Source organism: Chlamydotis macqueenii, chromosome 22 (assembly GCF_036417535.1).
Source record: "Chlamydotis macqueenii isolate bChlMac1 chromosome 22, bChlMac1.mat, whole genome shotgun sequence".
NCBI classification, from domain to species: Eukaryota; Metazoa; Chordata; class Aves; order Otidiformes; family Otididae; genus Chlamydotis; species Chlamydotis macqueenii.
Window position 1 is genome coordinate 156,666 of NC_141577.1, and position 120,684 is coordinate 277,349.

The 120,684-nt window shown below is 52.2% G+C and overlaps 2 protein-coding genes across 7 annotated transcripts; both read right to left on the minus strand.

Annotated features, from left to right (window-relative positions):
• Positions 1-13,224: 13,224 nt before the first annotated feature.
• LOC147598026 (protein NDRG2-like) lies at positions 13,225-78,794 on the minus strand. Its single transcript, XM_086765127.1, has 16 exons — positions 78,737-78,794; positions 78,157-78,212; positions 76,462-76,524; positions 76,317-76,372; positions 76,192-76,210; positions 76,055-76,108; positions 21,022-21,130; positions 20,853-20,973; positions 18,855-18,917; positions 18,676-18,736; positions 17,519-17,605; positions 16,209-16,265; positions 15,456-15,550; positions 14,463-14,507; positions 14,310-14,361; positions 13,225-13,362 (listed from the first exon to the last, which is right to left on the minus strand). Exons 1-16 carry the CDS (start codon positions 78,792-78,794, stop codon positions 13,225-13,227), a joined length of 1,134 nt encoding a protein of 377 aa, XP_086621253.1.
• Positions 78,795-111,977: 33,183 nt separating this feature from the next.
• LOC147598027 (uncharacterized) lies at positions 111,978-119,664 on the minus strand. 6 transcript variants are annotated; one of them, XM_086765018.1, is made up of 7 exons: positions 119,156-119,647; positions 117,893-117,948; positions 117,768-117,808; positions 116,769-117,320; positions 114,852-115,131; positions 114,639-114,739; positions 111,978-112,213 (listed from the first exon to the last, which is right to left on the minus strand). In XM_086765018.1, exons 1-4 carry the CDS (start codon positions 119,271-119,273, stop codon positions 117,158-117,160), a joined length of 378 nt encoding a protein of 125 aa, XP_086621144.1. In that variant the 5' UTR covers positions 119,274-119,647; the 3' UTR covers positions 111,978-112,213; positions 114,639-114,739; positions 114,852-115,131; positions 116,769-117,157. The 6 variants fall into 6 exon arrangements, 2 of the variants coding, with proteins under 2 accessions (XP_086621144.1, XP_086621145.1); XM_086765019.1 differs by having other exon boundaries at positions 114,848-115,131; XR_015260920.1 differs by having other exon boundaries at positions 116,769-117,808; positions 119,182-119,664.
• Between the last annotated feature and the right edge of the window lie 1,020 nt (positions 119,665-120,684).

Sequence of the window (120,684 nt, forward strand, 5' to 3'; positions counted from 1 at the left end):
GTTTACCACCAGCTGCACCTGGGTGCCGCCTCAAAAAAAAACTTCAAAAATCACAAATGTCGGACGATTCCTGCCACACCTTAAATGCCAGCCTGTCAAGCTCTTGCTGCTACTCACCGGACATTCCCAGCGCATCTATAGCACCACAGACATCAGGGCTCTGGAATTTCCCTGACGAACAGGGCTTCGACGTTTACCACCAGCTGCACCTGGGCGCCCACTGAAAAAAAAACCGCAAAAATCACGAACGTCGGACGATTGCACCCACAACGAAAGTGCCAGCATGTGAGCCTCTTGCTGCTCCTCACCGGCTATTGGCAGCCCATCTACAGCACCACAGACATCGGAGCTCCGGGCTTTCCCTGACCAACAGGGCTTCGACGTTTACCACCAGCTAAACCTGGGCGCCCCCTGAAAAAAAACCCCGAAAAATCACGAACGTCGGACGATTGCTCCAACACCGAAAGTGCCAGCCTGTCAAGCTATAGCTGCTCCTCACCGGCCATTCCCAGCGCATCTACAGCACCACAGACATCGGGGCTCTGCGCTTTCCCTGACCAACAGGGCTTCGACGTTTACCACCAGCTGCACCTGGGCGCCCACTGAAAAAAATAAACGAAAAATCACGAACGTCGGACGATTGCTCCCACACCGAAAGTGCCAGCAAGTCAAGCTCTTGCTGCTACTCACCGGACTTTGGCAGTGCATCTACAGCACCACAGACATCGGGGTTCTGCGCTTTCCCTGAACAACAGGGCTTCGACGTTTACCACCAGCTGCACCTGGGTGCCCCCTGAAAAAAAAACCCCAAAAATCACAAATGTCAGACGATTCCTGCCACACCTTAAATGCCAGCCTGTCAAGCTCTTGCTGCTACTCACCGGCCATTCCCAGCGCATCTACAGCACCACAGACATCAGGGCTCTGGACTTTCCCTGACGAATAGGGCTTCGACGTTTACCACCAGCTGCACCTGGTTACCCACTGAAAAAAAACCCTGAAAAATCACGAACGTCGGACGATTGCTCCCACACCAAAAGTGCCAGCCAGTCAAGCTCTTGCTGCTACTCACCGCCCATTGGCAGCGCATCTACAGCACTACAGGTATCGGGGCTCCGGGCTTTCCCTGACCAACAGGGCTTCGACATTTACCACCAGCTGCACCTGGGCTCCCACTGAAATAAAACCCCGAAAAATCACGAACGTCGGACGATTGCTCCCACACCGAAAGTGCCAGCAACTCAAGCTCTTGCTGCTCCTCACCGGACTTTGGCAGTGCATCTACAGCACCACAGACATCGGGGCTCCGGGATTTCCCTGACCAACAGGGCTTCGACGTTTACCACCAGCTGAACCTGGGCGCCCACTGAAAAAAAACCCCGAAAAATCACGAACGTCGGACGATTGCTCCAACACCGAAAGTGCCAGCCTGTCAAGCTCTAGCTGCTCCTCACCAGCCATTCCCAGCGCATCTACAGCACCACAGACATCGGGGTTCTGTGCTTTCCCTGAACAACAGGGCTTCAACGTTTACCACCCGCTGAACCTGGGCGCCCACTGAAAAAAATAAACGAAAAATCACGAACATCGCACGATTGCTCCCACACCGAAAGTGCCAGCCAGTCAAGCTCTTGCTGCTCCTCACCGGCCATTGGCAGCGCATGTACAGCACCACAGACATCGCGGCTCTGGGCTTTCCCTGACGAACCGGGCTTCGACATTTACCACCAGCTGCACCTGGGTGCCCCCTGAAAAAAAAACCCCAGAAATCACAAATGTCGGACGATTCCTGCCACACCTTAAATGCCAGCCTGTCAAGCTCTTGCTGCTCCTCACCGCCCATTCCCAGCGCATCTACAGCACCACAGACATCGGGGCTCCGGGCTTTCCCTGACCAACAGGGCTTCGACATTTACCACCAGCTGCACCTGGGCGCCCACTGAAATAAAACCCCGAAAAATCACGAACGTCGGACGATTGCTCCCACAACGAAAGTGCCAGCAACTCAAGCTCTTGCTGCTACTCACCAGACTTTGGCTGTGCATCTACAGCACCACAGACATTGGGGTTCTGCGCTTTCCCTGAACAACAGGGCTTCGACGTTTACCACCAGCTGAACCTGGGCGCCCACTGAAAGTAAAACCCCGAAAAATCACGAACGTCGGACGATTCCTCCCACACCAAAAGTGCCAGCAACTCAAGCTCTTGCTGCTACTCACGGGACTTTGGCAGTGCATCTACAGCACCACAGACATCGGGGTTCTGCGCTTTCCCTGACCAACAGGGCTTAGCAGTTTACCACCAGCTACACCTGGGCGCCCACTGAAATAAAACCCCGAAAAATCACGAACGTCGGACGATTGCTCCCACACTGAAAGTGCCAGCAACTCAAGCTCTTGCTGCTACTCACCTCCCATTCCCAGCGCATCTACAGCACCACAGACATCGGGGCTCCGGGCTTTCCCTGACCAACTGGGCTTCGACGTTTACCACCAGCTGAACCTGGGCGCCCACTGAAATAAAACCCCCAAAAATCACAAACGTCGGACTATTGCTCCCACACTGAAAGTGCCAGCCAGTCAAGCTCTTGCTGCTCCTCACCGGCCATTCCCAGCGCATCTACAGCACCACAGACATCGGGGCTCCGGGCTTTCCCTGACCAACAGGGCTTCAACGTTTACCACCAGCTGCACCTGGGCGCCCACTGAAATAAAACCCCGAAAAATCACGAACGTCGGACGATTGCTCCCACACTGAAAGTGCCAGCAACTCAAGCTCTTGCTGCTACTCACCTCCCATTCCCAGCGCATCTACAGCACCACAGACATCGAGGCTCCGGGCTTTCCCTGACCAACAGGGCTTCGACGTTTACCACCAGCTGAACCTGGGCGCCCACTGAAATAAAACCCCCAAAAATCACAAACGTCGGACTATTGCTCCCACACTGAAAGTGCCAGCCAGTCAAGCTCTTGCTGCTCCTCACCGGACATTCCCAGCGCATCTACAGCACCACAGACATCGGGGCTCCGGGCTTTCCCTGACCAACAGGGCTTCGACGTTTACCACCCGCTGCACCTGGGCGCCCACTGAAAAAAATAAACGAAAAATCACAAACGTCGGACGATTGCTCCCACACCGAAAGTGCCAGCCAGTCAAGCTCTTGCTGCTCCTCACCAGCCATTGCCAGCCCATCTACAGCACCACAGACATCGGGGCTCCGGGCTTTCCCTGACCAACAGGCTTTCGACATTTACCACCAGCTGCACATGGGTGCACCCTGAAAAAAAAACCCCAACAATCACAAATGTCGGACGATTCCTGCCACACCTTAAATGCCAGCCTGTCAACCTCTTGCTGCTCCTCACCGCCCATTCCCAGCGCATCTACAGCACCACAGACATCGGGGCTCTGGGCTTTCCCTGACCAACAGGGCTTCGACATTTACCACCAGCTGCACCTGTGCGCCCACTGAAAGTAAAACCCCGAAAAATCACGAACGTCGGACGATTGCTCCCACATTGAAAGTGCCAAACAGTCAAGCTCTTGCTGCTCCTCACCGGCCACTGGCAGCGCATCTACAGCACCACAGACATCGGGGCTCCGGGCTTTCCCTGACGAACGGGGCTTCGACATTTACCACCAGCTGCACCTGGGCGCCCACTGAAATAAAATCCCGAAAAATCACGAACGTCGGACGATTGCTCCCACACCAAAAGTGCCAGACAGTCAAGCTCTAGCTGCTCCTCACCGGCCATTCCCAGCGCATCTACAGCACCACAGACATCGGGGCTCCGGGCTTTCCCTGACCAACAGGGCTTCGACATTTACCACCAGCTGCACCTGGTTACCCACTGAAAAAAAACCCTGAAAAATCAAAAACGTCGGACGATTGCTCCCACACCGAAAGTGCCAGCAACTCAAGCTCTTGCTGCTCCTCACCTCCCATTCCCAGCGCATCTACAGCACCACAGACATCGGGGCTCCGGGCTTTCCCTGACCAACAGGGCTTCGACGTTTACCACCAGCTGCACCTGGGTGCCGCCTCAAAAAAAAACTTCAAAAATCACAAATGTCGGACGATTCCTGCCACACCTTAAATGCCAGCCTGTCAAGCTCTTGCTGCTACTCACCGGACATTCCCAGCGCATCTATAGCACCACAGACATCAGGGCTCTGGAATTTCCCTGACGAACAGGGCTTCGACGTTTACCACCAGCTGCACCTGGGCGCCCACTGAAAAAAAAACCGCAAAAATCACGAACGTCGGACGATTGCACCCACAACGAAAGTGCCAGCATGTGAGCCTCTTGCTGCTCCTCACCGGCTATTGGCAGCCCATCTACAGCACCACAGACATCGGAGCTCCGGGCTTTCCCTGACCAACAGGGCTTCGACGTTTACCACCAGCTAAACCTGGGCGCCCCCTGAAAAAAAACCCCGAAAAATCACGAACGTCGGACGATTGCTCCAACACCGAAAGTGCCAGCCTGTCAAGCTATAGCTGCTCCTCACCGGCCATTCCCAGCGCATCTACAGCACCACAGACATCGGGGCTCTGCGCTTTCCCTGACCAACAGGGCTTCGACGTTTACCACCAGCTGCACCTGGGCGCCCACTGAAAAAAATAAACGAAAAATCACGAACGTCGGACGATTGCTCCCACACCGAAAGTGCCAGCAAGTCAAGCTCTTGCTGCTACTCACCGGACTTTGGCAGTGCATCTACAGCACCACAGACATCGGGGTTCTGCGCTTTCCCTGAACAACAGGGCTTCGACGTTTACCACCAGCTGCACCTGGGTGCCCCCTGAAAAAAAAACCCCAAAAATCACAAATGTCAGACGATTCCTGCCACACCTTAAATGCCAGCCTGTCAAGCTCTTGCTGCTACTCACCGGCCATTCCCAGCGCATCTACAGCACCACAGACATCAGGGCTCTGGACTTTCCCTGACGAATAGGGCTTCGACGTTTACCACCAGCTGCACCTGGTTACCCACTGAAAAAAAACCCTGAAAAATCACGAACGTCGGACGATTGCTCCCACACCAAAAGTGCCAGCCAGTCAAGCTCTTGCTGCTCCTCACCAGCCATTCCCAGCGCATCTACAGCACCACAGACATCGGGGTTCTGTGCTTTCCCTGAACAACAGGGCTTCAACGTTTACCACCCGCTGAACCTGGGCGCCCACTGAAAAAAATAAACGAAAAATCACGAACATCGCACGATTGCTCCCACACCGAAAGTGCCAGCCAGTCAAGCTCTTGCTGCTCCTCACCGGCCATTGGCAGCGCATGTACAGCACCACAGACATCGCGGCTCTGGGCTTTCCCTGACGAACCGGGCTTCGACATTTACCACCAGCTGCACCTGGGTGCCCCCTGAAAAAAAAACCCCAGAAATCACAAATGTCGGACGATTCCTGCCACACCTTAAATGCCAGCCTGTCAAGCTCTTGCTGCTCCTCACCGCCCATTCCCAGCGCATCTACAGCACCACAGACATCGGGGCTCCGGGCTTTCCCTGACCAACAGGGCTTCGACATTTACCACCAGCTGCACCTGGGCGCCCACTGAAATAAAACCCCGAAAAATCACGAACGTCGGACGATTGCTCCCACAACGAAAGTGCCAGCAACTCAAGCTCTTGCTGCTACTCACCAGACTTTGGCTGTGCATCTACAGCACCACAGACATTGGGGTTCTGCGCTTTCCCTGAACAACAGGGCTTCGACGTTTACCACCAGCTGAACCTGGGCGCCCACTGAAAGTAAAACCCCGAAAAATCACGAACGTCGGACGATTCCTCCCACACCAAAAGTGCCAGCAACTCAAGCTCTTGCTGCTACTCACGGGACTTTGGCAGTGCATCTACAGCACCACAGACATCGGGGTTCTGCGCTTTCCCTGACCAACAGGGCTTAGCAGTTTACCACCAGCTACACCTGGGCGCCCACTGAAATAAAACCCCGAAAAATCACGAACGTCGGACGATTGCTCCCACACTGAAAGTGCCAGCAACTCAAGCTCTTGCTGCTACTCACCTCCCATTCCCAGCGCATCTACAGCACCACAGACATCGGGGCTCCGGGCTTTCCCTGACCAACTGGGCTTCGACGTTTACCACCAGCTGAACCTGGGCGCCCACTGAAATAAAACCCCCAAAAATCACAAACGTCGGACTATTGCTCCCACACTGAAAGTGCCAGCCAGTCAAGCTCTTGCTGCTCCTCACCGGCCATTCCCAGCGCATCTACAGCACCACAGACATCGGGGCTCCGGGCTTTCCCTGACCAACAGGGCTTCAACGTTTACCACCAGCTGAACCTGGGCGCCCACTGAAATAAAACCCCGAAAAATCACGAACGTCGGACGATTGCTCCCACACTGAAAGTGCCAGCAACTCAAGCTCTTGCTGCTACTCACCTCCCATTCCCAGCGCATCTACAGCACCACAGACATCGAGGCTCCGGGCTTTCCCTGACCAACAGGGCTTCGACGTTTACCACCAGCTGAACCTGGGCGCCCACTGAAATAAAACCCCCAAAAATCACAAACGTCGGACTATTGCTCCCACACTGAAAGTGCCAGCCAGTCAAGCTCTTGCTGCTCCTCACCGGACATTCCCAGCGCATCTACAGCACCACAGACATCGGGGCTCCGGGCTTTCCCTGACCAACAGGGCTTCGACGTTTACCACCCGCTGCACCTGGGCGCCCACTGAAAAAAATAAACGAAAAATCACAAACGTCGGACGATTGCTCCCACACCGAAAGTGCCAGCCAGTCAAGCTCTTGCTGCTCCTCACCAGCCATTGCCAGCCCATCTACAGCACCACAGACATCGGGGCTCCGGGCTTTCCCTGACCAACAGGCTTTCGACATTTACCACCAGCTGCACATGGGTGCACCCTGAAAAAAAAACCCCAACAATCACAAATGTCGGACGATTCCTGCCACACCTTAAATGCCAGCCTGTCAACCTCTTGCTGCTCCTCACCGCCCATTCCCAGCGCATCTACAGCACCACAGACATCGGGGCTCTGGGCTTTCCCTGACCAACAGGGCTTCGACATTTACCACCAGCTGCACCTGTGCGCCCACTGAAAGTAAAACCCCGAAAAATCACGAACGTCGGACGATTGCTCCCACATTGAAAGTGCCAAACAGTCAAGCTCTTGCTGCTCCTCACCGGCCACTGGCAGCGCATCTACAGCACCACAGACATCGGGGCTCCGGGCTTTCCCTGACGAACGGGGCTTCGACATTTACCACCAGCTGCACCTGGGCGCCCACTGAAATAAAATCCCGAAAAATCACGAACGTCGGACGATTGCTCCCACACCAAAAGTGCCAGACAGTCAAGCTCTAGCTGCTCCTCACCGGCCATTCCCAGCGCATCTACAGCACCACAGACATCGGGGCTCCGGGCTTTCCCTGACCAACAGGGCTTCGACATTTACCACCAGCTGCACCTGGTTACCCACTGAAAAAAAACCCTGAAAAATCAAAAACGTCGGACGATTGCTCCCACACCGAAAGTGCCAGCAACTCAAGCTCTTGCTGCTCCTCACCTCCCATTCCCAGCGCATCTACAGCACCACAGACATCGGGGCTCCGGGCTTTCCCTGACCAACAGGGCTTCGACGTTTACCACCAGCTGCACCTGGGTGCCGCCTCAAAAAAAAACTTCAAAAATCACAAATGTCGGACGATTCCTGCCACACCTTAAATGCCAGCCTGTCAAGCTCTTGCTGCTACTCACCGGACATTCCCAGCGCATCTATAGCACCACAGACATCAGGGCTCTGGAATTTCCCTGACGAACAGGGCTTCGACGTTTACCACCAGCTGCACCTGGGCGCCCACTGAAAAAAAAACCGCAAAAATCACGAACGTCGGACGATTGCACCCACAACGAAAGTGCCAGCATGTGAGCCTCTTGCTGCTCCTCACCGGCTATTGGCAGCCCATCTACAGCACCACAGACATCGGAGCTCCGGGCTTTCCCTGACCAACAGGGCTTCGACGTTTACCACCAGCTAAACCTGGGCGCCCCCTGAAAAAAAACCCCGAAAAATCACGAACGTCGGACGATTGCTCCAACACCGAAAGTGCCAGCCTGTCAAGCTATAGCTGCTCCTCACCGGCCATTCCCAGCGCATCTACAGCACCACAGACATCGGGGCTCTGCGCTTTCCCTGACCAACAGGGCTTCGACGTTTACCACCAGCTGCACCTGGGCGCCCACTGAAAAAAATAAACGAAAAATCACGAACGTCGGACGATTGCTCCCACACCGAAAGTGCCAGCAAGTCAAGCTCTTGCTGCTACTCACCGGACTTTGGCAGTGCATCTACAGCACCACAGACATCGGGGTTCTGCGCTTTCCCTGAACAACAGGGCTTCGACGTTTACCACCAGCTGCACCTGGGTGCCCCCTGAAAAAAAAACCCCAAAAATCACAAATGTCAGACGATTCCTGCCACACCTTAAATGCCAGCCTGTCAAGCTCTTGCTGCTACTCACCGGCCATTCCCAGCGCATCTACAGCACCACAGACATCAGGGCTCTGGACTTTCCCTGACGAATAGGGCTTCGACGTTTACCACCAGCTGCACCTGGTTACCCACTGAAAAAAAACCCTGAAAAATCACGAACGTCGGACGATTGCTCCCACACCAAAAGTGCCAGCCAGTCAAGCTCTTGCTGCTACTCACCGCCCATTGGCAGCGCATCTACAGCACTACAGGTATCGGGGCTCCGGGCTTTCCCTGACCAACAGGGCTTCGACATTTACCACCAGCTGCACCTGGGCTCCCACTGAAATAAAACCCCGAAAAATCACGAACGTCGGACGATTGCTCCCACACCGAAAGTGCCAGCAACTCAAGCTCTTGCTGCTCCTCACCGGACTTTGGCAGTGCATCTACAGCACCACAGACATCGGGGCTCCGGGATTTCCCTGACCAACAGGGCTTCGACGTTTACCACCAGCTGAACCTGGGCGCCCACTGAAAAAAAACCCGAAAAATCACGAACGTCGGACGATTGCTCCAACACCGAAAGTGCCAGCCTGTCAAGCTCTAGCTGCTCCTCACCAGCCATTCCCAGCGCATCTACAGCACCACAGACATCGGGGTTCTGTGCGTTCCCTGAACAACAGGGCTTCAACGTTTACCACCCGCTGAACCTGGGCGCCCACTGAAAAAAATAAACGAAAAATCACGAACATCGCACGATTGCTCCCACACCGAAAGTGCCAGCCAGTCAAGCTCTTGCTGCTCCTCACCGGCCATTGGCAGCGCATGTACAGCACCACAGACATCGCGGCTCTGGGCTTTCCCTGACGAACCGGGCTTCGACATTTACCACCAGCTGCACGTGGGTGCCCCCTGAAAAAAAAACCCCAGAAATCACAAATGTCGGACGATTCCTGCCACACCTTAAATGCCAGCCTGTCAAGCTCTTGCTGCTCCTCACCGCCCATTCCCAGCGCATCTACAGCACCACAGACATCGGGGCTCCGGGCTTTCCCTGACCAACAGGCCTTCGACATTTACCACCAGCTGCACCTGGGCGCCCACTGAAATAAAACCCCGAAAAATCACGAACGTCGGACGATTGCTCCCACAACGAAAGTGCCAGCAACTCAAGCTCTTGCTGCTACTCACCAGACTTTGGCTGTGCATCTACAGCACCACAGACATTGGGGTTCTGCGCTTTCCCTGAACAACAGGGCTTCGACGTTTACCACCAGCTGAACCTGGGCGCCCACTGAAAAAAATAAACTAAAAATCACGAACATCGGACGATTGCTCCCACACCGAAAGTGCCAGACAGTCAAGCTCTTGCTGCTCCTCACCGGACAGTGGCAGTGCATCTACAGCACCACAGACATCGGGGCTCCGGGCTTTCCCTGACCAACAGGGCTTCGACGTTTACCACTCGCTGAACCTGGGCTCCCACTGAAAAGAACCCCGAAAAATCACGAACGTCGGACGATTGCTCCCACACCAAAAGTGCCAGACAGTCAAGCTCTAGCTGCTGAACACCGGCCATTCCCCGCGCATCTACAGCACCACAGACATCGGGGCTCCGGGCTTTCCCTGACCAACAGGGCTTAGAAGTTTACCACCAGCTGAACCTGGGCGCCCACTGAAATAAAACCCCGAAAAATCACGAACATCGGACGATTGCTCCCACACCCAAAGTGCCAGCCAGTCAAGCTCTTGCTGCTCCTCACCGGCCATTCCCAGCGCATCTACAGCACCACAGACATCGGGGCTCCGGGCTTTCCCTGACCAACAGGGCTTCGACGTTTACCACCAGCTGAACCTGGGCGCCCAGTGAATAAAAATCCCGAAAAATCACAAACGTCCGACGATTGCTCCCACACTGAAATTGCCAGCAACTCAAGCTCTTGCTGCTCCTCACCGCCCATTGGCAGCGCATCTGCAGAACCACAGACATCGGGGCTGTGGGCTTTCCCTGACCAACAGGCCTTCGACATTTACCACCAGCTGCACCTGTGCGCCCACTGAAAGTAAAACCCCGAAAAATCACGAACGTCGGACGATTGCTCCCACACCGAAAGTGCCAGCAACTCAAGCTCTTGCTGCTACTCACCGGCCATTCCCAGCGCATCTACAGCACCACAGACATCGGGGCTCTGGGCTTTCCCTGACCAACAGGGCTTAGAAGTTTACCACCAGCTGAACCTGGGCGCCCACTGAAATAAAACCCCGAAAAATCACGAACGTCGGACGATTGCTCCCACACCAAAAGTGCCAGCCAGTCAAGCTCTTGCTGCTCCTCACCGGACAGTGGCAGTGCATCTACAGCACCACAGACATCGGGGCTCCGGGCTTTCCCTGACCAACTGGGCTTCGACGTTTACCACTCGCTGAACCTGGGCTCCCACTGAAAAGAACCCCGAAAAACCACGAATGTCGGACGATTCCTCCCACACCGAAAGTGCCAGCAACTCAAGCTCTTGCTGCTACTCACCGGACTTTGGCAGTGCATCTACAGCACCACAGACATCGGGGTTCTGCGCTTTCCCTGACCAACAGGGCCTCCTGTCCCACAACTGGGCCTTCTACCCCCCCAAAATGGCGTCCTGCCCCCCCAAAATGCTCTCTCACCCCCAAAGGGGCCTCCTGCCCCACAACTGGGCCTTCTACCCTCCCAAAATGGCGTCGTGCCCCCCAAAATGCGGTCTCGCCCCCGAAAGTGGCCTCCTGCCCCACAACTGGGCCTTCTACACCCCCAAAATTGCGTCGTGCCCCCCAAAATGCGCTCTCAGCCCCCGAAAGTGGCCTCCTGCCCCATAACTGGGCCTTCTACACCCCCAAAATGGGTCGTGCCCCCCAAAATGCGCTCTCACCCCCGAAAGTGGCCTCCTGCCCCACAACTGGGCATTCTACCCCCCCAAAATGGCGTCGTGCCCCCCAAAATGCACTCTCGCCCCCGAAAGTGGCCTCCTGCCCCACAACTGGGCCTTCTACCCCCCCAAAATGGCATCGTGCCCCCCAAAATGCACTCTCGCCCCCGAAAGTGGCCTCCTGCCCCACAACTGGGCCTTCTACCCCCCCAAAATGGCGCCGTGCCCCCCAAAATGCGCTCTCACCCCAAAGTGGTCTCCTGCCCCCCAACTTGCGGGGGGGGGGTTCGCCGAGCTCCCGCGCATGCGCGCACAGCTGGACCGTGAGGGGCGGGAGACCGGCGCGGAGCCGGTTGGGGGGGCGTGGGCGCATGCGCGCTGAGGGGCGGCGGGCGCGCCGGTGGCGGAGAGAAGGCAGGAAGCAGGAAGCAGGAAGCAGGAAGCGGCAGCGCCGCGGCGTTTTTATTGGCGGGGAGAGCGGCGGGGGCGAGGCCCGACTCCGGTAACGGCACCGCGGGGGCGCCCGGGGAGTTTGGGGTCCGGGGTGGGGGGGGACGGGGGATTTTGGGGGGGGGGGGTCCCAAACCGTTCTAGGGGGATCCGGGGGGGGGGGGTTGGGGGTCCCGGGATGGGGGGGTCGGGGTATGGGGGGGGGGGGGTTGGGGGGCGGAGTCCCAAAGGGTTTGGGGGGGGGGTCAGAGGGGTTCTTGGGGGGAGGGTGGGGGGTTTGGGGTCCGGGGTGGGGGATTTTGGGTGGGTGGGGGGGCTTTGAGAGGGTGGGGGGGGGTCCCAAACCATTCTAGGGGGATCCCGGGGGGGGGGGGGTCGGGGGTCCCAGGATGGGGGGGTCGGGGGTATGGGGGGGGGGGGCTTGGGGGCGGAGTCCCAAAGGGTTTGGGGGGGGGGTCAGAGGGGTTCTTGGGGGGAGGGTGGGGGGTTTGGGGTCCGGGGTGGGGGATTTTGGGGGGGTGGGGGGGCTTTGAGAGGGTGGGGGGGGTCCCAAACCGTTCTAGGGGGATCCCGGGGGGGGGGGGGTTGGGAGTCCCGGGATGGGGGGGTCGGGGGTATGGGGGGGGGGCTTGGGGGGCGGAGTCCCAAAGGGTTTTGGGGGGGGGGGGTCAGAGGGGTTCTTGGGGGGAGGGTGGGGGGTTTGGGGTCCGGGGTGGGGATTTTGGGGGGGTGGGGGGTCTTTGAGAGGGGTGGGGGGGGTCCCAAACCGTTCTAGGGGGATCCCGGGTGGGGGGGGGGGTTGGGGGTCCCGGGATGGGGGGGTCGGGGGTATGGGGGGGGGGGGGGCTTGGGGGGCGGAGTCCCAAAGGGTTTAGGGGGGGGGGTCAGAGGGGTTCTTGGGGGAAGGGTGGGGGGTTTGTGGTCCGGGGTGGGGGATTTTGGGGGGGTGGGGGGGCTTTGAGAGGGTGGGGAGGGTCCCAAACCGTTCTAGGGGGATCCCGGGGGGGGGGTTGGGGGGTCCCAGGATGGGGGGGTCGGGGGTATGGGGGGGGGGGCTTGGGGGGGCGGAGTCCCAAAGGGTTTGGGGGGGGTCAGAGGGGTTCTTGGGGGGGAGGGTGGGGGGTTTGGGGTCCGGGGTGGGGGGATTTTGGGGGGGTGGGGGGGCTTTGAGAGGGTGGGGGGGGTCCCAAACCGTTCTAGGGTGATCCCGGGGGGGGGTTGGGGGTCCCGGGGGGGGGCGAATTTGGGGGGGGGGCCTCAAACCATTTCGGGGCATGCCGGGGGGGGTGCTTAGGGGGTCTAGGGTCCTGGGTGCGGGATTTTAGGGGGGGTCCCGGATGGGGGGTTGGGGGGGGATTTGCGGGGATGGAGCGCGGTCCCGGGGGTGGTCCCTCAGGGGGCGGGGGGCGCCCCGCCCCCCCCCAGGCTGCCGCGGGACAGGCTGCGGCCCCCGCCCCCCGTCCCCGAGGCCGCGCCGGAGAGCGAGGCGGTGCGGGAGCGCGACAGCCGCGTCATGGCCGCCGCCCGCCACTGCGGGGGGGGGTGGGGGCCAGGGCCGCGCCCAGCCCCTCCCCTCCCCGGCCACGCCCACCCCCCTCCCTCCCACCCCGGGCCACGCCTCCCCCGGGCGCCAGGTGGTGCCCCGGGCCACGCCCCCTCCTCCCCCGGGCCACGCCCCCTCCTCCCCCCGGGCCACGCCCCCTCCTCCCCCCCGGGCCACGCCCCCTCCTCCCCCCCCGGCCACGCCCCCTCCTCCCCCCCGGGCCACGCCCCCTCCTCCCCTCGGGCCACGCCCCCTCCTCCCCTCGGGCCACGCCCCCTCCTCCCCTCGGGCCACGCCCCCCCCCTCCTGGAACTGCATTTAATTGCCCTGGGTGGAGGGGGGAGGTGATGTTAATTAGAACTGAGGAGCGCTAATTAAGCCTCAGGTCAATTAATTCCTGCCTCACAGCAGCTAATTACTCCCCCCAGGTCCAGGTTAATTAATTGCACCGCTAATTACCCCCCCCGGTGTAATTAACTCCCCCGCCTCAGCTGAGTTTTCCCCTTCCAGCACGCAAACGAGCCCCCCACCCCGGCGGTAATTAATTATGCAGAGCGGCTTAATTACCCGCCCCGAGCGCTAATTACCCCCCCAGGAGTGTTAATTAGCGGTGGCTCGTTAGGCGGTACTCACGGTAGCCCATGCCCTGCAGGAAGTACTTGAAGGCCTCGGTGAGCTTGGCCGGCTGCGCGGGTGGGGCCGTGACCTCCGACCCCTCCCCGGTGACCTCTGACCCCTGGCTGACCTCTGACCTCGCGACCCCGGTAAGGCCCGGTCCCCCTCCCCCCTCAGCAGTCCTCTGACCCCTGTGACCTCTGACCCTCTGTGACCCCATGACCTCTGACCCCATGACCTCTGACCCTGTGTGACCCCATGGGGGGGTGTCATGTGACCTCAGAGGAGGCCCGGTGACATCACCAGTGACGTCACTCACCATGGCGTCCTTGTGGGGGGAGTTGTCGCCCACCACCAGCAGCACCGGGCAGCTGGGGGGGCAAAGGTCAGGGGTCGCGGGGGGGTCACGGGGGTCACGTGGGGTCACGGGGGTCACATGGGGTCGTGGGGTCAGGGGTCAGGGGTCACTCACCGCAGGCTGTTGGCCCCGCTGCGCTGCAGGCCCAGGTCCCCGCGGCTGCAAGGGGGGTGTCCCAGTTCATCCTAGTGCCTCCCAGTTTGATCCCAGTTCCCCCTATTTTCTCCCCAGTTCCCTCCCAGTTCTCTCCCAGTCCCTCCCAGTTCCCTTCCAGTTGTTCCCTTCCAGTTCCCCTCAGCTCAATCCCAGTTGCTCCCAGTCCCTCCCAGCCCCCCGGTACCCCCCCAGCTCCATCCCAGTTCAATCCCAATTCCTCCCAGTTTGATCCCAGTTTCCCCAGTACCCTCCCACTCCATCCCAGTCTGATCCCAGTGCCCCCAAATCCCATCCCAGACCCCCCCCAGTCCCCTCCCAGTCCCTCCCAGCCCCCCCAGTTCCATCCCAGTCCCCCCCGGTTCAATCCCAGTTCAATCCCAGTGCTCCTAGCCCAATTGCAGTCCCTCCCAGCCCCCCCAGTTCCATCCCAGTCCCCCCCGGTTCAATCCCAGTTCAGTCCCAGTCCTCCTAGCCCAGTCCCAGTCCCTCCCAGTTCCCTCCCAATCCCCCCCGGTTCAATCCCAGTCCCCCCCCAGTCCCCTGCCAGTCCCCCCCCAGTCCCCCCCAGTCCCCCCCCAGTCCCCACCAGTCCCCCCGGTTCAATCCCAGTGCTCCTAGCCCAGTCCCAGTCCCCCCCCAGTTCCCTCCCAGTCCCCCCCGGTTCAATCCCAGTTCAATCCCAGTTCGATCCCAGTCCTCCTAGCCCAATCCCAGCCCCTCCCAGCCCCCCCAGTTCCCTACCAGTCCGCCCCGGTTCAATCCCAGTTCAGTCCCAGTCCTCCTAGCCCAGTCCCAGTCCCCCCCCAGTCCCTCCCAGTCCCTCCCAGTCCCTCCCAGTCCCCCCAGTTCCATTCCAGCCCCTCCCAGTTCCCTCCCAGTTCGATCCCAGTGCTCCAAGGGCAGTCCCAGTGCCCCGCAGCCCCGCCGCAGCGCCCCCAGTTTGCCCAGTACCTGTTGTACATGGCCCAGAGCAGGGGGGCGTTGGGCGCCGCCCCCAGCCGCCGCCGGGCCTGCTGCACCGGGGGAGGGGCGGCCGCCAGCTCCTCCTGCGGCCTGCGCGTCACAGCCCCGCCCCCGCCCCGCCCCTGCCCCGCCCCTGCCCCGCCCCCGCCCCGCCCCTGCCCCGCCCCTGCCCCGCCCCCGCCCCTGCCCCGCCCCTGCCCCGCCCCTGCCCCGCCCCTGCCCCGTGTCACAGCCCCGCCCCCGCCCCGCCCCTGCCCCGCCCCTGCCCCGTGTCACAGCCCCGCCCCCACCCCGCCCCTGCCCCGCCCCCGCCCCGTGTCACAGCCCCGCCCCCGCCCCGCCCCTGCCCCGCCCCTGCCCCCGCCCCGCCCCCGTGTCACAGCCCCGCCCCCGCCCCGCGTCTCAGCCCCGCCCCCACCCCGCCCCCGTGTCACAGCCCCGCCCCCGCCCCGCCCCCACCCTGTGACCCACAAGTGACCCTCCCCCAACCCTTAACTGAGCTCCCTGACCCACAAGTGCCCCCCCCGACCCACAAGTGGCCCTTGGGGCCTCCAGGTGGACTCTGGGCCCCCCAAGTGCCCCCCACAGGCCCCCCAAGTGCCCCCAGGCCCCCCAAGTGCCCCTTGAGGGCCCCCAAAACTGACCCCCAGGACCCACAAGTGGCCCTCCCCAGACCCCCAAGCGCCCCCCGGACCCACAAGTGGCCCCCCACGGGACCCCCAAGTGCCCCCCCCGCCCGACCTGTGTGAAGAGGTGCGCCAGGATGAGCTCGCTGCTGGAGGACGTCAGGCCCGACAGCTGGGGGGGCACCCGTGGGACCCACGGCGACCCACGGCGACCCACCGCGATCCACCGGCACCCACAGACACCGTAGGGACCCACCGCGACCCACAGCGACCCACAAACACCGTAGGGACCCACAGCGACCCACAGCGACCCACAGCGACCCACAGACACCGTAGCGACCCACAGCGACCCACAGCGACCCACAGACACCACAGTGACCCACAGTGACCCACAGCGACCCACAGCGACCCACAGACACCACAGTGACCCACAGTGACCCACAGTGACCCACAGACACCACAGTGACCCACAGTGACCCACAGCGACCCACAGCGACCCACAGACACCACAGTGACCCACAGTGACCCACAGCGACCCACAGCGACCCACAGACACCACAGTGACCCACAGTGACCCACAGCGACCCACAGCGACCCACAGACACCACAGCGACCCACAGCGACCCACGGCGACCCACAGACACCCACAGACACGGTAGGGACCCACAGCGACCCACAGACACCGTAGGGACCCACAGCGACCCACAGCGACCCACAGACACTGTAGGGACCCACAGCGACCCACAGCGACCCACAGCGACCCACAGACACGACAGTGACCCACAGTGACCCACAGCGACCCACAGCGACCCACAGCGACCCACAGACACCACAGCGACCCACAGCGACCCACAGACACCGTAGGGACCCACCGTGACCCACAGCGACCCACAGCGACCCACAGACACCGTAGGGACCCACAGCGGCCCACAGCGACCCACGGCGACCCACAGACACCGTAGGGACCCACAGCGACCCACAGCGACCCACGGCGACCCACAGACACCGTAGGGACCCACAGCGACCCACAGCGACCGTAGGGACCCACCACGACCCACAGCGACCCACAGACACCGTAGGGACCCGCAGCGACCCACGGCGACCCACAGACACCGTAGGGACCCACAGCGACCCACAGCGACCCACAGCTACCGTAGGGACCCACAGCGACCCACAGCCGCCCACCAACACCGTAGGGACCCGCAGCAACCCACAGCCACCCACAGACACCGTAGGGACCCACAGTGACCCACGGCCGCCCACCGCCACCCACAGCGACCCATAGGGACCCACAGTGAGCCACACGCGACCCCAAGTGACCCACAGCGCCGCGGGGCCAGCAGCAGGGACCCCCCCCCCAAACCCCGCCCCCTTCTGCCCCACCCCTCTCCCCATTGGCCCTCCCCACCCGCCGGCCCCGCCCACCTTGTGCGCCACCCAATCCACCCAGCCCTTGGCGCGGGGGTTGATGTTGATCAGCACCAGCCCCTCCACCGCCTCGGGGTGCAGCAGCTGTGGGGCGGGGCCAGACCCATAGCGCCCCACGGCCACGCCCTCCCACCCCATAGCGACCCCCCAGCCCCATAGCGACCCCCCAGCCCCACAGCCACGCCCCCCGAGAGCCCCCAGCGACCCACAAGTGCCAAACCAAGAGACCCCACTAACCTCCTCCAGCCCCATAGCGCCCCACGGCCACGCCCCCCCAGCCCCATAGCGACCCCCCAGCCCCATAGCGACTCCCCAGCCCCATAGCGACGCCCCCCTGCCCCATAGTGACCCCCCAGCCCCACAGCCGAGCCCCCAACCCCCCAGCGACCCACAAGTGCCCAGAGACCCCACTAACCTTCTCCAGCCCCATAGCGCCCCACGGCCACGCCCCCCCGCCCCATAGCGACCCCCCAGCCCCATAGCGAACCCCGTGCCCCATAGCAATGCCCCCCGACAGCCCACAACCCCCTAGCGACCCACAAGTGCCCAACCAAGAGACCCCACTAACTTCCTCCAGCCCCATAGCGCCCCATGGCCATGCCCCCCTGCCCCATAGCGACCCCCCAGCCCCATAGCGACCCCCCAGCCCCACAGCCACGCCCCCCGAGAGCCCCCAGCGACCCACAAGTACCCAACCAAGAGACCCCACTAACCTCCTCCAGCCCCATAGCGCCCCACGGCCATGCCCCCCCGCCCCATAGCGACCCCCCCAGCCCCATAGCGACCCCCTCAGCCCCATAGCCGAGCCCCCAACCCCCCAGCGACCCACAAGTGCCCAGAGACCCCACTAACCTCCTCCAGCCCCATAGCGCCCCACGGCCATGCCCCCCTGCCCCATAGCGACCCCCCAGCCCCATAGCGACCCCCCAGCCCCACAGCCACGCCCCCCTGCCCCATAGCGACCCCCCCGCCCCATAGCGACCTCCCCAGCCCCACAGCCACGCCCCCCAGCCCCATAGCGACCCCCCCAGCCCCATAGCGACCCCCCCCAGCCCCACAGAACCTCCCCCGAGATTCCCGCAGCCCTGCATTCCCCCCAAATCTGCCCCCCGCCCTGCCCCACGCCCCCCCCCACGCCCCGCCCCACATCTCACCCCAAATTTAGCCAGGACGAAGGCGCCGGCGCCCACCCCGATGCCCACGATGCTGGCGATGCTGGGGGGGTGGGCGGGGTCAGGCCGGTGCTGGCCCCGCCCCCCCGTCCCGTCCCGCTACGGGTCAGGGGCCCCCTCCCCGCCCCACAGCGCCGTGGGGCGCCCCCCCGCCCACTCACTTGAGGTGCCGGAGGACGCAGGGGACGATTTCGGCCAGTTGCTCCAGGGAGGAGTACTGGTACCTGCGGGGGAGGGGCGGGGGGCGGGGGGGGAGGGGCGACGGGGGGAGGGGCAAGGGGTCAATCGGGGGTCGAGGTGGGGGGAGGGCGGGCGAGGGGACCAATGAGGTGAAGCGATGGTGGTTGGGGGGGGGGAGGGGTGCGTAGGGTGACGCTGCGATGTGATGGCGGTCGAGGTGGGGGGACGGGGGGGCGGGGGGTCAACTGGGGGGGGGGAGGGGTGGGGGGGTCAACAGAGAGACGACAGGGTCAACTGGGGGTTAATGGGGGCAACTGGGGGTTAGTGGGGGGCAACTGGGGGTTAATGGGGGTCAGTGGGGTCAACTGGGGGTTAATGGAGGCAACTGGGGGTTAATGGGGGTCAACTGGGGGTTAGTGGGGGGCAACTGGGGGTTAATGGGGGTCAGTGGGGTCAACGGGGGGTTAATGGGGGTCAACTGGGGGTTAATGGGGGTCAACGGGGGGCTTATGGGGGGCAACTGGGGGTTAATGGGGGAAACTGGGGGTCAATGGGGGCAACTGGGGGTTAATGGGGGCAACTGGGGGTTAATGGGGGTCAACAGGGGGTCAACTGGGGGTTAATGGGGGCAACTGGGGGTTAATGGGGGTCACGGGTCAACTGGGGGTTAATGGGGGTCAACTGGGGGTTAATGGGGGTCAATGGGGGGCTTATGGGGGGCAACTGGGGGTTAATGGGGGCAACTGGGGGTTAATGGGAAGCAACTGGGGGTCAATGGGGGCAACTGGGGGTTAATGGGGGTCAACAGGGGGTCAACTGGGGGTTAATGGGGGTCAGTGGGGTCAACTGGGGGTTAATGGGGGTCAACTGGGGGTTAATGGGGGTCAACGGGGGGTCAACTGGGGTTTAATGGGGGTCAACTGGGGGTTAATGGGGGTCAACGGGGGGTCAACTGGGGTTTAATGGGGGTCAACTGGGGGTTAATGGGGGTCAACTGGGGGTTAATGGGGTCAACGGGGGGTCAATGGGGGTCAACTGGGGGTTAATGGGGGTTAACAGGGGTCAATGGGGGTCAACTGGGGGTTAATGGGTGCAACTGGGGGTTAATGTGGGGCAACTGGGCCTTAATGGGGGTCAACGGGGGTCAATGGGGGTCAACTGGGGGTTAATGCGGGCAACTGGGGATTAATGGGAGTCAACGGGGGGTTAATGGGGGTCAGTGGGGTCAACTGGGGGTTAGTGGGGGGCAACTGGGGGTTAATGGGGGTCACTGGGGGTCAATGGGGGGCAACGGGGGGTCAATGGGGGTCAACGGGGGGTCAATGGGGGTCAACTGGGGGTTAATGGGGGTCAACAAGGGGTTAATGGGGGCAACTGGGGGTTAATGGGGGTCAGTGGGGTCAACGGGGGGTCAATGGGGGTCAACAAGGGGTTAATGGGGGCAACTGGGGGTTAATGGGGGTCAGTGGGGTCAACGGGGGGTTAATGGGGGTCAACTGGGTGTTAATGGGGGTCAACGGGGGTTAATGGGGGCAACTGGGGGTTAATGGGGGTCAACGGGGGGTTAATGGGGGCAACTGGGGGTTAATGGGGGTCAGTGGGGTCAACGGGGGGTTAATGGGGGTCAATGGGGGTCAACTGGGGGTTAATGGGGGCAACTGGGGGTTAATGGGGGTCAGTGGGGTCAACTGGGGGTTAATGGGGGCAACTGGGGGGTTAATGGGGGTCACTGGGATCAACTGGGGGGGTCCGTGGGGTCAACTGGGGGGGCAGTGGGGTCAACCGGGTCGTCAGAGGGGTCAACGCAGTCAACTGGGAGTCACTGGGGTCAACTGGGGGGGCAGTGGGGTCAACAGGGGGGTCAGTGGGGTCAACCTGGGGGTCACTGGGGTCAACTGGGGGGGCAGTGGGGTCAACGCAGTCAACTGGGAGTCACTGGGGTCAACTGGGGGGAGCGGAAGAGGGGAGTGCAGATGCACCCCGGGGGGTAGGGCGGGGCGCCCACCTCCATGCCGGGGGGGTCGAGGTGGACGAGCAGGGAGTGGCTGGCGACCTCCCGCATCTCGGGGTGGGCGAAGAGCGGGGCGAAGCACGAGGCGTCTGCGGGGGAGGGGCGCGGCAGGAGAGGGGGAAGGGGGCGGGACTCACGCGTGTGGCCCACGTCCGGCAGCATCAGCAGGGCGGGGCGACCAGGGCGGGGCGCGCCCTCCAGCGCCACGTGAACAGGCCCCAACGGCGTCTCCAACACCGCCCCCTGCTGGCCGGGAGGACCGGACACCGGAACGGGGAGTGGTCACCGCCACACCCCCCACAGGTTCGCCCCCAAAATCTCGCGATTTCCCCCAAGATTCCCACCTTTTGCCCGCCAAATCCCGCATTTTTGCCCCAAATTACCCCATTTCGCACCAAAATCCCCCATTTTGCCCCAAAATCTAACGATTCCCCCCAAATTCCCCCATTTTGCCCCCCAAATCCCGCATTTTTGCCCCAAATTCCCCCATTTCACACCAAAATCCCACATTTTGCCCCCAAAATCCCGGGATTTCACCCCAAATTCCCACATTTTGCCCCCAAAATCCCCCATTCTTGCCCAAAATTCCCCCATTTCACACCAAAATCCCACATTTTGCCCCCAAAATCCCGTGATTTCCCCCAAATTCCCACAATTTGCCCCCCAAATCCCGCATTTTTGCCCAAATTCCCGCATTTCACACCAAAAGCCCACATTGTTGCCCCAAAATCCTGGAATTTCCCCCCAAATTCCCACATTTTGCCCCACAAATCCCCCATTTTTCCCCCAAATTCCCGCATTCCGCACCAAAATCCCACATTTTGCTCCCAAAATCCTGTGATTTCCCCAAATTCCCCCATTTTGCCCCCCAAATCCCGCATTTTTGCCCCAAATTCCCGCATTTTTGCACCAAATTCCCACATTTTACACCAAAATTCCCACATTTTGCCCCAAATTCCCACATTTCACACCAAAATCCCACATTTTGCCCCCCAAATCCTGCGATTTCCCCCAAATTCCCCCATTTTCCCCCAAAATCCCGCATTTTTGCCCCAAATCCCCCATTTTTGCCCCAAATTCCCCCATTTCGCACCAAAATTCCCACATTTTGCCCCAAATTCCCCCATTTCGCACCAAAATCCCACATTTTGCCCCCAAAATCCAGCATTTTACACCAAAATCCCACATTTTGCCCCCAAAATCCCCCATTTTTCCCCCAAATTCCCCCATTTTGCCCCCCAAATCCCGCATTTTTGCCCAAATTCCCGCATTTTTGCCCCAAATTCCCAAATTTTACACCAAAATTCCCACATTTTGCCCCAAATTCCCACATTTCACACCAAAAGCCCACATTTTGCCCCCAAAATCCCACAATTTCCCCCCAAATTCCCGCATTTTGCCCCCAAAATCTCACATTTTTGCCCCAAATTCCCGCATTTTACACCAAAATCCCCCATTTTGCCCCCAAATTCCCGCATTTTTGCCCCAAATTCCCCCATTTCGCACCAAAATTCCCACATTTTGCCCCCAAAATCCCCCATTTCGCACCAAAATTCCCACATTTTGCCCCCAAAATCCAGCATTTTACACCAAAATCCCACATTTTGCCCCCAAAATCCCCCATTTTTGCCCCAAATTCCCCCATTTCGCACCAAAATCTCACATTTTGCCCCCCAAGTCCCACATTTCACACCAAAATCCCACATTTTGCCCCCAAATCCCCCATCTTTTCCCCAAATTCCCGCATTTCGCACCAAAATCCCATATTTGCTCCCAAAATCCTGTGATTTCCCCAAATTCCCCCATTTTGCCCCCCAAATCCTGCATTTTTGCCCCAAATTCCCGCATTTTTGCCCCAAATTCCCCCATTTCGCACCAAAATTCCCACATTTTGCCCCAAATCCCCCCATTTCACACCAAAATCCCACATTTTGCCCCCAAAATCCCACATTTTTGCCCCAAATTCCCCCATTTTACACCAAATTCCCCCATTTTGCCCCCAAAATCCCCCATTTTTCCCCCAAATTCCCGCATTTTGGCCCCAAATCCCGCATTTTTGCCCCAAATTCCCCCATTTCACACCAAAATCCCACATTTTGCCCCCGAATCCCGGGATTTCACCCCAAATTCCCCCATTTTGCCCCCAGAATCCCCCATTTTTGCCCCAAATTCCCCCATTTCCCACCAAAATCCCACATTTTGCCCCCAAAAGCCCGTGATTTCCCCCAAATTCCCCCGTTTCACCCCCCAAATTCCCCCGTTTCGCCCCCCAAATTCCCGCATTTTTGCCCCAAATTCCCCCATTTTGCCCCAAATTCCCCCATTTCGCACCAAAATCCCACATTTTGCGCCCAAAATCCCGTGATTTCCCCCAAATTCCCCCGTTTCGCCCCCCAAATCCCGCATTTTTGCCCCAAATTCCCGCATTTCGCACCAAAAGCCCACATTTTGCCCCAAAATCCAGGAATTTCCCCCCAAATTCCCCTATTTTGCCCCCCAAATCCCCCATTCTTGCCCCAAATTCCCCCATTTCGCACCAAAATTCCCACATTTTGCCCCAAATTCCCCCATTTCGCACCAAAATCCCACATTGTTGCCCCAAAATCCTGGAATTTCCCCCCAAATTCCCCCGTTTTGCCCCCAAATGCCGCATTTTTGCCCAAAATTCCCACATTTCGCATCAAAATCCCACATTTTGCTCCCAAAATCCTGTGATTTCCCCATATTCCCCCATTTTGCCCCCCAAATCCTGCATTTTTGCCCCAAATTCCCCCATTTTCCACCATAATTCCCACATTTTTGCCCCAAATTCCCCCATTTCGCACCAAAATCCCACATTGTTGCCCCAAAATCCCGTGATTTCCCCCCAAATTCCCCCGTTTCGCCCCCAAATGCTGCATTTTTGCCCAAAATTCCCACATTTTACACCAAAATCGCACATTTTGCCCCCAAAATCCCCCATTTTTGCCCCAAATTCCCGCATTTTAGCCCCAAATGCCGCTTTTTTGCCCCAAATTACCCCATTTCGCACCAAAATCCCCCATTTTGCCCCAAAATCTAACGATTCCCCCCAAATTCCCCCATTTTGCCCCCCAAATCCCGCATTTTTGCCCCAAATTCCCCCATTTCACACCAAAATCCCACATTTTGCCCCCAAAATCCCGGGATTTCACCCCAAATTCCCACATTTTGCCCCCAAAATCCCCCATTCTTGCCCAAAATTCCCCCATTTCGCACCAAAATCCCACATTTTGCCCCCAAAATCCCGTGATTTCCCCCAAATTCCCACAATTTGCCCCCCAAATCCCGCATTTTTGCCCAAATTCCCGCATTTCACACCAAAAGCCCACATTGTTGCCCCAAAATCCTGGAATTTCCCCCCAAATTCCCACATTTTGCCCCACAAATCCCCCATTTTTCCCCCAAATTCCCGCATTCCGCACCAAAATCCCACATTTTGCTCCCAAAATCCTGTGATTTCCCCAAATTCCCCCATTTTGCCCCCCAAATCCCGCATTTTTGCCCCAAATTCCCGCATTTTTGCACCAAATTCCCACATTTTACACCAAAATTCCCACATTTTGCCCCAAATTCCCACATTTCACACCAAAATCCCACATTTTGCCCCCCAAATCCTGCGATTTCCCCCAAATTCCCCCATTTTCCCCCAAAACCCCGCATTTTTGCCCCAAATCCCCCATTTTTGCCCCAAATTCCCCCATTTCGCACCAAAATTCCCACATTTTGCCCCAAATTCCCCCATTTCGCACCAAAATCCCACATTTTGCCCCCAAAATCCAGCATTTTACACCAAAATCCCACATTTTGCCCCCAAAATCCCCCATTTTTCCCCCAAATTCCCCCATTTTGCCCCCCAAATCCCGCATTTTTGCCCAAATTCCCGCATTTTTGCCCCAAATTCCCAAATTTTACACCAAAATTCCCACATTTTGCCCCAAATTCCCACATTTCACACCAAAAGCCCACATTTTGCCCCCAAAATCCCACAATTTCCCCCCAAATTCCCGCATTTTGCCCCCAAAATCTCACATTTTTGCCCCAAATTCCCGCATTTTACACCAAAATCCCCCATTTTGCCCCCAAATTCCCGCATTTTTGCCCCAAATTCCCCCATTTCGCACCAAAATTCCCACATTTTGCCCCCAAAATCCCCCATTTCGCACCAAAATTCCCACATTTTGCCCCCAAAATCCAGCATTTTACACCAAAATCCCACATTTTGCCCCCAAAATCCCCCATTTTTGCCCCAAATTCCCCCATTTCGCACCAAAATCTCACATTTTGCCCCCCAAGTCCCACATTTCACACCAAAATCCCACATTTTGCCCCCAAATCCCCCATCTTTTCCCCAAATTCCCGCATTTCGCACCAAAATCCCATATTTGCTCCCAAAATCCTGTGATTTCCCCAAATTCCCCCATTTTGCCCCCCAAATCCTGCATTTTTGCCCCAAATTCCCGCATTTTTGCACCAAATTCCCCCATTTCGCACCAAAATTCCCACATTTTGCCCCAAATCCCCCCATTTCACACCAAAATCCCACATTTTGCCCCCAAAATCCCACATTTTTGCCCCAAATTCCCCCATTTTACACCAAATTCCCCCATTTTGCCCCCAAAATCCCCCATTTTTCCCCCAAATTCCCGCATTTTGGCCCCAAATCCCGCATTTTTGCCCCAAATTCCCCCATTTCACACCAAAATCCCACATTTTGCCCCCGAATCCCGGGATTTCACCCCAAATTCCCCCATTTTGCCCCCAGAATCCCCCATTTTTGCCCCAAATTCCCCCATTTCGCACCAAAATCCAACATTGTTGCCCCAAAATCCCGTGATTTCCCCCCAAATTCCCCCGTTTTGCCCGCAAATGCCGCATTTTTGCCCGAAATTCCCACATTTCACACCAAAATCCCACATTTTGCCCCCAAAATCCCGGGATTTCACCCCAAAATTCCCACAATTTGCCCCCAAAATCCCCCATTTTTGCCCCAAATTCCCCCATTTCCCACCAAAATCCCACATTTTGCCCCCAAAAGCCCGTGATTTCCCCCAAATTCCCCCGTTTCACCCCCCAAATTCCCCCGTTTCGCCCCCCAAATTCCCGCATTTTTGCCCCAAATTCCCCCATTTTGCCCCAAATTCCCCCATTTCGCACCAAAATCCCACATTTTGCGCCCAAAATCCCGTGATTTCCCCCAAATTCCCCCGTTTCGCCCCCCAAATCCCGCATTTTTGCCCCAAATTCCCGCATTTCGCACCAAAAGCCCACATTGTTGCCCCAAAATCCCGTGATTTCCCCCCAAATTCCCCCGTTTCGCCCCCAAATGCTGCATTTTTGCCCAAAATTCCCACATTTTACACCAAAATCGCACATTTTGCCCCCAAAATCCCCCATTTTTGCCCCAAATTCCCGCATTTTAGCCCCAAATGCCGCTTTTTTGCCCCAAATTACCCCATTTCGCACCAAAATCCCCCATTTTGCCCCAAAATCTAACGATTCCCCCCAAATTCCCCCATTTTGCCCCCCAAATCCCGCATTTTTGCCCCAAATTCCCCCATTTCACACCAAATTCCCCCATTTTGCCCCCAAAATCCCCCATTTTGGCCCCAAATCCCGCATTTTTGCCCCAAATTCCCCCATTTCACACCAAAATCCCACATTTTGCCCCCGAATCCCGGGATTTCACCCCAAATTCCCCCATTTTGCCCCCAGAATCCCCCATTTTTGCCCCAAATTCCCCCATTTCGCACCAAAATACCACATTGTTGCCCCAAAATCCCGTGATTTCCCCCCAAATTCCCCCGTTTTGCCCGCAAATGCCGCATTTTTGCCCAAAATTCCCACATTTCACACCAAAATCCCACATTTTGCCCCCAAAATCCCGGGATTTCACCCCAAAATTCCCACAATTTGCCCCCAAAATCCCCCATTTTTGCCCCAAATTCCCCCATTTCCCACCAAAATCCCACATTTTGCCCCCAAAAGCCCGTGATTTCCCCCAAATTCCCCCGTTTCACCCCCCAAATTCCCCCGTTTCGCCCCCCAAATTCCCGCATTTTTGCCCCAAATTCCCCCATTTTGCCCCAAATTCCCCCATTTCGCACCAAAATCCCACATTGTTGCCCCAAAATCCTGGAATTTCCCCCCAAATTCCCCCGTTTTGCCCCCAAATGCCGCATTTTTGCCCAAAATTCCCACATTTCGCATCAAAATCCCACATTTTGCTCCCAAAATCCTGTGATTTCCCCATATTCCCCCATTTTGCCCCCCAAATCCTGCATTTTTGCCCCAAATTCCCCCATTTTCCACCATAATTCCCACATTTTTGCCCCAAATTCCCCCATTTCGCACCAAAATCCCACATTGTTGCCCCAAAATCCCGTGATTTCCCCCCAAATTCCCCCGTTTCGCCCCCAAATGCTGCATTTTTGCCCCAAATTCCCACATTTTACACCAAAATCGCACATTTTGCCCCCAAAATCCCCCATTTTTGCCCCAAATTCCCGCATTTTAGCCCCAAATGCCGCTTTTTTGCCCCAAATTACCCCATTTCGCACCAAAATCCCCCATTTTGCCCCAAAATCTAACGATTCCCCCCAAATTCCCCCATTTTGCCCCCCAAATCCCGCATTTTTGCCCCAAATTCCCCCATTTCACACCAAAATCCCACATTTTGCCCCCAAAATCCCGGGATTTCACCCCAAATTCCCACATTTTGCCCCCAAAATCCCCCATTCTTGCCCAAAATTCCCCCATTTCGCACCAAAATCCCACATTTTGCCCCCAAAATCCCGGGATTTCCCCCAAATTCCCACAATTTGCCCCCCAAATCCCGCATTTTTGCCCAAATTCCCGCATTTCACACCAAAAGCCCACATTGTTGCCCCAAAATCCTGGAATTTCCCCCCAAATTCCCACATTTTGCCCCCAAAATCCCCCATTCTTGCCCAAAATTCCCGCATTCCGCACCAAAATCCCACATTTTGCTCCCAAAATCCTGTGATTTCCCCAAATTCCCCCATTTTGCCCCCCAAATCCCGCATTTTTGCCCCAAATTCCCGCATTTTTGCACCAAATTCCCACATTTTACACCAAAATTCCCACATTTTGCCCCAAATTCCCACATTTCACACCAAAATCCCACATTTTGCCCCCCAAATCCTGCGATTTCCCCCAAATTCCCCCATTTTCCCCCAAAACCCCGCATTTTTGCCCCAAATCCCCCATTTTTGCCCCAAATTCCCCCATTTCGCACCAAAATTCCCACATTTTGCCCCAAATTCCCCCATTTCGCACCAAAAATCCCACATTTTGCCCCCAAAATCCAGCATTTTACACCAAAATCCCACATTTTGCCCCCAAAATCCCCCATTTTTCCCCCAAATTCCCCCATTTTGCCCCCCAAATCCCGCATTTTTGCCCAAATTCCCGCATTTTTGCCCCAAATTCCCAAATTTTACACCAAAATTCCCACATTTTGCCCCAAATTCCCACATTTCACACCAAAAGCCCACATTTTGCCCCCAAAATCCCACAAGTTCCCCCCAAATTCCCGCATTTTGCCCCCAAAATCTCACATTTTTGCCCCAAATTCCCGCATTTTACACCAAAATCCCCCATTTTGCCCCCAAATTCCCGCATTTTTGCCCCAAATTCCCCCATTTCGCACCAAAATTCCCACATTTTGCCCCCAAAATCCCCCATTTCGCACCAAAATTCCCACATTTTGCCCCCAAAATCCAGCATTTTACACCAAAATCCCACATTTTGCCCCCAAAATCCCCCATTTTTGCCCCAAATTCCCCCATTTCGCACCAAAATCTCACATTTTGCCCCCCAAGTCCCACATTTCACACCAAAATCCCACATTTTGCCCCCAAATCCCCCATCTTTTCCCCAAATTCCCGCATTTCGCACCAAAATCCCATATTTGCTCCCAAAATCCTGTGATTTCCCCAAATTCCCCCATTTTGCCCCCCAAATCCTGCATTTTTGCCCCAAATTCCCGCATTTTTGCCCCAAATTCCCCCATTTCGCACCAAAATTCCCACATTTTGCCCCAAATCCCCCCATTTCACACCAAAATCCCACATTTTGCCCCCAAAATCCCACATTTTTGCCCCAAATTCCCCCATTTTACACCAAATTCCCCCATTTTGCCCCCAAAATCCCCCATTTTTCCCCCAAATTCCCGCATTTTGGCCCCAAATCCCGCATTTTTGCCCCAAATTCCCCCATTTCACACCAAAATCCCACATTTTGCCCCCGAATCCCGGGATTTCACCCCAAATTCCCCCATTTTGCCCACAGAATCCCCCATTTTTGCCCCAAATTCCCCCATTTCCCACCAAAATCCCACATTTTGCCCCCAAAAGCCCGTGATTTCCCCCAAATTCCCCCGTTTCACCCCCCAAATTCCCCCGTTTCGCCCCCCAAATTCCCGCATTTTTGCCCCAAATTCCCCCATTTTGCCCCAAATTCCCCCATTTCGCACCAAAATCCCACATTTTGCGCCCAAAATCCCGTGATTTCCCCCAAATTCCCCCGTTTCGCCCCCCAAATCCCGCATTTTTGCCCCAAATTCCCGCATTTCGCACCAAAAGCCCACATTTTGCCCCAAAATCCAGGAATTTCCCCCCAAATTCCCCTATTTTGCCCCCCAAATCCCCCATTCTTGCCCCAAATTCCCCCATTTCGCACCAAAATTCCCACATTTTGCCCCAAATTCCCCCATTTCGCACCAAAATCCCACATTGTTGCCCCAAAATCCCGCGATTTCCCCCCAAATTCCCCCGTTTTGCCCCCAAATGCCGCATTTTTGCCCAAAATTCCCACATTTCGCATCAAAATCCCACATTTTGCTCCCAAAATCCTGTGATTTCCCCATATTCCCCCATTTTGCCCCCCAAATCCTGCATTTTTGCCCCAAATTCCCCCATTTTCCACCATAATTCCCACATTTTTGCCCCAAATTCCCCCATTTCGCACCAAAATCCCACATTGTTGCCCCAAAATCCCGTGATTTCCCCCCAAATTCCCCCGTTTCGCCCCCAAATGCTGCATTTTTGCCCAAAATTCCCACATTTTACACCAAAATCGCACATTTTGCCCCCAAAATCCCCCATTTTTGCCCCAAATTCCCGCATTTTAGCCCCAAATGCCGCTTTTTTGCCCCAAATTACCCCATTTCGCACCAAAATCCCCCATTTTGCCCCAAAATCTAACGATTCCCCCCAAATTCCCCCATTTTGCCCCCCAAATCCCGCATTTTTGCCCCAAATTCCCCCATTTCACACCAAAATCCCACATTTTGCCCCCAAAATCCCGGGATTTCACCCCAAATTCCCACATTTTGCCCCCAAAATCCCCCATTCTTGCCCAAAATTCCCCCATTTCGCACCAAAATCCCACATTTTGCCCCCAAAATCCCGGGATTTCCCCCAAATTCCCACATTTTGCCCCACAAATCCCCCATTTTTCCCCCAAATTCCCGCATTCCGCACCAAAATCCCACATTTTGCTCCCAAAATCCTGTGATTTCCCCAAATTCCCCCATTTTGCCCCCCAAATCCCGCATTTTTGCCCCAAATTCCCGCATTTTTGCACCAAATTCCCACATTTTACACCAAAATTCCCACATTTTGCCCCAAATTCCCACATTTCACACCAAAATCCCACATTTTGCCCCCCAAATCCTGCGATTTCCCCCAAATTCCCCCATTTTCCCCCAAAATCCCGCATTTTTGCCCCAAATCCCCCATTTTTGCCCCAAATTCCCCCATTTCGCACCAAAATTCCCACATTTTGCCCCAAATTCCCCCATTTCGCACCAAAATCCCACATTTTGCCCCCAAAATCCAGCATTTTACACCAAAATCCCACATTTTGCCCCCAAAATCCCCCATTTTTCCCCCAAATTCCCCCATTTTGCCCCCCAAATCCCGCATTTTTGCCCAAATTCCCGCATTTTTGCCCCAAATTCCCAAATTTTACACCAAAATTCCCACATTTTGCCCCAAATTCCCACATTTCACACCAAAAGCCCACATTTTGCCCCCAAAATCCCACAATTTCCCCCCAAATTCCCGCATTTTGCCCCCAAAATCTCACATTTTTGCCCCAAATTCCCGCATTTTACACCAAAATCCCCCATTTTGCCCCCAAATTCCCGCATTTTTGCCCCAAATTCCCCCATTTCGCACCAAAATTCCCACATTTTGCCCCCAAAATCCCCCATTTCGCACCAAAATTCCCACATTTTGCCCCCAAAATCCAGCATTTTACACCAAAATCCCACATTTTGCCCCCAAAATCCCCCATTTTTGCCCCAAATTCCCCCATTTCGCACCAAAATCTCACATTTTGCCCCCCAAGTCCCACATTTCACACCAAAATCCCACATTTTGCCCCCAAATCCCCCATCTTTTCCCCAAATTCCCGCATTTCGCACCAAAATCCCATATTTGCTCCCAAAATCCTGTGATTTCCCCAAATTCCCCCATTTTGCCCCCCAAATCCTGCATTTTTGCCCCAAATTCCCGCATTTTTGCCCCAAATTCCCCCATTTCGCACCAAAATTCCCACATTTTGCCCCAAATCCCCCCATTTCACACCAAAATCCCACATTTTGCCCCCAAAATCCCACATTTTTGCCCCAAATTCCCCCATTTTACACCAAATTCCCCCATTTTGCCCCCAAAATCCCCCATTTTTCCCCCAAATTCCCGCATTTTGGCCCCAAATCCCGCATTTTTGCCCCAAATTCCCCCATTTCACACCAAAATCCCACATTTTGCCCCCGAATCCCGGGATTTCACCCCAAATTCCCCCATTTTGCCCCCAGAATCCCCCATTTTTGCCCCAAATTCCCCCATTTCGCACCAAAATCCCACATTGTTGCCCCAAAATCCCGTGATTTCCCCCCAAATTCCCCCGTTTTGCCCGCAAATGCCGCATTTTTGCCCGAAATTCCCACATTTCACACCAAAATCCCACATTTTGCCCCCAAAATCCCGGGATTTCACCCCAAAATTCCCACAATTTGCCCCCAAAATCCCCCATTTTTGCCCCAAATTCCCCCATTTCCCACCAAAATCCCACATTTTGCCCCCAAAAGCCCGTGATTTCCCCCAAATTCCCCCGTTTCACCCCCCAAATTCCCCCGTTTCGCCCCCCAAATTCCCGCATTTTTGCCCCAAATTCCCCCATTTTGCCCCAAATTCCCCCATTTCGCACCAAAATCCCACATTTTGCGCCCAAAATCCCGTGATTTCCCCCAAATTCCCCCGTTTCGCCCCCCAAATCCCGCATTTTTGCCCCAAATTCCCGCATTTCGCACCAAAAGCCCACATTTTGCCCCAAAATCCAGGAATTTCCCCCCAAATTCCCCTATTTTGCCCCCCAAATCCCCCATTCTTGCCCCAAATTCCCCCATTTCGCACCAAAATCCCACATTGTTGCCCCAAAATCCCGCTATTTCCCCCCAAATTCCCCCGTTTTGCCCCCAAATGCCGCATTTTTGCCCAAAATTCCCACATTTCGCATCAAAATCCCACATTTTGCTCCCAAAATCCTGTGATTTCCCCATATTCCCCCATTTTGCCCCCCAAATCCTGCATTTTTGCCCCAAATTCCCCCATTTTCCACCATAATTCCCACATTTTTGCCCCAAATTCCCCCATTTCGCACCAAAATCCCACATTGTTGCCCCAAAATCCCGTGATTTCCCCCCAAATTCCCCCGTTTCGCCCCCAAATGCTGCATTTTTGCCCAAAATTCCCACATTTTACACCAAAATCGCACATTTTGCCCCCAAAATCCCCCATTTTTGCCCCAAATTCCCGCATTTTAGCCCCAAATGCCGCTTTTTTGCCCCAAATTACCCCATTTCGCACCAAAATCCCCCATTTTGCCCCAAAATCTAACGATTCCCCCCAAATTCCCCCATTTTGCCCCCCAAATCCCGCATTTTTGCCCCAAATTCCCCCATTTCACACCAAAATCCCACATTTTGCCCCCAAAATCCCGGGATTTCACCCCAAATTCCCACATTTTGCCCCCAAAATCCCCCATTCTTGCCCAAAATTCCCCCATTTCGCACCAAAATCCCACATTTTGCCCCCAAAATCCCGGGATTTCCCCCAAATTCCCACATTTTGCCCCACAAATCCCCCATTTTTCCCCCAAATTCCCGCATTCCGCACCAAAATCCCACATTTTGCTCCCAAAATCCTGTGATTTCCCCAAATTCCCCCATTTTGCCCCCCAAATCCCGCATTTTTGCCCCAAATTCCCGCATTTTTGCACCAAATTCCCACATTTTACACCAAAATTCCCACATTTTGCCCCAAATTCCCACATTTCACACCAAAATCCCACATTTTGCCCCCCAAATCCTGCGATTTCCCCCAAATTCCCCCATTTTCCCCCAAAATCCCGCATTTTTGCCCCAAATCCCCCATTTTTGCCCCAAATTCCCCCATTTCGCACCAAAATTCCCACATTTTGCCCCAAATTCCCCCATTTCGCACCAAAATCCCACATTTTGCCCCCAAAATCCAGCATTTTACACCAAAATCCCACATTTTGCCCCCAAAATCCCCCATTTTTCCCCCAAATTCCCCCATTTTGCCCCCCAAATCCCGCATTTTTGCCCAAATTCCCGCATTTTTGCCCCAAATTCCCAAATTTTACACCAAAATTCCCACATTTTGCCCCAAATTCCCACATTTCACACCAAAAGCCCACATTTTGCCCCCAAAATCCCACAATTTCCCCCCAAATTCCCGCATTTTGCCCCCAAAATCTCACATTTTTGCCCCAAATTCCCGCATTTTACACCAAAATCCCCCATTTTGCCCCCAAATTCCCGCATTTTTGCCCCAAATTCCCCCATTTCGCACCAAAATTCCCACATTTTGCCCCCAAAATCCCCCATTTCGCACCAAAATTCCCACATTTTGCCCCCAAAATCCAGCATTTTACACCAAAATCCCACATTTTGCCCCCAAAATCCCCCATTTTTGCCCCAAATTCCCCCATTTCGCACCAAAATCTCACATTTTGCCCCCCAAGTCCCACATTTCACACCAAAATCCCACATTTTGCCCCCAAATCCCCCATCTTTTCCCCAAATTCCCGCATTTCGCACCAAAATCCCATATTTGCTCCCAAAATCCTGTGATTTCCCCAAATTCCCCCATTTTGCCCCCCAAATCCTGCATTTTTGCCCCAAATTCCCGCATTTTTGCCCCAAATTCCCCCATTTCGCACCAAAATTCCCACATTTTGCCCCAAATCCCCCCATTTCACACCAAAATCCCACATTTTGCCCCCAAAATCCCACATTTTTGCCCCAAATTCCCCCATTTTACACCAAATTCCCCCATTTTGCCCCCAAAATCCCCCATTTTTCCCCCAAATTCCCGCATTTTGGCCCCAAATCCCGCATTTTTGCCCCAAATTCCCCCATTTCACACCAAAATCCCACATTTTGCCCCCGAATCCCGGGATTTCACCCCAAATTCCCCCATTTTGCCCCCAGAATCCCCCATTTTTGCCCCAAATTCCCCCATTTCGCACCAAAATCCCACATTGTTGCCCCAAAATCCCGTGATTTCCCCCCAAATTCCCCCGTTTTGCCCGCAAATGCCGCATTTTTGCCCGAAATTCCCACATTTCACACCAAAATCCCACATTTTGCCCCCAAAATCCCGGGATTTCACCCCAAAATTCCCACAATTTGCCCCCAAAATCCCCCATTTTTGCCCCAAATTCCCCCATTTCCCACCAAAATCCCACATTTTGCCCCCAAAAGCCCGTGATTTCCCCCAAATTCCCCCGTTTCACCCCCCAAATTCCCCCGTTTCGCCCCCCAAATTCCCGCATTTTTGCCCCAAATTCCCCCATTTTGCCCCAAATTCCCCCATTTCGCACCAAAATCCCACATTTTGCGCCCAAAATCCCGTGATTTCCCCCAAATTCCCCCGTTTCGCCCCCCAAATCCCGCATTTTTGCCCCAAATTCCCGCATTTCGCACCAAAAGCCCACATTTTGCCCCAAAATCCAGGAATTTCCCCCCAAATTCCCCTATTTTGCCCCCCAAATCCCCCATTCTTGCCCCAAATTCCCCCATTTCGCACCAAAATCCCACATTGTTGCCCCAAAATCCCGCTATTTCCCCCCAAATTCCCCCGTTTTGCCCCCAAATGCCGCATTTTTGCCCAAAATTCCCACATTTCGCATCAAAATCCCACATTTTGCTCCCAAAATCCTGTGATTTCCCCATATTCCCCCATTTTGCCCCCCAAATCCTGCATTTTTGCCCCAAATTCCCCCATTTTCCACCATAATTCCCACATTTTTGCCCCAAATTCCCCCATTTCGCACCAAAATCCCACATTGTTGCCCCAAAATCCCGTGATTTCCCCCCAAATTCCCCCGTTTCGCCCCCAAATGCTGCATTTTTGCCCAAAATTCCCACATTTTACACCAAAATCGCACATTTTGCCCCCAAAATCCCCCATTTTTGCCCCAAATTCCCGCATTTTAGCCCCAAATGCCGCTTTTTTGCCCCAAATTACCCCATTTCGCACCAAAATCCCCCATTTTGCCCCAAAATCTAACGATTCCCCCCAAATTCCCCCATTTTGCCCCCCAAATCCCGCATTTTTGCCCCAAATTCCCCCATTTCACACCAAAATCCCACATTTTGCCCCCAAAATCCCGGGATTTCACCCCAAATTCCCACATTTTGCCCCCAAAATCCCCCATTCTTGCCCAAAATTCCCCCATTTCGCACCAAAATCCCACATTTTGCCCCCAAAATCCCGGGATTTCCCCCAAATTCCCACAATTTGCCCCCCAAATCCCGCATTTTTGCCCAAATTCCCGCATTTCACACCAAAAGCCCACATTGTTGCCCCAAAATCCTGGAATTTCCCCCCAAATTCCCACATTTTGCCCCACAAATCCCCCATTTTTCCCCCAAATTCCCGCATTCCGCACCAAAATCCCACATTTTGCTCCCAAAATCCTGTGATTTCCCCAAATTCCCCCATTTTGCCCCCCAAATCCCGCATTTTTGCCCCAAATTCCCGCATTTTTGCACCAAATTCCCACATTTTACACCAAAATTCCCACATTTTGCCCCAAATTCCCACATTTCACACCAAAATCCCACATTTTGCCCCCCAAATCCTGCGATTTCCCCCAAATTCCCCCATTTTCCCCCAAAATCCCGCATTTTTGCCCCAAATCCCCCATTTTTGCCCCAAATTCCCCCATTTCGCACCAAAATTCCCACATTTTGCCCCAAATTCCCCCATTTCGCACCAAAATCCCACATTTTGCCCCCAAAATCCAGCATTTTACACCAAAATCCCACATTTTGCCCCCAAAATCCCCCATTTTTCCCCCAAATTCCCCCATTTTGCCCCCCAAATCCCGCATTTTTGCCCAAATTCCCGCATTTTTGCCCCAAATTCCCAAATTTTACACCAAAATTCCCACATTTTGCCCCAAATTCCCACATTTCACACCAAAAGCCCACATTTTGCCCCCAAAATCCCACAATTTCCCCCCAAATTCCCGCATTTTGCCCCCAAAATCTCACATTTTTGCCCCAAATTCCCGCATTTTACACCAAAATCCCCCATTTTGCCCCCAAATTCCCGCATTTTTGCCCCAAATTCCCCCATTTCGCACCAAAATTCCCACATTTTGCCCCCAAAATCCCCCATTTCGCACCAAAATTCCCACATTTTGCCCCCAAAATCCAGCATTTTACACCAAAATCCCACATTTTGCCCCCAAAATCCCCCATTTTTGCCCCAAATTCCCCCATTTCGCACCAAAATCTCACATTTTGCCCCCCAAGTCCCACATTTCACACCAAAATCCCACATTTTGCCCCCAAATCCCCCATCTTTTCCCCAAATTCCCGCATTTCGCACCAAAATCCCATATTTGCTCCCAAAATCCTGTGATTTCCCCAAATTCCCCCATTTTGCCCCCCAAATCCTGCATTTTTGCCCCAAATTCCCGCATTTTTGCACCAAATTCCCCCATTTCGCACCAAAATTCCCACATTTTGCCCCAAATCCCCCCATTTCACACCAAAATCCCACATTTTGCCCCCAAAATCCCACATTTTTGCCCCAAATTCCCCCATTTTACACCAAATTCCCCCATTTTGCCCCCAAAATCCCCCATTTTTCCCCCAAATTCCCGCATTTTGGCCCCAAATCCCGCATTTTTGCCCCAAATTCCCCCATTTCACACCAAAATCCCACATTTTGCCCCCAAAATCCCGGGATTTCACCCCAAATTCCCCCATTTTGCCCCCAGAATCCCCCATTTTTGCCCCAAATTCCCCCATTTCCCACCAAAATCCCACATTTTGCCCCCAAAAGCCCGTGATTTCCCCCAAATTCCCCCGTTTCACCCCCCAAATTCCCCCGTTTCGCCCCCCAAATTCCCGCATTTTTGCCCCAAATTCCCCCATTTTGCCCCAAATTCCCCCATTTCGCACCAAAATCCCACATTTTGCGCCCAAAATCCCGTGATTTCCCCCAAATTCCCCCGTTTCGCCCCCCAAATCCCGCATTTTTGCCCCAAATTCCCGCATTTCGCACCAAAAGCCCACATTTTGCCCCAAAATCCAGGAATTTCCCCCCAAATTCCCCTATTTTGCCCCCCAAATCCCCCATTCTTGCCCCAAATTCCCCCATTGTTGCCCCAAAATCCCGCGATTTCCCCCCAAATTCCCCCGTTTTGCCCCCAAATGCCGCATTTTTGCCCAAAATTCCCACATTTCGCATCAAAATCCCACATTTTGCTCCCAAAATCCTGTGATTTCCCCATATTCCCCCATTTTGCCCCCCAAATCCTGCATTTTTGCCCCAAATTCCCCCATTTTCCACCATAATTCCCACATTTTTGCCCCAAATTCCCCCATTTCGCACCAAAATCCCACATTGTTGCCCCAAAATCCCGTGATTTCCCCCCAAATTCCGTTTCGCCCCCAAATGCTGCATTTTTGCCCAAAATTCCCACATTTTACACCAAAATCGCACATTTTGCCCCCAAAATCCCCCATTTTTGCCCCAAATTCCCGCATTTTAGCCCCAAATGCCGCTTTTTTGCCCCAAATTACCCCATTTCGCACCAAAATCCCCCATTTTGCCCCAAAATCTAACGATTCCCCCCAAATTCCCCCATTTTGCCCCCCAAATCCCGCATTTTTGCCCCAAATTCCCCCATTTCACACCAAAATCCCACATTTTGCCCCCAAAATCCCGGGATTTCACCCCAAATTCCCACATTTTGCCCCCAAAATCCCCCATTCTTGCCCAAAATTCCCCCATTTCGCACCAAAATCCCACATTTTGCCCCCAAAATCCCGGGATTTCCCCCAAATTCCCACAATTTGCCCCCCAAATCCCGCATTTTTGCCCAAATTCCCGCATTTCACACCAAAAGCCCACATTGTTGCCCCAAAATCCTGGAATTTCCCCCCAAATTCCCACATTTTGCCCCACAAATCCCCCATTTTTCCCCCAAATTCCCGCATTCCGCACCAAAATCCCACATTTTGCTCCCAAAATCCTGTGATTTCCCCAAATTCCCCCATTTTGCCCCCCAAATCCCGCATTTTTGCCCCAAATTCCCGCATTTTTGCACCAAATTCCCACATTTTACACCAAAATTCCCACATTTTGCCCCAAATTCCCACATTTCACACCAAAATCCCACATTTTGCCCCCCAAATCCTGCGATTTCCCCCAAATTCCCCCATTTTCCCCCAAAATCCCGCATTTTTGCCCCAAATCCCCCATTTTTGCCCCAAATTCCCCCATTTCGCACCAAAATTCCCACATTTTGCCCCAAATTCCCCCATTTCGCACCAAAATCCCACATTTTGCCCCCAAAATCCAGCATTTTACACCAAAATCCCACATTTTGCCCCCAAAATCCCGCATTTTTGCCCAAATTCCCGCATTTTTGCCCCAAATTCCCAAATTTTACACCAAAATTCCCACATTTTGCCCCAAATTCCCACATTTCACACCAAAAGCCCACATTTTGCCCCCAAAATCCCACAATTTCCCCCCAAATTCCCGCATTTTGCCCCCAAAATCTCACATTTTTGCCCCAAATTCCCGCATTTTACACCAAAATCCCCCATTTTGCCCCCAAATTCCCGCATTTTTGCCCCAAATTCCCCCATTTCGCACCAAAATTCCCACATTTTGCCCCCAAAATCCCCCATTTCGCACCAAAATTCCCACATTTTGCCCCCAAAATCCAGCATTTTACACCAAAATCCCACATTTTGCCCCCAAAATCCCCCATTTTTGCCCCAAATTCCCCCATTTCGCACCAAAATCTCACATTTTGCCCCCCAAGTCCCACATTTCACACCAAAATCCCACATTTTGCCCCCAAATCCCCCATCTTTTCCCCAAATTCCCGCATTTCGCACCAAAATCCCATATTTGCTCCCAAAATCCTGTGATTTCCCCAAATTCCCCCATTTTGCCCCCCAAATCCTGCATTTTTGCCCCAAATTCCCGCATTTTTGCACCAAATTCCCCCATTTCGCACCAAAATTCCCACATTTTGCCCCAAATCCCCCCATTTCACACCAAAATCCCACATTTTGCCCCCAAAATCCCACATTTTTGCCCCAAATTCCCCCATTTTACACCAAATTCCCCCATTTTGCCCCCAAAATCCCCCATTTTTCCCCCAAATTCCCGCATTTTGGGCCCAAATCCCGCATTTTTGCCCCAAATTCCCCCATTTCGCACCAAAATCCCACATTGTTGCCCCAAAATCCCGTGATTTCCCCCCAAATTCCCCCGTTTTGCCCGCAAATGCCGCATTTTTGCCCGAAATTCCCACATTTCACACCAAAATCCCACATTTTGCCCCCAAAATCCCGGGATTTCACCCCAAAATTCCCACAATTTGCCCCCCAAATCCCCCATTCTTGCCCCAAATTCCCCCATTTCGCACCAAAATTCCCACATTTTGCCCCAAATTCCCCCATTTCGCACCAAAATCCCACATTGTTGCCCCAAAATCCCGCGATTTCCCCCCAAATTCCCCCGTTTTGCCCCCAAATGCCGCATTTTTGCCCAAAATTCCCACATTTCGCATCAAAATCCCACATTTTGCTCCCAAAATCCTGTGATTTCCCCATATTCCCCCATTTTGCCCCCCAAATCCTGCATTTTTGCCCCAAATTCCCCCATTTTCCACCATAATTCCCACATTTTTGCCCCAAATTCCCCCATTTCGCACCAAAATCCCACATTGTTGCCCCAAAATCCCGCGATTTCCCCCCAAATTCCCCCGTTTCGCCCCCAAATGCTGCATTTTTGCCCAAAATTCCCACATTTTACACCAAAATCGCACATTTTGCCCCCAAAATCCCCCATTTTTGCCCCAAATTCCCGCATTTTAGCCCCAAATGCCGCTTTTTTGCCCCAAATTACCCCATTTCGCACCAAAATCCCCCATTTTGCCCCAAAATCTAACGATTCCCCCCAAATTCCCCCATTTTGCCCCCCAAATCCCGCATTTTTGCCCCAAATTCCCGCATTTTTGCACCAAATTCCCACATTTTACACCAAAATTCCCACATTTTGCCCCAAATTCCCCCATTTCGCACCAAAATCCCACATTGTTGCCCCAAAATCCCGTGATTTCCCCCCAAATTCCCCCGTTTTGCCCGCAAATGCCGCATTTTTGCCCAAAATTCCCACATTTCACACCAAAATCCCACATTTTGCCCCCAAAATCCCGGGATTTCACCCCAAAATTCCCACAATTTGCCCCCAAAATCCCCCATTTTTGCCCCAAATTCCCCCATTTCACACCAAAATCCCACATTTTGCCCCCAAAATCCCGGGATTTCACCCCAAATTCCCACATTTTGCCCCCAAAATCCCCCATTCTTGCCCAAAATTCCCCCATTTCGCACCAAAATCCCACATTTTGCCCCCAAAATCCCGTGATTTCCCCCAAATTCCCACAATTTGCCCCCCAAATCCCGCATTTTTGCCCAAATTCCCGCATTTCACACCAAAAGCCCACATTGTTGCCCCAAAATCCTGGAATTTCCCCCCAAATTCCCACATTTTGCCCCACAAATCCCCCATTTTTCCCCCAAATTCCCGCATTCCGCACCAAAATCCCACATTTTGCTCCCAAAATCCTGTGATTTCCCCAAATTCCCCCATTTTGCCCCCCAAATCCCGCATTTTTGCCCCAAATTCCCGCATTTTTGCACCAAATTCCCACATTTTACACCAAAATTCCCACATTTTGCCCCAAATTCCCACATTTCACACCAAAATCCCACATTTTGCCCCCCAAATCCTGCGATTTCCCCCAAATTCCCCCATTTTCCCCCAAAATCCCGCATTTTTGCCCCAAATCCCCCATTTTTGCCCCAAATTCCCCCATTTCGCACCAAAATTCCCACATTTTGCCCCAAATTCCCCCATTTCGCACCAAAATCCCACATTTTGCCCCCAAAAGCCCGTGATTTCCCCCAAATTCCCCCGTTTCACCCCCCAAATTCCCCCGTTTCGCCCCCCAAATTCCCGCATTTTTGCCCCAAATTCCCCCATTTTGCCCCAAATTCCCCCATTTCGCACCAAAATCCCACATTTTGCGCCCAAAATCCCGTGATTTCCCCCAAATTCCCCCGTTTCGCCCCCCAAATCCCGCATTTTTGCCCCAAATTCCCGCATTTCGCACCAAAAGCCCACATTTTGCCCCAAAATCCAGGAATTTCCCCCCAAATTCCCCTATTTTGCCCCCCAAATCCCCCATTCTTGCCCCAAATTCCCCCATTGTTGCCCCAAAATCCCGCGATTTCCCCCCAAATTCCCCCGTTTTGCCCCCAAATGCCGCATTTTTGCCCAAAATTCCCACATTTCGCATCAAAATCCCACATTTTGCTCCCAAAATCCTGTGATTTCCCCATATTCCCCCATTTTGCCCCCCAAATCCTGCATTTTTGCCCCAAATTCCCCCATTTTCCACCATAATTCCCACATTTTTGCCCCAAATTCCCCCATTTCGCACCAAAATCCCACATTTTGCCCCCCAAATCCTGCGATTTCCCCCAAATTCCCCCATTTTCCCCCAAAATCCCGCATTTTTGCCCCAAATCCCCCATTTTTGCCCCAAATTCCCCCATTTCGCACCAAAATTCCCACATTTTGCCCCAAATTCCCCCATTTCGCACCAAAATCCCACATTTTGCCCCCAAAATCCCCCATTTTTCCCCCAAATTCCCCCATTTTGCCCCCCAAATCCCGCATTTTTGCCCAAATTCCCGCATTTTTGCCCCAAATTCCCAAATTTTACACCAAAATTCCCACATTTTGCCCCAAATTCCCACATTTCACACCAAAAGCCCACATTTTGCCCCCAAAATCCCACAATTTCCCCCCAAATTCCTGCATTTTGCCCCCAAAATCTCACATTTTTGCCCCAAATTCCCGCATTTTACACCAAAATCCCCCATTTTGCCCCCAAATTCCCGCATTTTTGCCCCAAATTCCCCCATTTCGCACCAAAATTCCCACATTTTGCCCCAAATTCCCCCATTTCGCACCAAAATTCCCACATTTTGCCCCCAAAATCCAGCATTTTACACCAAAATCCCACATTTTGCCCCCAAAATCCCCCATTTTTGCCCCAAATTCCCCCATTTCGCACCAAAATCTCACATTTTGCCCCCCAAGTCCCACATTTCACACCAAAATCCCACATTTTGCCCCCAAATCCCCCATCTTTTCCCCAAATTCCCGCATTTCGCACCAAAATCCCATATTTGCTCCCAAAATCCTGTGATTTCCCCAAATTCCCCCATTTTGCCCCCCAAATCCTGCATTTTTGCCCCAAATTCCCGCATTTTTGCACCAAATTCCCCCATTTCGCACCAAAATTCCCACATTTTGCCCCAAATCCCCCCATTTCACACCAAAATCCCACATTTTGCCCCCAAAATCCCACATTTTTGCCCCAAATTCCCCCATTTTACACCAAATTCCCCCATTTTGCCCCCAAAATCCCCCATTTTTCCCCCAAATTCCCGCATTTTGGCCCCAAATCCCGCATTTTTGCCCCAAATTCCCCCATTTCACACCAAAATCCCACATTTTGCCCCCAAAATCCCGGGATTTCACCCCAAATTCCCCCATTTTGCCCCCAGAATCCCCCATTTTTGCCCCAAATTCCCCCATTTCCCACCAAAATCCCACATTTTGCCCCCAAAAGCCCGTGATTTCCCCCAAATTCCCCCGTTTCACCCCCCAAATTCCCCCGTTTCGCCCCCCAAATTCCCGCATTTTTGCCCCAAATTCCCCCATTTTGCCCCAAATTCCCCCATTTCGCACCAAAATCCCACATTTTGCGCCCAAAATCCCGTGATTTCCCCCAAATTCCCCCGTTTCGCCCCCCAAATCCCGCATTTTTGCCCCAAATTCCCGCATTTCGCACCAAAAGCCCACATTTTGCCCCAAAATCCAGGAATTTCCCCCCAAATTCCCCTATTTTGCCCCCCAAATCCCCCATTCTTGCCCCAAATTCCCCCATTGTTGCCCCAAAATCCCGCGATTTCCCCCCAAATTCCCCCGTTTTGCCCCCAAATGCCGCATTTTTGCCCAAAATTCCCACATTTCGCATCAAAATCCCACATTTTGCTCCCAAAATCCTGTGATTTCCCCATATTCCCCCATTTTGCCCCCCAAATCCTGCATTTTTGCCCCAAATTCCCCCATTTTCCACCATAATTCCCACATTTTTGCCCCAAATTCCCCCATTTCGCACCAAAATCCCACATTGTTGCCCCAAAATCCCGTGATTTCCCCCCAAATTCCGTTTCGCCCCCAAATGCTGCATTTTTGCCCAAAATTCCCACATTTTACACCAAAATCGCACATTTTGCCCCCAAAATCCCCCATTTTTGCCCCAAATTCCCGCATTTTAGCCCCAAATGCCGCTTTTTTGCCCCAAATTACCCCATTTCGCACCAAAATCCCCCATTTTGCCCCAAAATCTAACGATTCCCCCCAAATTCCCCCATTTTGCCCCCCAAATCCCGCATTTTTGCCCCAAATTCCCCCATTTCACACCAAAATCCCACATTTTGCCCCCAAAATCCCGGGATTTCACCCCAAATTCCCACATTTTGCCCCCAAAATCCCCCATTCTTGCCCAAAATTCCCCCATTTCGCACCAAAATCCCACATTTTGCCCCCAAAATCCCGGGATTTCCCCCAAATTCCCACAATTTGCCCCCCAAATCCCGCATTTTTGCCCAAATTCCCGCATTTCACACCAAAAGCCCACATTGTTGCCCCAAAATCCTGGAATTTCCCCCCAAATTCCCACATTTTGCCCCACAAATCCCCCATTTTTCCCCCAAATTCCCGCATTCCGCACCAAAATCCCACATTTTGCTCCCAACATCCTGTGATTTCCCCAAATTCCCCCATTTTGCCCCCCAAATCCCGCATTTTTGCCCCAAATTCCCGCATTTTTGCACCAAATTCCCACATTTTACACCAAAATTCCCACATTTTGCCCCAAATTCCCACATTTCACACCAAAATCCCACATTTTGCCCCCCAAATCCTGCGATTTCCCCCAAATTCCCCCATTTTCCCCCAAAATCCCGCATTTTTGCCCCAAATCCCCCATTTTTGCCCCAAATTCCCCCATTTCGCACCAAAATTCCCACATTTTGCCCCAAATTCCCCCATTTCGCACCAAAATCCCACATTTTGCCCCCAAAATCCAGCATTTTACACCAAAATCCCACATTTTGCCCCCAAAATCCCGCATTTTTGCCCAAATTCCCGCATTTTTGCCCCAAATTCCCAAATTTTACACCAAAATTCCCACATTTTGCCCCAAATTCCCACATTTCACACCAAAAGCCCACATTTTGCCCCCAAAATCCCACAATTTCCCCCCAAATTCCCGCATTTTGCCCCCAAAATCTCACATTTTTGCCCCAAATTCCCGCATTTTACACCAAAATCCCCCATTTTGCCCCCAAATTCCCGCATTTTTGCCCCAAATTCCCCCATTTCGCACCAAAATTCCCACATTTTGCCCCCAAAATCCCCCATTTCGCACCAAAATTCCCACATTTTGCCCCCAAAATCCAGCATTTTACACCAAAATCCCACATTTTGCCCCCAAAATCCCCCATTTTTGCCCCAAATTCCCCCATTTCGCACCAAAATCTCACATTTTGCCCCCCAAGTCCCACATTTCACACCAAAATCCCACATTTTGCCCCCAAATCCCCCATCTTTTCCCCAAATTCCCGCATTTCGCACCAAAATCCCATATTTGCTCCCAAAATCCTGTGATTTCCCCAAATTCCCCCATTTTGCCCCCCAAATCCTGCATTTTTGCCCCAAATTCCCGCATTTTTGCACCAAATTCCCCCATTTCGCACCAAAATTCCCACATTTTGCCCCAAATCCCCCCATTTCACACCAAAATCCCACATTTTGCCCCCAAAATCCCACATTTTTGCCCCAAATTCCCCCATTTTACACCAAATTCCCCCATTTTGCCCCCAAAATCCCCCATTTTTCCCCCAAATTCCCGCATTTTGGGCCCAAATCCCGCATTTTTGCCCCAAATTCCCCCATTTCGCACCAAAATCCCACATTGTTGCCCCAAAATCCCGTGATTTCCCCCCAAATTCCCCCGTTTTGCCCGCAAATGCCGCATTTTTGCCCGAAATTCCCACATTTCACACCAAAATCCCACATTTTGCCCCCAAAATCCCGGGATTTCACCCCAAAATTCCCACAATTTGCCCCCAAAATCCCCCATTTTTGCCCCAAATTCCCCCATTTCCCACCAAAATCCCACATTTTGCCCCCAAAAGCCCGTGATTTCCCCCAAATTCCCCCGTTTCACCCCCCAAATTCCCCCGTTTCGCCCCCCAAATTCCCGCATTTTTGCCCCAAATTCCCCCATTTTGCCCCAAATTCCCCCATTTCGCACCAAAATCCCACATTTTGCGCCCAAAATCCCGTGATTTCCCCCAAATTCCCCCGTTTCGCCCCCCAAATCCCGCATTTTTGCCCCAAATTCCCGCATTTCGCACCAAAAGCCCACATTTTGCCCCAAAATCCAGGAATTTCCCCCCAAATTCCCCTATTTTGCCCCCCAAATCCCCCATTCTTGCCCCAAATTCCCCCATTTCGCACCAAAATTCCCACATTTTGCCCCAAATTCCCCCATTTCGCACCAAAATCCCACATTGTTGCCCCAAAATCCCGCGATTTCCCCCCAAATTCCCCCGTTTTGCCCCCAAATGCCGCATTTTTGCCCAAAATTCCCACATTTCGCATCAAAATCCCACATTTTGCTCCCAAAATCCTGTGATTTCCCCATATTCCCCCATTTTGCCCCCCAAATCCTGCATTTTTGCCCCAAATTCCCCCATTTTCCACCATAATTCCCACATTTTTGCCCCAAATTCCCCCATTTCGCACCAAAATCCCACATTGTTGCCCCAAAATCCCGCGATTTCCCCCCAAATTCCCCCGTTTCGCCCCCAAATGCTGCATTTTTGCCCAAAATTCCCACATTTTACACCAAAATCGCACATTTTGCCCCCAAAATCCCCCATTTTTGCCCCAAATTCCCGCATTTTAGCCCCAAATGCCGCTTTTTTGCCCCAAATTACCCCATTTCGCACCAAAATCCCCCATTTTGCCCCAAAATCTAACGATTCCCCCCAAATTCCCCCATTTTGCCCCCCAAATCCCGCATTTTTGCCCCAAATTCCCCCATTTCACACCAAAATCCCACATTTTGCCCCCAAAATCCCGGGATTTCACCCCAAATTCCCACATTTTGCCCCCAAAATCCCCCATTCTTGCCCAAAATTCCCCCATTTCGCACCAAAATCCCACATTTTGCCCCCAAAATCCCGTGATTTCCCCCAAATTCCCACAATTTGCCCCCCAAATCCCGCATTTTTGCCCAAATTCCCGCATTTCACACCAAAAGCCCACATTGTTGCCCCAAAATCCTGGAATTTCCCCCCAAATTCCCACATTTTGCCCCACAAATCCCCCATTTTTCCCCCAAATTCCCGCATTCCGCACCAAAATCCCACATTTTGCTCCCAAAATCCTGTGATTTCCCCAAATTCCCCCATTTTGCCCCCCAAATCCCGCATTTTTGCCCCAAATTCCCGCATTTTTGCACCAAATTCCCACATTTTACACCAAAATTCCCACATTTTGCCCCAAATTCCCACATTTCACACCAAAATCCCACATTTTGCCCCCCAAATCCTGCGATTTCCCCCAAATTCCCCCATTTTCCCCCAAAATCCCGCATTTTTGCCCCAAATCCCCCATTTTTGCCCCAAATTCCCCCATTTCGCACCAAAATTCCCACATTTTGCCCCAAATTCCCCCATTTCGCACCAAAATCCCACATTTTGCCCCCAAAATCCAGCATTTTACACCAAAATCCCACATTTTGCCCCCAAAATCCCCCATTTTTCCCCCAAATTCCCCCATTTTGCCCCCCAAATCCCGCATTTTTGCCCAAATTCCCGCATTTTTGCCCCAAATTCCCAAATTTTACACCAAAATTCCCACATTTTGCCCCAAATTCCCACATTTCACACCAAAAGCCCACATTTTGCCCCCAAAATCCCACAATTTCCCCCCAAATTCCCGCATTTTGCCCCCAAAATCTCACATTTTTGCCCCAAATTCCCGCATTTTACACCAAAATCCCCCATTTTGCCCCCAAATTCCCGCATTTTTGCCCCAAATTCCCCCATTTCGCACCAAAATTCCCACATTTTGCCCCCAAAATCCCCCATTTCGCACCAAAATTCCCACATTTTGCCCCCAAAATCCAGCACTTTACACCAAAATCCCACATTTTGCCCCCAAAATCCCCCATTTTTGCCCCAAATTCCCCCATTTCGCACCAAAATCTCACATTTTGCCCCCCAAGTCCCACATTTCACACCAAAATCCCACATTTTGCCCCCAAATCCCCCATCTTTTCCCCAAATTCCCGCATTTCGCACCAAAATCCCATATTTGCTCCCAAAATCCTGTGATTTCCCCAAATTCCCCCATTTTGCCCCCCAAATCCTGCATTTTTGCCCCAAATTCCCGCATTTTTGCCCCAAATTCCCCCATTTCGCACCAAAATTCCCACATTTTGCCCCAAATCCCCCCATTTCACACCAAAATCCCACATTTTGCCCCCAAAATCCCACATTTTTGCCCCAAATTCCCCCATTTTACACCAAATTCCCCCATTTTGCCCCCAAAATCCCCCATTTTTCCCCCAAATTCCCGCATTTTGGCCCCAAATCCCGCATTTTTGCCCCAAATTCCCCCATTTCACACCAAAATCCCACATTTTGCCCCCGAATCCCGGGATTTCACCCCAAATTCCCCCATTTTGCCCCCAGAATCCCCCATTTTTGCCCCAAATTCCCCCATTTCCCACCAAAATCCCACATTTTGCCCCCAAAAGCCCGTGATTTCCCCCAAATTCCCCCGTTTCACCCCCCAAATTCCCCCGTTTCGCCCCCCAAATTCCCGCATTTTTGCCCCAAATTCCCCCATTTTGCCCCAAATTCCCCCATTTCGCACCAAAATCCCACATTTTGCGCCCAAAATCCCGTGATTTCCCCCAAATTCCCCCGTTTCGCCCCCCAAATCCCGCATTTTTGCCCCAAATTCCCGCATTTCGCACCAAAAGCCCACATTTTGCCCCAAAATCCAGGAATTTCCCCCCAAATTCCCCTATTTTGCCCCCCAAATCCCCCATTCTTGCCCCAAATTCCCCCATTGTTGCCCCAAAATCCCGCGATTTCCCCCCAAATTCCCCCGTTTTGCCCCCAAATGCCGCATTTTTGCCCAAAATTCCCACATTTCGCATCAAAATCCCACATTTTGCTCCCAAAATCCTGTGATTTCCCCATATTCCCCCATTTTGCCCCCCAAATCCTGCATTTTTGCCCCAAATTCCCCCATTTTCCACCATAATTCCCACATTTTTGCCCCAAATTCCCCCATTTCGCACCAAAATCCCACATTGTTGCCCCAAAATCCCGTGATTTCCCCCCAAATTCCCCCGTTTCGCCCCCAAATGCTGCATTTTTGCCCAAAATTCCCACATTTTACACCAAAATCGCACATTTTGCCCCCAAAATCCCCCATTTTTGCCCCAAATTCCCGCATTTTAGCCCCAAATGCCGCTTTTTTGCCCCAAATTACCCCATTTCGCACCAAAATCCCCCATTTTGCCCCAAAATCTAACGATTCCCCCCAAATTCCCCCATTTTGCCCCCCAAATCCCGCATTTTTGCCCCAAATTCCCCCATTTCACACCAAAATCCCACATTTTGCCCCCAAAATCCCGGGATTTCACCCCAAATTCCCACATTTTGCCCCCAAAATCCCCCATTCTTGCCCAAAATTCCCCCATTTCGCACCAAAATCCCACATTTTGCCCCCAAAATCCCGTGATTTCCCCCAAATTCCCACAATTTGCCCCCCAAATCCCGCATTTTTGCCCAAATTCCCGCATTTCACACCAAAAGCCCACATTGTTGCCCCAAAATCCTGGAATTTCCCCCCAAATTCCCACATTTTGCCCCACAAATCCCCCATTTTTCCCCCAAATTCCCGCATTCCGCACCAAAATCCCACATTTTGCTCCCAACATCCTGTGATTTCCCCAAATTCCCCCATTTTGCCCCCCAAATCCCGCATTTTTGCCCCAAATTCCCGCATTTTTGCACCAAATTCCCACATTTTACACCAAAATTCCCACATTTTGCCCCAAATTCCCACATTTCACACCAAAATCCCACATTTTGCCCCCCAAATCCTGCGATTTCCCCCAAATTCCCCCATTTTCCCCCAAAATCCCGCATTTTTGCCCCAAATCCCCCATTTTTGCCCCAAATTCCCCCATTTCGCACCAAAATTCCCACATTTTGCCCCAAATTCCCCCATTTCGCACCAAAATCCCACATTTTGCCCCCAAAATCCAGCATTTTACACCAAAATCCCACATTTTGCCCCCAAAATCCCCCATTTTTCCCCCAAATTCCCCCATTTTGCCCCCCAAATCCCGCATTTTTGCCCAAATTCCCGCATTTTTGCCCCAAATTCCCAAATTTTACACCAAAATTCCCACATTTTGCCCCAAATTCCCACATTTCACACCAAAAGCCCACATTTTGCCCCCAAAATCCCACAATTTCCCCCCAAATTCCCGCATTTTGCCCCCAAAATCTCACATTTTTGCCCCAAATTCCCGCATTTTACACCAAAATCCCCCATTTTGCCCCCAAATTCCCGCATTTTTGCCCCAAATTCCCGCATTTTACACCAAAATCCCCCATTTTGCCCCAAATTCCCCCATTTCGCACCAAAATTCCCACATTTTGCCCCAAATTCCCCCATTTCGCACCAAAATTCCCACATTTTGCCCCAAATTCCCCCATTTCGCACCAAAATTCCCACATTTTGCCCCCAAAATCCCCCATTTCGCACCAAAATTCCCACATTTTGCCCCCAAAATCCAGCACTTTACACCAAAATCCCACATTTTGCCCCCAAAATCCCCCATTTTTGCCCCAAATTCCCCCATTTCGCACCAAAATCTCACATTTTGCCCCCCAAGTCCCACATTTCACACCAAAATCCCACATTTTGCCCCCAAATCCCCCATCTTTTCCCCAAATTCCCGCATTTCGCACCAAAATCCCGTATTTGCTCCCAAAATCCTGTGATTTCCCCAAATTCCCCCATTTTGCCCCCCAAATCCTGCATTTTTGCCCCAAATTCCCGCATTTTTGCCCCAAATTCCCCCATTTCACACCAAAATTCCCACATTTTGCCCCAAATCCCCCCATTTCACACCAAAATCCCACATTTTGCCCCCAAAATCCCACATTTTTGCCCCAAATTCCCCCATTTTACACCAAATTCCCCCATTTTGCCCCCAAAATCCCCCATTTTTCCCCCAAATTCCCGCATTTTGGCCCCAAATCCCGCATTTTTGCCCCAAATTCCCCCATTTCACACCAAAATCCCACATTTTGCCCCCGAATCCCGGGATTTCACCCCAAATTCCCCCATTTTGCCCCCAGAATCCCCCATTTTTGCCCCAAATTCCCCCATTTCGCACCAAAATCCCACATTGTTGCCCCAAAATCCCGTGATTTCCCCCCAAATTCCCCCGTTTTGCCCGCAAATGCCGCATTTTTGCCCGAAATTCCCACATTTCACACCAAAATCCCACATTTTGCCCCCAAAATCCCGGGATTTCACCCCAAAATTCCCACAATTTGCCCCCAAAATCCCCCATTTTTGCCCCAAATTCCCCCATTTCCCACCAAAATCCCACATTTTGCCCCCAAAAGCCCGTGATTTCCCCCAAATTCCCCCGTTTCACCCCCCAAATTCCCCCGTTTCGCCCCCCAAATTCCCGCATTTTTGCCCCAAATTCCCCCATTTTGCCCCAAATTCCCCCATTTCGCACCAAAATCCCACATTTTGCGCCCAAAATCCCGTGATTTCCCCCAAATTCCCCCGTTTCGCCCCCCAAATCCCGCATTTTTGCCCCAAATTCCCGCATTTCGCACCAAAAGCCCACATTTTGCCCCAAAATCCAGGAATTTCCCCCCAAATTCCCCTATTTTGCCCCCCAAATCCCCCATTCTTGCCCCAAATTCCCCCATTTCGCACCAAAATTCCCACATTTTGCCCCAAATTCCCCCATTTCGCACCAAAATCCCACATTGTTGCCCCAAAATCCCGCGATTTCCCCCCAAATTCCCCCGTTTTGCCCCCAAATGCCGCATTTTTGCCCAAAATTCCCACATTTCGCATCAAAATCCCACATTTTGCTCCCAAAATCCTGTGATTTCCCCATATTCCCCCATTTTGCCCCCCAAATCCTGCATTTTTGCCCCAAATTCCCCCATTTTCCACCATAATTCCCACATTTTTGCCCCAAATTCCCCCATTTCGCACCAAAATCCCACATTTTGCCCCAAAATCCCGCGATTTCCCCCCAAATTCCCCCGTTTCGCCCCCAAATGCTGCATTTTTGCCCAAAATTCCCACATTTTACACCAAAATCGCACATTTTGCCCCCAAAATCCCCCATTTTTGCCCCAAATTCCCGCATTTTAGCCCCAAATGCCGCTTTTTTGCCCCAAATTACCCCATTTCGCACCAAAATCCCCCATTTTGCCCCAAAATCTAACGATTCCCCCCAAATTCCCCCATTTTGCCCCCCAAATCCCGCATTTTTGCCCCAAATTCCCCCATTTCACACCAAAATCCCACATTTTGCCCCCAAAATCCCGGGATTTCACCCCAAATTCCCACATTTTGCCCCCAAAATCCCCCATTCTTGCCCAAAATTCCCCCATTTCGCACCAAAATCCCACATTTTGCCCCCAAAATCCCGTGATTTCCCCCAAATTCCCACAATTTGCCCCCCAAATCCCGCATTTTTGCCCAAATTCCCGCATTTCACACCAAAAGCCCACATTGTTGCCCCAAAATCCTGGAATTTCCCCCCAAATTCCCACATTTTGCCCCACAAATCCCCCATTTTTCCCCCAAATTCCCGCATTCCGCACCAAAATCCCACATTTTGCTCCCAACATCCTGTGATTTCCCCAAATTCCCCCATTTTGCCCCCCAAATCCCGCATTTTTGCCCCAAATTCCCGCATTTTTGCACCAAATTCCCACATTTTACACCAAAATTCCCACATTTTGCCCCAAATTCCCACATTTCACACCAAAATCCCACATTTTGCCCCCCAAATCCTGCGATTTCCCCCAAATTCCCCCATTTTCCCCCAAAATCCCGCATTTTTGCCCCAAATCCCCCATTTTTGCCCCAAATTCCCCCATTTCGCACCAAAATTCCCACATTTTGCCCCAAATTCCCCCATTTCGCACCAAAATCCCACATTTTGCCCCCAAAATCCAGCATTTTACACCAAAATCCCACATTTTGCCCCCAAAATCCCCCATTTTTCCCCCAAATTCCCCCATTTTGCCCCCCAAATCCCGCATTTTTGCCCAAATTCCCGCATTTTTGCCCCAAATTCCCAAATTTTACACCAAAATTCCCACATTTTGCCCCAAATTCCCACATTTCACACCAAAAGCCCACATTTTGCCCCCAAAATCTCACATTTTTGCCCCAAATTCCCGCATTTTACACCAAAATCCCCCATTTTGCCCCCAAATTCCCGCATTTTTGCCCCAAATTCCCCCATTTCGCACCAAAATTCCCACATTTTGCCCCAAATTCCCCCATTTCGCACCAAAATTCCCACATTTTGCCCCCAAAATCCAGCATTTTACACCAAAATCCCACATTTTGCCCCCAAAATCCCCCATTTTTGCCCCAAATTCCCCCATTTCCCACCAAAATCCCACATTTTGCCCCCAAAAGCCCGTGATTTCCCCCAAATTCCCCCGTTTCACCCCCCAAGTTCCCCCGTTTCGCCCCCCAAATTCCCGCATTTTTGCCCCAAATTCCCCCATTTTGCCCCAAATTCCCCCATTTCGCACCAAAATCCCACATTTTGCGCCCAAAATCCCGTGATTTCCCCCAAATTCCCCCGTTTCGCCCCCCAAATCCCGCATTTTTGCCCCAAATTCCCGCATTTCGCACCAAAAGCCCACATTTTGCCCCAAAATCCAGGAATTTCCCCCCAAATTCCCCTATTTTGCCCCCCAAATCCCCCATTCTTGCCCCAAATTCCCCCATTTCGCACCAAAATTCCCACATTTTGCCCCAAATTCCCCCATTTCGCACCAAAATCCCACATTGTTGCCCCAAAATCCCGCGATTTCCCCCCAAATTCCCCCGTTTTGCCCCCAAATGCCGCATTTTTGCCCAAAATTCCCACATTTCGCATCAAAATCCCACATTTTGCTCCCAAAATCCTGTGATTTCCCCATATTCCCCCATTTTGCCCCCCAAATCCTGCATTTTTGCCCCAAATTCCCCCATTTTCCACCATAATTCCCACATTTTTGCCCCAAATTCCCCCATTTCGCACCAAAATCCCACATTGTTGCCCCAAAATCCCGTGATTTCCCCCCAAATTCCCCCGTTTCGCCCCCAAATGCTGCATTTTTGCCCAAAATTCCCACATTTTACACCAAAATCGCACATTTTGCCCCCAAAATCCCCCATTTTTGCCCCAAATTCCCGCATTTTAGCCCCAAATGCCGCTTTTTTGCCCCAAATTACCCCATTTCGCACCAAAATCCCCCATTTTGCCCCAAAATCTAACGATTCCCCCCAAATTCCCCCATTTTGCCCCCCAAATCCCGCATTTTTGCCCCAAATTCCCCCATTTCACACCAAAATCCCACATTTTGCCCCCAAAATCCCGGGATTTCACCCCAAATTCCCACATTTTGCCCCCAAAATCCCCCATTCTTGCCCAAAATTCCCCCATTTCGCACCAAAATCCCACATTTTGCCCCCAAAATCCCGTGATTTCCCCCAAATTCCCACAATTTGCCCCCCAAATCTCGCATTTTTGCCCAAATTCCCGCATTTCACACCAAAAGCCCACATTGTTGCCCCAAAATCCTGGAATTTCCCCCCAAATTCCCACATTTTGCCCCACAAATCCCCCATTTTTCCCCCAAATTCCCGCATTCCGCACCAAAATCCCACATTTTGCTCCCAAAATCCTGTGATTTCCCCAAATTCCCCGATTTTGCCCCCCAAATCCCGCATTTTTGCCCCAAATTCCCGCATTTTTGCACCAAATTCCCACATTTTACACCAAAATTCCCACATTTTGCCCCAAATTCCCACATTTCACACCAAAATCCCACATTTTGCCCCCCAAATCCTGCGATTTCCCCCAAATTCCCCCATTTTCCCCCAAAATCCCGCATTTTTGCCCCAAATCCCCCATTTTTGCCCCAAATTCCCCCATTTCGCACCAAAATTCCCACATTTTGCCCCAAATTCCCCCATTTCGCACCAAAATCCCACATTTTGCCCCCAAAATCCAGCATTTTACACCAAAATCCCACATTTTGCCCCCAAAATCCCCCATTTTTCCCCCAAATTCCCCCATTTTGCCCCCCAAATCCCGCATTTTTGCCCAAATTCCCGCATTTTTGCCCCAAATTCCCAAATTTTACACCAAAATTCCCACATTTTGCCCCAAATTCCCACATTTCACACCAAAAGCCCACATTTTGCCCCCAAAATCCCACAATTTCCCCCCAAATTCCCGCATTTTGCCCCCAAAATCTCACATTTTTGCCCCAAATTCCCGCATTTTACACCAAAATCCCCCATTTTGCCCCCAAATTCCCGCATTTTTGCCCCAAATTCCCCCATTTCGCACCAAAATTCCCACATTTTGCCCCAAATTCCCCCATTTCGCACCAAAATTCCCACATTTTGCCCCCAAAATCCAGCATTTTACACCAAAATCCCACATTTTGCCCCCAAAATCCCCCATTTTTGCCCCAAATTCCCCCATTTCCCACCAAAATCCCACATTTTGCCCCCAAAAGCCCGTGATTTCCCCCAAATTCCCCCGTTTCACCCCCCAAGTTCCCCCGTTTCGCCCCCCAAATTCCCGCATTTTTGCCCCAAATTCCCCCATTTTGCCCCAAATTCCCCCATTTCGCACCAAAATCCCACATTTTGCGCCCAAAATCCCGTGATTTCCCCCAAATTCCCCCGTTTCGCCCCCCAAATCCCGCATTTTTGCCCCAAATTCCCACATTTCGCACCAAAAGCCCACATTTTGCCCCAAAATCCAGGAATTTCCCCCCAAATTCCCCTATTTTGCCCCCCAAATCCCCCATTCTTGCCCCAAATTCCCCCATTTCGCACCAAAATTCCCACATTTTGCCCCAAATTCCCCCATTTCGCACCAAAATCCCACATTGTTGCCCCAAAATCCCGCGATTTCCCCCCAAATTCCCCCGTTTTGCCCCCAAATGCCGCATTTTTGCCCAAAATTCCCACATTTCGCATCAAAATCCCACATTTTGCTCCCAAAATCCTGTGATTTCCCCATATTCCCCCATTTTGCCCCCCAAATCCTGCATTTTTGCCCCAAATTCCCCCATTTTCCACCATAATTCCCACATTTTTGCCCCAAATTCCCCCATTTCGCACCAAAATCCCACATTGTTGCCCCAAAATCCCGTGATTTCCCCCCAAATTCCCCCGTTTCGCCCCCAAATGCTGCATTTTTGCCCAAAATTCCCACATTTTACACCAAAATCGCACATTTTGCCCCCAAAATCCCCCATTTTTGCCCCAAATTCCCGCATTTTAGCCCCAAATGCCGCTTTTTTGCCCCAAATTACCCCATTTCGCACCAAAATCCCCCATTTTGCCCCAAAATCTAACGATTCCCCCCAAATTCCCCCATTTTGCCCCCCAAATCCCGCATTTTTGCCCCAAATTCCCCCATTTCACACCAAAATCCCACATTTTGCCCCCAAAATCCCGGGATTTCACCCCAAATTCCCACATTTTGCCCCCAAAATCCCCCATTCTTGCCCAAAATTCCCCCATTTCGCACCAAAATCCCACATTTTGCCCCCAAAATCCCGTGATTTCCCCCAAATTCCCACAATTTGCCCCCCAAATCTCGCATTTTTGCCCAAATTCCCGCATTTCACACCAAAAGCCCACATTGTTGCCCCAAAATCCTGGAATTTCCCCCCAAATTCCCACATTTTGCCCCACAAATCCCCCATTTTCCCCCCAAATTCCCGCATTCCGCACCAAAATCCCACATTTTGCTCCCAACATCCTGTGATTTCCCCAAATTCCCCCATTTTGCCCCCCAAATCCCGCATTTTTGCCCCAAATTCCCGCATTTTTGCACCAAATTCCCACATTTTACACCAAAATTCCCACATTTTGCCCCAAATTCCCACATTTCACACCAAAATCCCACATTTTGCCCCCCAAATCCTGCGATTTCCCCCAAATTCCCCCATTTTCACCCAAAATCCCGCATTTTTGCCCCAAATCCCCCATTTTTGCCCCAAATTCCCCCATTTCGCACCAAAATTCCCACATTTTGCCCCAAATTCCCCCATTTCGCACCAAAATCCCACATTTTGCCCCCAAAATCCAGCATTTTACACCAAAATCCCACATTTTGCCCCCAAAATCCCCCATTTTTCCCCCAAATTCCCCCATTTTGCCCCCCAAATCCCGCATTTTTGCCCAAATTCCCGCATTTTTGCCCCAAATTCCCAAATTTTACACCAAAATTCCCACATTTTGCCCCAAATTCCCACATTTCACACCAAAAGCCCACATTTTGCCCCCAAAATCCCACAATTTCCCCCCAAATTCCCGCATTTTGCCCCCAAAATCTCACATTTTTGCCCCAAATTCCCGCATTTTACACCAAAATCCCCCATTTTGCCCCCAAATTCCCGCATTTTTGCCCCAAATTCCCCCATTTCGCACCAAAATTCCCACATTTTGCCCCAAATTCCCCCATTTCGCACCAAAATTCCCACATTTTGCCCCCAAAATCCAGCATTTTACACCAAAATCCCACATTTTGCCCCCAAAATCCCCCATTTTTGCCCCAAATTCCCCCATTTCGCACCAAAATCTCACATTTTGCCCCCCAAGTCCCACATTTCACACCAAAATCCCACATTTTGCCCCCAAATCCCCCATCTTTTCCCCAAATTCCCGCATTTCGCACCAAAATCCCATATTTGCTCCCAAAATCCTGTGATTTCCCCAAATTCCCCCATTTTGCCCCCCAAATCCTGCATTTTTGCCCCAAATTCCCGCATTTTTGCCCCAAATTCCCCCATTTCGCACCAAAATTCCCACATTTTGCCCCAAATCCCCCCATTTCACACCAAAATCCCACATTTTGCCCCCAAAATCCCACAATTTCCCCCCAAATTCCCCCATTTTTGCCCAAAATCCCACATTTTTGCCCCAAATTCCCCCATTTTACACCAAATTCCCCCATTTTGCCCCCAAAATCCCCCATTTTTCCCCCAAATTCCCGCATTTTGGCCCCAAATCCCGCATTTTTGCCCCAAATTCCCCCATTTCACACCAAAATCCCACATTTTGCCCCCGAATCCCGGGATTTCACCCCAAATTCCCCCATTTTGCCCCCAGAATCCCCCATTTTTGCCCCAAATTCCCCCATTTCGCACCAAAATCCCACATTGTTGCCCCAAAATCCCGTGATTTCCCCCCAAATTCCCCCGTTTTGCCCGCAAATGCCGCATTTTTGCCCCAAATTCCCCCATTTCACACCAAAATCCCACATTTTGCCCCCAAAATCCCACAATTTCCCCCCAAATTCCCGCATTTTGCCCCCAAAATCTCACATTTTTGCCCCAAATTCCCGCATTTTACACCAAAATCCCCCATTTTGCCCCCAAATTCCCGCATTTTTGCCCCAAATTCCCAAATTTTACACCAAAATTCCCACATTTTGCCCCAAATTCCCACATTTCACACCAAAAGCCCACATTTTGCCCCCAAAATCCCACAATTTCCCCCCAAATTCCCGCATTTTGCCCCCAAAATCTCACATTTTTGCCCCAAATTCCCGCATTTTACACCAAAATCCCCCATTTTGCCCCCAAATTCCCGCATTTTTGCCCCAAATTCCCGCATTTTACACCAAAATCCCCCATTTTGCCCCAAATTCCCCCATTTCGCACCAAAATTCCCACATTTTGCCCCCAAAATCCAGCATTTTACACCAAAATCCCACATTTTGCCCCCAAAATCCCCCATTTTTGCCCCAAATTCCCCCATTTCGCACCAAAATCTCACATTTTGCCCCCCAAGTCCCACATTTCACACCAAAATCCCACATTTTGCCCCCAAATCCCCCATCTTTTCCCCAAATTCCCGCATTTCGCACCAAAATCCCATATTTGCTCCCAAAATCCTGTGATTTCCCCCCAAATTCCCCCGTTTTGCCCGCAAATGCCGCATTTTTGCCCCAAATTCCCCCATTTCACACCAAAATCCCACATTTTGCCCCCAAAATCCCACAATTTCCCCCCAAATTCCCCCATTTTTGCCCAAAATCCCACATTTTTGCCCCAAATTCCCCCATTTTACACCAAATTCCCCCATTTTGCCCCCAAAATCCCCCATTTTTCCCCCAAATTCCCGCATTTTGGCCCCAAATCCCGCATTTTTGCCCCAAATTCCCCCATTTCACACCAAAATCCCACATTTTGCCCCCGAATCCCAGGATTTCACCCCAAATTCCCCCATTTTGCCCCCAGAATCCCCCATTTTTGCCCCAAATTCCCCCATTTCGCACCAAAATCCCACATTGTTGCCCCAAAATCCCGTGATTTCCCCCCAAATTCCCCCGTTTTGCCCGCAAATGCCGCATTTTTTCCCGAAATTCCCACATTTCACACCAAAATCCCACATTTTGCCCCCAAAATCCCGGGATTTCACCCCAAAATTACCACAATTTGCCCCCAAAATCCCCCATTTTTGCCCCAAATTCCCCCATTTCCCACCAAAATCCCACATTTTGCGCCCAAAAGCCCGTGATTTCCCCCAAATTCCCCCGTTTCGCCCCCCAAATTCCCGCATTTTTGCCCCAAATTCCCCCATTTTGCCCCAAATTCCCCCATTTCGCACCAAAATCCCACATTTTGCGCCCAAAATCCCGTGATTTCCCCCAAATTCCCCCGTTTCGCCCCCCAAATCCCGCATTTTTGCCCCAAATTCCCGCATTTCGCACCAAAACCCACATTTTGCCCCAAAATCCAGGAATTTCCCCCCAAATTCCCCTATTTTGCCCCCCAAATCCCCCATTCTTGCCCCAAATTCCCCCATTTCGCACCAAAATTCCCACATTTTGCCCCAAATTCCCCCATTTCGCACCAAAATCCCACATTGTTGCCCCAAAATCCCGCGATTTCCCCCCAAATTCCCCCGTTTTGCCCCCAAATGCCGCATTTTTGCCCAAAATTCCCACATTTCGCATCAAAATCCCACATTTTGCTCCCAAAATCCTGTGATTTCCCCATATTCCCCCATTTTGCCCCCCAAATCCTGCATTTTTGCCCCAAATTCCCCCATTTTCCACCATAATTCCCACATTTTGCCCCAAATTCCCCCATTTCGCACCAAAATCCCACATTGTTGCCCCAAAATCCCGTGATTTCCCCCCAAATTCCCCCGTTTCGCCCCCAAATGCTGCATTTTTGCCCAAAATTCCCACATTTTACACCAAAATCGCACATTTTGCCCCCAAAATCCCCCATTTTTGCCCCAAATTCCCGCATTTTAGCCCCAAATCCCGCTTTTTTGCCCCAAATTCCCCCATTTCGCACCAAAATTCCCACATTTTGCCCCAAATCCCCCCATTTCACACCAAAATCCCACATTTTGCCCCCAAAAGCCCGCAATTTCCCCCCAAATTCCCCCAGTTTGCCCCCAAAATCCCACATTTTTGCCCCAAATTCCCCCATTTCACACCAAAATCCCCCATTTTGCCCCCAAAATCCCCCATTTTTCCCCCAAATTCCCGCATTTTGCATCAAAATCCCACATTTTGCTCCCAAAATGCTGTGATTTCCCCAAATTCCCCCATTTTGCCCCAAATTCCCGCATTTTTGCCCCAAATTCCCGCATTTTTGCCCCCAATTCCCCCATTTCACACCAAAATCCCACATTTTACCCCCAAAATCCCGCAATTTCCCCCCAAATTCCCCCATTTTGCCCCCACAATCCCACATTTTTGCCCCAAATTCCCCCATTTCGCACCAAAATCCCACATTTTGCCCCCAAAATCCAGCATTTTACACCAAAATCCCACATTTTGCCCCCAAAATCCCCCATTTTTCCCCCAAATTCCCCCATTTTGCCCCCCAAATCCCGCATTTTTGCCCAAATTCCCGCATTTTTGCCCCAAATTCCCAAATTTTACACCAAAATTCCCACATTTTGCCCCAAATTCCCACATTTCACACCAAAATCCCACATTTTGCCCCCCAAATCCTGCGATTTCCCCCAAATTCCCCCATTTTGCCCCCAAAATCTCACATTTTTGCCCCAAATTCCCGCATTTTACACCAAAATCCCCCATTTTGCCCCCAAATTCCCGCATTTTTGCCCCAAATTCCCCCATTTCGCACCAAAATTCCCACATTTTGCCCCAAATTCCCCCATTTCGCACCAAAATTCCCACATTTTGCCCCCAAAATCCAGCATTTTACACCAAAATCCCACATTTTGCCCCCAAAATCCCCCATTTTTGCCCCAAATTCCCCCATTTCGCACCAAAATCTCACATTTTGCCCCCCAAGTCCCACATTTCACACCAAAATCCCACATTTTGCCCCCAAATCCCCCATCTTTTCCCCAAATTCCCGCATTTCGCACCAAAATCCCATATTTGCTCCCAAAATCCTGTGATTTCCCCAAATTCCCCCATTTTGCCCCCCAAATCCTGCATTTTTGCCCCAAATTCCCGCATTTTTGCCCCAAATTCCCCCATTTCGCACCAAAATTCCCACATTTTGCCCCAAATCCCCCCATTTCACACCAAAATCCCACATTTTGCCCCCAAAATCCCACATTTTTGCCCCAAATTCCCCCATTTTACACCAAATTCCCCCATTTTGCCCCCAAAATCCCCCATTTTTCCCCCAAATTCCCGCATTTTGGCCCCAAATCCCGCATTTTTGCCCCAAATTCCCCCATTTCACACCAAAATCCCACATTTTGCCCCCGAATCCCGGGATTTCACCCCAAATTCCCCCATTTTGCCCCCAGAATCCCCCATTTTTGCCCCAAATTCCCCCATTTCGCACCAAAATCCCACATTGTTGCCCCAAAATCCCGTGATTTCCCCCCAAATTCCCCCGTTTTGCCCGCAAATGCCGCATTTTTGCCCGAAATTCCCACATTTCACACCAAAATCCCACATTTTGCCCCCAAAATCCCGGGATTTCACCCCAAAATTCCCACAATTTGCCCCCAAAATCCCCCATTTTTGCCCCAAATTCCCCCATTTCCCACCAAAATCCCACATTTTGCCCCCAAAAGCCCGTGATTTCCCCCAAATTCCCCCGTTTCACCCCCCAAATTCCCCCGTTTCGCCCCCCAAATTCCCGCATTTTTGCCCCAAATTCCCCCATTTTGCCCCAAATTCCCCCATTTCGCACCAAAATCCCACATTTTGCCCCAAAATCCAGGAATTTCCCCCCAAATTCCCCTATTTTGCCCCCCAAATCCCCCATTCTTGCCCCAAATTCCCCCATTTCGCACCAAAATTCCCACATTTTGCCCCAAATTCCCCCATTTCGCACCAAAATCCCACATTGTTGCCCCAAAATCCCGCGATTTCCCCCCAAATTCCCCCGTTTTGCCCCCAAATGCCGCATTTTTGCCCAAAATTCCCACATTTCGCATCAAAATCCCACATTTTGCTCCCAAAATCCTGTGATTTCCCCATATTCCCCCATTTTGCCCCCCAAATCCTGCATTTTTGCCCCAAATTCCCCCATTTTCCACCATAATTCCCACATTTTTGCCCCAAATTCCCCCATTTCGCACCAAAATCCCACATTGTTGCCCCAAAATCCCGCGATTTCCCCCCAAATTCCCCCGTTTCGCCCCCAAATGCTGCATTTTTGCCCAAAATTCCCACATTTTACACCAAAATCGCACATTTTGCCCCCAAAATCCCCCATTTTTGCCCCAAATTCCCGCATTTTAGCCCCAAATGCCGCTTTTTTGCCCCAAATTACCCCATTTCGCACCAAAATCCCCCATTTTGCCCCAAAATCTAACGATTCCCCCCAAATTCCCCCATTTTGCCCCCCAAATCCCGCATTTTTGCCCCAAATTCCCGCATTTTTGCACCAAATTCCCACATTTTACACCAAAATTCCCACATTTTGCCCCAAATTCCCACATTTCACACCAAAATCCCACATTTTGCCCCCCAAATCCTGCGATTTCCCCCAAATTCCCCCATTTTGCCCCCAAAATCTCACATTTTTGCCCCAAATTCCCGCATTTTACACCAAAATCCCCCATTTTGCCCCCAAATTCCCGCATTTTTGCCCCAAATTCCCCCATTTCGCACCAAAATTCCCACATTTTGCCCCAAATTCCCCCATTTCGCACCAAAATTCCCACATTTTGCCCCCAAAATCCAGCATTTTACACCAAAATCCCACATTTTGCCCCCAAAATCCCACATTTTTGCCCCAAATTCCCCCATTTCGCACCAAAATCTCACATTTTGCCCCCCAAGTCCCACATTTCACACCAAAATCCCACATTTTGCCCCCAAATCCCCCATCTTTTCCCCAAATTCCCGCATTTCGCACCAAAATCCCATATTTGCTCCCAAAATCCTGTGATTTCCCCAAATTCCCCCATTTTGCCCCCCAAATCCTGCATTTTTGCCCCAAATTCCCGCATTTTTGCCCCAAATTCCCCCATTTCGCACCAAAATTCCCACATTTTGCCCCAAATCCCCCCATTTCACACCAAAATCCCACATTTTGCCCCCAAAATCCCACATTTTTGCCCCAAATTCCCCCATTTTTGCCCAAAATCCCACATTTTTGCCCCAAATTCCCCCATTTTACACCAAATTCCCCCATTTTGCCCCCAAAATCCCCCATTTTTCCCCCAAAATCCCCCATTTTGGCCCCAAATCCCGCATTTTTGCCCCAAATTCCCCCATTTCACACCAAAATCCCACATTTTGCCCCCGAATCCCGGGATTTCACCCCAAATTCCCCCATTTTGCCCCCAGAATCCCCCATTTTTGCCCCAAATTCCCCCATTTCGCACCAAAATCCCACATTGTTGCCCCAAAATCCCGTGATTTCCCCCCGAATTCCCCCGTTTTGCCCGCAAATGCCGCATTTTTGCCCGAAATTCCCACATTTCACACCAAAATCCCACATTTTGCCCCCAAAATCCCGGGATTTCACCCCAAAATTCCCACAATTTGCCCCCAAAATCCCCCATTTTTGCCCCAAATTCCCCCATTTCCCACCAAAATCCCACATTTTGCCCCCAAAAGCCCGTGATTTCCCCCAAATTCCCCCGTTTCGCCCCCCAAATTCCCGCATTTTTGCCCCAAATTCCCCCATTTTGCCCCAAATTCCCCCATTTCGCACCAAAATCCCACATTTTGCGCCCAAAATCCCGTGATTTCCCCCAAATTCCCCCATTTTGCCCCCCAAATCCCGCATTTTTGCCCCAAATTCCCGCATTTTTGCCCCCAATTCCCCCATTTCACACCAAAATCCCACATTTTACCCCCAAAATCCCGCAATTTCCCCCCAAATTCCCCCATTTTGCCCCCACAATCCCACATTTTTGCCCCAAATTCCCCCATTTCGCACCAAAATTCCCACATTTTGCCCCAAAATCCCGCGATTTCCCCCCAAATTCCCCCGTTTTGCCCCCAAATGCCGCATTTTTGCCCAAAACTCCCACATTTCACACCAAAATCCCACATTTTGCCCCCAAAATCCCCCATTTTTCACCCAAATTCCTGCATTTTTGCCCCAAATCCCGCTTTTTTGCCCCAAATTCCCCCATTTTACACCAAAATCCCACATTTTGCCCCAAATTCCCCATTTCACACCAAAATCCCCCATTCTTGCCCCAAATTCCCCCATTTCACACCAAAATTCCCACATTTTGCCCCAAATCCCCCCATTTCACACCAAAATCCCACATTTTGCCCCAAATTCCCCCCTTTCACACCAAAATCCCCCATTCTTGCCCCAAATTCCCCCATTTCACACCAAAATTCCCACATTTTGCCCCAAATCCCCCCATTTCACACCAAAATCCCACATTTTGCCCCAAATTCCCCCCTTTCACACCAAAATCCCCCATTCTTGCCCCAAATCCCCCCATTTCACACCAAAATCCCACATTTTGCCCACTGAAAAGGGAAGCTAGGGAAGGAATTTGTCCTGTCATAGAGCGGTTCATAGAACTAAGACTACTAAAAGAATGTGAGTCAGAATTCAATACACCTGTACTTCCAGTTAAGAAACCTGATGGGTCCTATAGGATAGTTCAAGACTTAAGAGCCATCAACAAAATAACAGAGGACCTGTGGTAGCTAACCCCTATACCCTATTAACCATGCTAAAACCTGATTTAGCTTGGTTTACGGTCCTAGATTTAAAAGATGCTTTCTTTTGCCTCCCTCTCCATGAAGCCAGCCAGAAAATTTTTGCTTTTGAATGGGAAAATCCCAAAAGTGGTCGAAAGACCCGGCTCACATGGACGGTGTTGCCGCAGGGTTTTAAAAATAGCCCCACAATTTTTGGGAATCAGCTAGCAAAGGACTTGGAATCATGGGAACCACCATCAGAAGAAGGGAAGGTGTTACAATATGTAGACGACCTTCTTATTGCAACCAGAACCAAAGAATCCTGTGTCATTTGGACCGTGAGTCTGTGAAATTTCCTGGGACTACAGGGATATCGGGTTTCTAAGAAAAAGGCACAGGCGTTGTTACAACCCCAGGTCACGTACCTGGGGTACGAGATCAGTGCCGGACAACGGATCCTAGGACAAGCCCGGAAAGAGGCCGTATACCAAAGCCCCCGACCACAAACTATAAAGGAACTACGGACATTCTTAGGAATGACGGGGTGGTGCCAACTTTGGATATGTGATTATGGTCTGCCTGTTAAGCCACTCTATTCCCTGATAGCAGCTAACCAAAAGGATCTCCAGTGGGATGCTGAGTCAGATCGAGCCTTCCATCAGCTGAAGAAAGCCCTGATGTCGGCATCAGCATTGGGACTTCCTGATGTGAGTAAGCCATTTTTTCTATTTTCCCACGAAAAACAAGGAATGGCACTAGGAATATTGGCACAAGATTTGGGACCATACAGACGGGCGGTAGCATACTTCTCCAAACAGCTGGATGCCGCTGCGAAAGGGTGGCTGTTCTGGTTTTGTTAGTGGGGGGGGGGGGCCTAAGGTGGTAGCTTCTGTAGGAAACTGCTAGAAGTCGCTCCCCTTTGTTCAGTGGACTCGGCCGGGCCTAGAGCGGACCCGCTGCTGGCCAAGGCCAAGCCAATTGGTAGCAGAATGTCCCGTGATAACGCCTCTGCGATAACGTATTTAAATAGGGGAAAACAGGAAAAAGAGGGAGGAGAAGATGTGAAGCAGCTGAGCGGGGGGCAGAGAGGGGGAAGCGCGAGCCTCGTGGGCCTTGCAGGCCTCACCCTCTGGCCTCCCGCCGGGCAGCCGACTGGGCCCAACTCGGCCCGGCCTGGCTGCAAGAAGTGGAGAGGAGCAGTTGAAGTGAATAAGATGTAAAAAGGATCCTGAGAGGCGTCTGCCAGCCTGTTGTGAGGAACGGCTGCAGACGCCAAGGTCAGTGAAGGAGGAGGGGGAGGAGTAATGCGGCTCCTGGCCAAGATTCCTCTGCAACTCGTGGTGACGACCATGGTGGAGCAGGTTGTCCCCCTGCAGCCCATGGAGGTCCACGGAGGGGGCAGAGATCCACCTGCAGCCCGTGGAGGACCCCACGCCGGAGCAGGTGGAGGCCTGAAGGAGGCTGTGCCCCGTGGAGGGCCCGCTGGGACAGCTGTTCTAGAGGGACTGTGTTGGATACCTGGAGTATCAGGGACACTTAGTGAACAATCCAGACCGAATGGAATTGTTATGTTTGTGAGCAGCAGGCCTCAAGGACATCACTGAAGCCGCTTGTGAGAAAGTAATGAAGCCGCCTGTAAGAAAGTACTGAAGCCACCTGTGAGAAAATAATGAGGCCGCCTGTGAGAAAGTAATGAAGCTTCCTGTGAGAAAGTAAACGAAGCAACCTTGAAGAAGATCGTAAACAACTCTGAGAAAGTGAAAACATGAAAAGTACGGGACTTTCAGGTTAACGGGACTTTCCAGATTAGCTAACTGCAAGTAGCAAGGATATGCAAATGTAACTATTAGAGCTTAAGCCAATCACGCAATGACTAGTAGGCATATTTTATCTTAGCAATATAAATATGTGCACCCGGGACTAATAAATCGAACTACGCTTATTACTCATATTGAGTCTTTTGTCGTACGTTCCTCCGTCGCTCGCAAATGGCGCCCGAACAGGGACTACTAGAAGACACTGCTATTGGAGTGGCGGAGGCAGAGAAGCACCGGGAGCAGCGACCGGGGGGCAAGATCGACTACGCATTTGTCCTTCAGATGCGACGATCCGGAGCCTGAACCGTTGAAACAGGGGTTCGCCGTCTGCCAGGGCTACAGGACAAGCTGCAAAAAAGGGGTGCCTTAATCAGGGAGCACCAATAGTGAGTACTTAATCAGGGAGTAAAAGGGGTGCCTTAATCAGGGAGCACCAATTGTGAGTACTTAATCAGGGAGTAAAAGGGGTGCCTTAATCAGGGAGCACCAATAGTGAGTACTTAATCAGGGAGTAAAAGGGGTGCCTTAATCAGGGAGCACCAATAGTGAGTACTTAATCAGGGAGTAAAAGGGGTGCCTTAATCAGGGAGCACCAATTGTGAAACTGCCGGCAATAATGGAAAAGGAGGTAGCCCTAGAATTATTATGCTCTCTATGAGAGGACTGAGTTATGACTCGGCCGTCCTAGAAGCTTTGCTGCAGTGGGCAAAGAAAAGGGAATTAATCCCCACAGTTGATGATCCTTTTGAACTCCCGACACAGGAAAAGATAGGAAAAAAGCTGTGGGATGAAATAAGTAAGGGATCTCCACCGTGTGGAAGCTAATGAACGAAACATTGATAAGCATGAAAGCCGAGCGTTCAGTTGCTGCATCTGCTTTTGCGGCCTTAACTCCAGCCGACGGGTCCACCTCCACTACCAGCATGCTGTTCTCGGGTTTAACGAGCCCTGCCGCCGCCCCGGCTCGTGCTGAGGGTGGGGGGGTTCGAGCCCCAGCAAGGACTCCAGGAACTGCAGCCACAGCCCCTATAACTATAGATATGCGGGCACCAGAGGGAAAAACTGCCAAAGGCTTTTCACCACCATCAGACGTACCACCGCCAGGCACCCCGCCACGCTGCGCCAGTGCAGACTCAGAGTCACGAGCCTTTTCGCCGGCACCAACAGCTCTGGTTTATCCCCCGTTACCACCTTCTTCCCTGCCACCACGGCGTGAGGAGGAGGGGGATGAACATTCATCTGGCTCCAAGGACGCACAGCTGGAAGAGACGCTAAAAAGACTGGAAGCCCTAGAGATTCGCCTAGAAGTGTCACTGGGAAACTTGTCAACTCCTTCGCCTGTGCCACATCGAGACCTGTCAGCATCCAACCTATTCATTCCGAACGGAGCATCGGGTGAGATCAGTCTTTTTGCACCTTTGCAAGGGACGCCGGCAGGAGGGGCCGGGGTTTTGAATCCGATAGTGCAGTGGAAAGAGGTGATTCGAGATGCTTTGATAGAAGGAGAGCCTTTTCCTATGGCATTTCCAGTTGTGACCAATAATACTGGGAGAAGTGTGTGGCAAGCATTAGACTGGAAAATATTGAAGGAAGCTAAAAGTGCAGTTACTCAGTATGGGCTAAAATCATCATATGCTCAATCTGTGTTGCAGCATATTTTTTCATCACAGTTGTTAGCTCCTTATGATATTAGAATGATTGTCCAGGTCGCAGCAGCTGCAGTTCTTTCAGTACTGGCAGGCTGCTTGTGATAGGGCAGCTGAAACGCCTCGACAACAGGGTGATCCATTATTCGGGGTGCAAACTCAAATGCTGATGGGAGCGGGACACTACACACGATCTGATTGGCAAGCGCAATTTGCTACCGAAGTGTTACAACTGGGCCAAGATTTGGCTTATAGAGCGCTTGCTAGGGTGCACGATGAAAAGTCTGGACCTGCCTTTACATCAAGAAGACAAGGTCCCACAGAACCATATGGGAAATTTATTGATCGGTTGCACACTGCAATTATGGCTCACCCTGATCTGGATGATGACATGAAAGCAAAGTTCTTAGATATGCTTGCCCAAAACCCTGGCCCCTAGCCCTAACCCTGTCCCAAAAACCCGGCCCCTACCCCTAACCCTGGCCCAAAACCCCGGCCCCTAGCCCTAACCTTGGCCCAAAACCCCGGCCCCTAGACCTAACCCTGGCCACTACACCTAACCCTGGCCCAAAACCCTGGCCCCTAGCCCTAACCCTGGCCCCTAGCCCTAACCCTGGCTCTGAGCCCTAACCCTGGCCCAAAACCCTGGCCCCTAGCCCTAACCCTGGCCCAAAACCCTGGCCCCTAGCCCTAACCCTGGCCACTAGACATAACCCTGGCCCCTAGCCCTATCCCTGGCCCAAAACCCTGGTCCCTAGCCCTAACCCTGGCCCCTATACCTAACCCTAGCCCAAAACCCCGGCCCCTAGCCCGAACCCTGACCCCTAGCCCTAACCCTGGCCCCTAGCCCTAACCCTGGCCCAAAAACCCGTCCCCTACCCCTAACCCTGGCCCAAAACCCCGGTCCCTAGCCCTAACCCTGGCCCAAAACCCTGGCCCCTACCCCTAACCCTGGCCCAAAAACCCCGGCCCCTAGCCCTAACCCTGGCACAAAACCCTGGCCCCTAGCCCTAACCCTGGCCCAATACCCCGGCCCCTAGCCCTAACCCTGAACCCTAGCCCTAACCCTGGCACCTAGCCGTAACGCCGGACCCTAACCCTAACCCTGGCAAAATACCCCGGCCCCTAGCCCTAACCCTGGCCCAAAATCCTGGCCCCTAGCCCTAACCCTGGCCACTACCCCTAACCCTGGCCCAAAACCCTGGCCCCTAGCCCTAACCCTGGCCCAAAATCCTGGCCCCTAGCCCTAACCCTGGCCACTACCCCTAACCCTGGCCCAAAACCCTGGCCCCTAGCCCTAACCCTGGTCCCTAGCCCTAACCCTGGCCCCTAGCCTTAACCCTGGCCCAAAACCCCAGCCCCTAGCCTTAACCCTGGCCCAAAACCCCGGCCCCTAGCCCTAACCCTGGCCCAAAACCCCGGCCCCTACCCCTAACCCTGGCCCAAAACCCCGGCCCCTAGCACTAACCCTGGCCCCTAGCCCTAACCCTGGCCCTGAGCCCTAACCCTGGCCCCTAGCCCTAACCCTGGCCCAAAACCCCGGCCCCTAGCCCTAACCCTGGCCCATAGCCCTATCCCTGGCCCAAAACCCTGGCCCCTAGCCCTAAACCTGGCTCCGAGCCCTAATCCTGGCCCACAATCCTGGCCCCTAGCCCTAACCCTAGCCCAAAACCCCGGCCCCTAGCCCGAACCCTGACCCCTAGCCCTAACCCTGGCCCCTAGCCCTAACCCTGGCCCAAAAACCCGTCCCCTACCCCTAACCCTGGCCCAAAACCCCGGTCCCTAGCCCTAACCCTGGCCCAAAACCCTGGCCCCTAGCCCTAACCCTGGCCCAAAACCCCGGCCCCTAGCCCTAAACCTGTCCCAAAACACCGGCCCCTACCCCTAACCCTGGCCCAAAACCCCGGCCCCTAGCCCTAACCCTGGCACAAAACCCTGGCCCCTAGCCCTAACCCTGGCCCAATACCCCGGCCCCTAGCCCTAACCCTGGCACAAAACCCTGGCCCCTAGCCCTAACCCTGGCCCAATACCCTGGCCCCTAGCCCTAACCCTGAACCCTAGCCCTAACCCTGGCACCTAGCCGTAACGCCGGACCCTAACCCTAACCCTGGCCTCTAGCTCTACCCCTGGCCCCTAGCCCTAACCCCGGACCCTAGCCCTAACCCTGGCCCAATACCCCGGCCCCTAGCCCTAACCCTGGCCCAAAATCCTGGCCCCTAGCCCTAACCCTGGCCACTACCCCTAACCCTGGCCCAAAACCCTGGCCCCTAGCCCTAACCCTGGTCCCTAGCCCTAACCCTGGCCCCTAGCCTTAACCCTGGCCCAAAACCCCAGCCCCTAGCCTTAACCCTGGCCCAAAACCCCGGCCCCTAGCCCTAACCCTGGCCCAAAACCCCGGCCCCTACCCCTAACCCTGGCCCAAAACCCCGGCCCCTAGCACTAACCCTGGCCCCTAGCCCTAACCCTGGCCCCTAGCCCTAACCCTGGCCCAAAACCCTGGCCCCTAGCCCTAACCCTGGCCCCTAGCCATAACCCTGGCCCCTAGCCCTAACCCTGGCCCAAAACCCCGGCCCCTAGCCCTAACCCTGGCCCATAGCCCTAACCCTGGCCCAAAACCCTGGCCCCTAGCCCTAAACCTGGCTCCGAGCCCTAATCCTGGCCCACAATCCTGGCCCCTAGCCCTAACCCTGGCCCAAAACCCTGGCCCCTAGCCCTAACCCTGGTCCCTAGCCCTAACCCTGGCCCCTATACCTAACCCTAGCCCAAAACCCCGGCCCCTAGCCCGAACCCTGGCCCCTAGCCCTAACCCTGGCCCAAAAACCCGTCCCCTACCCCTAACCCTGGCCCAAAACCCCGGTCCCTAGCCCTAACCCTGGCCCAAAAGCCTGGCCCCTAGCCCTAACCCTGGCCAATACCCCGGCCCCTAGCCCTAACCCTGAACCCTAGCCCTAACCCTGGCACCTAGCCGTAACGCCGGACCCTAACCCTAACCCTGGCCTCTAGCTCTACCCCTGGCCCCTAGCCCTAACCCCGGACCCTAGCCCTAACCCTGGCCCAATACCCCGGCCCCTAGCCCTAACCCTGGCCCAAAATCCTGGCCCCTAGCCCTAACCCTGGCCACTACCCCTAACCCTGGCCCAAAACCCTGGCCCCTAGCCCTAACCCTGGTCCCTAGCCCTAACCCTGGCCCCTAGCCTTAACCCTGGCCCAAAACCCCAGCCCCTAGCCTTAACCCTGGCCCAAAACCCTGGCCCCTAGCCCTAACCCTGGCCCAAAACCCCGGCCCCTACCCCTAACCCTGGCCCAAAACCCCGGCCCCTAGCACTAACCCTGGCCCCTAGCCCTAACCCTGGCCCCTAGCCCTAACCCTGGCCCAAAACCCTGGCCCCTATACCTAACCCTAGCCCAAAACCCCGGCCCCTAGCCCGAACCCTGACCCCTAGCCCTAACCCTGGCCCCTAGCCCTAACCCTGGCCCAAAAACCCGTCCCCTACCCCTAACCCTGGCCCAAAACCCCGGTCCCTAGCCCTAACCCTGGCCCAAAACCCTGGCCCCTAGCCCTAACCCTGGCCCAAAACCCCGGCCCCTAGACCTAAACCTGTCCCAAAACACCGGCCCCTACCCCTAACCCTGGCCCAAAACCCCGGCCCCTAGCCCTAACCCTGGCACAAAACCCTGGCCCCTAGCCCTAACCCTGGCCCAAAACCCTGGCACCTCGCCCTAACCCTGGCCCAAAACCCTGGCCCCTAGCCCTAACCCTAGCCCCTAGCCCTAACCCTGGCCCCTAGCCCTAACCCTGGCCCAAAACCCTGGCCCCTGACCCAAAACCCTGGCCCCTAGCCCTAACCCTGGACCAAAATCCTGGCCCCTAGACCTAACCCTGGCCCAAAATAATGGCCCCTAGCCCTAACCCTGGCCCACAACCCCGGCCCCTTGCCCTAACCCTGGCCCCTGGCCCTAACCCTGGCCCCTAGCCCTAACCCTGGCCCAAAACCCCGGCCCCTAGCCCTAACCCTGGCCCAAAACCCCAACCCCTAGCCCTAACCCTAGCCCAAAACCCTGGCCCCTAGCCCGAACCCTGACCCCTAGCCCTAACCCTGGCCCCTAGCACTAACCCCGGTCCCTAGCCCTAACGCTTGGCCCAAAACCCCGAGCCCTAGCCCTAACCCTGGCCCCTAGCACTAACCCCGGTCCCTAGCCCTAACGCTTGGCCCAAAACCCCGAGCCCTAGCCCTAACCCTGGCCCCTAGCCCAAAACCCCGGCCCCTTGCCCTAACCCTGGCCCAAAACCCTGGCCCCTAGCCCTAACTCCGGCCCAAAACCCCGGCCCCTAGCCCTAACCCTGGCCCCTAGACCTAACCCTGGCCCAAAACCCTGGCCCCTAGCCCTAACCCTGGACCCTAGACCTAACCCTGGACCCTAGCCCTAACCCTGGCCCAAAACCCTGGCCCCTAGCCCTAACCCTGGCTGCTAGCCCTAACCCTGGCCTCTAGCCCTAAACCGGGCCCTAGCCCTAACCTTGGCCCAAAACCCCGGCCCCTAGCCCTAACCCTGGCCCAAAACCCCGGCCCCGAGCCCTAACCCTGGCCCAAAACCCTGGTCCCTAGCCCTAACCCTGGCCCCTATACCTAACCCTAGCCCAAAACCCCGGCCCCTAGCCCGAACCCTGACCCCTAGCCCTAACCCTGGCCCCTAGCCCTAACCCTGGCCCAAAAACCCGTCCCCTACCCCTAACCCTGGCCCAAAACCCCGGTCCCTAGCCCTAACCCTGGCCCAAAACCCTGGCCCCTAGCCCTAACCCTGGCCCAAAACCCCGGCCCCTAGCCCTAAACCTGTCCCAAAACACCGGCCCCTACCCCTAACCCTGGCCCAAAACCCCGGCCCCTAGCCCTAACCCTGGCACAAAACCCTGGCCCCTAGCCCTAACCCTGGCCCAATACCCCGGCCCCTAGCCCTAACCCTGAACCCTAGCCCTAACCCTGGCACCTAGCCGTAACGCCGGACCCTAACCCTAACCCTGGCCCAATACCCCGGCCCCTAGCCCTAACCCTGGCCCAAAATCCTGGCCCCTAGCCCTAACCCAGGCCACTACCCCTAACCCTGGCCCAAAACCCTGGCCCCAAGCCCTAACCCTGGTCCCTAGCCCTAACCCTGGCCTCTAGCCTTAACCCTGGCCCAAAACCCCAGCCCCTAGCCTTAACCCTGGCCCAAAACCCCGGCCCCTAGCCCTAACCCTGGCCCAAAACCCCGACCCCTACCCCTAACCCTGGCCCAAAACCCCGGCCCCTAGCACTAACCCTGGCCCCTAGCCCTAACCCTGGCCCCTAGCCCTAACCCTGGCCCAAAACCCTGGCCCCTAGCCCTAACCCTGGCCCCTAGCCATAACCCTGGCCCCTAGCCCTAACCCTGGCCCAAAACCCCGGCCCCTAGCCCTAACCCTGGCCCATAGCCCTATCCCTGGCCCAAAACCCTGGCCCCTAGCCCTAAACCTGGCTCCGAGCCCTAATCCTGGCCCACAATCCTGGCCCCTAGCCCTAACCCTGGCCCAAAACCCTGGCCCCTAGCCCTAACCCTGGTCCCTAGCCCTAACCCTGGCCCCTATACCTAACCCTAGCCCAAAACCCCGGCCCCTAGCCCGAACCCTGACCCCTAGCCCTAACCCTGGCCCCTAGCCCTAACCCTGGCCCAAAAACCCGTCCCCTACCCCTAACCCTGGCCCAAAACCCCGGTCCCTAGCCCTAACCCTGGCCCAAAACCCTGGCCCCTAGCCCTAACCCTGGCCCAAAACCCCGGCCCCTAGCCCTAAACCTGTCCCAAAACACCGGCCCCTACCCCTAACCCTGGCCCAAAACCCCGGCCCCTAGCCCTAACCCTGGCACAAAACCCTGGCCCCTAGCCCTAACCCTGGCCCAATACCCTGGCCCCTAGCCCTAACCCTGAACCCTAGCCCTAACCCTGGCACCTAGCCGTAACGCCGGACCCTAACCCTAACCCTGGCCTCTAGCTCTACCCCTGGCCCCTAGCCCTAACCCCGGACCCTAGCCCTAACCCCGGACCCTAGCCCTAACCCTGGCCCAATACCCCGGCCCCTAGCCCTAACCCTGGCCCAAAATCCTGGCCCCTAGCCCTAACCCTGGCCACTACCCCTAACCCTGGCCCCTAGCCCTAACCCTGGTCCCTAGCCCAAAACCCTGGCCCCTAGCCTTAACCCTGGCCCAAAACCCCAGCCCCTAGCCTTAACGCTGGCCCAAAACCCCGGCCCCTAGCCCTAACCCTGGCCCAAAACCCCGGCCCCTACCCCTAACCCTGGCCCAAAACCCCGGCCCCTAGCACTAACCCTGGCCCCTAGCCCTAACCCTGGCCCCTAGCCCTAACCCTGGCCCAAAACCCTGGCCCCTAGCCCTAACCCTGGCCCCTAGCCATAACCCTGGCCCCTAGCCCTAACCCTGGCCCAAAACCCCGGCCCCTAGCCCTAAACCTGGCTCCGAGCCCTAATCCTGGCCCACAATCCTGGCCCCTAGCCCTAACCCTGGCCCAAAACCCTGGCCCCTAGCCCTAACCCTGGCCCCTAGCCCTAACCCTGGCCCCTAGCCCTAACCCTGGCCCAAAACCCTGGCCCCTAGCCCTAACCCTGGCCCCTACCCCTATCCCTGGCCCCGAGCCCTAACCCTGGCCGAAAACCGTGGCCCCTACCCCTAACCCTGGCCTCTAGCTCTACCCCTGGCCCCTAGCCCTAACCCCGGCCCCTACCCCTAACCCTGGCCCAATACCCCGGCCCCTAGCCCTAACCCTGGCACAAAATCCTGGCCCCTAGCCCTAACCCTGGCCACTACCCCTAACCCTGGCCCAAAACCCTGGCCCCTAGCCCTAACCCTGGCCCCTAGCCTTAACCCTGGCCCAAAACCCCAGCCCCTAGCCTTAACCCTGGCCCAAAACACTGGCCCCTACCCCTAACCCTGGCCCAAAACCCCGGCCCCTACCCCTAACCCTGGCCCAAAACCCCGGCCCCTAGCCCTAACCCTGGCCAAAAACCCTGGCCCCTAGCCCTAACCCTGGCCCAAAACCCTGGCCCCGAGCACTAACCCTGGCCCCTAGCCCTAACCCTGGCCCCGAGCCCTAACCCTGGCCCAAAACCCCGGCCCCTAGCCCTAACCGTGGCTTAAAATCCTGGCCCCTAGCCCTAACCCTGGCCACTACCCCTAACCCTGGCCCAAAACCCTGGCCCCTAGCCCTAACCCTGGCCCCTAGCCCTAACCCTGGCCCAAAACCCTAACCCCGGCCCAAAACCCTAACCCCGGCCCAAAACCCTAACCGCCCAAAACCCTAACCGCCCAAAACCCTAACCCTAATGGTCGCTACCCCTAACGACCCTAACACAACAGCACCGTTACGCAGCCTCACGTGGATCGACACAGACATTTCCCACGGCACGCCCCACCTCCGACGAAACAGTTTGATCTGCTCACCCGGTCGGTGCCAATGCCAGAGTCAAACACCGCAGCTATCCTTCGCTGTGGCACCTAAGGTAGCGAGAGACAAAATTACTATTAGACTCGTGATAAATAACCGACCCCACCCACCTCCGGGCCGTCACCCGGCTCACCTCAGATGCTCGTGTGGCTCTGCACAGGGCCCGCGCAGAACCTGCGACACAAAGTAAAAACGCTCTGCTGAGTCACCACATAAAACATGGTTGGTAAACAACAACCTGGCTCCCGACCTCCTCACCTTCCGAATCCACTCCTCAGGGTGGACCGCCCTCCCTCAAAGCCTGCAAAGGAGACCTACGAGAAACCCAAACACAAAGACACACGCTGACGTATTGCCCAAACGCTCGGTCGGCTGCGACTATGCCCGCCTCCGTCCCCTTTACCCGAGGGACCTGCCCGCCTAAGATCCGTCTGTTCCGGTTCCAATGTTCGAGCTGGTACGGCATCTGCAAACCAAAACTGAAGATTAGTAAATATTTCAATCCCTACACAACACCTGAAAATAATAACCTCTGCTTCGACGCACCGGTCGCCTCTCACCTCGCCTGAGTCTGCTCTACCGCCCTTGCAATTAAAAGGAAAAAAAACAATACCTCAGTTCAGTCCTATACCCACTCATCGCTCATCACATCTAATACCGCAGGCTCACCTGGCATCTTAAACGCTCGCCTCTCCTCCACCGCCCCTCGGTGCGCGGCTCAGCCCGCTGCATCTGTAGAAACGTGAACCTAGTCGACCGCATGCAGAGCGATACCTTAGCAGATTCAAAAAAGTCTTTTTTCAAATTTAACAATATCCCCGCCCTACGACCCAACCGCAGGCTGCCATTACAAGGCCTACAGAAATCAAATATTAGACTCTGTCCCTACAAACCTTCACACCTTCGAGATCCCGTCTGCTCCACTCCGACTGAGGCTGCCCCTCCCAGGCGGCTCCGGTCATCCCATCGCCACCTGCAAAAGGCTACAAAAGCGGCTCTTCCCACGCCTGCTCATCGCCACAGAACTATACCACCTTTGCTTCCACCACCCGGGTGTATAGCCGTGTTCATCGCAGACCATTATCGCTACTCCACCTCACCCTCGCTCTATGGGTCCAAGCGCGGTAGCTCCAAGCCAAACACGCACAAACACACACGCAGACGCTAGCCAGAACGCCGAACTATACGCCTCAAATAACAAGAAACGCTCTTGGCCCAAAGGATGACGCCAAGACGGAAGATGACTAAGACCTGAGGGTACAAGACAGCAATAACGCGAGGTACTCTGTCAGAGAAAGAACAAAGCGTCGTGGCCCGGGACAAGACTTTACTCCCCGATCTGAGGAGACATATGTGCGAGAAGCCTGGCTTCGACATCTAGAGAACCTCAGGATGCAGGGAAGAAGTCCCAGTCCCTGAAAAAGAACTGCTGGAGAGCAGAGCCGCTCACACAGCCAAGAACAACGCCAGAAGAGAGGATCATCTGCCGACTTCTGACAGGTGAGAACAATCCGCACCCAAACATCGTTACGCCATAAAAGAAGGGCCCTATCGGGACCGTGCCGACGAGAACCCGCATTTGGGACCCAAAGGCTGGTGCCCGAGGCGTCCGCCGTACGCCTCGAGTGAAAGGAGAATGCCGAGATCCGAGGAATGTCTAGAATGCGAAAGATGGACCGCGCAAACAGAACGACGACCGACGGTGGCTGGAACTGCCCTGCTCGGCACACTATCATCTTGCAGAATGGTAACCCACCCCCTTTACCTGCTGAAAGGGACCGTTCCTGGACAGGCCTTCTGCTCCACGCTACTATTAAAATCCCTTCCTGAAATCGCTAGCCTGGACCCCTCCCTTCTCCTGCCCCTTTCGAGCGCCCGTGCCCAAACTTAACTTTCAGAGGGCCGGGAGTCTGAATCCATCAACGATGAAAAAAAACGCGGTTGTTCTGCTGTATTACGCCTGCGGTGGCTGGGACGCTCTTAGTCATCTGCAAAAAGAGAAGCAGACACCGATCCTCACAAAACAGCGCTGCATCCATAGACACGAGTGTTTCCTACAAGGAGCCCCACCACAGACAAAGCGATGTATACCGCTCACGCGCTCCACGGCCAATTCCACAGTCAAACGCTGCGGCTGTCCTTCAACTGAGGCACCTGAGATAGTGAGAGACACGAGATTATCGTTGCTATTAGGAGAAATCACCGGCCCCACCCTCCTCCTCTCCACCATGGGGCAGCTCACCTCAAACGCTCACGCTGCTCCGCAGGTGGCCCGCACACAACCTGCGACACCGAGGAGAAACATCACGCTGAGTCACTGTGTTAAAACAGACTCTTACGTCTTGGCCCGCAACCTCCTCACCTTCTCACGCTGCTCTTCGGTACAGGGCACTGTCGCTCTGAGTGGTACCTACAAAAAAAAAAAAAACACAAAAAAAACCCAGAAACCAAAACAAAAACAAACCACGAGCAGAAAGACACACGCTGAGACACTGCCCGAGATCTCAGTCTGCCAGCACCCAGGCCCGTCTCCTGCTCCTTTACCTCAACACCTCACCCGCCTAGGATCCATCACTCGCTATGGTCACCTCGAGGCAGGCGCAGCACCTGCAAACTCCAAACAACGTGGTCTGATTAAAATACCACCAGCCGCTTGACACCTTAAAAATAACCGCTACCTTGGCCCAAGGGTCGCCGCTCCCCTCGCCCGAGTCCGGTCCAGTGCCCGTCGCTCATAGTACTTGTCTCCACAGACCCGCAGATTAAAAATAAAAATAGCGATACCTCAGTTTAGGCCTGTAGTCACTCATCGCCCGTTCCCTCTGATACCGTGCAACCGCTCCCCTTCTTACCGCTCCGCGCTCCTCCGTCTCCCTTCGGTGCGTGGCTCTGCCCTCTGCACCTGTAGAAACAACATCAGATGATTCAACTGCACACACGGCAATACCTTAACAAATGTTAAGACATCTTATTGTAAATTTAGAATTACCATCTAGAACCCAACTGCAGGCTGCCATTAAAAGACATTAAGAAACCACACATCGAGCCCTGCGCATAAAAGCCCTCACAACTTCAAGGTTCCATCTTCACCACTAGCGCTCCAGCTGCCCCTCCCGCATGCCACCGGTCATCCCCTGGCACCCGCAAGTTAATTATTGGACTCGCTGTCCTCGCCTGCTGCAAACAACCGCTGAACTTCACGTTTGTTGGATACCTGGAGAGCCAGGGGCACTTAGTGAACAATCCAGACCGAATGGAATTGTTTTGTTTTTGAGTAGCAGGCCTCAAGGACATCGATAAGGCCACTTGTGAGAAAGTAATGAAGCCGCCTGTAAGAAAGTACTGAAGCCACCTGTGAGAAAATAATGAGGCCGTCTGTGAGAAAGTAATGAAGCTCCCTGTGAGAAAGTAAACGAAGCAACCTTGAGAAGAAGGAAAACAGCTGGCATACGTGACTGGGGGCTGAACGTGAAGCAGGGTGCAGGTGGAGAGAGCCGTGCGCGTGAACATAGAGACTTAACGAATCATACTTTAGCTAGGAGCGCGTGCATGATATAGTTAACCAATTAGTAGAGAGCTTGCGCATGATATGGAATTAGAAGGGCTATATTAACCGGGATGTATCAACAATAAATTGGCATTTGCTTGATCATATTGGTCGTCAGCAGTGTCCGTTACTTCCGCGTCAACACATGTTACCGCACAACCTTTGCCTCAATCCTCAAGGCGTATCGCTATGTTCATTGGAGACCTTACTCTCCGCTCTACAGCTCCAGGCAGGGCAGATCCGAGCCAAACACCCACATCCTCAGACTGACAACACACAGCACGCTGTAAACTACAAGGCTGAATCAAGAGAAGTATCACAGCTGGAAAGATGACGCCCAGATGGAAAAACGACATCTGGATGGAAAAATTCCTCGGAGAGGAAGATGACCGGCGAGACCGAGATGGCTACGAGAGGACGCTCTCCAGCACCGCCAGAGTAGAACGTCAGGGCCAGGGACCGGACCTTACTCTACAAGCAGAGAATACAGTTGTGCGACAAGCCTGGATTCTAGACCTAAAAACATCAGGAAGCAAGGAAGCAATCCCGCTCTGAAGAATCGACGGCTAGAGAGCAGAGCCGCTGCCAAGAATGACGCCGTCAAAGAGGACCATCCCTAATCTTCCGAGACGCGAGAACGACCGGCGCCCAAAGCTTGCGACACCGTAAAAGAAGGGCCCGATCGGGACCGTGCCGGCGAGTACCGGCGTCAAAGACCCTCGGGATGGCTCCCGCTATGCTCCTTAAGCAAAAATAAAAATGCATTGACGCCCAAGGAAGGTCAAATACACAAAAGACAAACCACACGAGGGACAAAACAACAGACACGGGCTGGAACTGCCCTGCCCAGGCAAGTATTATCCTGAGGAATAAGCAGCCTCATTTACCTCCCCAATGCAGTCTCTCCTCAAACACCCCCTCTACCCTACTATATTCTCCAAAACCCCTTTCTGTCATTGCTAACCTCTTCTCCTCCCACCCTGCACCCCTCTCTGACACCCGTTCCTCCACTTAGCTTTCACAGGGCCGGGGGTCCGACTGCATCCTCAACAAGAAAACCCTGTGGTGGCTCCGATGAATTATTCCTTCGGTTGCCAGGTCCCTCTTCGTCACCTGCGTAAGATAAAGCCAGCGTGAACCTTCAGAAACAGGTGTGAGTCCGCGTCACCTTGGAGAACATAGACGTTACTGACGACATGTCCCAGCTCAGACAAACCGCCATCTGCCGCTCACCTGCGCGGTGAGCAATTCCAGACTCGGACCTTGTGGCCATCCTTCCTCATCGCACCTAAGATTACAGACACAAAGTTAACGTGGCGCTTGCGAGAAAGCTCCTACCCCACCCTCCGCCTGTCCGCCACCTGGCTCGCTTCCAGCATGGGTGCAGCTCTGCGGGCCGCCCGCACGGAATCTGCGACGTGAAGGAGAAACACTATGCCAGGCAGCCATGTTACATGACATAAATGTTGAAAATTAAATATCAGTATGAGGTGATTCTTGCTAACTGTAGAACTGTAGTCACATAGGTTAAATCTTCAAAAATTCATTTGTTCCTAAAGGGAGTGGGACCCTAGAGATCTTATAATACGCATTTGTTAGAAGCTAGCCTAGCATATCTTTAATACAATGGTAAGTCCCAAACACCCCCAAACACCACCTGCAGAAATAGGTGCTGAGCCATCACTTTGGAGCCAGGAAAATCAAGGAGCATCGCGACCTGTTCTCAAGACCAGAGATGGAGATTTCAAGGAGGAGTTCGACCAGCGAATTCGAGGAGGGGGCGTTTTGACGACCACCAAGACCACTAAAAGACCCTTGACTCAAAAGACTGGGCATGCGCGAGTGGGTGGGGAAATGATGTAATGGTTTCTCAGAAAATTTATGTTTATGCATATTATTTCTTGGAATTTAATGAATATGTATAATTAACGTGTATTTAACCCGTGCTGTTGATCAAATGGGTGCGCACGCTAGGTGGAGCGATCCCCCATGCACCCAGCGCTGCAATAAAGGAGTGCCTGCTTCCTCACTTCTCATTGCTGTTAAGGAGTTTTATTCCGGATTTCGGTAACAGCTTTGGCGACCCAGATGGGACCTTGCGAGTGAGACTTGATGAGATCGAGTGTTGATCAAACTCCGGCCGGCACCGAGGGATTCTTGGGGAGACCCATCGCTCTCGACTCACAAAGCTCCTCGCAACGTTCCCTGGAGAAAAGGGTAAGGCACTTCTTCTTTGAAATCTGTCTGCTCTGGATAGCCTGCCCGTAAGGCGCGGCGAAAGCTTCGCAGAGCTGGCACTCAGAGGGTACCCGTCTGTTCTGGAAGCCTAGGCGTCTGCCCGTAAGTCATAAGCGAAAGCTATTGCTGGGTTGGACATTTGCGTATTTGGGACAATTGTCATTTGCATTTGTTTGGTTTTTGTATTTGGGACAATTGTCATTTGCATTGGTTTGGTTTTCGTATTTGGGACAATTGTCATTTGCATTTATCTGGTATTTGGCATTTAGTCTAAATTGTTTAAGAGTAAGAGTATGGGGAGTATTGGTAAGATTTGTACATAGCTTGGAAAGGGGCCCCAGGGTGTTTTAGAAGTGATTTACAAGCTGGTAATTGTTGCTTCAGTGCGTTTTTTTGTTTTGTTTTTTTTTAAGTCTGTATGCATGTGTTGTGGTGTACGGGACTTGAATAATATACAGTATTGCATTTGGGGTTTTAAACTTTTCTTGGTGATGGGATTGAATTTGTCTGTAGAACAGTATTATTGTCTTAATGGTACCAAAAACTCTTTTGTAAAATACGGGAAAACACATAACTTCTATGTCTACCTCAATGGGAGGGGAAACATTAATGAAGTCTCTACTGGGATGTGTTCTTAAACAGTGGGAGGATATAAGGGGAGACCCAATGACTAGGAAAAATTGATACAATATTTTACAGTTGATGATGTTATCTTGTAGAAGGGAAAGAAAGTGAGATGTGGTCCCCTATGTTGATTTGTTCTTTGCTTTGAGAAATCACCCCGAGTGGCAGAAAGATTGCGGATATGTCCCCAAGGATCTGATGGCTTTGGCATTAGAGGAAAACAAAAAAAAAAAAAAAAAAAAAAGGTTGAAAAGATCTTGTTTGGCTTGTAGCATAAAAAGTGGTGTTTAAATTGAGGAACTGAAGAGGAAGACGTTGAATGCATGTGTTGAATGCATGTGTTGAATGCATGTGTTGAATGCATGTGTTGAATGCATGTGTTGAATGCATGTGTTGAATGCATGTGTTGAATGCATGTGTTGAATGCATGTGTTGAATGCATGTGTTGAATGCATGTGTTGAATGCATGTGTTGAATGCATGTGTTGAATGCATGTGTTGAATGCATGTGTTGAATGCAGGTTTAACAAATGAAACAGTAGAAAAAGGGGGCAGAACACCGAACCCCCGGTGGAAGCTGTAGAGCGGGGCAGTTGGATGATGAGGGATTCAGTCCTACTGCAGGGAGAACTGGAAGCCGACAAGACCAGACAGACCAAGGAGCGGCTTGAGCCCTGCCCCGCACTTCGACAAGCGGTAGGGGAACAAACCGGGGATGAGGTCGGGGTGTGGTAGAGGAATGGATAAAATAACCGCAATAGGAGAGAGATTGGGAAAATCAGTGTGCAAAGTGTGAAGAATGGTGGCACTGGAAAAATGAATGTCCTTATTCTGAAAAAGAAACAAAAAACTGGCAGCACAGCAGATGCCTGTGTCAGAGGTGCAAAGAGGACTGGGGGAGAATTCCCCAGCAGAACCCCTGGTTACAATCCAGCTGGGGACCCAAACCAAGGATTTTCTATTTTGATACTGGAGCTATTCAGTTTTAAGTACTTGTAGAAGAAAATTGAGTAAAAAGTATGTAGACAAAATTGGTGCCACAGGGAAAGCTGAACAGAAATTTTTCTTTCAATCCTTAACTTTAAGCTGGGTAAGCAATGGGAACTGGCCAATTTTTATATATATCAGAGTGTCCTGTTGCCTTACTGGGGAGAGATTTATTGAGCAAATTGCAAGCAAAAGTTAATTTTTAAAACTGTGAAATGCAATTAAATATACCCTAATCAAAAGCCACAGAGTCAAGAATTTTTGTGTTACAGACAACTTCAGAGCCATATGAAATCCCTCAAGAAGTGGACAATGCAGTAACTCCTTTGGTGCGGGCTGGCGAAGTTCCCGGACATTCAAAAGCAGCAGAACCGGTAAAGATTCTTCTAATGGAAAGCACCAAACCGGTAAGACAAAACCAGTACCCTTTAAAATTAGAAGCTAGAAGAGGCCTTGAGAAAATGATTGAAATTTAAAAAAAATATCAACTATTAGTCGAATGTGAACTAGAATTCAATACTCCCATTTTACCCGTGAAAAAAGCCAAAAAGTGAGGAATATAGGTTAGAACAAGATTTTAATAGCAATAAATGTATTAGTCCAAGATATTCACCCCTTAGTGGCAAACCCATATACCTTGTTGACAGCTTTAGAAGAAAATCACAAGTGGTTCACAGTATTGGACTTGAAGGATGCCTTTTTCTGTATTCCCCTTGACAAAAATAGTCAGGCGTATTTTGCCTTTGAACTGGAAAATCCCACAACTGGGCAGAAGACTCAGCTCAGCTGGGCAGTGCTACCTCAAGGATTTAAAAATAGCCCAATGATCTTTGGAAATCAATTGGCTAAGGAATTAGAAACATGCAAAATAATTTATCCTGAAAGACTGGTGTTGCAATATGTAGATGACATTTTAGTAGCCACAGAAACCAAAGAAGAATATTTCAACTTGACTACTAACCTGCTAAATTTCTTGGGCCAAAGTGATAACAGAGTTTCCAAGACGAAAGCACAGATTGGAAAAGAGACTGTCATGCATTTGGGATTTGAAATCACACAGGGACAAAGACGACTTGGAAATGAGAGAAAAGAGGTGATTTGCCAAATGCCGGAGCCAAAAGGAGCTAAGGAGCTGCGAACATTTCTGGGAATGGCTGGCTGGTGTCACCTGTGGATTAAAGGAATCGAAGGAGGGACCCCTTGTGTGAGAACCTGAAACTCGAAAGGCATTCCAGAATGTAAAGGTAGCTCTGATGTTCACTCCTGCTCTAGGGTTGCCCGATTTAACCAAACCCTTTGAACTGTTTGTTCGTGAAAGACAGCACTCAGCTCTCAGAAGAATCCTTTCTCAGAAAAATAGAGAATGAAGAAGACCGGTTGGTTATTTCTCCAAACAATTGGACAATGTTAGCCAAGGATGACCAGGTTGTCTACGAGCTGTAGCAGCAACTGTCCTCCTGATTTAAGAAGCTCGTAAGCTGACAACTGGACAGCCAAGAACAGTTTATGTACCGCATACGGCGCTTTCTGTTCTGGAACAGAAAGAAGGACACTGGTTATCGCCAAGCAGGATGCTCAAACATCACATTGTCCTGTTGGAACAAGATGATGTCAAATTGAAAACAACTACAACAATAAATCCTGCCATCTTTTTAAGTTCAATAGAAGAAGAAGTTCTAAGTCATGACTGCCTACAGACCATCAAACAAGTTTATTCCAGCAGAAGTAACAGAAGAGTGAACATATACCTGACCCAGAATTCAAGATATGCACTGATGGAAGCAGCTTCGTGAGAAACAGAAGAAGATTGGCTGGATATGCAATAACAACAACAAACTCTGTTATTGACGCAAAGCCGCTCTCAGTGAACACCTGAGCACAAAAGGCTGAATTGATAACTAGCCCTCATAAAAGCCCGAAAATGGACAGAAGAGAAAAAGTGAATATCTGGACTGATTTAAAGTGTGCTTTTGGAGCAGTACATGCCCGTGGAGCCACGTGGAAACAAAGAGGAACGCTGACAGCACAAGGAACTGTGGGATATTTGGAAAGCAATGGACACGTAGTGAACAATCCAGACACAATGGGACTGTTTCAGAGGCCTCTGCAGGCAGTAGGCCCTCCATGTAGTAGATGGGAATATGAGCAAGTGTATCAATGTACGCGAATGTAGCAAAGTGAGCTATGCGGATGGGAATATGGGCGAATGTATCGAAGTGAACAGGACCTGAGCACAATGGACAAAGCGAGTATACATGCTGAGAAGCAACGGTACAATAGACAAAGTAAGAAATACGTGACTATATCCAGTATACATCTTTAACCAATCAAATTAGGACTTTAGGAGTACGGACAGCACATACTAACCAATCAATGAATGACTTGCTATGTCTATATAATCTGAGCTATGTAGGCAATAAAGTGGCATTTGCTTGATCATATTGGTCGTCAGTGTCCGTGACTTCCGCGTCAACAAGGAACATCCATTAAACACCAAGAAGAAATTCTGCAATTGCTCCAAGTGGTGCAGAAACCCAAAGAAGTTGCAGTAATGCATTGCAAAGCCCACCAATTTGGGAATTCCCCAGTGCATATTGGAAATAAATTAGTCAATCAAAAGGCACAGGAGAGAGCAGAAAAAGGCATCATGACAATAATACCAGGTAAAGAAATGAAATTTGAACAACAAACCCCAAATTACAGTAAGGTTGATTTGGAATTAGACAAAAAGTGTGAAATTTCTTTAAAGAATAACCCTAGAAATATTAAATAACCACCCCCAGGAACCACATATACGGGAAACTTGCCTGAAAATTATTGGCAGATTGATTTTCCAGAATTGCCACAACAAAATGGATATACATATCTATTGGTATTAGTAGATATGGCCAAAAGTTTTTTTTTCCCTGTCGCACCAAGAGGCAAGAGAAGTGGCAAAAAAAAAAAATATCTGTTAAAAGAAATAATATCATGGTTTAGAATCCCCAAAAGAATGTAATCAAACAGAGGTCCTCATTTTGTAACTGAAATTATTCAAATATTGAGCAAAATTCTGGGAATTAAATTGAATTTACACACTCTTTTTGGCTATAATCTAATAGATAAGTAAAATTTGTCAGAAAATATCTTTAAAATGGCCTCACGCTCTTCCTTAAGCACTTCTGAGAATCACGATTCAATCCAGATCTAGGACTAAAATTAGTCCATATGTTAATGTATGGAAAATCTTATCAGACTCCAACCCTTGTTCAAAATGGGACTGTTCCTGGGGATAATGAAATGGAATTGTATTTGATATCCCTTGGAAGAACTCTGAATGCTTTAAAAGGGTATGGAACTGCCACGGAGCCTCTTTCTTTAGATTCCCCGGTTCACTATTTTTAACCAGGAGATTATGTGTACCTGAAAACTTGGGAATCAGAATCTCTTCAATAAAAATTGAAAGAACCATATCAGGTGCTTCGAACACCATGCAGCCCCTAAATTTGAAGATAGTGATTCTTGGATTCATTATTTGAGAGACAAGAAGCACAGCCTCCAAAACAGAAACAATGGATTTCTAAAGAAACATGTCATTTAAAGTTAACAGTCTCTCATCTGTACTGAATTAGACAAAGTCATACCAAAATAATGAAATCTATCAACGGAATTTTAGTAGTAATGTTAATAATACTTTTTGACTTACTGATTATGGAGATTAGTTATAAGTAAAAGAGACATTTAAAAAATAAAATAAGTCTCAAAGGGGGGAAACGTTACATGACATAAATGTTGAAAATTAAATATCAGTATGAGGTGATTCTTGCTAACTATAGAACTGTAGTCACATAGGTTAAGTTTTATACGAAATCTATTTGTCCTTAGAGGGAGTGGGACCCTAGAGATATTATAATACGCATTTGTTAGAAGCTAGCCTAGCATATCTTTAATACAATGGTAAGTCCCAAACACCCCCAAACACCACCTGCAGAAATAGGTGCTGAGCCATCATTTTGGAGCCAGGAAAATCAAGGAGCATCGCGACCTGTTCTCAAGACCAGAGATGGAGATTTCAAGGAGGAGTTTGACCAGCGAATTCGAGGAGGGGGCGCTCTGATGACCCCCAAGACCACCAGAAGACCCTCAACTCAAAAGACTGAGCATGCACAAGTGGGTGGGGAAATATTATAATGATGTCTCGGAAAGTTAATGTTTATGTACAATATTTCTCAGAAATCTAGTGAATATGTATAACAAGTGTGTATTTAACCTGCGCTGTTAATCAAACAGTTGTGCATGCTACGTGGAGCGATCCCCCGTGCGCCTGTTACATGACATAAATGTTGAAAATTAAATATCAGTATGAGGTGATTCTTGCTAACTGTAGAACTGTAGTCACATAGGTTAAGTTTTATACGAAATCTATTTGTCCTTAGAGGGAGTGGGACCCTAGAGATATTATAATACGCATTTGTTAGAAGCTAGCCTAGCATATCTTTAATACAATGGTAAGTCCCAAACACCCCCAAACACCACCTGCAGAAATAGGTGCTGAGCCATCACTTTGGAGCCAGGAAAACCAAGGAGCATCGCGACCTGTTCTCAAGACCAGAGATGGAGATTTCAAGGAGGAGTTTGACCAGCGAATTCAAGGAGGGGGCGTTTTGACAACCACCAAGACCACCAAAAGACTCTCGACTCAAAAGACTGGGCATGCGCGAGTGGGTAGGGAAATGATGTAATGGTTTCTCAGAAAATTTATGTTTATGCATATTATTTCTTGGAATTTAATGAATATGTATAATTAATGTGTATTTAACCCGTGCTGTTGATCCAATGGGTGCGCACGCTAGGTGGAGCGATCCCCCGTGCGCCCAGCGCTGCAATAAAGAAGTGCCTGCTTCTTAACTTCTCATTGCTGTTAAGGAGTTTTATTCCGGATTTCGGTAACACGCCCAGCGCTGCAATAAAGGAGTGCCTGCTTCCTCACTTCTCATTGCTGTTAAGGAGTTTTATTCCGGATTTCGGTAACAGCTGTGTAAAACTTGTCTCTCGAATGTTGGCCCTCGACCGCCTGACCTTGTCAGATAGCTCAACAACAGGCATAGCCACCCCTCAGAGCGTGCGGGCGGCACCTACAAAAACCCTAAATGAACAGACACGTGCTGAGATAATGCCCGAAACCTCAGTCTACGGGCATCTAGGTCCATCTCCTCATCCTTTACCCGGACGGCTCGCCCACCTAGCATCCCTTGGTTCCGCTTGCCTCGTTGAGGCTGGCACACCGTCTGCAAAGCCCGAACAAAGATTGCTTAAAACCACATTGGCAGTGCGACAGTTGAAAAATAACCTCTGCTTCAGCCCTCCGACTGCAACTCGCCTTCACCGAGATTGCTCCGGAGCCCATCTCACACAGTGCTCATCAAAACAGACATTAAAATGTGAAAAAAAAAAAGTAATATCTCAGTTTAATGCTACAGCCACACTGCACTCGTTTGCTCCATTACTGCACACCAACTCACCTTCTTATCGTTCACCTCTCCTCCGTTGTGCTTTAGTGCTTGACTTGACCCTCTGCATCTGTAGAAACATTAACGGCAAGTAAGTCACCTGCCTGCAGAGCGATAGCTTAGTGATCCCACAGAGATGACTAGAAAAGGTGATAAGCTGTCCTACACGCTGAAAAACATTAAGCCTTACACCCCTCTTCCTTTTTGAAATTCCACATATGGGTGCATACAAGATGCTCACCTTGACCCCTGGCAGGTAATCTCACTTTCAATCCTACTAAGATGTGATATCAAGTACTCACACAGACTGCAGCAAAACTGGTGAAAGATACTACAGTCTCATCTTCAATGAAGTAGGAAGCTCCAGCAAGACACATGGCATCTAGAGTTAAAAATAAAACAAAAATCATTAAGCCATTTAGCTATCATTTAACACTTAATACAAACACATCAATACATTTTTTTTAAATCATCCAGCTGCATACAGGTGCCCTTTTCACTACACATGCAGCTAAAACTTGACTGATTGTAGAAGTCCTACCTGAAACACACATCTCTACCACTCCAAATGTCAAAACACAGCTGCTTAAACAGCTTTGCAAGCTCAAAAGCCGCAAGTCATTGAAGAAAAAGCAAACCACTCACCCCCTAGAAAGCCAGGAACACCACGACCTCCCTCAGCCAGGACTGGGCCTCGTGTAGCCCAGGCCCCGCCCATCTCCATTCCCACAATCCCCTGGGAAAGAGGCGGGACCAGCTGGCAAAAGGGATAAAAGCAGCCAGAGGAGTGACAGGGAGTCTTCTGGTCTGCCTTAAGTTTATATCTCAGGGGGTAATGAATGGAGGAAATAACCCTTAAGGAAGGGACAGTGCTGGCTCGTTTGCTGCAGCTCCATCTATTAAATTGGGAACCTGACCAGGTATGGAAAAAAAACTACACTACTACTATGTGTAGTTAGAAAGTCAACAGCTGTTGTACTGAGATACCAAAGACAAGAGATGTTGTACTTTAGTCCTGCTCAAGACCTGACTATGCAGTCTCTCTCTCACTATCCCCACTCCGTGTCTAAATAGGGAGAAATAATATAATAAAAAAGGCTTAGCACTTGCGATGAGAACAGGGAGACATCCTTAAAAAAACCATTGTGGGCCAGGCTGAACTTGCAGACAACTATTTGGTTGTTATTAAAACCAAAGCAGGATGATATGAAAGAGAAGAAGATAACTTGCCCCATCCCTTCCTCTTCTTGGGCTTAACTTAATTTCAATTATGTCTATCTCCTCTCCTCCTCACCACCCCCCCCGCCCACCAAAAGGCATAAAAACAGGGAAGGGGGTTAGGGACACTGCTTCACATGAAGTGTTAAGTAACTCCTTTCTCCCCACAAGAAACAACAGCTCGCATTCCTCCCCTGTTCCAGTCTGGGGTCCCCTCTACTGCCACAGTCCATTCTGACCTGCTCTGGCGTAGGTCCTTTTTCCATGGGATGCATTCCATCCATAACACCTGCCCCAACACAGGCCTTGCAAACACCACAACCTCAGCTGAGCATATGTCTGCCCTAGCATGGGATCCTCCACGGGCTATAGGTGGATCTCTGCCCTTCTGTGGGCCTCAGTGGCAACAGAGACAGAGCTGGCTTTGCAATGGTCTTCACTGTGGCTTGCAGGGAAACCTTGGCCAGCAGCAACAGTACTCAAACCGCTGCTCGTAGAATGATTGAGTCAAAGGATAGCAGGGGTGGGAAATGACAATGTAAAGGCAAAATAATCCAAAATCGCTGCAAAGAACAGGAATGTATTAAATGAGAAAGGATTACTCACTGGCTGTTCCCAGGGCATCTACAGCACCACAGACATCGGGGCTACGGGCTTTCCCTGACCAACAGGGCTTCGACGTTTACCACCAACTGCATGTGGGCGCCCACTGAAAAAAAACCCCAAAAATCACGAACGTCGGACGATTGCTCCCACACCGAAAGTGCCAGCCAGTCAAGCTCGTGCTGCTTCTCACCAGCCATTGGCAGCGCATCTACAGCACCACAGACATTGGGGCTCCAGCCATTCCCTGACAAACACCACTTTGACTTTTACCATCAACTGCACATGGGCGCCCACAGTAAATTAACCCTAAAACTCAGTAACGTCGGACGATTGCTCCCACACCGAAAGTGCCAGCCACTCAAGCTCTGGCAGCTCCTCAGCGGCCATTCACGGTGCATCTACAGCACCACAGACATTGGTGCTCCAGGCTTTCCCTGACGAACACCACTTCGACGTTTACCACCAGCTGCACCTGGGCGCCCACTGAAAAATAACCCCGAAAAATCACGAACGTCGGACGATTGCTCCCACACCAAAAGTGCCAGCAACTAAAGCTCGTGCTGCTCCTCACTGGCTGTTGATGCCGCATCTACAGCACCACACACACTGGGGCTCCGGGATTTCCCTGATGAACACCGCTTTGTCTTTTACCATCAACTGCACAGCAGATCGCTCTGAAGAAAACCGCTAAAAATCAGGAACGTCGGACCATAGCTCCCACACCAAAAGTGCCAGCCAGTCAAGCTCTTGCTGCTCCTCACCAGCCATTGGCAGCGCATCTACAGCACCACAGACATTGGGGCTCCGGGCTTTCCCTGACAAACAGCGCTTCGACATTTCCCATCAACTGCACAGGGACCCGTACTAAAAAAATAGCCTAAAAATCACGAACGTCGGACGATTGCTCCCACACCAAAAGTGCCAGCAACTCAAGCTCTTGCTGCTCCTCACCGGCCATTCATGCTGCAACTACAGCACCACAGACATCGGGGCTCCGGGCTTTCCCGGATGAACAGCGCTTCGGAGTTTAACATAAACTGCACAGGGGCAGCCAGTAAAAAATTTGCCCTGAAATGTGCGAACGTCGGATGATTGATCCCACACCAAAAAATCTCGGCGCCCCAATGTCTCTGGTGCTGTAGATGTGCTGTGAATGGCCAGAGATGAGCAGCAAGAGCTTGAGTTGCTGGCACTTTTGGTGTGGGAGCAATCACCTGACGTTCGTCATTTTTAGGGTTTTTTTTTTTTCTGTGGGCGCCCATGTGCAGTTGATGGTAAAAGTCGAAGCGCTGTTCGTCAGGGTAAGCACAGAGCCCCAATGTCTGTGGTGCTGTAGATGCGCTGCCAATGGCCGCTGAGGAGCAGCAAGAGCTTGAGTTGCTGGCACTTTCGGTGTGGGAGCAATCGTCCAACGTTCATGATTTTTAGGTGATTTTTTTTTTCTGTGGGCGCTGCTGTGCAGTTGATGGTAGATGTCGAAGTGCTGTTCATCAAGGAAATCCCAGAGCTGCAATATCAGTGGTGCTGTAGGCGCACTGTGAATGGCCGTTGAGGACCAGCAAGAGCCTGAGTTGCTGGCACTTTTGGTGTGGGAGCAATCATCCGACGTTCATTACGTCTTCCTCTGGTGGCTTTCCAAAATCTTTGCCTTCTGGCCAGTCTGTAATTACTTCCAATATGCCTGGGCGATTGGGGTTTCCTATTCGGGCCCACTGTGTGAGCAGTGCAACCCACTTGCTCCATATAGCATCCGTTGCATGATGCGCAGAGGGGACCCTTCCTTTGAACATCCAGCCCAGCACTGGCAGTCGGGGTGCCAAGAGGAGCTGTGCTTCAGTACCAATCACTTCTGAAGCAGCTCGAACTCCTTCGTATGCTGACAGGATTTCTTTTTCGGTTGGAGTATAGCAGGCTTCAGATCCTTTATATCCCCGGCTCCAAAACCCAAGGGGTCGACCACGGGTTTCCCCTGACTCACAAACCATGACTCGTAGACCATGAGGGCTCCGACATTTGCCACCATCTGAGCTTGGCAGCCCTTTGAGAATAAATCTTAAAAATTACGCACGTCAGACGATTGCTCCAACACCAGAAGTGCTGAAAGCACTTGCTACTCCTCACCGGCTCTTGCAACCACATCTTCAGGCCTATAAACATGGGGGCTTGGGGCTTTCCTTGACCACTAGGATTCTGACATTTACCACCACCTACAGCTGGCTGCCCAGTCATCAAAAATCTTGAGAGTGAGACGTGAGACAACTGCTCCTACACTAAAGTGTCAGTTCTGAAAGCTCTTGCTGCTCCTAACTGGCTCTTTCTGCCACAATCTACATCGCCACAAACAATGGGGTAGTAGGCTTTTATGCACCACCAGGACTCCAGCATTTACAATGGAAACCATGCTAAGGCACATGGAGAGCAAGGAGGTGGTTGGTGACTGCCAACATGGCTTCACCAAGGGCAGATCGTGCCTGACCAATTTGGTGGCCTTCTATGACGGGGTGACGGCATCGGTGGACAAGGGACGAGCAACTGACATCATCTACCTGGACTTGTGCAAAGCTTTTGACACTGTCCCACACGACATCCTTCTCTCTAAACTAGAGAGACATGGGTTTGATGGACGGACCACTCGGTGGATAAGGAGTTGGCTGGATGGCCACACTCAGAGAGTGGTGGTCAACGGCTCAATGTCCATGTGGAGACCGGTCACGAGTGGCGTCCCTCAGGGGTCCGTGCTGGGCCCGGCCCTGTTCAACATCTTTGTCGGTGACATGGACAGTGGGATAGAGTGCACCCTCAGCAAGTTCGCCGACGACACCAAGTTGTGTGGTGCCGTCGACACGCTGGAAGGGAGGGATGCCATCCAGAGGGACCTGGACAGGCTGGAGAGGTGGGCCTGTGCCAACCTCATGAAGTTCAAGCAGGCCAAGTGCAAGGTCCTGCACCTGGCTCATGGCAATCCCAGGCACAAATACAGGCTGGGCGGGGAATGGATTGAGAGCAGCCCTAAGGAGAAGGACTTGGGAGTGCTGGTGGACGAGAAGCTTAACATGAGCAGGCAATGCGCCCTTGCAGCCCAGAAGGCCAACCGCATCCTGGGCTGCATCAAGAGGAGCGTGGCCAGCAGGTCGAGGGAGGTGATTCTCCCCCTCTACTCTGCCCTGGTGAGACCCCACCTGGAGTACCGTGTCCAGTTCTGGAGCCCCCAACACAAGAAGGACATGGACCAGTTGGAGAAGGTCCAGAGGAGGGCCACGAAGATGATAAAAGGGCTGGAGCACCTCTCCTATGAGGACAGGCTGAGAGAGTTGGGGCTGTTCAGCCTGGAGAAGAGGAGGCTCCGGGGAGACCTGATAGCGGTCTTCCAGTACCTCAAGGGGGCCTACAAGAAAGATGGGGAGAGGCTGTTTAGTAGGGCCTGTTGCAATAGGACGAGAGGTAATGGTTTTAAAATAGTGGGGGGTAGATTTAGATTAGAAATTAGGAAAAAATTTTTTACGATGCGAGTTATAGAACACTGGAACAGGTTGCCCAGAAAGGCGGTGGAGGCCCCATTCGTGGAAACGTTCAAGGCCAGGCTGGATGAGGCTCTGAGCAACCTGATCCAGTCAGGGATGTCCCTGCTCCTTGCAGGGGGGTTGGACTAGATGACCTTTGAAGGTCCCTTCCAACCCTAACCATTCTATGATTCTATAATCACTTAGAGCTTGCCGCCCAGTGACCAAAAATCTTTAAAATCATGACTGTTGGACGATAGATCCCACTGCAGAATTGGCAGCTCTGAAAGCTCTTGCTGCTCCTTACCGGCTCTTGCCAACGCATCTACAGGCCTGCAAACACAGGGCTCTGGGCTTTCATAGACCACCAGGACCGAATGTTTACCATCACCTAGAGCTGGCCGCCCAGTGAGAAAAAAATCTTTAAAATCACAAAGGTCAGATGACAAATCCCACACCAGAACTGCCAGCTCTGAAAGATCTTGCTGCTCCTCACAGGGTCTTCCCACTTCATTTACATGCCTAGAAACAATGAGGATTCAGTCTTTCCTAGACCACTAGGACCACAATGTTTATTATCACCTAGAGCTGGCTGCCGAGACAGCAGAAAAAAAATCTTTAAAATCACAAACATCCGACGATGGCTCCAACACCAGAAGTGGCAGCTCTAACAGATCTTGCTGCTCCTCGCCGCCTCTTCCACCGCATCTCCAGGCCGAGAAACATTGGTACTCTGGGATTTTGTAGACTGTAAGGACTTTGCTGTTTGCCACCACCTCAACACGGCAGCCCTCTGAGAATAAACCTTAAAAATCCCAAACACAATACAATACGAGATACAGTTTTTGGGGATAAAATGGCAAGATGGGCGTTGTCAGATTCCAATAGATATAGTCAACAAAATAACAGCTAAGGCTGCACCGACTGACAAAAAGGAAACGCAAGCTTTCCTGGGCGTTGTGGGTTTCTGGAGGATGCATATTCCAAATTATAGTATGATTGTAAGCCCTCTGTATAAAGTCACCTGAAAGAAGAATGATTTTAAATGAGGCCCTGAACAACAGCAGGCTTTTGAACAAATTAAACAAGAAATTGTTCATGGCTCTTGGGCCAGTTCGGACAGGGCAAGAGGTAAGAAATGTGCTCTACACCGCAGCCGGGGAGAACGGCCCTACCTGGAGTCACTGGCAGAAAGCACCAGGGGAAACCCGTGGTCGACCCCTTGGGTTTTGGAGCCGGGGATATAAAGGATCTGAAGCCTGCTATACTCCAACCGAAAAAGAAATCCTGTCAGCATACGAAGGAGTTCGAGCTGCTTCAGAAGTGACTGGTACTGAAGCACAGCTCCTCTTGGCACCCCGACTGCCAGTGCTGGGCTGGATGTTCAAAGGAAGGGTCCCCTCTGCGCATCATGCAACGGATGCTATATGGAGCAAGTGGGTTGCACTGCTCACACAGTGGGCCCAAATAGGAAACCCCAATCGCCCAGGCATATTAGAAGTAATTACAGACTGGCCAGAAGGCAAAGATTTTGGAAAGCCACCAGAGGAAGACGTAACGCGTGCTGAAGCGGCCTCACCATATAACAACCTCCCAGAAAATGAGCAGCAGTGTGCCCTATTTACTGATGGGTCCTGTCGTATTGTAGGAAAACATGGGAAGTGGAAAGCTGCTGTGTGGAGTCCTACACGACGAGTTGCAGAAGCTGCTGAAGGCCAAGGTGAATCGAGCCAGTTTGCGGAGGTGAAGGCCATCCAGCTGGCTTTAAACATTGCTGAACGGGAAAAATGGCCTGTGCTCTATCTCTACACCAACTCATGGATGGTGGCAAACGCTCTGTGGGGATGGTTAAAGCAATGGAAGCAGAGCAACTGGCAGTGTAGGGGCAAACCTATCTGGGCTGCCACTCTGTGGCAAGATATTGCTGCCCTGTTAGAGCATCTGGTTGTAAAAGTACGTCACGTAGATGCCCACGTACCCAAGAGTCGGGCCACTGAAGAACATCAAAACAACCAGTGAGTGGATCAAGCTGCTAAAATTGAAGTGGCTCAGGTGGATCTGGACTGGCAGCAGAAGGGTGAACTACTTTTAGCTCGGTGGGCCCATGATACCTCAGGCCATCAGGGAAGAGACGCAACATACAAATGGGCTCGTGATCGAGGGGTGGATTTAACCATGGACACTATTGCACAGGTTATCCTTGAATGTGAAATATGTGCTGCAATCAAACAAGCCAAGCGGTTAAAGCCTCTGTGGTATGGAGGATGATGGCTGAAGTATAAATATGGAGAGGCCTGGCAAATTGATTACATTACACTCCCACAAACTCGCCAAGGCAAGCGCTATGTGCTTACAACGGTGGAAGCAACCACTGGATGGCTGGAAACATATCCTGTGTCCCATGCCACTGCCCAAAACACCTTTCTTATGGTGACATGGCACTCCAGAAAGAATTGAATCAGACAATGGTACCCACTTCTGAAACAACCTCATAGACACCTGGGCCAAAGAGCACAGCATCGAGTGGGTATACCACATCCCCTATCATGCACCAGCCCCTGGAAAAATTGAAAGGTCTAATGGGCTGCTGAAAATGACACTGAAAGCAATGGGTGGTGGAACCTTCAAAAATTGGGATAAACATTTAGCAAAAGCCACTTGGCTAGTCAACCATCGGGGGTCCACCAATCGAGCTGGCCCTGCCCAATCTGAACTTCTACATACTGTAGAAGGGGATAAAGTCCCTGTGGTGCACGTAAGGAATATACTGGGGAAGACAGTCTGGGTCATTTCTCCCTTGGGCAGAGGCAAACCCATGCATGGGATTGCTTTTGCTCAAGGACCTGGGTGTACTTGGTGGGTAATGCAGGATGATGGGAAAGTCCAATGTGTACCTCAAGGAGATCTAATTTTAGATGAAAAGAGCCAATAATTTGAAGTGCTTGATGTCGGTTACTATACAGTACTGTATGTCATTATCTAGCTATTATATGTCCCTCCTTGCTTCTACCTGCTCCACGCCCTGAGAGACTTATGTTGTGTCAAAAGTATTATAGTAAAATCATCTATACCAACAAAGAATGAACTTTAATAAAACAGGAACAATTGCAGCAGTGATGCAACCAGAACTGGCTCTTGCTACTAGCACCTACCAACAGATCTTCAGCCTGCAGACTATGAACTTGCTAAGTCACTCGCACCAGATAGACTACCTGAGGAAACACTGTGTTGTCTGTCCTACGCTGAGAGACTGTTATGACAGATGGAGCCCGAAGTTATGGACTGGATAAACTCAACAGACCTTTTGAAGGGATGGTGCGACGGACCAAGGAGTTGGTACATCTGTGTGTATGCATACAAGTAGATCAAAGGAAGAAACAGTTGATGATTCATCAGAAAGTGTAGGATCTGGGCATGATGTAGATGGTATGGAATAAGGGGTGGATAATGTCCTGGTTCTGGCTAGGATAGAGTTAATATTTACCTAAGCAGAGTGGAGAACTGAAGCTGGCAGCCCCTATGGCTGGGATAGTTAACTAATTAGCTAACTGCTGGGGTTCATTTACCCAAATTAGCCAAAGGTCTATTCCATCCCATCTGACATCATGCTCAGTATGTAAGTGAGGAGGGTGGTGAAAGGAGCCTCCTGCTACGTGGAAGAAACTAGGTGTGGAGATTTGTTGTAAGCCATTATACTATATTTGTATTCCATCACTGTTTTGTTTTCTTCTGTCATTACTGTTAAATTTACTTTTTGTTCAATCTCAACCCACAGGTTTGGTTTTTTTCCTGGTTTTCTTTTGTTTACCAAATCTCCCCCTGTTCTCTTGGAGGGTGGGGGGGGAGTGAGAGAGAGACTGCGTAGTCTGGTCCCGATCGGGGCTGAACTACAACAATTCTTTAAGTGCATACATATATAGTTGTGATTAACTTATTGTCCCCTATATCAATCCCCCCTTTTTATCACACTAAGTAAATTCTTTTACTTAAACAGTTTCCCTGAATGATATGAAGCATCATACATGGTTTTGTTAGTGGGGGGGGGCCTAAGGTGGTAGCTTCTGTAGGAAACTGCTAGAAGTCGCTCCCCTTTGTTCAGTGGACTCGGCTGGGCCTAGAGCGGACCTGCTGCTGGCCAAGGCCAAGCCAATTGGTAGCAGAATGTCCCATGATAACGCCTCTGCCATAACGTATTTAAATAGGGGAAAACAGAAAAAAAAAAAAGGGAGAGATGTGAAGCAGCTGAGCGGGGGGCAGAGGCACAGAGGGGGAGGCGCAGGCCTTATGGGCCTTGCAGGCCTCACCCTCTGGCCTCTCGCCAGGCGGCTGACTGGGCCTGAATTGGTCTGGCCCAGCTGCAAGAAGTGGAGAGGAGAGGAGAAGTGAATAAGATGTAAAAAGGATCCTGAGAGACATCTGCCAGCCTGTTGTGAGGAACGGCTGCAGATGCCAAGGTCAGTTCAGAAGGAGGGGGAGGAGTAATGTGGCTCCTGGCCAAGATTCCCCTGCAGCCTGTGGTGACGACCATGGTGGAGCAGGTTGTCCCCCTGCAGCCCATGGAGGTCCACCAGCCACGCAGAAGGAAGTCGCCCTCCAACCGGCGAACAGCGGATCATCGCGGCCACACGCGAGCTGGCCGCACTCGGAGCTTTCGCGGCTCTTCTCTCGCTCTTTCCCGCAGAGCTCCGGGGATGCACAACTCGAACCGCGAAAGCCGCAATGAGCTTTGTGCAAGCCATGGGCCATGGTTAGGGCTAGGGGCCCTGGTTTTAGGCCAGGGTTAGGGCTAGGGGCCAGGGTTAGGGCTAGGGGCCAGGGTTAGGGCTAGGGGCCAGGGTTTTGGGCCAGGGTTAGGGCCAGGGGCCAGGGTTGTGGGCCAGGGTTAGGTCTAGGGGACAGGATTTTGGGCCAGGGTTAGGGCTAGGGGCCAGGGTTTTGGGCCAGGGTTAGGGCTAGGGGCCGGGGTTAGGGCTAGGGGCCAGGGTTTTGGGCCAGGGTTAGGGCTAGGGGCTCTCCTAACTCCACACCAGCTATAAAACCCCTTCCTGCAATTCCTAACCTCGCCATCTCCCTCCCCCGACGCCTCTCCAGCACCCTGCCTCAACTTTCAGAGGGCTGGGAGCCTAATTCAATCCTCGACAAAACCAACTCCGGTCAATCCACTGGATTATTCCTGCAGTTGCCAGGTCCCACTTCATCATCTGTAAAACAGAACAAAAAAAACCCCTCACACCAGTCAGCATGACACCACAGACATTGCCCAAAACCAGCCTCACCTCAGACACGTCGCAGCATTCCAAGTGCCTGCTTCTGCATCAATTCCAGAGTCAGATGCGGCGCCTGTCCTTGCTCGTGGCACCTTAGAACACAAGACATGCAAAATTACCATTGCACTTGCATCAGCAACCCGACGTGCTTCAGCGGCTCACGGACTTCTACAGGCATCCCGCAGGCAACCTGCAAAACGAAAAAGAAACAAAACATTACAGAGTTGCCATGTAACATTTGGCTCTTAAACACCAACCTGGCTTGCAACCGCCTCACCTTCTGGGACTGCTCATCCGCGCACTTCATCGCCCCTCCGAGCCTGAGAGTGGCACCTATGAAAACCCAAGCAAAACGAGACATGCTGAGATACCACCCAAAACCTCAGTCTGCCCACTCTCCGGCTCCTTTACCTTGACAGCTCGCCCACCACCCATCCATCACTTTGAGTTGTCACATTTGCACCTGCAAACCCCAAACAACACGGGTTGATTAAAACTTCACCAACCACGCAACTCCTGAAAAATAACTGCTATTTCAGCCCACCAGTCACCACTCACCTTTCCCAACTCAACTCCGGTGCTCATCTCTCATGGTGCTCATTGTTTCACACTGTCAAATTTTAAAATAATAGAAATACTATAATTTAGTCCTATAGCCACCCATCACCCATTCCCTCTAATACCACACACCAACCCGCTTACTGCGCTCTGCTCACCTCTCCCCCATCACCCTTTAGCACACGACTCATCCTTCTGCATCTGTAGAAACATTAATATCAAACAAGTCAACCTCATGCAAAGCAATAACTTCAGAATTCCAGAGGGCTCCTTGTGGTTCAGCAGTACTAAATGGAGCCCAACTACAGCCTGCCGTTAAAAGAAATACAGAATTCAAACATTAAGCTCTACATGTACAAACCTTCACACTTTTGAAATGCCATCCCCTTGACTGGCACTCTGATTGCCTCTCCCAGATGGCTACCATCATGGCCTCAGCACCCCCAAAATATTGCAGAAATGACTCTCCTCACCTAGTGACAACAGTTGCTCGATCCCAGATGACCATACAACCTTTGCGTCTACAGTCTAGACATATAACCATATTAACTGCGGACTCTCATCGCTCTTCCACCTAACCCTGGCTCTACACCTGTGGGCAGGGCAGCTCCAAGTCAAACACACGCATGCATAGACCATCACTACACAGAACACTACAAACACTACACAGGCCTCTAAGATCAGAGAAAACTCTTAGCCACAAAGACGAAGCCTGGATGGAAAAAATCCCACTGAGAAAGAAGACCTGCAGGACCAGGACAACGATAAGAGAAGGCTCTGTGGCAGCGCCAGATAAAGAACAGAACATCATGGCCCGGGACAAGACATTAGTTTAGAAACTGAGAAGATGTATGCGCAAGAAGCCTGGCTTCAAGACCTAGAGAATGTCAGGATGCAGGGAAGAATTCCCAGTCCATGAAAATGGATGGCTACAGAGCAGAGCTGTTCACGCAGCCGAGAATGATGCCAGAAAAGAGGACCGTCCCTAAACTTCCAAGACGATAGAACGATCCGTGCCTGAAGCCTGTAGCTCCATAAAAGAAGGGTCCGATTGGGACTGTGATGATGAGTACCGGCATTCCGGACCTCAGAGCTGGCACCCGAGGCATCTGCCGTGCTCCTTGAGCAAAAGGAGGACATTGACACCCAAGGAAGGTCTAGGACACAGAAGACAGACCACACAAACAAAACAACAACAGACGCAGGCTGGAACTGCCCTGCCCGGCACACGCCGGCATCATACTGAACAGTAATCCACCCCCTTTTACCTGCTGAAAGAGGACAGGCCTTCCGCTCAACATTATCTTTTTAAGTCTTCCCTACAGTTCCTAACCTCGTCCCCTCCCTCCCCCGACCCCTCGCCAGCACCTGTGCCTCAACTTAGCTTTGAGTGGGCTGCGAGTCTCAATCCATCCTTGACAAGAAAAAACAGACACCCCACTCCTGCAGTTGCCAGGTCCCTCTTCCTCATCTGCAAAACAGAAAAAAACCAAAACAAAACAAAAAAAAAAAAACCAAAAAAAACCCAAAAAAACCTCACACAACAGTGCCATCACTTAGCATCACACCACAGATATTACCCAAAACATGCCCCACCTCAGAGACATCCTAGCGTTCCAGTCCCTGTTCCACACCAATTCCAGAGTCGGACAGTGTGGCTGTCCTTGCTTGGGGCACCTAAGAATGCAAAAGACAGAAAATTACTGTTGCACTTGCAAGAAATCACCAGTCCTACTCTTCTCCTCTCCGCTGACCAGCGCACTTCAGTGGCTCACAGAGTTCCACAGGCAGCCCGCACAGAACCAGCAAAACAAAAAAAACTCGCTACGCCAAGTTGCCCTGTAACGCTTGGCTCTTAAATGCCAGCCTGGCCCACAACTGCCTCACCTTCTCCAACTGCTCATCAGTGCATGTCACCGTCCCTGAGTGGCACCTACAAAAACCCAAGCAAAAGGGTACGTGGTGAGATACTGCCTGAAACCTCAGCCTCCGCACACCTATGCCCGTTCTCCGTCTCCTTTACCTTGACAGCTCGCCCACCTAGGTATGTCAGTTCCAGTTGTCATATTGAGGCTGGCGGAGCACCTGCAAACACCAAACAATATGAGTTGATTAAAACTTCACCAGCCATGCAAGACCTGAAAAGTAACCGCAACTTCAGCCCACCAAGCACCATTCACCTTGCCTGAGTCCGCCCCACTGCCTGACTCTCATGGCACTTGTCGCTTCTCACCTTCAAATTTTACAATAATAGAAATACTATAATTGAGTCCTGTAGCCACCCATCACTTGTTCCCTCCAATGCCACACACTCACCCACCTCTTTACTGCGCTCCACTCGCCTCTCCCCCGTTGCCCTTCGGTGCACAGCTCAGGCCTCCTGCATCTGTACAAACATTAATGTCACACAAGTCAACCGCTAGCAGAGCAAGAGCTTAACAACTCCAGGGATCTCCTTTTGATTTAGGAGTACCAACTGGAGCCTGCCATTAAAAGAAATACAGAATTCAAACATTAAGCCCTACACACACAAGCCTTCACACTTTCTAAAATACATCCTCAAAACTGGCACGCTAGCGGTCTCTCCCACACAGCTCCGGTCATTCCCTCATTGCTCACAAAATACTGCAGAAATTACTCTCCTCGCTCACCTGCTGACAACAGCTGCTCAATCCCCAGATGACCAGACAACCTTCGCCTCAACAGTCTAGGCATATTCACTGTATTAACCACAGACACTTACCGTTATTCTACCTAACTCTGGTTCTACAACCCCGGCAGGGCAGCTCAAAGCCAAACAGACACACATACAGACACTACACAGAACACTACAAACTACAGGCCTCTAAGATCAAAAAACACTCTCAGCCAGAAAGACGAAGCCCAGACGGAAAACATCATCAGAGAACATTGACCTGTGGGACCGTGACAGTGACAAGAAGAGGCTCTCTGCTAATGCCTGAGAAAGAGTAGAGCATCATGTCCTAGGACAAGACCTTACTCTCCAAACTGAGAAGTATGAGCAAGAAGCCTGGCTTCAACACCTAAAGAACATCAGGATGCAGGGAAGAATTCCTAGTCCGTTGAACATGGACAGTTAGAGAGCAGAGCTGCTCATGGAGCCGAGAACGATGCCAGAAAAGAGAACCGTCCCTAAACTTCCAATATGAGGGAATGATCCAAGCATCAAGCTTGTAACTCCATAAAAGAAGGGCCCGATTGGGACTGTGATGATGAGCACCAGCGTTCCAGACCTCAGAGCTGGTGCCTGCCATGCTCCTTGAGCAAAAGGAGGATGCTGAGACCCAAGGAAGGTCTAAGACGCAGAAGACAGACCACACAAACAAAACAACAACAGACACAGACTGGAACTGCCCTGCCCAGCACATGCCAGCATCATGCTGAACAGTAACCCACCCCCCTTTTACCTGCTGAAAGGGGATTGTTCCTGGACAGGCCTTCCACTCCACATGATCTTTAGAAGTCTTCCCTACAACTCCTAACCTCATCCCCTCCCTCCCCTGACCCCTTGCCAGCACTCGTGCCTTACCTTAGTTTTCGGAGGACAGGAGTCCTATTCCATGCATGACAAGAAAACACCACAGTCACCCCACTGGATTATTCCTGCAGTCACGAGGTCTCTTTTCATTGTCTGGAAAAAAAAAAAAAAAAAAAAAAAAAAAAAAAAAAAGCAAACACCAACCCTCTCACAACAGCACCATTATTCAGCATCACCTTAATCAAAACAGACATTTCCAGCAATCTGCCCCACCTTGGACAAACCGCTGTATTCCGCTCCCCTGGTCCGTGACAGTTCCAGAGTTGGACTCTGTAGCTGTCCTTCCTTGTGGCACCTAAGATAGCAAGAGGCACAAAATTACCATTACGCTTACAAGACATCAGCAACCCCACGATCCTCCTCTCCACTACCCGGCTCACCTCGAACACTCACAGTTACAAAGTCAGCCTGTGCAAAACCTGCAAAACAAACAAACAAACACACACACACACAAAAAGAACCCCACACACCACACTACACTGAGTTGTCATGTAAAACATTGCTCTTAAATGCCAACCTGGCTTGCAACTGCCTCACCTTCTCGGATCACTCTTCAGTGCACTTCACTGTCCCTCTGAGCGGCACCTATGAAAACCCAAGGAAAACAACACATGCTGAGATACTGCCCCCAACCTCAGCCTGCCCACACCGGCGTCCATCTTCTGTTCCTTTATCTCGACAGCTCACCCATCCAGGATCCCTCAGCTTGAGTTACCACATGGAGGCTGGTGCGCCACCTGCAAACCCCAAACAACGTGGGTTGCTTAAACCATTCACCAACAATAAAACACCCGAAAAAGAACTGCTACTTCAGCTTGCTGATCACCGCTCACCTTGCCCGAGTCTGCTATGGTGCCTGTCTCTCATCAATACAGACCTTCAAATTAAAAGGAAAAATAGCAATGTATCAGTGTAGCCCTACAACCATGCATCACGCATTCCCTCTAACACGACGTGCCCACACACCATCTTAACTGCTCGCCTCTCTTCCATCGTCCTTTGGTGCATGGCTCAGCCCTCTGCATCTGTAGAAACATTAATGTCACACAAGTCAACCGCTAGCAGAGTGAGAGCTTAAGAATTCCAGGTGTCTTGTTTGGACAGCCTGCTGTTAAAAGAAATACAGAATTCAAACATTAAGCTCTACACATACAAGCCTTCACACCTTCGATATCCCATCCTCTGAACTGGTATGCTAGTTGCCTCTCCCACACGACTCCAGTCATCCCCTCGGCACCCGCAAAATACCCCTGAAATGACTCTCCTCACTAACGTACTGATGACAGCTGCTCTGTCCCAGATGACTGTATGACCTTCGCCTCAATGGCCTAGGCATATCACCATAATAACTACAGACTCTTGTCACCAATCCACCTAGCCCTAACTCTACACCTCCAGGCAGGGCAACTCCAAGCCAAACACACACATGCACAGACAGACACGACACAGAACACTGCAAACTACAGGCCTCTAAGATCAGAAAAAACTCTTGGCCCAAAAGATGATGCCCAGAGAGAAAACATCATCGGAGAAGACAATCTGTGGGACCATGTGTCGTGGTTTTGTTTAGTAGGGGAGGGGCCTAAGGTGGTAACTTCTGTAGGAAACTGCTGGAAGTTGCTCCCCTTTGTTCAGGGGACTTGGCCAAGCCTAGGGCGGACCCACTGCTGGCCAAGGCCGAGCCGATTGGTAGCAGAATGTCCCATGATAACGCCTCTGCGATAATGTATTTAAGAATGGGAAAACAGAAAAAAAAAGGGAGAGAAGAGAAGATGTGAAGAAGCTGAGCGGGGGCAGAGGCGCAGAGGGGGAGGCGCAGGCCTCATGGGCCTTGCAGGCCTCACCCTCTGGCCTCTCGCCAGGCAGCCGATTGGGCCCAACTCGGTCCAGCCCAGCTGCAAGAAGTGGAAAGGAGATGAGAAGTGAATAAGATGTAAAAAGGATCCTGAGAGACACCTACCAGCCTGTTGTGAGGAACGGCTGCAGGCGCCAAGGTCAGTTCAGAAGGAGGGGGAGGAGTAATGCGGCTCCTGGCCAAGATTCCCCTGCAGCCTGTGGTGACGACCATGGTGGAGCAGGTTGTCCCCCTGCAGCCCATGGAGGTCCACGGAGGGGCAGAGATCCACTTGGAGCGCGTGAAGGACCCCGTACCGGGGGAGGTGGATGCCTGAAGGCAGCTGTGGCCCGTGGAGGGCCCGCTGGGACAGCTGTTCTGGAGAGACTGAACTCTGTGGAAGAGATGACCCACGCCGGAGCAGTTTCAGGAAGGACTGTGGCGTACGGGTGGGACCCCACAACAGAGCAGGGGAGGAATGTGAGGAGTTCTTCCCCCAACCATGAAGCAGCGGTGTGAAACAACATGTGATGAACTGACCGCAACCCCCATTCCCTCTTCCCCCCTGTGCCGCTCGGGAGGGGAAGGTAGTAGAGATAATGTTAAGCTCGGGAAGAGGGAGGGGTGGGGGGAGGTTATCTTGTTCTCTGTCTCATTATCCTGCTATTTGTAGTAATAAATGAATAGTTTTCCCCAAGTCGAGTCTGTTTTGCCCGTGACGGTAACTTTAAGGATTTCTCCCTGTCCTTATCTCAAACCTCGAGCCGTTTTTCTTATATTTTCTCTCCCTGTTTTCTCGGAAGGTGGGGGGAGTGAGAGAGAGACTGCGTAGTCTGGTCCGATCGGGGCTGAACTACGACACCATGACAGTGATAAGAGAGGGCACTCTGGCAGCGCCAAAGGAAGAACAGAACGTCATGACCCTGGAGAGGACCTTAGTCTCCAAACTGAGAAGATGTATGCACAACAAGCCTGGCTTCAAGACCTAGAGAATGTCAGGATGCAGGGAAGAATTCCCAGTCCATGAAAATGGACGGCTAGAGAGCAGAGCTGTTCACACAGCTGAGAACGATGCCAGAAAAGAGGACCATCCCTAAATTTCCAAGACGATGAACGATCTGTGCCTGAAGCCTGTAACTCCATAAAAGAAGGGTCCGATCGGGACCGTGGTGATGAGCACCAGCATTTCGGACCTCAGAGCTGGTGCCTGAGGCATCTGCCATGCTCCTTGAGCAAAAGGAGGACATTGACACCCAAGGAAGGTCTAGGACACAGAAGACAGACCACACAAACAAAACAACAACAGACGCAGGCTGGAACTGCCCTGCCTGGCACACGCCAGCATTACGCTGAACGGTAACCCACCTGCTTTTACCTACTGAAAAGGGACTGCTCTTGGACAGGCCTTCCATGCTACACTACGTTTAAAACCCCTTCCTGAAATTGCCAACCTTATCCCCTCCTTTCCCTGATCCCTCGCCAGCACCCATGCTTCAACTTAGCTTTCACAGGTCCGGGAGTCTGATTCTATGCTGAACAAGAAAAAACAGTCACTCCACTGGATTACTCTTGCAGTCACCAGGTCTTTCTTCATCATCTGCAAAAAAGAAAGTCAGCACCAGTCTTCACACAACAGAGTCATTAGTGTGCATCACCTCCATCAACATGGACATTTCCAGCAACACGCCCCACCTCAATCCACTGTATTCTGCTCACCTGCTCTTTGTCAGTTCCAGAATCGGGCACTGTAGCTGTCCTTGCTCTTGGTACCTACGAATGCAAGAGACACAAAATTACCATTGCACTTGCAAGACATCGGCAACCCCATGCTACTCCTCTCCGCTCCCCAGCTCACTTCAATCGCTCGCACAGCTCCACAGGCAGTCCGCACAGAACCTGCGACACCAAAGAGAAACGCTACACTGACCTGCCAAGTAAAACTTCAATCTGAAATGCCAACCTGGCCCACAACCGCCCCACCTTCTCAAACCGCTCGTCACTGGGCATGTCACCATCCCTCTAAGCCTGCGTGCGGCACTTACGCAAAGCCAAGCAAAAAGACACGTGTGGAGATACTGCTTGAAACCTCAGCCTGCCAGCACCTATGCCCATCTCCTGCTCCTTTACTGTGACGGCTCACCCACCCAGCACTCGTCAGTTCCAGTTGCTGTGTTGAGGCTCCCACACAAAACTCATATCTTTGACACACACAAAACAGAACAACATTACACCAAACAGCACAAAAACCTTACCCTCTGACACACTCTGAAAGTCATTGGTATGCACCCACAAAATAATATATACTCGCATTATCGACCCACGTCCCGGTCTTCCTCTGGGTCAGCCTTGCAAAGATATGTGTCGTACTAACCTACCTAGGAATCTGGGTCGTTAAATGCAATAACAATATTCTTATTAAAAATTACATGCTCTGATTTCCTCCAAGAAAACAAACATGCTATGGGGTTACACTTCATTTCTAGCAACACCACGGATGCTACCTACCCTCTGCCAGAATTACGTTCTGCATAGGACCGAGTGACAAAGCAGAATTAGATCCCCTAAGAATCCCTGCTCAAAAATATCTCTGGCTGAAAAAAAAAAAAAAAAAACAAAAACATTTACTGTAAATCACCAATGATTCAGAGTCAAGTCGACCGTCTCCAACTGACTCCCTTAACAGAACTCTAAGTCCCAAAGGACAGTAAACACAAAAAACCCGATGGAAATAGAAGAAATGGATCAAAAGCTGTATAAAGCAGCCTAATTAACATCTACATAGCTAGAACAAAAATTGCAAAGCACAACAAAAAACACCACGGGAGATGTCTCAATAAAAGGAGATGAAGGCTATTGCCTTCTCTGGAAAACTCAGGAGGAGATCTGAGCTGACCGTGGACATCTTTGGGGTACCAGATACCAAACAGAAACACACTATAAGCCAGGAAACAGACCACTGCGGAGCCCTAAGATGGAAAAGCTTCTGATGGAATGAGAGCCATCATCACACGGATTAGAGAGGTCCTGAAGGGCAGCCAGAGAGACAGAGGGATGCAATGAGCTCAAAAGCAAATCCAACAAAGGACAGACATCCACAGTGGAGCCAGCGGAGGTGCATTGAACAGGTAAGAGGACACAAAAACCGACCTGGCTAACAGATGCGGATGCAGGAAGGGTTCTGAGGGGAAAAGAGTGATGCTCAGAACCCTCCTGAGCTAGAACATGGCTCTGGGGCACAGGGGATGTCTCGACAGAGCTGGGCAAAGGGAGCAGAGGATGCCAGAGGGGGCCCAAGAGACCAAAGAAGCCTCAGAGTTAACAATGAGGAACTCTGAAGGTGATTTCAACAAAGTACCCTACAGAGGAAGGAAGGCAGGCAAACATCTGGAAAACAGTGGCAGAGATGGGCCCGGATGCAGAGAAGAGGACGAGGGACTCACCGCAGCTCCAGATGCGGACAGGAGACCTTCACCACCCCAAAGCTTGTCTGAGGCTTCTCTCTCTGCCTCTGCCCCTTCATCCTCTGCAGTGTCACCTGCCCAATCCTGATTTGTTCAGCAGCTCACAACAGATGCCTCGATGCTCCTCATCCACAAGGCTTCCCGGACACCCGCTGGCTCATGCACATGTCCTAGGGAGACTGAGCTCCTGGCACTGCGTGCTGCTGTCTGCTCTGTCAGGGAGGGCTCAGACAGATCCTTTCTCGCCACGGGGACCAGCCATTCCTTGCTGGAGGCAACTGCCTTTGGGACTCCCTTGGATTCACTCCTCAGCCCCCTCAGGCAGGCATGCCCAGGCGGCCCCCTTTACAGCTGGAGGCCCTTCATACAGCAGGGCCAGCCCCACCCTCAGCCTCACTGGCTGCACCTGGGGCTGCCCCAACTCCAGCCCCAGCTGGAGCCCATCAGGAGCAGGGGCCCCTGCCAAGACCCCCCCCCTCACCACCCCGTGCCTGTCCTCAGCCACAAGCTCTGCACCCAGAGGCTGCAAACACATCCAGGGGCACAGAGGAGGCAGGAAAAGTCTATTCATGAATGCATATTAAAAAAATCCCAGCAGTGAGTTAGCTACAAGGCTCCCTGACCAAACGCTGCAGGACAGACAGAGAAAACGGGAACAGAAAAACAGGAGGAGTGACATAGAGAAGAGGCAAGGGACAGGGAACTGGAAAACAGGATGCTGTGATCAAGCGAGGGATGCTGAGCTGGTCAGGCATCTATAGAGAAGAGAGCCGAGAGATGGCCTAAAAAAAACAGGGATGCAGGGATGGGGGAGTAAATAAAGGAGAGGGAGTAAGAGAGAGAAGCAGAAGGAACCAGCAATACACCAAAAACAACCTAGTAATGGCCAACAGGTCAGAGAAGAGGAAGTGAGAGGGAACCAGACCGAGAGATATAAAGAAAGCTCTTACAATACGAGGCTTCGAAGACACCTAGCCTCACACGTGCAGACGCTACGTGGCTGTACCGCGCTTTCGGTCACGCACAGGCCCCGCTGCGCACGTCAGCCATCGCATCTGCTAAGAACTACACTAAGATCCCTCCTCACCCAGAGAGTGGGCTCTCTCTTGTCTGCAGCTGGACAGACCTGCTGTCTGGACGGTGTTTATTTTATTCCTCAGCTGCTTTACCTGTTTCTGTCCTCTCCAGATTCAGCTGCGGCAGCTCCTGTCCACTGCCAGTAAGAATCTGGGTGGCCCTTTTTGCCCGTGCTGCTAGGAGAATGAGGCCAAAGGCAACTCCCACAAACCTGAGCCTGACAACATCATCCTCAGAGAGGAACCAACACCCGACTCCTCCGTGCTGTCTCTGGGAGAAGGAAAGAACAAGCAACTGTGAGCCACAGTGGTGACCGTAGCTCTCAGGCAGGAATCCCTCCTTCTGCAGGAGCTGCCAGAAACGCCCCTCTTTCCCCAAACCGATGGAAACAGCACCAGCGTTTCTGGAGAATAAAACACATTCAAGGGCCAGCTTGCAGCCTGCACGACAGGGCTTGGGGGCAGCCCGGGGCTACAGGACAGGCTTCAGGGGAGGCGCTGGAGCTGGGGCCAGCTGCACGGGACCAGCGGCGCTCAGGGCACCTCAGGTGGAGCTCTGCTGTGTTGGGGGAAGCACCTGGCACCTGTGCCTGCAGCGGGGTCCGCCTCCTTCCCCTCTTCCCTTCTCTCAGCTCTCGGGTAACTCCCCGGGGCTGCCCTCACCCGGCTCCAGCAGACCGGGACCCTGCCGTGGTGGGCGCTTCGAAGCTTCCCCTCCCGCCAGCCCCAGGCGGCCGGCGGGCAGGAGACAGCCCCGCACCGGCCAAAGGGGCTCCCTCACCTCACTGCTGCTCCTGGCCCCCACCCGCCCCCGGGCAGCGCCCCCCGCACACCGCCCTGCCGCGGCAGAGGATACGGCGGAGCTGCTCTATCCCTGTGCGGGGCCGGCGCTGAATTTTGCGCGCCGACCGCCCGCCGGCACCGCGCCCGTGGGGCGGCAGCGGCGTTTCCTTACCGGGAGGCAGCAACGAGCGCGGCGGCACCGCACCGCAGCACCGCACCGCCGCTACGGGCGGGCAGCGGCGAGCAGCACGCCGGCGCCTGCGCGGCTCACCTGCAGTACCGGGTTTGGTTCGCCAGGCGGCAGCACTGAGCACGGCGGAGCGCCACGCTCCGCATGCGCAGCGTCCGAGCTGGTTTATCGTTATTCGGGCGCCTGAAAGCCCGCAGAAAACCACACGAAACGGGGAACAAAAATACACCGGGGCCGCGGGAGTAGCAAGGACCACGCCGAGAGCGATGCAGTGGCTTGGCAGCAAAAACTGCACTGGCAAACACAGCACGTGCGCCCGGCAGCCGAGTACGGAAAGACTACGCCTCCCGGCATGCTCCGCGGAGCCGTCACGGCCGAGCGCAAGCCCTGTACCCCGGGACTACACCTCCCAGCATGCCGCGGAAGGCAGCCTTCCTTGCGGGGACACCGTTCCCCCTCCGCCCATCGCAGCCTCAGGCTCCCCAGAGCAGCTGCAGGCAGCCCCCGCCGCTGACTCCAGCGCGCCGCGGCACCCCCACTCCCCGCCACTTGCTGCACCCGACACAGACCCCGCCGGCTGGGTCGGCGCCCCCCCCTCCCCGCAGGCACGGCCGCACTCCTCCCGGCTTTTCCCGGGACCCGCCGCACCGGCTCCCGCTCACCTTCTCCATCGCTGCAGGTGCAGCCGCAGCCCAGCGGCACTCAGCAACAGCTCCACTCCTCCCACGGCTCGCACTGGCCCCTCCACGGCCACCCGGGGCAGGGCAGCACCAGCCCCTCCAGCAGCACCCACCCCTTTACAGGGAGGGGCCGCCTCCATCACCCTCACTGCCCGCACCTGGGGCTCCTCCAGCCCCAGCCCACAGCTGGAGCCCGGCAGGAACTGGGGGCCATCGCCTGACCCCCACACTGCATCACCTCCTCCCCTGGGCTCCTCACCTCCCATGGCCCCGGGCAAAGGGAGCAGAAACGCAGCCATGAAGTCAAAGGAGACAGCGAGTGTTTATTCAGTCATGCACATAAGTCTGAGCAGCGAGTCTGCTCTGGAGCTTGCAGCCTCTGATCCCTGCTCCATGTCCCCGGGACGCCTTGGCAGTCATTCCAGGAGCCACGCTTGTCAGATCAGTGGGAAACGTATGGTCGGTCGGCTGTCTCCTGGAGTACCAGGCTGCCGGGCAGACTTCGAGGCTGCCAAAAACAAAGAGCAGGGCACAGAACACTACAAGAGAAAAGAAAAAAGGCAGCTTGCCAGACAGGGGGGTGTAGCGAGAAAGCACGAGGCAGGAAACAGGATAGCGAGAAAAGGACGAGGACAGGGAGCCTGACAGAGGTGGGCAAAGAAGTAGAGGGGATAGAGGAAGAGAGGCAGCAGAAAGAGGGAGAGGGAGCAGGACAGAGACCAACAAAGAAGGATGGAGAGCAGGATGGAGATGCAGGAAAAACCTGAGCCAGGCAGCATGACAGAGAGGGAGGTAAAGACAACTAGACACAGGAAGCCAAAGCAAGAGAGTGATGGAGAAAGATAAAAACATAAGAAGAACAGGGCAGAGAGGGAGGAATGAAACAACAGGGACAGGGAGCCAGGATATCAAATGTTGGACAAAAAAGGTGAAAGCAAGGGGACAACACAAAACAAACCATACAGCTATATGCTAGAGGGCAGAGAGGGAAGAATTAAGAAATAGGGACAAGGAGCCTGAAAAAAAGAGAGAGCTGGAGAAAAAACAGTATAGCAATGCATACAGAAAGAACAGGGGTGGAATTGTAAATCAGGGTCACTGGCGAGCCAGAGACAGCAAGCTGGATAAAGGAGAAACGCAGCAGGCTACAGGGCACAGAGAGAGGAAATGGAAAACCAGAGACTGGGAGCTGGACAGAGAGAGAGGCAGAAATTAAATGGGCAAGTGCGACAGGCCACAGGGCAGAGAGGGAGCAATGGATAAATAGGGACAGAGGACCAGACAGAACACAATGTGAAATAATAGGAACAGGACCGGCCTACAGGAAAGAGGGAAAAATTAAAAAACGTGGACTGGGAAGCTAGACAGAGTGACACAGAGAAACAAAAATATAACAGTGACAGCTTACAAGACAGATAGTGAGCCACAGGCAGAGAGATGGAGCGGAAACAATCAAGTAGCGTGCAGCTGCAAGAGAGAGAATGTAGAATTAAAACCAAGCATTATAACCAGGTGGGCTAGCTTTGTGGATTTCGCCCCTAGCACCCATCTCTGTGCAGAAATTACAGAAATAAATACCTCTGCTCTGTACGTAAGCCTGGCGTACTGCACAGCGGGTAAATGAACCCAGATTTGGGACAGTAAGACAGATAGGGAGCCGGACATAGAGACGGAATGGGAAAGGAAAAAATGCTGGGAGGCTGAACAAAGGCAAAGAGAAACAAAGTCAGAAAGCAGGGCACAGGAATGGAAGCAAAACAAAATAGCAATGGCCTGCAGGACCGAGACGGAGAAATTAGAAAACAACCATGGGGAGCAGCACAGAATGACAGAGAAAGAATAAAGGAACAGAGAGCAGGACAGCTCTGGAGGAAAAATCAACTGTGATGAGCACTGAGAAAGACCAAGAAATAAAAAAGATAGTGAGGGAAAGAGAAAGGAAAGAAGAGACACCCAGCTGAACAGGGGAATACAGTTAGAAAAGACAGGAGAGCAAACGGGACAGAGAGAGAAGAACAGAAAATAAAGTGGGAGGAATCAGGGCAACAGGACAAAACCAGGAAAAAATAGGAGTGAGATCTGGACAAAAAAGGGAAAAAAAGCACTGACCAAGGAAAAGAGACAGAAAGAGGGAAGGGAGAACGCAGAGAAAAGAAACAGGAGCAGCAGGATAGAGATGGGGAAAAAACATCAACCTTGGATAGTCAGGAGGACAGAGAAGAACATGCAAGAACGAGCAAGGATCGGGACAAAGGAACATAGTGAGAAACGACATGACAGGGCGCAAGACAGACTGACAGACAAAACAAAAAGAAAGAGAGAGGCTGTGCACTCGTGAGAAGCACATGGGTTGCAGAAACTTAGATCTTGAAAGGGCTACAAAGGCACATCAACTTAATAAAACAGGCCAGGGAACAGCATGAAGGCCCAGAGACAGCAAGAGTTGAACAGGAAGGAGAAAAAGGACAGTGAGAGGCAGAATGGAAGAAAAACAGCAACACCAAGCAAGAGAAAGGGATAAAGCGAGAAAGGGAAGGGACGAGAGAGACAGGAAGGCAGGGACTCAGAAAGGCACGTACAGGCACAGAGGACACAAACGCCAGAAAACAGACCAGGGAAATTGCAAAGAAAAAAAAAAGAAGTATGTGGGCCACATAAAGGGAAATAAAAGGAAAAAACAGTGATAGGCTGCAGGCCAGAGACAGAGGATGAAAAAAAGGAAGGAGAGAGGGGAGAACAAGAGCCCAGATAGAAAAAGAAAGGGAGCAGTACAAGAAGAGAGAGAAGGGGAAAGAGAAAGACGGAGAAAACCAGAAAAATAGAACAAGAAGAGAGATACAGGGAAGCCAAGAAAATCACAGCAGCATGAGAAAGAAAAAGGGAAAGAGAGGCAGCTGGGGGAGGGCCAAGGAGGCCCTGAGATGGAGTGGAGGGGAGAAGGGGCCCCGAGGGCCCGGGACTCACCGCAGCTCTCGGCGCTCCAGGGAGAGTTTGCCAGTTCAGACCCTTCTTTCTCTGCTCTTCCCTTCCTCTTCTGTCACTCCAGTTGCTTGACTGTCCCCAACCTAAGAAAAGAGGGGGATGCGTTACAGCTCTTAGGAGACAAAGCTCCCTAGAAACGCAGCCTCGCTCACCCAGTACTTGACCGTGCCCCCTTTTTAAATTATGTGTACAGACCCTGCGGCGCTCTTTGGCGATCTAGCCTGCTGCGGCCTTCAAAACGGGATCTTCCTCACCCAGAGAGGCAGGCTGTCTCTTGCACGCAGCACAGGCAGCTGCCGGTCAGACGGCCTTCAGTTACGTCTTCCGGAATACCGATCCACAGTGACAGGTGGCTGCCTTCGTCCGACCGGACTGCGCACCAGCTTGCGGCTTTGCCACCCCCTTGCCCTTGAGAGAGTGGCTACCTGGAGCGGCTCCACAACCACCGCTGCCCAAAACAGAAGAGGAAAAGGCACTAAAAAGCAATGACAAAGAACAAAGACAAACTGTCAAGACACTAGGAATGACATCGAGAGCCTAAAGCATCAGCCAGGCAGGGCTTGCGACTGACCTTGTGCCGCAGTTTAACATCAGCCAGCAACTAGGCAGCACACAATTGCATGCTCACTGCCCCGACCCTGTGGGGTGGGGAGAGACTCAGAAAGGTCAAAGTGACAATTCTTGTGACTTGAGATAAAAAGTTTAATATTAAGGAAAGTTTAATATTAAGGAAAAAAACAACCACCACTGGTAAGGAAAAGTGGAACAAAAAAAAAAATACAGCAAAAGAAAACCCAAGACATGCAACTGATACAAATGAACACACTTGTAAGTTTCAAATCAAAACATTTTAGAGCGTTTTCATTTTAGAATGGAAACAAGCTGCATTAAAATTGGGGATGGGGAGCAGTGGGCAAGTTGGGGAACACAGGCAGCACCCCAAGGATCCCGAGACAAAGGAGTTATGGGGAGGCAGTGCCAAAAAGGGGGGCATCGAACAGGGCTGGAGCAGTGGGAATGGGGACACAAAACAAGAGTGCAGGGCACGCAACTGGCAAAACACAGGGGAAAAAAAAAACCTCACAAGGGAGGAAAATCTTGCACAGGGGGGTGTTTTAGTGAAAAGCATTTGGAAGTGATACAGGGAATTAACGGTCTGCTAAATATTGCTTGATTTAGAAGACTAACTCTCTGCATATTACTTGATTTAGGAGACTAACTGTCTGCTAGACAATGCCTAACAATCCTCTTTGCCTTGAAACTCACTTAAGCTTATCAGGGGCTGGTATTTGTCAAGAAACTGGTATTTGTCAAGGACTAATATGTCAAGCAAAGGACATGATAACAGGAGGTGCAACGTTGGTCAGAAGTCGTTAAGAAACTGCTGAAATCCCCAAGTGAAAGGAGAGCATGGGTGAATGACTGAAGTTCATCTGGAGGAAGATCAGACCCCTGAAGAAGTAAACGACCACCAGAGACAGATCTGAAATGCTAACGCAAGTGGTTTTTTAATAACCCCACCTCACTTACGCATATGTATGTCTGTATTGTGCAATCCTAGGAATGTGTATACCTGCACCGGATACATTTTTGGTAAAATGTGCTGTTGGTGTGCGTGCTTTTGGAGGAGCGATCCCCCACGCACCCGGTGCCAAATAAACATGCCTGCTTTATAACTCTCTCCGAGTTGTAGAGTTTGATCCACGTGTCAGGAGGGCTGAGAAACACAGAGCGGGACAGTGGGGACGGATACGAGGGAGAGATGGACACGCAAGGACAAGGGGTATGTGTGGGAAGAAAGGTGCATAGGGATGACCTATAGCAGGGAGTCCACGCAGGACAATCCACAGCACGTAACTCACCCGGCATAACCTGCACGAGATGACCCACACCGGACAATGGACCCACACTGCGTAATCCCCAGCGAGAACCCCTCCGTCTCCCACTGGGTCACACCATGCTCCAGACCACACCTCATTTGATTTTTCTTATTTATGTCTGAATATTTAGTTAAAAGACTACAGAAGGAAAATCGCCCCATCCTTAACATTCACTTTAAAATCCATGCGGCAAGTCCCCTAGGAAAAATGCAGTCACGCATCATAGACGTACCTCGTCCTTGCAGACCTCTACGGCTCCTTTCCATCCATCTCATACTTTCATGGCCAAGGAAAGGGTGACCACGGTGAAACGCTGGCAGCAGACATTCAGCAGAGAGAGGGAAAACCCCCTTAGTTTAAAGCTAGGCAGGAATCTAACTCTTCCTTTTCGGGCGAGGTTTCTCAGGACTAAAACCACGTGAAGGACAGAGTATTTTGCAGCACCCTTGGTACAGCTGTTGATACCGGCCTTTAAAGCTTTTGCATTTTTCAGACACCCGGGCCTTTTTTTGACTCATTGGCAGCTTTAGTTTCACTAGAACCGCTGTCCTAGATACAGGCAGGGGACAGACACAGATGCCTACATACATTTTCTCAACCCTAAGTACAGCCGAGATCTCCTCACCCTCTATGTGCCAAGTTGAATATTTCCATTAAAGAGTACAGCAAATCTTCTGCCCTTGTGAACTGCCTCCTTGCAGAGGAGGGCTCTGGGATTTCCCGGACGACCAGCACACTGACATTTACCATCATCTCGGCCTGGCCACTCACAAGAATAAAATTCCTAAAAATAAAAAACGTTGGACAATTACTCCGACACCGAAAGTGCCAGCACTGAAAGCTCGTGCTGCTCCTTGCCGGCCCTTGCCAGCGCTTCTATAGGCCCACAAACATTATCCAGCATAGAGACTGCGTAAAAGACAGAACACCACAGGCTGCAACTCTCTTGCCCAGCATATCCTAGCACCACGCTGACTATTAAAACCCCAAAGACAAAACCTACCAAACAGCACTGCCATTCAACATCACACCAGTTACCACCAATCTCTTCTGCGGCACTCTCCTCCTCAAAAGCGCCACAGTGCTCTGCTCACCTGCTCCACTGGTTCCCAGGAAGTCCGACGCTGCAACTGTCGCTCATGGTGCTTCAGATGGCAAGAGGCACAAAATTGTTGTTGCGCTGCTGGGAAATGCCCAAACCCATGCTCCTCTCTTCTCCTACCCGGCTCACCTCAAATGCTCGTGCAGTTTCAAAGGCAGCCCACACAGAACCTGCAAAACCAAAGAGGAACACTTCACTGAGTTATGACAGGATACTTTGCTCTTAGACACCGACCCAGTGGGCAACCACCTCACCTTCTTGGACCACTCAGCAGCATGGGACTTCATCCCTCCAAGCCTGCTTGCTGCACCTGGAGAAAACAGAAGAAAGGCGCACGCTGAGATACTGCCCACAACTGCAGCCTGCCTGCACCACTGTCTGTCTCTCCCTCCTTTGCCTTGGCAAGATGGAGGAGGAGGTACAGGAGGGAAAGAAAAAAATAAAAATGGCAGAATGTGGAAAAGGTGACCAAGGAAGGGGCAGGGAGGGCCTGGAAAACACAAGAGGAGGCCTTAGGGCCATGAGGGCCTGGGACTCAGGTCCTCAGGGCCCTGGAAGAGGACTGCCCAGAGTGGTGGTGGATGCTCCATCCCTAGAAACATTGAAGGCTAGATTGGACAGGGCTCCGAGTAACCTGATCTGGTTGGAGGTGTCCCTGCTCCTTGCAGGGGGGTTGGACTGGATGACCTTTAAAGGTCCCTTCCAGCTCTAACTATTCTATGATTCTATGAATATGGATTAAGGGAGAAAGGCAAAAAAAAAAGACTGGGAACAAACCACAGGGATTGAGAACAAAAGAGAGACACACAGATCAGGAGGAAGAGATGGAGGGGAAAAAAAAAAGTGATAGGCTGCAGGATGAGAAAAAAGGCCAAGGAGCAGGACAGAGGGGAATAATGAGATAGCAAGTGGGACAGGGGGATATAGCGAGAACTGATGGGACAGGCAGCGGTGTGGAGAAACACTGACAAAAAGTTAGAGGGAGGATGGAGAGCATAAGAGAAAAGAGACAGGTAGCAGGGCAGAGACAGAGAAAGACTCATCAGAGACAAAGACAGGAGGAGAGTTACAGGACAGAGGCTGAGAGATGGAGGAAGGAAGAAAAAAGCAGTGATGGGTAGCAGGCCAGAGAGATGAGGAACAACAGGAAGGAGGAACGAGGGACAGAGAATACAGGTGAGGGATGAGGAGCCAGAAGATGGGATACTGCGAATAAGAGAGGGACACAGAGCAGGACGCTGAGATAGAGATCCAGTGAGAGCGACAGAATGACAGAGAGGTGGTGTATGAGAAAATACAGGGCTAGAGAAGTGAAGCAATAAATAACAGAGCCAGGGAGCAGTGCAAAGTGTCAGAGTGTGTAAGAGATGAACAGGAAGGAGGACACAGACAGTGAGATACAGAAGAGTAGAGAGAAGAAGAGAGGTATAAGGAAGCAAAGAATATCACAGCAGCATGCGAAAGACAGAGTGAAAGAGAGTGGGCCTGGGGAGGGGCAGGGAGGGTCCGGGACACACAAGACGGATGCCAGGGCCCCAAGGACCAGGGACTCATCGCAGGCAGCTCTTCACTCTCGGCACTGCTGGGAGAATTTGACACTTCAGACGCTTCTTTTTCCTTCTCTCCTCCCTTCATCTTCTGTAACTCCGGTCGCTTGGCAGTTCTCCACCGAAGAGAATACGTGGTGTCTCACAGCTCTTACAAGACAAAGCGTCCTATACACACAGCCTCACTCGCTCATGTGTAATGCGGCTGTACCGCGGTTTTGGCCTGGGGCTATGGGACAGGCTTCAGGGGAGGTGCTGGAGCTGGGGGCAGCCGCACGGGGCCAGCGGGGCTGGGGGAAACGAGCAGGGGAGGCGCCTGGCGCCGGCGCCCAGGAAGGCGTCCCCCTCCCTCAGCTCTCGGGTCACTCCCCGGGGCTGCTCTCACTCCAGCAGACCGGGACCCTGCCGCGGTGGGCAGCTTGAAGCCCCCCGTTCCCCCAGCCCCACGCGGGCAGGAGGCAGCCCCGCACCTGCCAAAGGGGGCTCGCGCGCCCCACCGGTCCCTCAGCACTCACCCGCCGCCGTCCTGACCGGCGCCCTACACAGCGACACCCTTCTCAGTACGGCGCATGCGCGGCCGCTTACCTTACGTAAGGCGGAGGGGCCGGAGCCGGCTGCAGTACCGCGCTCCGGCCACGGGGCGGCAGCAGCCGCCAGCACCCGGCGGGCGGCGCTGGCGGCGGGGCAGCAGCAGCGCTGCAGTTCCGCGCTTTGCGCGCCGAGCGCCCGCCGTCACCGTGGACGTGGGGTTGGAGCGCCGTTTCCTTACCAGGAGACAGCAGCGAGCGCGGCGACACCGCACCGCAGGCACGACAGCATCGCATTGCTGTTACCGGCGGCATCCAGTGTTGACAACGGGAGGACACCGGCGAGCCGCATGCGCGCGGCTCCCCAGCTGCCGTACCCACGTTTGGTCACCGGGCGGCAGCAGCGAGCGCGACAAAGCGTTCCCAATGCGCGTGCGCGGCTCCGCAGCCGGAGACGCCAAGGTCAGTGGAGGGCGGGGCGCAGCTGTGCTGCTCCTGGCCGGGGTTCCCCCGCAGCACGTGGGGAAGCCGGCTGTGCCCCTGCAGCCCGGGGAGGCCCACGGAGGAGCAGGTGGAGGCCTGAAGGCGGCTGTGGCCCATGGAGGCCCCGCTGGGACAGCTGTTCTGGAGAGACTGCACCCGTGGAAGAGATGACCCATGCCTGAGCAGTGTCGAAGGACTGTGGCGTACGGGTGGGACCCCACAACAGAGCAGGGGAGGAATGTGAGGAGTTCTTCCCCTTAAGTAGGAAGGAGCAGCATAAAGCAACGTGTGATGGACTGATCACAACCCCAGTTCCCTATTCCCCCCTGTGCCGCTCGGGGGGGAAGGTGGTAGAGATAATGTTAAGCCCAGGAAGAGGGAGGGGTGGGGGAAGGTTATCTTGTTCTCTCATTATCCTGCTTTGATTTTAGTAATAAATGAATAGTTTTCCCCAAGTCGAGTCTGTTTTGCCCGTAACGGTAACTTTGA

Bases quoted from the DNA above. Each gene is read 5' to 3' on its own strand.
- LOC147598027 (XM_086765018.1), bottom strand. From the start codon at position 119,273: ATGAAGGGAGGAGAGAAGGAAAAAGAAGCGTCTGAAGTGTCAAATTCT. The intron at 117,949-119,155 runs GTGTGTCCCGGA...TGTTTTCTCCAG, and splicing joins GGGGCCCTGGCATCCGTCTT to GTGCAGCAAGCAGGCTTGGA. The intron at 117,321-117,767 runs GTGAGCCGGGTA...TTTTATTTTTAG, and splicing joins AAACTGCACGAGCATTTGAG to GAATTTTATTCTTGTGAGTG.
- LOC147598026 (XM_086765127.1), bottom strand. From the start codon at position 78,794: ATGAGCGACGGGCACTGGACCGGACTCGGGCGAGGGGAGCGGCGACCC. The intron at 17,606-18,675 runs GTGAGATGTGGG...CCCGCCCCACAG, and splicing joins TCGTCCTGGCTAAATTTGGG to CTGCTGCACCCCGAGGCGGT. The intron at 16,266-17,518 runs GTGGGCGGGGCC...GTGCCCCCCCAG, and splicing joins TGGATTGGGTGGCGCACAAG to CTGTCGGGCCTGACGTCCTC.